At 49.2% G+C, this 135,628-nt stretch overlaps 2 protein-coding genes across 2 annotated transcripts in view; both read left to right on the forward strand.

Annotated features, from left to right (window-relative positions):
- CLDN1 (claudin 1) overlaps positions 1-5,993 on the forward strand; it is a gene marked incomplete at both ends in the record, with an annotated part of 9,755 nt that extends 3,762 nt beyond the window's left edge. The window contains 3 exons of the mRNA XM_082003556.1: positions 4,632-4,796; positions 5,247-5,331; positions 5,831-5,993. Coding sequence (XP_081859682.1) covers positions 4,632-4,796; positions 5,247-5,331; positions 5,831-5,993 — 413 coding nt within the window. The remainder of the gene's footprint in view (positions 1-4,631; positions 4,797-5,246; positions 5,332-5,830) is intronic.
- A 43,627-nt stretch (positions 5,994-49,620) lies between these two features.
- P3H2 (prolyl 3-hydroxylase 2) lies at positions 49,621-121,491 on the forward strand (the record flags this gene model as incomplete). Its single annotated transcript, XM_082003691.1, has 15 exons — positions 49,621-50,109; positions 106,778-106,924; positions 107,843-108,032; positions 110,819-110,950; positions 112,132-112,274; positions 113,731-113,820; positions 114,307-114,347; positions 114,845-114,939; positions 116,954-117,081; positions 117,662-117,757; positions 117,849-117,999; positions 118,537-118,654; positions 119,140-119,215; positions 120,248-120,388; positions 121,399-121,491. Exons 1-15 carry the CDS (start codon positions 49,651-49,653, stop codon positions 121,489-121,491), a joined length of 2,100 nt encoding a protein of 699 aa, XP_081859817.1. The 5' UTR covers positions 49,621-49,650.
- Positions 121,492-135,628: the final 14,137 nt, after the last annotated feature.

The raw sequence follows: 135,628 nt of genomic DNA on the forward strand, positions 1-135,628 counted from the left end.
CACCAAGGCTGTTCCTGTATGGTGCCATGTTGTGTCTGCAAGAGGCGATGGGAGTCTGTTGCAATACACTGGCTTTATTGCTCTACAAGCAGCTTCTAAGCAGCTTTAGTAGCAAGTGTTACTATGTGTTACTAAATCTCTTGGTAAGGGAATTTCCAGGCTTCGTGGGAAAACAGGCTGCCCAGGCCTCTTCTGACCAGGAATCTGGAAATGGTGGTAGTGTGTTGCCTGTCTTACCAGCAAGCTTTCTCTGCTGTTTGAGTGACTGCAGGAGGGCATTGAACCTTATTTGCTTTGGGGTAGGCAGAGTACAAGGCCACTGTCACCTACTGAACTTGCCTCTTTTGCACTGGACATTGCAGTGAGGACTTCCTAGCCTTCCTATTTAGACAAGAAACATGACCCAGTCTGAGTCTGTGTCTTGCCCGGATTCCTCTGCACAGTCTTCTAGACTTGTGGGGAGGTGCTTTGAAGGAGTCCAGAGTGGAATATCTGCTGGTGGTGGGTTTGCAGGGGCTGGTAAGGGGGTTGAAAGCCTCCAAGCCATCAGCAGGCTTTTGGGTCCAGCCAGAATGACTGCAATGTATGAGATGTTTGGCTACCTCTGACACTGTTATTGCTTGCTCAGATCCTCGTTCCCTTGCCTGCTGCACAACTTTCATGTGCTGGCAGGGCAGAACAGCAGGATCTCCAATCCCACTCCTTCCAGGAGACTCAGCTTTCATGAAACCCCAGGAAGGCTTTGAAGGCTGCTGACTTCTCTTGGAGGTGGATGGCGTGACATGCCTCCTGCACTACAGGGTTGCTTGCAACTCCTGGGGAACTTCCCTTGTGGAGATTAGAAGGAGCTATACAGCATCTGTTTCACCTGTATTCTGTCATCACTTGGTTGCATGGAGGCCCATGGGAAGGGAAGAAAAAGTTCATAATTTAAATACAAATGAGGCAGTCCGTGAGCATCCCTATCAGAAAATAATCTGTGCACAGAGCCATTACAGCAATTTTACATTACAAACAGGCATTACAAAAATCCCACGACACTTTCCCAACAGCTTTTCTATGATGTAGATGATATAAACAGAATAAGGAAACGTGATGACAGAAAAAGAACCTCAAACATATGCTGAAGTCCTTTTTTTTTAATAACTAAGCAGTTTCCAGCAATTACTTCTGTGTCAGGTAATGATAGTTGTGGGAAGGAAAAAGTCTTACATAGGCTTCAGATAAACTGCATCATGTAGTTTGTGTCCAAACCCACTAACAATAAGTTAGAGGTGTTTGTTCGCATGTCTTAAAAAAAGTGGGTTTCATTATGTGGAACAGGTGTAAGCTGCTATATAACTTTTGTGGACTTACACAGTATTTTATGGCTTGCAGAATTCTCGTTTGTTATTAACCACTCTCAGTAGTTTTAAGCCTCTTTTCTTCAGTACTTGCTGCTTTCTTGCTGCTAGGCTTTTCAGGCCAGGTCTCTAATTACTAACCAGCAATAAAAAGGCTTGGCTTCCAAGTAAATAGTGGTTTATATTGACAAAATACTGTTGCCATCCGACAGCTGTTGTTGGGTGCCAGGCCAGTTTGTCTTGCCTTGTGCAGGACTGTTTTTTCCCCAAGGGCTGCTGAGACCGCCTGGGCTTTCCAGCAGCCGTGGCGCATGGCGTGGGAGGCTACAAGCATTGCGCTACCTGTGCCTCTTGGTGAGACAGTTGCAGCAACGAGGGGTGTGGGGGAAATACGGTTTCTCTCTAATATGATAGAATTTGTAAAGTTAAATTGCTGTAGAATACTTCTTCTTGTTGTTGGTAGCCAGTCCTGTTTAGCAGGTTGAAACAGTATCGTATCATTTGGGATTTTTAAAGCAGCTGGAAAGGCCCATGTGAAGACCAGAACTAGTATTAAACTAGCTTTCTCAGCCTCTGGGTGTGCAGCTTCCACTGACAACGCGGTCATTAATGTGTACATCATAACTAATAGCTTGTACGATGATTAACTGCAGCCAATGTACCGCACGCGTCGCAGAAGCGGTAGGAAGACAAAAGCGCCGTCTCCCAGCGCATGCTGTGAGCGCACGCGGCCGGGCGGCGGGAGGGTGGCTGGCTAATACAGTCGTGTCCCATTACAACTTCTTGGGCTAAAGGAACAATCTGTTCTGCGAATGCTCCAACCTGTTTTTCTGTCCTACTGCAAGTTTCTGAAATGCCTCTGTCCTGTTCTGCCACGGAGCCGCGAATGAGGGGTGAGGACGCCAGGAGATGCCCCTTCAGGGTCTGCCGCTGAGAGCGGGCGGCCCTGGGAAATGCTCACAGTGCCGCTTTTTGTTCAGCGGCTTCTGCAAAGCTGTCGTGGCGTGCATCCATTTAATACTTGTACATCTTAAGATTTTTAGCAGGCTTCATGGCTAGGTCTTCTGAGGTCATAGAAACTTTTTCAAGCATCTTGCTGTGTTTGTCCCTTAGTGTCCTGTGTTTGAAGGTGCGAGGTCTCTTCCCACCCTCATAACTAGTTTTCTAGTTGTTTGAGATAACATTTCAGCTGTTCAGCTTCATGAAAGAACTCTTTCAAAACTGTCTCTTAAAGAGTAATTTCTTCTGCGGCAAGACTAAGCCCAGCTTACTGTAGACTTGATGAAACGGATTGGGTACCTCTGCAGAAAATGTCCTTTCCCACACGAAGTATGAACTAGTGTGTTCAGCCGTTGGCCTCTCCAGAGCTGCTGCTGTAATGCACAATTTAACTTCAAATGTATGGCGGCTGAATCGGTTGCCTGGGTGGTAGGTAACCTGTCAGCTGAAGTCTTTCGAGTGTAGCCTCTGGAGATCAATCTATTAAAAATGTGTTTGGATACTGCTGTTATGCTAAAGTGATAAATGGCTTTGTAAATGGGTTTCTGTAATCAATGCAGCAGATGGGTTTTGTTTAACACCTGGGTGGTGCAGAGGTGTGTCACTCTTCCCCTTTGAAGGACGTGAGACATGACATTTAACCAAGCTGATTGTGGGATTTTTTTTTTTCCAAGAAAGCCAAGATTCTTCTTACAAAAGTGTCACTGCCTATTATCGCTCTGAATATTGCCTTTTTCCTGTATTGTTTTTAACTGGTTTCATAATCTAGTTACAGAACAATAAGGTGGTGTGTGTAGAGGCAGATCCAGATCTGTTTTAAAGCAGAACTAGAGCCTGATACAGCCTGTTGTTGCTGGGGGTCACAAGAATTTTCCTGCGCAAGCAATGCCACGGGGCAAAGCGTAGCGAAGAGGCTGCAGAGGGTAGGTGTGCAGCTGGGCTACCCTCCTGGCAGGTATCGGATCTGAACTCCTGTCCGTGTTTCAGGTTGAGCCCAGGAGCCTGTTGGAGCCCAGACTCTGCTGGGCTCACCAAACCGATGAGTTTGCAGGTGCTCTGTTGTAGGCTGAGGTCTTGCAGCTGTAGTTGTCTGAGCTTGAAGTACTTTGCAGAGCTTGAGCAGAAGGCAGTCAGCGTGCTTTCTGAGGGGTGAGCACCAGACTTGGGAACAGATTCCGGTGATACTTTGCTAAAACTGTACGTGTGTCACTGCTAGATAGCCTTCTGTGTCAGGGGATGCTCTGCCTTGGTTCAGCATGCTCCTGGGAGCTTGTTCCTTTCATTAACAGCCCTGTTTGTTCCCAGATCGTAACAGGACTATGTATTAAAAATCCATGCTGTTCAAACAAACCTGATTTGCCTAGAAATAAAGCTCAGGCTCTTATTTCACTGCTCTTCATGTGTTTTGTCACCTGAGTTTTTTTAGTAATGACTTAATTTATATCATTATTTTCTCCTTTGGTATCAAGAAAATCTGAATTTGGTAGCTTGCATACATAGACTTAGTGTGTCTATGCCTCCAGATGACTCCATATAAAACCAAATCTTGGATAAAATACATTGAGTCTGTCTGAAAACCCAGGCAAATACAACCCTTACATGGAGGCATCACCCCATGCTCCAAATCTTCAAAAGCACGAGAGGCTCTTAAAACATTTGAACATCTTTGAGTCTAATAAGCTAAATATTTTAGGTAGGGGAAAAAACAACTATTTTTCACTTGGCTGGGAAAATCCTGTTTCTGTTGCAGTTGTATTTTTGTACCCTCTGGGACTCAAACTGAGGGCTTTGCACAGAAAATGTCTAAATCAGCATGGAGGTATTTGTATAAAAGACAGGTTTTGGAAGTGTTGAGCAGTAAAGGAGCCTTGCTGTCTGCTGTGGGACTATTCGTATGTATGGCACTATTCGTATTAAAACATGTGCCTAAGTGCTTTGTCAAGGTAGAGCCTAAATCTGAATACTTCTTTTGATAAACAGATATGCCCTTCCAATGGGGATTCAAATGATCAAGGAACAAAAGATGTCTGAGGGCAATTCCCAGGTCGTTTCCTGCAAAAAGCTGCATGCCCTTGTTTGCCATGCATATTAGAAGAGGCTGAGAGTCCTCTGATCCTCATGCATGACAGTGTCTGGGAGCTTAAAGCTAAAAAGGAATGTCTTGCTCGGTTGTATCCTGTGTAATAGGGAGCAGAGTATTTTGACACATGGTTATTGAGCCCAGTAATCTGAATTTCTATTTGTATCTTGACTTTTCTTTGTGGTAACTCAAATTCTAATGTCTTCTAGGCAGTCTGCAGGCCACTCGGGCTTTGATGGTGGCTGCAATACTCCTGGGCCTTGTCGCTGTATTTGTAGCTGTGACTGGCATGAAATGCATGAAGTGCATGGAGGATGACCAGGTGAAGAAGATGCGGATGGCTGTCTTCGGTGGGGTGATCTTCATCATTGCAGGTTGGTAACAGACAGATGTGTTTAGTGTTGAAACTGCATTTATCCCACATAGGATGTGAGAGGATCAGGGAGGGCTTGCTGTCATTGCTCCAAGAGCATTTTGGGCTGAGATTTCCCTAGCGGACTTAGCCAGCAGCTGCTGTACCAGTTGGACGCATCAAATGGCTCTCTTGGCACTAGCATTATACTTTCTATATGGGCTGCATGCCTTCCATCTCTATTAGCAGAGCTGGGTTTGACCTGTGCACCCTACTTCAGTGAAGGGCTGTCAGCAGTCCTGCTTTTGGACTGTGCGTGACCTCAAATCCCTTCTTAATTTCTCTCCCAACCAGCACTAAGTAACAGCTCAGCATCACTCCAGATGCTGGTTCTGCTACATACTTATTTTTGCAGTGATTTTGTTGATTGTTTTTTCTTATTAAGTCTTGACATTCTTCCCTTCATGCGCAGGTTTGGCAGCACTGGTGGCCACATCATGGTACGGCAACAGAGTGGCTCGGGCCTTTTATGACCCTTTCACCCCTGTCAACACCAGGTACTCGCCCATTTGATACAACACGATAGTATAGCATGACACACGCTCACAGGGCTTAGTTTTGAGTAGCAGTGGCTCAAAACGAGGGAATTTCTTGAGCTAGCTGGGTTGGCTTCAAACTGCAGAAAGCATTAGGGACTAGATCTCATCATCCATGTGGCTTGGAAGTCTTGACTTTGTTTTAAGGCAGCATCACTGCCAGAGCCCGAACTGCTATGACTTCTGTGTTCTTCCTCTACTAAATGCTTAAGGCCTGGCTTGCACAGAGCTTGGCCCTGCTGCAGCTTGTGTAGGAGGAGATTGACAGACTGGACTAACCCAGTGTATGAAGGTCTGGGCTTTGAGGGTCAGCTGAGTCACAGGCTGCTCCAAACCGCTGCCTTGCGGGAAGGTCCTTCCATCCCAATCTCAGCTCCCTTCTGCTTTGTATGAGCATGCTAACATTGTAATCCAGAGGCATGACTTGTAGTATTCACTTTCTTCCTCCTTTCTCCTCCAGATTTGAGTTTGGATCAGCTCTCTTCATAGGCTGGGCAGCTGCTTCTCTGGCCATGCTGGGGGGAGCCTTCCTCTGCTGCTCCTGTCCACGGAGAGAAACTTCGTATCCACCCACCCGAGGCTATCCAAAAAATGCCCCCTCCACAGGGAAGGATTACGTATAATGAAACAAAGAAGAGGAGCCGCCAGCACTGGTAGTGAAAGCATTTTGGAGAGGACACTACAATGCCACTGTCCTGAGCAGAGTTCAGACTCTAGGTTCAGCCTTCCTCTTCTCCCAAAAATGTGTCTATTTTTGTAATCCTCTTTGCTACTGGACATAACTTCTCCTTTCTCTCCCAGCCCATGGAGGAAGGCTAGCCTAGGTTCATAGGTATTGCCACGGGAAAGATGAAACCTCCAAGTTTGGGTTAAGTTTAGTATTTGGGAGTAAAAGGGAAAAATGATACTGTTTTTTAGATGGATGTTGGTGCTTTTTTTAGCTGTTTTTTAAAAAAATAGATGGTAAAAATTCAGTCCCATATCCCATTAAGTTAGAGCCCAGTGTGGTGAGTGTAGAAATTAAAGGAACATATATTATATACAAAGTGATGAAACCAATAGCTTAAGGGGAAAACATAATTTTAGGGAAAAGACATGTAGGAATGTTTGAAGAGATCTAAAATGCTCTTGTACTGTCTTATTGGTATCATCTTCAGCACCCCCTTTTCTGTGCAGATTGGCGTGACAAAGGATCAGACACAATTAAATTGCTGTGACTTGACAAATCAAAACCTGTAACTGTTCATGCACATGCTGTTGGCCAACAGAAGATGCAGTGTAAGGTGGCTTGGCTTAACTGTATGTCATCACTCTCTTGACAAGATCTTGTAAGTTGATTGTGCCTGAGCAGAAGGCTGCAGAGGTTAGCAGACTCCCAAAGCAGCTGCAGGTTTCCTTGGCGTTGGCGAAGAGCTAAAGAAAAACGATTGCTTTCTGTTTTCACTGGGTGTCTCTGGTGGGGCTGCTGCTGCTGTTCCTTAGGCACCAAGTGCAGCCAGTGGCTCTCTCTGTGTTCCCACCCTAGTACCGAACTGAGCTTGAAGCTTGATCCCCTTGTGTGTTACAGTCCACCTTTTAACAAACACTCTCCTCTTTCTTTGAGTCTTTCTCATTTGGGCTTAGCTACCAATCTCAGTTTGCCTTATGCAGCTAAATGTGTTAAACCAAACCAAATGCACTGCCGCTCCCTGATGTTTCCCCAAAGACGCCTCATGCTGCCGTTGGATCCCGTCTTTTCTTGTAAAACACTCACTGATGATATGAAGGCAAATTCCAAGGAAACTGACCCAAAGGTTATGGCATTTTCTTTTAATCCAAGCTCACCAAAGAAGAAGAAACCAGCGTTCTAAAGATAAAGCCATCTTTGCATATTAAGTTGTATCTAAAAAAAAAAAAATGCAGCTCATCAAAGGTTCCCACCCCTTCTTCTGAAACACCCAGTCAGTCATTTGGTGTTTGACTAACACTGGCTGAGGTTGGCTGGAGTCAAGTCTTGTAATACCTAGAAGAATGGGACCAGTTCTCCAAAGCTCAGCCTGGCTTTTCCTACAGAAGGAAACCGGTTGTTTCTGACCAGGTTTTATAATTGTGTATGTGTTCAGAGGCATCAGATTTCTTCATTTCCTTCTGTAGACAGGGAGAGCCTCTGGGGCTGAGCTATGTACGACCATGGCATTGGTGGTTTGTATAAGCATTGTTCCTCTGACCTGACTCTCTGCAACATAAATCAAAGTTACTAAAAGAAACCAACCAGAGCATTTGCTTCAGGCTTGAGTTGATGTTGGCCTGTACTTGGAGCTGGGTCATGTGGCTTCTACTTCTCCATGGGGAATTGCCCATGCACAGCAGCTGCCTCATGAGACCTTGTCTCAGGAGGTGGCAGCTCAGGTCACATTAAAGAGCTGCTGAAGTCTGTGCTTTTGTATTTGCATTAACCCTGAGCCAGGGAGCAGACGCTTGTATTGGGAACTTGTATAAAGTGTTTAAACAATTTCAATAAATGGACTTTTTTTTTAAAGAAAATCAGATTGCATTACTTCTTTTCTTGTTTTTGAGCAGAACTTGGACAGCGTGAATGGAAGAGAAGAGAGGGGGCTTGGGTTTTTGGGAGCCTGCCTGCCAGTACGGAGCTTGTTTAGCTGTGTGTATCTATAGTAGACATAGGGTGGGGACAGATCTTCTGCAGTGAGTCAGGCAGTTGTGGCCTCTGGCAGAAACTCGCCCAGTAATCTGCTACGATTGCAGCCCAGGAACCAGAAGGTCTGCTGCTCGCAAGGCAGGCTGCACCCTGGGTGGAGCAGGAAGGGGCAGGGGGAAGGCACACGGCTCCCTCGCAGGGGAGTGGGAGCTGCAGGAATGGGGAAGGGATGGGGTGTGGAGCCAAGGCACTCCCAGGAGAGGTGCTCTGCGTTTCAGCAGTGCTTTGCTCTCCGTAGCTTTAGCTGGGGCAGGGTATGTGCAGGCTGCAGCTATCTGCTTTGCCTCTAAACACATATAGGTCTCTTCCTGCTCTAAACTCTTATGTGCAATTCCTTGGCATTTCTGGCTTAACAGGATCATGGAGAGGGGCCCCGAGAGCATCAATCTTCCTCTAAAGCCCCTTTAGGAGGGTATGGTGCTTCTTCCAGCTGTTACAATGAGCACAACCAGTCAGGTGTACATCTTTGCAGGCCACGTAGAGAATAGTTCCAGCTGGACATGGTCTCTTCTAACCTATACTAATGCTTCCCCAGGTTAGCAAGGGTCTATCCCCCTTGCTTCTGCTTGTCCTGGAAACCTTTTTCTATTCACCAGGGCTCTTGTGTTCATCCTTTTCATATTTTCAAGTACATGTGATGAGGGGCAAACTTTATTTAAAATATTTTCTTAAGCTCAGTCAAGGAGCTGCTGCCTCTATTCCATCTCTCTCCAAGGGCTGTTTGCTTTTATAATTACAAACAAAAGGAATAGAGCTAATTAGGCCTTGTAAAGCTGGCAGAGCAAAACAGCCAGGCATGTGGCTGGCTGAGTGAGCTTGCAGTGCCTGGAGCAGACTGGTTGCCTGGCATAGTCTGGGGTCTATGGTCATTCTTATTCCAACCTGCCAATTAGTCAAGGATTTCCATTGAGATTAGTTTTTTCTCATGTTTTCATGCTCACTCGCTCTCCAAGGACTTTTGCAAGTTCTACTCTGAAGCTTCCTGGGCAGAAGAACAGGGAAGGAAAGCAATCCCACCTGTAAGATGGTCAGTAGGACTTACAGCTGCTGGCAAAAATAGGCCCCTGCGGGAGAGACAGATCTGTGTCTGGAAACAGCTATACTTTTAATTTGACAAAATTCATGGCCAAATTTACATTTGGATATGGTTTGTGGATTGCCAGCAGGCTGGCTGGAAAGCCAGGAGTGAAGTTTGGGGGGTAAGCATGATCTTGTATGGTTCATGATCCTAATTCCTGTCCAGTGGTGACAAGGGGCAGCATCTGTTGGGGGGGCTGATGACCTTGACCCTGCTTCGGAGGGAGCTTTCCAACCCTTTTCCCCCTGCCTATCACAGAATCACTAAGGTTGGAAAGGACCTTCAAGATCATCAAGTCCAACCATTAATCCAGTGCCACCATGTCCCTTAAACCATGTCGTGAAGCGCCACATCCACATGTTTTTTGATCACTTCCAGAGATGGAGACTCCACCACCTCCCTGGGCAGCCTGTTCCAATGCTTGACCACCCTCTTGGTGAAGAAATTTTTCCTAATATCCAAGCTAAACCTCCGCTGGCGCAACTTGAGGCCATTTCCTCTCATCCTATCACTAGTTACTTGAGAGAAGAGGCCAACACCCACCTCACAACCCCCTTTCAGGTAGTTGTAGAGAGCGATAAGGTCTCCCCTCAGCCTCCTCTTCTCCAGACTGAACAACCCCAGTTCCCTCAGCCACTCGTCACAAGACTTGTGCTCCAGATTCCTCACCAGCTTCGTTGCCCTTCTCTGGACACGCTCCAGCACCTCAGCATCCTTCTTGTAGTGAGGGGCCCAAAACTGAACACAGGATTCAAGGTGTGGCCTCACCAGTGCCAAATACAGGGGCACAATCACTTCCCTACTCCTGCTGGCCACACTATTTCTGATACAGGCCAGGACGCTGTTGGCCTTCTTGGCCACCTGGGCACACTGCCGGCTCATGTTCAGCTGGCTGTCAACCAGCACCCCAGGTCCCTTTCCGCCGGGCAGCTCTCCAGCCACTCCTCCCCAAGCCTGCAGCGTTGCATGGGGTTGTTGTGGCTGAAGTGCAGGACCCGGCACTTGGCCTTATTAAACCTCATACAGTTGGCCTCTGCCCATCGACCCAGCCTGTCCAGATCCCTCTGCAGAGCCCCTTTCATACACAATCATGCAATTCCACTTGGCCATGTTTTCTACAGCCTCTTGGCCATCTCTGCTGTAGGTTTCATAGAACAGGAGTAACATGGGTTGAAAGTTGGGGGATAGTTTCCCGCTGGATTCCTGCTGTTAAAGCCATCTTGCAATGAAATGATGGCATTTGTCTGTACAGACAATAGGAACTTTGACCGCTTCTTGGCATCTTCTTCCATGCCATATTTATTATTCACATGGTGCCAGAGCTGTGTATACTGTGCAAGGAACTTCACTGTCAGTGGGAATTACATGCTCATTTATATTGCTTGGATATTTTAAAGAAATAAGAGAGCTCAAGATGCTTTTGGAATAGCATCAGTCTGTTGGATTTCTTGGCTTCTCCAACTTGGTGATTTTAAAACACCATCCATGCTAAAGCTTTTATCAGATTCAGCTTCTGATTTACACATGAGCTTCTTATAATAAATCTGCCTTTGTTTTCTGTACTGCTCTGAGCACATATATAGCGTACGTTAAAGTGCTGAAAACTATCTGACAATGGAGATCCCAGAAATAACCAACGGAGGTGGTGATAAGAAATGCTTGTGGAATACTTATACAAGCTCAGAATCTTCTTAATATAACACAGACGCAGAAATAATGGCATTACTCAGGGAAAGAAGTTAATGCAGCACTTCTGCTTAAAACCAAACAGCAGAAATACCAGTAGCTTCCTAAAGATGCTCAAATGTAGCAGATTTACAAATCTAGATGGGTAACTAGACTGAAAGAGCTAGAGCCTTTGTCCTGAGCATGGAGACATACGGAGTAACTCTGGAGCAGCCACTGAATCGAGGGTGATGTAAAATTTCTCAGTGTTTTCACAAAGGACATCTAAAAGATGCCAACAGTAGCAGCGTCTTCTTCCAAGGTCTTACACCAGTGTCTAGCTGAAAAGGCATCCCACAGTCAGCTGTGTTTGCACCGTGGCAGGGCTGCAGTCAGATCTTGCAATGTAAGACTTCTCATGTGGCCAAACGCAGTCCTGACAGCAAGTAGCACCCATGTGCATGTGTATGCCACCAGGATTTCTCCCCCATGACATTGTTTGCCCACCACCTTAGCACCCACCGAACGGCAGAGGAGGCAGCTGGTGTCATACAGAGCAGAGACATCACAGACCTGGGCCAGATGCACTCATTTTTTCCGAGGGTGCTGCAGTTTACCCCACCAACCACAGACTCACAACAACCGTGTGAGTGCATCCAACTGGACAACTGACCCGGCCTTTCCAAACCGACCCTTTAATTGCAACACAAACAGCATTGCAAAGATTTCCTCATTATCCCCATTTATTAGACCCTTCGTTCTGCCAATCCCACTGGCTCCTTAATCTGCCTGGTTGCCATTTCCAGTCTTCTAGAAGCCCTGCCTGTGACAAGGAGCTTGCTCTTCTATGGCACATTGCTTTTGACCCTGTCTGCAGTTCCTGCAGAAGTCCTGCACGCTATGGCATCTGCATCACTGAGCAGAAAGGGAAAAACACTCCTTTGTTGAGCCTCATGTGCTCGATTGGAAAACATCCCAACTCCTACAGCTTTTCCAGAAAAGCCCTGCCTGGATTCCTAGCATACTGCGTCAGGGACTTGGTGTTTCTAGGGTCTGCATTTCCTGCAGAGACTTCTCAGAGACACCAACAGCCCCCAGCCATGAGAAGCTGCTGGTGCTTCTGCTTTGCTGCCTCAGGCGCTGCAAGCAGCTGCCAGATGCTGGGTCCTGCCCGGGCTGGGGGCCGAGGACCGGGCAACCCATCTGCCGGGTTTGCCCCGAGGCACAGAAACTGTCCTCCACTCCCGTCCCGTTCATCAGCCAGGCCCAGGAGCAGGTTTCCTGCCAGGAACCTGAATTTTGATGTTAAGTTTCCCATATTTAGGTATTTTTGTATGTTTGGTTTTTGCCTTAATCTGAAAGTGGGTTCTGCTTCTTCATCTGCCCTTCTTCTCCACAGTTGTCCAGGTCCTCCTCCTTGAAGAAGGACTTTTCCAAAGTCCTTGCATCACCATCTGACCGTACCAGGCCGTTCCTGACCGGCAGTTGGGCTGGGTTAGATGAGCTGGTGGTACATTCTGTCTGGGACATTGCACAAGTCCCGTTCTTACCATGTTATTTTTGTACTGCACCTACCACATCATAAAATACCGTACCTGTGAAAGGTACATCACTGGCTCTTGTCCAGGAAGGTGAAGGATGTGACTGACATAAGAAAAGGACTGCATTTTCATATCAGGGCTGAGAACAAACCATCTCATCACAGTTAAGGACTTCCATCTGCATTGCCAGCAAGGTTCCCCAGGACTGAGGGGTACAAAGACAGCCTTTGCCAATGCCCTATAGTTTGCAGGTGGCTTTTAATGAAAAAAAAACCAACAAACAAGGGTGAGAAGGACTCTATCCTGCAGGAGGCAGGGAGGGAAGCACTACATGGACTAGCTAGTGCCAAGCTTTCCTACTTTCCCCGCTCCTAGGAAAGACCCAGCTATGTAAGAGCTGCTCAGTGCTAGTACTAGTGCTCTCTCCTGCCACGGATTCACCTCCCACTGCAGCCAAGGGCTTTTATTTTTAATTTGGGAACCACACAGCAACGTTCAGCAGGTGGGAGGGGTGGGATGCTGGTGCTCCCAGCCCGGCACTCCTGGCTGCCTTCAGAGCCAGCTCCCTCAGCAGGAGAGCAGCAAGGGAGCCATGAAAACAAGCTCAGCCAAGGGAAAAAAAGCAAGAAATAGCATTCTTATTACAAGGTAAACAGCATTAACTCCATCTTGGGGAGTAGAAACACCACGGCGGTGATAGGCTTTTCTGCCCACAAGCTGTGGATGGGCGGTGGAACGTGTTCCACCCTCCCCTTGTGTAACGCTCCCCACGCAGCAGCTGTAAATAATCATTTACCTGCGTGTGCTCCTCTTTTGCTGCTTTTTTTAGGGCCTTTCTTCTTAAATACAGCTCCTGGAGGGGTGGCTGTGCTGGGGTGTGTGTGGCACAGCCTCGGTGATGGAGCTGGCAGAGCTCAGCCGCACACGACTGGAGCTGGTGGCCCTGGGTTACTCCTGCGAGCAAAGCCGCCAGCTTCGGTAAGGGGGATGGGAGAGCGTGGGCTGCATTTGTTGTTTTTCCAGTGAAAAAGCTCAACGGTTCCTTTTAATTATTGTTTTTCCCAGACCTGCAGTAGCATTTCTCCACACTTTGCAGTTCTCTAGAAAAGGTCTGGTAAAAACAGGCTGTCCGGAACACATCTGTCAGCGAGCCAGGTCTGCTTGTTTACCTGACTCCAGGATCTCAAGGCAGGTGCTCTGGGGAGTTGTGTGAGCCTTCCCTGACTTCAGGTGCTCAGAAACTGGGGACAGAAAGGAGAAGCCAGTCCCTGGCTCTGTGCTTTTTTTTTTTTTTTAATTGGGTAAAAATGCCCTATCACTGCCTCAGACCTACGGGTTGTCTCTTTTGTGGAGGTTTACTGGTCACTGGCATAGTGTAACATGACAAACGCATCCTTGGGAGCATGTGCCCGGGGTGGATGCTCTGGGGGCATGACCGTGCCCAAGCACACAGCCCTGTGCAAGGAGCTGGGGGGACCGAGGAGCAGCGAAACCCTCGGCCGCTGCTTTCCTTAAGGGAGGGATGTGGCCTTGGCCCAGCGAGCAGAGTCTGCACAAGAGGGAGTCTAATTTACAGTGCCCTGTAATTTGCTGATGCTGTAATATGTTTAGCTTGGGGAAAAGGCTCTGTTGATGTTAATGTGTTCACTCGCATTGGAGCTGTGGTATGTTCCATCGACACAAAGAACACCACCACGCTGGGCTGCAGCTGGACCATCCTTGAGAAAATAACGGGGCAGTAGGTCGGCTGGGGCTGAGCTGTTGGGACTTTGATGAAGTGGGTACAGCCCCCTGAACCCTCCAGATGTGCCAGCCTGGCATCTGCTGCAGTAATGCTGTCTCTTCGTTAAAACATATTGCCCAGGTTAATTAGACTCAAAGTGTTAGCACTGGGTCAAGTAATATTTCCCTAAAGCTTTGGAACTGGCCCCAAATCACTGATGACAGTGTCAAAAAGCAAGCTCCTTGCCCCATCTACAACCCTTCCCCTAAATGCTGCTTTTTGAGTCCAGACAGTGATGATAATATTGTTGTTGGTACCAATGATGATAGCAGAAATAACACGAATGACCACAAAGCACAGACCGGGGTGCCAGGGTGATACACCCTGCATGGACACTGGACAGACAGACTTGCACCGAGAGCAAATAATTACTGCTCTGTGATCTGGCCCCGCTTTGGGATACAACACTGTCATGGCCAAACACGCCTCTCCGTTTGCCTAGCAGATGTGTTATTAATAATTGCTTACACCTATGCAGCACCTGAGCTCATGGGACTGCTTCAGGCTGTCTGCTTCACGTTTCAGGGTAAGTCTGCAGGACTGAGCCCTGCAGACAGAGAAAATACTTGTCTGAAAATCAAGCCAACTCCGGAGTGGGTATTTATCTCCACCAGACTTAGATGGCTCTTTACAATTTTATCTGCACACCTGAAGTCTTCATCATCCGCAGAGCAGCCTGGTGTGTTAGGACAGTGTGTCCACTCTGCTTACGGCTGGGCAGCAGGCAAACTATAGCCCTGAACCTAAACCCCTGAAATCCAGGGAGGTGCCTGCAGATCTAGGAGGCTTTGAACTTGAGTCTCTGGTCATCTCTGCTGGTGCTCTAACCTTCCTTCTCCTCCTACACAAATACCCCACACACTTGGGGAGCTCCGTGTGTGTTGGTTTGGGACTGACCAGCTGTGAATGACTTATTTGGCTCTGGGTGCAGGCACAGGATAAGGTTGGACCATTTTGTCCTCAAGCTGCCTTGGAAAGGGGGAGGTCTCCCTTGCTCTGTCCTTGCTGTCCATGTGCTCTTGCCTCCTTCTTTTTGCCATCTCTGGAGCACGCTTCGCTGAGCAAATACTTTTCTGCCAGGTTTGTCATGTGGTGGTCAGACCAACAGGAGGCAAGGAGCCGGGATGAGACCCTTCAGCTCAGAGGTGGGGGAGAAAAGCAGAGCAGTGGGGCAGGACCATGGTTTTGGCACTGGTAAGCCCCAGGACACGGCAGGCCAGCAAAGCTCCCACACTTTCTGCAGGATTTCTCAGAAACTGGAACATAAAATAAGTAAGACTCTGTCTGGTGTTTTTTTTGCTGCAGAGAAGTGACCAAGCTTTCCCTGCACGCAACTAATTCTGCTGCAGGCATGAATTAGTCCTTATGCAGAGCAGCTCTTATCACCACAAGACCATGCTTTAATAGGAATTTCCTTACAGTTTTTCCCCAGAACCATGCTCAGGCCAGCTTTGAAAGGTGATGACATCATGACCCGAGTTAGGAGCAGATGAAAGTTGCTCTTACAGAATCGCACTTTGCATGAGCCTTTTTCCAAAACCGACAAATCAAGTGTTTCAGATCGAGCAAAAAACATTAATTACAGCCATAGCAGTAGTTCAAAACGTGACAGGCCTTTTATAACTTGTCTGTTACCGTAGATCACAATGTCAGTATTGCAGAAGCGTAGTTTGTTTCCATCATAATCATGTGGTCTAGCACTGAATAATGGAGTAGTGGAGGCTGCCTCTTTTTATCTTGGCATACACGGAGCTCAGCAGTGTGTGTCAACACTGAGAACACTTGAAGGATTGCATTGCTTTGTCTGCTTGGACCCAAAAACACAAGGGCTTTGGAGGGAATTCAAGCTGATTAGTAAAGTACCTGCTCTAAGCCAGCTTACCTCCTCCTAATATTGGCAAACTTGCTTATCTATGTCCTGGCTTTCAGAAGTTAGCCCTCCCTTTCCTCCTATTATTCACCTGGATAATGAAATCCATGCTGTGTGAAAGGGGCAGTGATACACCCTGCACGCGAACTGGCCGAGGCTACCATCGGCGCTCTGCTAGCCCCAGTTTATGTAGGTGATACCGTTCCCCAGCTCTTCTGAGCAGTGGCTTCAGTTTAGCTGTTGCCAAGTGCTGTACAAACAGCTCAGAGCTTGAAAAAATAAATAATGTATTAAGGGTGGGACAGAACCAAATATATGCCCTTAAATCGACTTGCTCATGCATTGCTGAAGTGCAGCAATCGCTCTGGGAAGCAGGCGGTCTTGCCTTCAGCGTCCCCGAGCCTACACCGGGAGTTGCAGCACCTGCACTCCCCTTCAGGATGCCACTCGGCTGTTCCTACTGAGTTTAAACAAGGGATACCTATGGAAATGATAGGCCAAATAAAGCACATAGGGTGCCAGGACTGACCACAGTGCCGTCCCTGTTTTGATCAGTTAAGCATTTCTTGCAGAATAGCTGCAGATGACGTATGAGTGCGGGGCATGCCCCGCTCCCTTCCTGCCAGTGGGGAGATGTGCAAGTAAAGCAGTGTGAGTATTTCCATGAAGAGGTTTGGAGAAAGGCTGGTTTGGGGCTCCCCTGTGACATGGGTGATTTTGATTCACATCTCCTGGAGAAAAGGGAGCTAAAAGCAGTGATTACAACATCCATGATTTCCCCAAGGAGATTCTTGCAGGACATTTGAGTTTCCACTTTTTTGCAGAACTGAAAGAAGTTCAGAAGAAATGCTGATAAAAGCTAAACAAACACTCTTCCTTCTCCCCCTGGAATTCATCTGCAAAACAACTCACAATACAGCCAATCGAGACCAGAAAAGTTCCTCTCAGTCTCGTGTCTTTTCCTTTTAAAAGCAAATGAGGTGATTTCCTACAAGAGGCTGTTTCTGCTCAGCGTTTGTAGCGGTGTTTTTCTTCTCAGGATAGGTGGCCACACATATTTGTGGAGACCCCCGGTGTAGCGGCTGCTGGACGTGCCGTAACGCCCAGCCTGGGATGGGAGAAGATGTCCCTCCCCACAAGCACGGCACACGGGTCTGCTCCTAACACCAGTAACTCAGCACCGGCTACTCTTCCTCCCCGTGCTCCTCGGAGCCCCCCGCAGTGCAATCTCTTGCGTGTCAAAGATTTCATTTTTCCTGGTGGATGTTTCTCATGTGGATTTAATTCTGTTTGTGGAGACTGCTGTGTGCACAGACCAGAGGAAGGGGGTGGGAGCAGTGTCAGCTTCCCCCTCCTTATCTCTGGTTGACCAGGGCAGGTGGGGAAGGGAGGCTCTGGGCTCCATCCAGCCCAAAACCTGTGGGATGGCTAAGGATGGTTACTATAATGATGGTATCTCATTCCAGAGGAGACCAGAAGAATGTGGTGGGTGCAATCTGGGACACATTCCCACACCCACCTCTGTATACTTACACTCATTCAGCTTGAACATCCAATTAAGCTTGATGGTAGCAATTAAAAAAAAGCAGCAGTATCTGTTCTTACTCATCTGTGAAAACCAGTTAGCGAGATTCTGTTACAGATGATCAGTCAAATTTGAAGCTGACTGGTGAAGTTAAACTCTCAGGGTAATTTTGTCTTTTGGAAATGCCGCGCATGTGTGTCAGTGTAACGTGGCACAGCCCAGCACAGGCAGCCTTCCAGCAGGGTGAAGTTTAACTACTCAGTAGAGTGGAGAATGGGTATTCATTCTGACTGGGACCTGCAGGAGCAAAAGTGTCTTTGTGCAAGTGTGCACACATGTAGGTGACATACGCACACGCGGAAGTGACATTTGCACATTGGAATAACTTTGCAAGGGCAAATGCCAGAGCGTTAGAGACGATCACAGCATCCGCTTGAAAAAGGCTTCTAAGTGGCATCATAAGAGTAATGAAAGCTTGTGAGTGCTGCCATTTGTGGGGCAATTTCTGTTATTTTTACATGAGGTTCCCACTGGGAAAAAGGCTAGGTTCATTTGTTTGTTGTAACAACACAGGAAGGGAAGAGGTTTTCCTTTTATCCTGCTATTAGAGATACCTTTGTCATCATATCCCTTTTCTCATCTGGTTGAGGTCTGTATTCAAACTAGCAAAGATCTTGTCCATAGCTACCATTCAGTAAACAGTAACAAGCTACAGCCAGCTTTTCTCTAGACTGAATTAAACAAGCAACAGATCAAAGATGTAACACATTGACCTTTCCTTACGCTAGAGCAGGAAGGGGCATATTGGACCCCCTTAGCAAAGGGATTCCCTTGGTTCTGATGATAGAAACCCCCAACCACAGCTCAACGAATAGAGAGCTCTTGAGTTCTGAGCTAAAATGTCCTAAATGTGGTTGATGAGCTTCTGCCAAAACTAGTGGTGAGCCCCTGCTTTATTTGGGTGCTCATGTCAGTTCAAATCCAGAAATGATCCCAATCTCTCCAGAGTGCTACTGTTTGAAAATGTCATCAGATTCTCAGATCTGGAAGTGCCCTGAGGCAAACCTTGGCTACCAACTCTGGACTTTCATCAGCCACCAAAACTTCGACTAAGCCCTTTCTCCTTTTGGATAAACAAACCACCCTTTGCCTCCCTGATCCCCATCCAACAGAACAGTCACTCCCAAAAACGAAAGCAAGCTAATTTACTGATCTAAACTGCTCATTTCCCAACATAATATTCAATGCTGTGAGTCATCCAAAAAGACTCTCCCCTTTCCGTTAAGGTCAGAAGCAGTTTCAGCGGGGAGCAGGCAGGGCACGCTGCCTGGTCACACAGCACCAGGCTGAGCTGGCAGCACTGGCAGCAGAATCCAGGTGGAGGAAGGCTTCCCACATCTGCCTTTACTTCAGCTCCTTGCTGGCACTGCTCAGGGAAGTATATTCTTTGCATCGATAAATCTGATTATCAGCTCAGTTACACTACGGCAAGGTAGGTATAACTCCACTGGAATCAAATGCCAGGGGAGCGTAAATAAAATCCAAGGTCAGACTGTAAACTTAAAGGAGGTCAGGTGAACAAGATCAGTAGCATTGCCTGAACCTTCTTTTTTAACGACTCTTTTTGGATGCAAATAACTCAGTTTAATAAAGGTAAGTGCTGCCCCAGGACTCAACGTAATTTGGGTGACAAATGAGGGATGGCTGGGAGGCAGGGAGCTTCGCCTGACTTTAGAAACAGTTTCATCTCTCAGAGCTGCAACAGCAAGGACTTTTCTTTGTGTTTCTGTCCTCAGACAAACTTCCTTTGTTCTGGTGCAGTTTCTCCTCCCCTGGAATTTGCTGTCCCAACTGCCTCGTTCAGTCATGCTCAGGCTTGCTCCAACGCCAGCATCTCAGAAGTCTGATGAAACCTTCATGATCCCTGCTCCCCTCGTACGCCTGTACCCAGCCACCTAAAGAGAAGCCACGGAGCCTTTTCCTGCGACAACGTTGGCCCAGCAGCACCAGGCAGGGAGCAGGAGCAGAGGGATCGCACCCGCTGGAGCTGGGCCTTTGGGTACTCATGTCCGGAGGGAGACTGACTCACCAGGAGCACGGGAATCTTGTCCAAGTCCCGTCTTTCCTGATGAATGTTTTCACACCCGGGCATACCTTGACCAGAGTGGAGGACAGGCAGCCACCCAGAACAGCCACCAGCCCAAGGTGAGGACACTCCCTTGAGAGGACATTTGCAGCCTCCAACCTGACCAGAGCGGGAACATGAATTAAATCTTCCACCTCTCACATGGGCACCCCAACTGCCAGCACCTGCACAGGCTGCCTTTCTTCAAGCTGCCTGTTTTTGGCTTTGCACGCACCTGGGGCGGAGGTTGGGGAAATGCCCGCGAGCTCTGCTTTAGGGCGTCCAGCTTGAGCTGCTCCTTTGCAGGGACTCAGCTCTTGGGCACCTTGGCACAGCTTGGTGAAAGCTTGGGATCCTGCTGGATATGCGGACAGCCTTCAGCGAGGAGCTATGGCCTAGGAGCCTGGCCCATTCCCACCAGCTGAGACCAGTTTATCAGCAGTCTTGTTGGCTGACTCAGCCCAATTCTCCCACTCAACTTTACTGAGGAGCACCTCTTAAATCATGGTGTGACTTCAGAGTCGGGTGAACCAGACACTCAGTGAAGGAGTCACTCTAGGATTTATGGATTTGCGTGCAAGCTTAACTGCTGCCTTATGCCGGGATCACTGTCTAAAGGCCAACACCAAATACAAAGTCTAAGGCAGCAGGATGCCGGTTGCAAGAACCCTCCTCCATTTCATTGCTGCTTGTGGAGCTGTGCAGCCACTTCTTCATGCAGAATCAGAGTGGTCTGAAATCTCCTGCATCATTCGTAATCCTTAACGTGTTCCTCTACACATAGAAAGTCCTTTTGCAACAGGTAGGATCAAGCCTAGAGTCAAAAAGCAGCGAGGGAATTCTCACTGCTAGCATCAGACCCTCGTTGCTCAAAGGACCAGTGTGAGGCCAAGTTTTCCACATTAGGTAGGAGCTGTCATCACTGGAGGGAGCAAAGCTTCACCCGGAGAGGTTGTTTCCATCAGTGCTGCCTGTACCTGCCTGTGCGACGACACCCACTTCGGAGTTCCAAGGAGAGGGAGCGGGAAGGGACCGGGCTCTGTGTCTGATCAAGTCATGTATCTACACCCATGCCTTAGCTTCTTGCTTTATGCTGGTTTGCATTTGCTCCTGTGCTTTGTGGGAGCAAAAGTCAAGTTTCAGGAAGCGTCTCATTAAATTTTCCATATTTTGAAATGGAGTGACTCACTCTCACCGAGCCAGCCGCTGTTTTGTCCTCGCTCTGTGTGCTGAACCGAGCTCACAACTCGCCCCGGCCCCTCGCCTGGCCCCAGGAGTCCAGGGAGCGGGGGGTCCAGTCAGCCACCAACGCTCATCACCTTCCCCCTCAAAAAATGTCCCTTTGTGGCTTTTAGACACAAACATGAATGTACATGAAAGGGCAGTGGGTGGGGGCTTGTGCTGAATAATAAGCAGCAGCCAAACAAGTCGAGCAGGTCTGTGGAAGCAATTCAAGGCAGGCAAGCCAAAAAGATCGGTCAGGTGAGATGTAATTATAATCCCTCCGAGCAGGGACACAAGGAGCCAAAGGATCCACGACACAAACAGCAACTGTGCGGCCATGTTACACCAAGGCCCCGAGTAACAACATGTTTACAATTTCATGTTTGTCCTGGCCGAGCCAGCTCCGTGATGATGTAACTGTGAGCGCGTCATACCTTGGCCGGGCCAAAATCTTTACGGGTGTACGAAGAGATAGGGAAGAGGGACACAGGGACACAATGCAATTTTTTTTTCGTTCTTGTGTCCTATCCTAAAAATATTTAACTGGAAAGCAATTTATTCAGGATTTTTCCCCTGTTTTCCATTGTGTGTCATGTGCTTTACTGGTTTATAGATGATGAAGGGACTGCAGAGCAACAGCTCACATCCAGCAAAAGCAAAATGAAGGTTCAGAGCCCAAGCGAATGGTCCCCAAACCTCTATTACCCTGTTAGATAACAGAGAGGCCAAAAGGCACCGTGGTTTTCACCAGAAAATAGCCTATGGAAGGATCCTGCTCATTAAGCTATCCCTCACTTGTTTTCTTTCTTTAGCGGCATGAAGTTTGCAGTCTTGGCTGCCCAGTGGCACAACAGGAAAGGGTGGCCATCCTGAGCCAAGTGCCCAGCCAAAAGCTAAAAGAAAACCCTACGCTATAGCCAAAGACATAGCTTAGCCTAAATGAGCATCATCATCAGAGTAAAGAGCTAAAGCGGGGGAGTTTCAAATTGTCCAGTCATTTCAGATAAGATCTGACTTTCTAAAAGTAAAAAAGGAAATCATATCAAAGAAGGGGGGAAGAAAAAAGCTGGGAAAACGCTGAAAGCTTTTAGGGTTTGTTCTTTTATCACAAGAAACTGAAAAAGAGGGGCACGATAGCCCCTTTGTAAGTTGCATTTAAGAGCTAGACCCTTCTTCATTTCAAGCTAAGGGAATTTTTGCTTTTGAGTTTGAAAAAAGCAGGATCAGGGTCATGATTTTTAAAAAAGCTTAAATCCCAGGCATGTTTTAGAAACAGATTCAAAAGCACATGCTCACTGCAATTATCTATGCCTGCGGTGTTTTCGGACATGTGGACTTCAGGAAAACAATAGCCAGCCCTGTTATCAGCACAAAGGAGGATCAGTTTGGAATTACCGTACCTGTAATGCCGGCAGCCCTCAGCTGCGAGGGTTTCCATTCCCATTGTTGTTCAGCTGTGAATTTACTTACAACATTCCTGAAACAAAAAAAAGAAGGGCATTCCTGACTGAAGTGTGGAGCAACTGGGAGAGCTGGCACCCTCTAAACGATAATCTTAGCACAGGTCTTGCCTAAAACCAGGGGGATACTCTGCCAGTGTTCAGAAACTGATGGCTTTTGAAGCAGGAAAAAAATCAGGTGGGGGGAGTTATCTGGGCACTGGGATGCTCCGGCTCAAACGCAGGCACTGCACAAAGGTAAAGAAGTGATGGATGTGATCCTGGCTGTAATATTGTCCTGTGCAGGAGCCGAGACTGTTTTCATCTATTTAAAACACAAGACCATGATGAACTGTTGCAGCCCTAGAGGACGTTGGTTTAACAGAAAAGTTTGGAGATGATGGAATATACTGATCCTTGGGTAGCTGGGTTGGGCTGGTGAGGAATTATCTCTTGGAAGCCCTCAGCTTGTTATTTAGGTTAACTACATGTGATTCTCTTATGTATTTAACACTCCCAAGGATAATATTGTTGAATCTCAGACAGTTGGGTGGGATGCAGCTAGGCCTGGGCCTTAAGGACTGAGCTGGAAAAAAAAAAGCTGATAGTGGAAGTTGGGTGAGTTTTGGTGGGTTCTGTCTCCCCCAGACCAGGAGCTCCAGGGGGAAGTGGTCCTTCTGCACTGTTTGCACTGCAAACTACGCCATGCAGGCAGCGACCAAAGTGCCGGAAACCTCTTAAAAACATCTTCGAGATCTTGGGTCTCTGGCTGCAAATTCTCCATGGCCCAGGCCTCTATGGTATGTCACTGTAGGGTGATGGGTCACCCTGTGGGTGGCTGCTGCAGTGGAACAGAGCCCACGGCAGCCCGGAGGGGGGACCGGTATCTGTGGCAGCCATCTCGGCTCCTTTCATAATCGATGGGGAGAAACCGGGAGGAAGGCATGATTCACCCAACCTGCCTGACACTCCGCCCGAGCATCCCATGGGTCGCAGCCCTTCTGCCTGGAAACTGCCCTGCCAGACTCTGCCGCCACTCCCCTGCCTGCACGGCCGTCGCCCACACCCCGCACCGCCACGTGCGTCCTCTGCTGATGGCCCCTGAAACCCAGATGCAGGGCAGGACGCTGCAGCCTCCCTGCCTGTGCCGTGATTGCCGGGACGGGACAGAAGCCATGACAGGGGCAGCACCCCCAACCAGCACCCTGCCTCCTGCATGGGTGATCCCTTGGCACCCTGAAGTGGGAACAAGTTTGTGTCACTCTCATCCGCATGATCTCAGCTGTGCTTTTGGTTTCTCCATCTGGCAGAGGAGGAGCTGAGAACTGCACCAGGTGTGATTCATGTGCCATTACTGTGGGTAAGCCCCGTGGTGACAATTTGCAGTCACTTAGATAAAACACCAGGTTTCCAGGGTATCGGGCATTCATGAACTGACACAAATTGCAGGCAGAGTGCTTGGGAGCTCCTGGACCCCTCTGCTCTCTGGAAAAGGCACCCGTGGGCTCCCCCCTGCCCTGGGCTAACTAAAACTATGATGCGGCGTGGCAGTGAGCCGAGGCAACAGCCTGCCCGAGGGTTTTCCCCTGCGTGGGGAGTGGATGCTCATGCCTCCTTGGCAGGCTTGAGAGAGACCCAAGCCAGCAAGAAAGGACTTGGGATGGGGAGGATGTAGAAGAGGGTGATCCTGGAAGGGAAGAGGCAGGACAGGCTGCACTGAAGGGGGGACGTGGAGAGGGGGGAGTGCCTGGAGGCTTGGCTGGTGAGGAGAGGCTGGGGAATGTGCCGGGTGAGAAGGTGACAGCAGAATGTGGGGACACTGGGGAGCAGCCTTGCTGGGGGTGATGAGGTGGAGCTGGGGGAAGAGCCAGTGGAGGAAGGGAAATGTGGCAGATCATTTCCCAGCTTTCTGCCACAAATGAACAGAGGTGGGAGAGGCTCTGAGGCCAGATATGGAGACTTGGCTTATCTCTATCAAGTTAACCTTTCTCTAAAGACTTGCTGAGCAGGTAGCCCATCTCTGCGGCATGCAGAAGCCAGCCCTGATGCCTCATGCTTCTGCACCCCGTGGAAATGCACCACTCGCCGCTAATTCAGCACGTGCTGAGACCAAGTGAGTCCAGGCTGATGGCAGTGGGATGTGAGTGTGGGGTGCCAGGCTCAGCTCCCCCGAGCTCCTGGCCCAGACCACACTGAGCCTTGATGAAGCTGGATAACGGGGTCTGGGTGAACGGGTCCTCCAGGGAGCCTGGCAGAGCCAAACAGCCAGCTTGTGCCCAGCTCTGCTATGCACTGGTTAAAGTCAGCTCTGGTGTCAGCCTGAAAAACCCTCTGATTAAATAAGTCAGCCAGCTGCGTATTTACCTTCCAATGCCAGCCAGCACTGACATGCTTTGCAGAGCCAGGCCCAGCTCCAGGGAGAGGGGGAGCACCTGGGAATGCTACGGTGGGGAAGCAGGAGGTTCTATAGCTGTTTGCAGTGGGGGTCGGGTGGGTCACCTGAGCTGAAGGGGCCTCCCAGGTCCTTTTTCTCCCTTGCCAAGAAAGGCTTTCCTTGTCTGGCCTCCCAATTCGATCCTGCAGCCCCTCCTGGGGAGCGGGGTCACTTCACTGAGCCTGGGAAATGGACTCCTGGTAGGGCTCACATCTCATGGGGAGCAGGGTCCTGCCACTGCCGGCAAGGAGATGGGCTCGGGGGGCTGCAGGGAGCTCGGCAGAGAAGTGAGCCAGGCTGTGGCTATGTTCTGTATTGCTGACCATTTCTCTCTCGCGAGCTGACCACCTCTTTGTACTCCCCCACCCTTCCTGGCTGCTCTCACGCTGAACAACAGCAATAAAAAGACATTTTTCAAGTGAAATGGGGCCAATGTCTGACCCGGGAGTGGTGTGTAGGGATGGGCTGTTTTCTGGGTGCAACGGCTTAGAGAGAGACTTAAGTGTTTTACCAGACAGCAGAGCACCCTGCAGGGACTGGAGCACCCTGATATTAATACTGCCTCCCCCCCCACCCCCCGCCACGACTGACAGCTAAAGCTGAACGTCCCCCACCTCTGCGCACACCAGCATGGTCTCTGCTCACTTGCTGATTTTTTTTTTCTTTTGAAAGAATGCAGTAACCTGCTGCTCCTGGACGGCTCTGACTTGAATTTCCGCTTCAAGCGCTCTCGCTTCCAAAGCGGAGCTGAGAGTGCAGCCAGCCGAGCCGCTGGAGAATGGCACGCTGCCGGGGAAGTGCTTGGCAGAGGCTGCTGGGGCACCCCAAAATGCCTGGAGCAGCCAGCTGGAAGGGGGGATGCATGGGGAACACCGCATCTTCCCGAGGGGGTGGGACAGCTGTGGGGGGCTTCGCCCCAGCTCGGCTCTGGGGGAGGCTGTGCGGGAGGGGCTCACGGTAACAATTTTCCACAAAACTGGAAAACTTTGCAGAGCATTTCATGGCAATAGGTGTCATTTAGGCTTTTCCCTTGGGAAGATTTCTACGGTTTGGGAAGGAGTTTTTGCAGGAAAGGACGGAAGTCTGAGGAGGGTCTGGGGGACAGGGTCAGTCTTTCTGGGTCTGTGAATATTAAATATTTATGCTGACTGGAAAGTCTGGCAAGGTGAAGTCTGCCCCTACAGCTCCGTGTGGTGGTTGTCCCACTCCCTGTCTTAAACTGCACAGAACAGAAATTTCAGCCTGTTTTCTAAGCAAATAACCTAACATCTGGGTGAGTGGCTGTTGGTTGGGTAGTTGTGCTGTTGGCAGGGCTTTTTTTCCCCATCCCTGTAATTTCTCTCCCTAGTTAGGAAACCAGTTGCAGAGCATCACTGGATTCTTCCAAACACAACAACCGTTCCCCAGCCTGGGGAGGCCCGACCTTCCCGTGTCAAAGTCTGTGGCCAGGTGAGGGTCAATGTGCTCCCCTCCACCCCTGCCCTGCTGCCTGCCCCCCTGCCCCTCCCCGGCTTTGCAGGCAGGGCGGGTGCTGCCTGCAGCCCGCTGGCTGCCGCTCTGCGGGAGCCGCTCTCGCAGCTCCATCTGCCGGTGCTCAGCCCCGGCTGTGCCTGCACGGAGCTCAGCTCCCCGGAGCGTGGATTTCCACCCAGGCTGCACTGGTCACGCTGGGCCTGCTCAGCCCGTTGCTGTCTGGCCCTTTCCGTCGGGTTCCTGCCCTGCGTTGCGATACTGGGGTGCCGCTCCAGCCGGCTGTCCCACTGTCTGCCCCACCACGCGGCGTGTTCTCATGCTTCGCCCACCAAACTCTTTGAACCAGTCTGTAAGATCCTTCTTATCCTTCTTTAGATCTTCCCTTGAGACAGGATTTCACTGGGACACTGAAAAGAAATTCATCGTCTAGCTATGAGGAGAGGAAGGGTGTGTGGCGGTATCTTTAGCTCCGGTCCCTGCTGGGACACCAGCTTCTGGTGTGTGATGTGAACCATTTGCTGACATCCACATTTTTAAACTTTCCCGAAGTTGCTCTGCTTGCGGCTGGGTTTCTCTGAAGAAACAGGACCACAAAGCCATGGGCAGAAATTCCTGGGAAGGTGGTCTAAGGAGCCTGCAAAGGTTCCTGTCCCAATCTGCCCATGTTACCCCCTGTCACGGGTGACTGTCCCTGGAGCAGGTAGGAAGGTGTATTTGGCCTCAGTGCAAAGTCCATCAACAGTTCAGCCAGAGCCTATAACAACATTTCATCATCCTGATGTCCCTTTTTGCTCAGTGCTTCTCGGGACAGGCAGGGGACTGTGGCAGCCTGCTCCCAGCTCTGTGCAGGGCTGTGGCCAGCCCCTTTGCCTGCCAGTGGTCAAAGGGAAAGCCCGCATCATCCAAAGACCAGAGCAGCTCTAACTGCTCCTTTGGTGGTTGCAGTGGTTGTGATGGTGGCTCTGCACACCTTTGAAACCACAGCTGCAGGGTTACTGCATTGACCCAGGCAGTGTGTGATCAGATCAGCGCTCTACCAGGAGGGGATATGAGGATTGGAAAGACCTTAAACATCCTCATCTGCAACTAAAACCAGTATCATGGGAGCAGCCATGACTTCTGAAGAGGGGGCTTCTGGTCTTGCGTTATTAACAGCAGCAATGCAAAGCTTTTTAACAGCAATCCTCCAAAACCTAGTGTGTGGCTTGCATATGCAATTTTTGTCCAGTTTGCTGTGTGTTGTGAAAGTCATCTGCTCTCAAATGTCTGTGGGCAGAGCTTGGCAGACTCTCCACAGGTGGGAACGTCAAGATACTGGAGCAGACTGTGGAAAAAAACGCCCAGGAAGAAAGAGGCTCCTCAGCCCAGGGCTGACTCACTGTCAGGTTAGATTTCATGGTGGCTGCTGTTGCTGTACAATATTAAAGAGAACAAGGAGCACTGGCCTACAAGGCTTTTAACTCAACATTTTTCCTTGGTACATGAAAACAAAGCTGACAAAATGAGCCAGAGATGGTCAGTTATTCAGGTTTCCAGCTCTGCTTGAAACAAAGCATTCAGGCTGGGCTGCTCATGGGTTGTGTGTTGATCCCCTTAACCTAAGAAAACATGAGCATGGTCCCTCCTGTCAGCCAGATGAGAGCTTTGCACCCCATCTCTTGTGCCTACGTGCACAGCCCTTGCTCATCCATCCATCTGGAGGAGACAGCAGCAGGGACGGTTAGGCTGACCACCAGCCCAGAAGAGTCTGGGAACTGCTGGCTCTGAAATTTGGGCTTGGAGAAATCCCACCACCTGTGATATGTAAAATGGGGGATAATGATGCCTCAGCAAAAGTTTCTTAGAGCTGTTATGGGGATTAACTAGTTAATCCCTGCAAAGTGCTGTAGACATCTGAAAGGCAATGTTAATATTACTGCTTCCTACACAGGCAAACAACATTCCCTTCATTTGAGAACTTAAAGCAGACTACTCTCATTAAGACTCCTAGAAGAGTTTTTTGCAACCTTTTGTGCATATGACCTTGCCACAGCTGATGTGACCAGTCTGCGTGAAAGAAACTGCCATGATCCTGTTCAGTTTTTTAGCAGTCAAGCATAGTTGTTTCATCAGCTCATTTGTCTGAGGCAGAGACCGATACGTGAGATTTCAGGCCCCTGGACCAAGCCCGGTATCTGTCTTGGCACAGCTGGCCTGATGTTGGCCTGGCTTCACCTGCAGGTTTGCAAGCTGTCCATACTGAGTTAGCTGGCAAGAATCACATAAATAGCATCAATCCACTTACTTTTCCACACATCCAGGCAGTGCAGTCTGGAGCAGAGCGTGCCTTGGCTGCTTCAAAACTAGAAGAGGGCAGTTAGGGAGGTACCATGCGATGGGAAAACAGCTGTTGCACACAGCTGGCAAAACCAGCAGAGCCAAGAGAATCTCTGCCTCTGAGAAGCCCCGGGGATGCGGAGGTGCTCAGCGGCCCCGGGACAGCTTCGCGCGAGTGGCGGCGCAGCTTGCTCGGCACTGCCGCGGAGGCCGGCGGCGGCGGCGGGGCCGAGTCGTGCGGCGGCAGCGGCCGTGCGGCGCGGAGGGGCCGGTAGGTGGCGGTACGACCCCGGCGCCGCGGCGCGAGGGCGCTGGCGCCGCCGGGGGGCGGGGCTGGGGGCGGGGCAGAAGCCGCCGCCCGCCTTCCCGGGACCTGCGCCCAAAATCCTGCGGGGGGAACGCACGCGAATCCCACCGTCCCGCAAGTCCAGGACAGCCCAGACAAACCTGGGTGTGCTGCTTACAGCCGGTCGTTGTTCTGCCGGGGCCCCGGCGCTTGTTGCCTCTGGCCGAGTGAACGTGCGGAGGGAGGAATTCGTGTGCGAGCCGGCTGGCTCTGACCTCCCTACCCTTGCCCCTTTCTTCCCCCTTGAATGCAGGGGCGGCTGCTTACCCGCCTTGCAGGGAATGAAAGGCCGGCGAGTGAATCAGAAGGGAGGCATTGCACCCTGCTAATCCCCTCGAGCCGACACTTGTCAATAAAAGGCGCGATTTTGGTCTCAAGGCGCGTTTTCCGCCTCCTTGGTACAGCCAGGCTTTGTCCCCAAAATTCTGACTGACCTTTTCGGGAGGCTGCCAGCTGTAACTTCACATGTCAAAACAGGACCGCTCAACCCTCTCTGCCTCGCCTGGGAGATTGCCCCTCAGTTCCCTGGGTTTTGTTTGCCTCATGCAGCATCTAGCTGTGTTACGCAGGAATTGTGCAAACTTAATCCTTATCCTTCCACCAAATTAATTCTCCCGTTTACGTTTCCCTATCAAAGTGAGACCCTTTCCATGTGGCAAGGAGTCATCTTCGTCCTCCAAGAGAGAATGAATTTCATGCCAAGGCACCGTAGCGTTTCTGCGGGAGGGGATGAGGTACCGGAGAGCAAGGGGATGCGAGGGGCCGCGGCATTTCTCCCGGGTGTGTTACCGCGCTGGCAGGACAGGGCAGTGCTGGGTGGAGCCATGGATGGGTATTTTTTGATCTTGTATTTTAGAGCCTTAAATTCTCGTAGGATGGGAGCCTGGGCAAGCACACCCACACCTAGGCGTGGGGAGGTGTCCCTCATGGTTATCTCCTGCCTGTGACACCCTGGGTCTTCTGTGTCCCCTCAGGTTTGCCTGCACCCATCATGACTCTTACACCTTCCTCTTGGCCATCCTTGTGCCTCTTCTGCTCTGGCATCAGCTTTCAGCAATCCTGCTCTGCACTCCTGCAGAGGCAGAGCTGGGAGGAGGCCAGTAGGGTGGGCAGATAAGGAGCTGGGGCAGGAGTTAGGGAAGAGAAAGACCAGGGAGACCATAACTTCTCTCCAGAGGTTCATTCTCCTCCTGTGCCCCCCACAATCACTGCATCTCACAGCATCCCAAATTTCTTCTGCAATACAGACCCCTTGCTTGCTTCTTACTCTCCACGTCCTACAGCAACTCCCCAAATACTCCCTGTATACTTCTATACTCTCTATATAATACTCCTATTCTCTCTCTCTTGCCCTACTCCCCATTCCAAGGAGGGAAGGGAAACCACCCTCACTTCTCAAGTTTACAGGGTGCTGTATCCTCCTTCTTCCTCCCTGCACCCATCATAGCCAAGTGGCTGAGGACAAGGTGGGTGGGAAGCATTCAAATTCCCTGGGCAGCTATAGAAATCGTAATGTTTAATAATACCCTCCCAGGCACCCCAAGCCAAGGGCTGCTCCTTGCGCATGCAGCAGACTAAAGAACCTGGTCTTAGTTTTCAGCACACTTGAGGCCAAATCCTGATTTATTTATGGCAGATTTCCAATCAACTGGAGTAGACCAGGGCTTAGACTGAGACACACAATCTCACTAATGTTTCACATAACTGTACTTGTTCTTGCAACATGATGGTCTTGTTAGTAATTGGAAGGCTTCAGAAATGTGCAGAACAGATGCAGGTAGTTTGGAGTTTCCAGGCTTTGGAATATTTGTGCCCATTGAAGTCAGTGGGAAAGCTACCACCACCTCCAGTGGGTGCTGGAATGCCTCTGAGCTATTTGGCAGAATAAATTTGACTGTCTTAATGAGTAAAGGAGGGCTTAGGTTTTCCACTGGGTAAAATAATCAGCAGCAGTGAGCTTTGGAAATGGTTGTGTTATCACTCAGGTGTCTTTCATGCAAAAAAAAAAAAAAAAAAAAGTCCCGAATGCAGCAAAAAGGGAAAAAAAGGAACATTTTTTTCTTTAAAGCTCTGGGCATTCAGAGCACCGTGAGTCACCTTAGAGCACCGACCAATTTGGAAATCAGAGTGTTTCTTAACCCTGGGTTGTTGTGGGAACATGCAGCCTGGGTCAGACAAGTTGGTATTTCTGTTGGTATTTCTGTTCTGAGCAAAGAGCTTATCTGGCCAACGAGCCAAACTACCCAAAAGGCCCATGCTTATCACACTCCTATGGCGCAAGGTCAAAGTCTCACTCTGTGGACTCACACAGCTGTGTATGCAGCAGAGCTCATTTCAGGGGGACCTCTGAGGTGCAGATTTCCAGGGGATCCACACTGCCCGTGAGGTGCTTCTTTCCCACATCGTGGATGTTTCCGTGCCTCCGGCTCACATGGTGGACTCACAGAGGCTGTGTCTCCTCCTCAGCTAGCCAGGGAAGGCTGCAACCTCAGAGTCATAGGCTGAGATTCAAACCTTTGCTGCACCTTTTCTTATTCTGGTCTCTTGTGCCATGCTTTCCTTTCCTCCAATAAGGAGGTTACTTTTTTCCCTCAGAAAATGGGTTGAGAAGAAGGAAGAAGAGCCCATCATGCAAAAGCCCAACCTCTTGCATGGCGTGAGGCCAATTCGCCACCTCCTGTAACACTGATAGGTAATAAGGGTGTCACCTGCGTGATGCGGGGATATTCCCAGGAGAACTTAGGAATCTTGGACTAGATACAGAAATACCTTGGTATGGAAATTTTGTTAATTCATGAGACATCAGGGGCTCTTTAAAGAAGTCATGAAAGAAACAGCCCTTTGAGCTTGTTGCTGAGGGAACTGCACGTTTTCCTAAATGTGGAAAGAGGTGACAGGAAAGCCCCCTTCCCTTATCAAATCCTTATAACTGCCCTCAGCCAGGGGGGTGTTTTCCCTGGAGCATATTTTCCCTTTATATTGTGTTATTTCATCACTTTAATATCTCTTGCTTGTATTTCTTCGGTTCATTGCTACAGAAAGTGATTTCAGCTGTAGCTATCCTGCAGCCAAACTGATGTGCTCCACGTAGGAGGCAGTATCCTGTGGGTGACCTTACGATGACTTCACTTGGTGCCTTACAGTAACCTATAGACACTGACGCTATAAAAATGGGTTTGTGAGAGGTATAAATACAAACACCATGAGATCACATATTCCGAACTATAACTGAATGCAGACTTTTGGAAGAAAATTGACTCAAAGCCCTCCTGGAAAAAGCTGTCAAGCACAGCACACTTCATAAATTTTTTCCACAACCCCAAATGTACCATGCATCAAATAGGCTTCTTTTAGAAAGTGGTGCTGTGAACCCTACGATACCTGAGCATTAGTTAGATTACTTGTAATCCATCCAGGATGGGAAAGGGGAAGGGCTATCTCAAGTCCTGTGTGCTCATGGTGTTCTGAGATGCCTGTCTTTGGGGACCTTCATGGGAACCATTGCGCAAGAACATCAGGAGGGAGTCAAGTGCTTGCTATGCAAACTGAGCCTGATGGCTTCAATGCTGTGCCATGCAGCAGCTCCCCTTGCCCAGGGAGTAACCAGCCTGGCTACTTGAGGGCAGTCCCAGCAGTAAAACCAGTGACTGAGTGGATCCTGAGATGGGCCCACTCAACCCAGCATTGACCTTGGGTAATAAAGATGCATACTGTGCGGGAAACTGTTCTGAACCTCTGTCTTTCTGGACTCAAGTGCCATTGATGGATCTGAGGTTCATACACATACTTAGCCACCAATTTAATTTTTGCTGTCTTTTCTCTATACTTCCAGGCAAGCCAGAGCAAGGACAGTCCAAACAGGACTTCTAACAGCTTATTACCCTTGCTCTGGAGCCATCATCCTTCAGATTTCATTGGATAAGATTAACCATCCTGGCAGATGCACCTGCTTGCAGTCAAAATAGCCAACATCTGCTGTGCAAATGATTTAGTGACAGTTAACCTGGCTGTAAAAGGTATAACATATAACCCTAACAATGACAATTACAGCATGGCCACAGGGATCTCAGAGTTCTTTACATCCCATCTCACACTTGTCTATTAGTGTCTGGTGCTGGAGTGGGCAATCAAAAAGAATTATGAGTTTAATTAAAAACCACCACGACCATTTAACCAGGCATAATGATGCTATCTATCTGGTCTGGAATTTGCCCAGTACTCACATACTTGCTATTTCAAATGAGAAAAAATGGCCAGAAGTTGTTTTACATTTTGGGGGGAAATGGCATCTCCAGTCCTACAGCCCATCTAAATCCATGCCAAGGCCTTGGTCCAGCACAAGCCTTTGTGCATCTCCCATCATACAGTAGCTGGGCACCGGGCCACCCTAGCACAGCTCCTGTCGGGAGTGGTGGCCCTGGCTCAGCGTGCTGCACACCCGCCTCTGCTACGCTGTGGGTTTTTTTCTCCCTCTTTCCGGCAGTTGCTCTTTCATTATTCACTGGAGCAGGGACTGGATGCTGTGACAACAAAGTTTGTGCTGTATTCCTGCAGAGTCCCTCCTGGACCAGTAAATAGTTGTTGATATTGAAAAGAATCCATCCAGGCTTCTGTTCAGCATCAGAGGAGGAGAAGAGGCTGGACAGGACCTCCACCGCCACCTCCTACTCATGCTGCTTTTAATGAGGTTTAGCCATACTCGTCAAGGCTCGCTCTCAGCCAGGGGCAGCAGTGCGGGAACATCTGGCTTGGGAGGGCTGCCAGAGCTTAGCCATGACGCAGGACCCCATCCCTCAGTGGGGTGGGCCCCATTGACCACTGTGGTGCTGCCCCATAGGCACCACAGGCATAGAGCATGGGCTGGGTGCCTGCCTGCACTTCTGGACAGCACGTCCCAGCAGGACACCTTCCTCTGCAACTGTCAAACACTCTGAGCTAAAGGTTTCCCTGTGGTCTGCCCGCTTCAGGCGTTTCCGTGTTTTTGGAAAGTTTCAGCTATAATTGTCCTATTCTCCGTGGCTAAGATTTGGGATACATATGTAGTTTTAAGCATTCTTGTGTCTGGTTTGTTGAGAAAACTAAGTGCTGCCCAGGCCTGGAGGTTTAGCAGGAGGTGCCCACTCTGAGTGGAAGGTCTTTTCCCAAATTGGTCAAGTTACAGGTGTCTGAAAACCTTCTGGTAGCACCTGCTGAGGATGATGGTCCTTGTGGATGCTTGCTGATGTTAATGGAAATTGTGTCCTAGACATATTAAATATGCCATAGCCTGAAAAATCAGCATATTGATGCCTCAGAAGGCACATCAACATTTTTTGCTATATTTAATCTTCATTTTGTGTGGATTAATTTTCTACCGCTAACATGGAGCTAATAGTATTTCCTTCTTGCGCAAAAAAAATCAATGAATGGCAGAGCAGCATTTAGGGACAGCGTAAAACGGTCAGAGAAAAGCTTCAAGTGAAGTTGTGTCCTCAGAGCAATATTTAAATGCTTGCACTGAATAACACCTGAAGCTGTATGCTGAAAAATGAGGAGAATACAAAACACGAAATTATTTCATACAACATGAACATCTACTCTATGGTCTGAGCAAACCACAATGCTGAGGGGGAAGGAGGCAGAAAGAGTAAATAATGAACAATATGCCCTGGAGGCCTCCTGTAGTGCATTCTTCTCATGGGTAGAGCAGGAGGCAACAGCCTTAGGTCTGATGCCCCCTAATTTCAGAGTGTTTGGCAGTAAAACTGTCATATTCTTGTAGTATTTTCCTTTTTTTATTCAGTGAATATACGCAGTCAAAACTTTTTGCTTATGCTTCCCAAAAATATTGGTTTGCTTGCCTGGAGATGTAAAAACCTACATTGTTCTTTCATTACTATATTCACCCTAAAAATCCACTCTAGTTTTGTGTCTGCAACATGGGGTCTCCATTCTGTTTCTCCTTTCCTCATGAGAGCCCTGACTAGGTCTCTCTGACAAAGATGCCACCCTTGTACAAGATTATTTTTGTGATAAATGACTCCCAGGCTTTTGGATTACTGTAGGATGGAGAAAAATTATCATTCATTTTGCTTAGCCAGTTTAGGAACAGAGAACTTCCTTGTATGAGATGATAAGGCCATTTATTTGTGGTTTGTCTTCAGTATCCCCAGCTCTTCGACCTCCCTTGGGCTTGCATTAATCCTGTGGATTTCTGAGGTCCTATGCCTCTTTCAGAAACCTGGCCAGGCTCAACGTTGATGTCTCTTCAGCTTTCTGGTGTACTAGATGAATGTCAAAAAACACCTAATCTATAACGCCCTGTGGGGTTCATTGCTCTCCCCTCGACCTCGAGATGCCAGGGGAGGGAAGGCAGCCAGAGGCTGGGACCATTCTCTGTAACTCAGGACTGGTGGTGGGAAGGGGGAGGTTGGTTTGTCATCGTGAACCCATGACTCCGGATTGCAAACCTTTCACCCACCTTCTCCAAAGGCAGGCCAATGTCTACGTTCACATTAAGCTCCCAAAGAGCCTGGGCTTTACAGGTTAGTGTGGAAGCCATGCAAACCCCTGTGGTTTTTGGCACAAATGCAGGCAATATCACACCTATTGGCTTCCAATTAGAAACAGCATTTAACACATATGTAGCACCTGCAGCCTTCAAAGTCCTGCTCAAATATTACCAGAGACCTAGGAATGTGGGTCCAGAGAGGCAGGAGGCTTGTGCAAGAGATCTGGTCCTGAGTCTGTGCTTTCTGTCTGCTGGCTCAGATGCACGTAGCAGACTTTTCCATATAACCATGATCTTCCTCTTCCCAGCTCGTGCCCAACTGCCTGATCACAGCTGGTGTGGTACGAGAGCAGCAGCTTTCAGGGAGCAGCCCCCAATCTAGGCAGCCCTATTGCAGCAGCTTTGTTTGTTCTTAGAGAGTCTGGAAGGTCTTTGTTGCCTTTTGTGGTAAAACCCTACAGAAAATTGCTTAAGACTTCACATCCAATGGCTATGCTAGTAAGTTAGATCTCATCCTAAAAGTATTCCTAAAAAGATTTTGCTTTCCACCTTTCAGTGTCCCTAGTCTGTGCATTTAAATAACACCCAGGGGCCAGTCCCTACACAATGCTCTCGGCCAGAATACTTGCTCTCTCCAACTAGCAGTTTTCCTGTGAAACTAGACCTGAGTGCAGACACAAGGAAATGAGTGCCAATCAACTTGGTGAGTAAATCAGATGAATGCTGCTGTTTTGTTTTGGTTTTTTTTTTAAACATCATAAGTTTCTTTTTTATCTCCTCCTCTCTGCGTCTAGCTGCTTTATGTTTTTATGTTGTGAGCTCCTGAGAGAAGGGACTATTTTTTACATTTTTAATCTACATTTGTACAGCACTTTGCACAAGTCCTGAGTGCTGCTATAAGACACATCTATTCTAAAAAATCCTGTGTATATAATAGGCGATGTTGCTTCCTAGTCTCATGATGAGGTGCATGGTTAACCTATATAACGCTTGGACCAGCTCCACAGCTTGTGTAAACCAAAGTAGCTGCCTGGTTCTTGTCCTGTCGTAGCCAAATTACATTTAACTTGAGAGTCACCAAAATATTGCCTGTGGCTAGAGATTTCTGTCTCAATTTTCTCACATGCACCTGTCACTGTGAGAGATCATTTGGTACCAGGCAGTGCTGGTTATCTTTTATCGACTCTTCAGGGACAAGTGGCCACGCCAGGGAGCCAGTCTCAGCTCTGCACTTTAGTCACCTTACGGTGAGCTGGAAATCAACAGAGACCTCTTTGAAATAAATAGATAGCACTGATATATGATAAAAATCTGGCTCAAAATATGTGTAGGAGAGGGAACCCATGATCTTTTCTCTCCTAGCTGTCTGGATAAAGGAGGAGAAAAAAATAGCTAGGACACATATAAAACAAATAGGTTGGTTGGAGTCATGGGTGTAGAAGAGGGCAGTCAGTATTCATGGGTGCCTGCCCAGGCACTTACCCTTTGATATGAGGCGAGGCAGCATCTTAGTTCACAAATGCAAGGATTTATTGTGTCTCAGTGTCAGATTCCTGAATGTCACTGAAATGTCTCAGTCTCTAGTTTTGCTAAGTGCAGCAGCAACTTCCATGGCCAAACTGCTGCAGAGAGATGAAGCACTCCTGGCACCGGTACCTGATTCCCCTTGTATTTGGGGCTAACACTGCCCACTTCTGCATTGACCCTGCTCTGCGTTCAGGGCAGAAGGGACTCAGCCTTGACATAGCTTTTAGGCTGCACACACGCAAACCTCAAGTAATACTTTCTTGAGCACAGAAGCTCACTCTATTCACACAGAAATATTTGTGGTGTGCAAAGCTGGGGGTGCAGTGTAGGGAAGAATGAGTTGCTGTGATGTTTTGTGATGAAAAAGCAGATACACAGTTAAAGAAAAAAGGTCCCATTTTCTCCTGGCCAAGCCTCATTGGGGAAACTCCAACAAAATCAGTGATGTTTGGCCCAGAAAGTGAGCATGTTGGCATAAGCATAAAACGAAGCATCCAAATGCTCACAGATGATTTATGAGAATTCCTAATGCCTTTACTGCTATTTCCTCCAGCTGCCCGAACTCCTTCCACACCATCCTCCCATCTGAGAGCAGGAATTAGCTTCCTTTTTCATAAATGCTAAATTTGGGGAAGATCTGACTGAGCAGGCGCTCTCTGCAGATGCCCATGGGGATGGGTTCAAATATCGAAGGGTTTCTCTTAAAATAAACATGCTAGCTCAAGCCCCCCTGGAAAACCAAACACCTCCCTTGGGCTCCTTTAGCAGGCACTGTTTCCCCTCGTGGAAGCACGAAGTCTGTGTGTAATGGATACAGAATCAGTTAGAGAAAATCTAGCACCAGCAGATGGGCTGCGTGACTTGATATCTCCCCCCCCAAAACACAGGCAGTGTTGTAGTGCCTCAGGTTCTCTACTTGCTTGTTCATCTCTTCCTGTCAATCTGATCCTCAGTTTGTCCCAGAGCTGATGTATGCTTTTACGTAGGTCCTTCTTCCGTCTCCATCTACCTCGTCCGTTCCTAGGGCAGGGAGCCTCTGCAAAGCCATGGTTAATGCCCCGCAGAGACCTGCCACAATTTATGAGGGAGGCAGAGGGTCGCAGACCTTTGGGGTTCCTGTCAACCTGACCATCATGAGCTTGAAAAATCAAGTGTAGCCTTTTATTTCAGCTGGGGCACTGGGCTCCTGGTAGATACTACTGACTCCTCATTTCTGGGGAGCGATGCTCAAAACAGGTTTCTTCATTCCCATGTAACCTCTGGCTGGAGGTGTGCCACGCTGAGGACAGGAGCCGAAGGTGGTGGCAGTTTTTAAGCAGCTGGGGAGTTGATGGTGGCTCACTGAGACCACAGACCTGGGGAGATACCCTTGCTCACTGCTAGCTGGCACTGACCCTAACTGTCAATGGCAGCCCTCACCATTGTCATTGCAGCTGGATTGTGCCGTCTTCTCTCCTCAGGCTCTGTCTCGGGTTGCCGTGCTGTCCATGAACCATCCCACCTGGTCTAGGGACTGACACTTACCAGCGTGCTTCTTTTTGGGGAGAGAAGGGTTGAAGAAAAAGCTGTGGGCACAGCCTCTCCACATGCCACTGATATACAGCACCCTGAACAGCAAGCTGCTCTCATGGCAAATCAGAGAAAATCCTCTGAAGCCCTACCCAGCAGCCAAGCCCTGGCCAATGCAGTATGAGCTGTTCTGCTCAGATGGTTAGTGCAGAGGGAGAAAAGTTTCGCAGGGATGACTCACAAATTCCTGGTGATGAATGTGCTGAGGTTTGTCTGAGATGAGGTCAGCTTTCACGAAGCATGAATGCTGCAGAAGGGGGTTAGCTGTTGACTTGGTCTCCATCCCATGTGTGTACAAAGAGGCACCAGCAACAGCTCCAGTGTAGGGTCCAGCACTGGCATGCATTCCTCTCCAAGGGCTGAGCAAACACAAGAAGTTCTGCCAGCCTCTCCTTCACCATCTCTCCCTGCTGGATTAATATCTGCAAACTTTTCTGGAAGCAGAAGTATCAGCAGTTCCTTGGGATTTGTTCAGCACTAATAACCAGCAATGTAGCATGCTTATAGGCAGAGGCAAAAGCAGAAAGAAAAACGAGGAGAAGACAACACTAACATCAGACTTGCTTTTATTTTAGCTTTCAAGGTGGTTTTCCAGATTCAGTTGTGTTCAATAGTTAAAAAGCGCATTCATTTCTTCGTTACCCACAGCGTGTTGGATGTCCCTGTTCTTAAGTTGTTTTGATTTTTAGGTGTTTGAAAGTTTAATAAGTTTTTGTGTTTGTTTAAGGAATTATTGCCCACCCAATTGAAAGATAATGGGACACTGTAGCCTTGCCAAGTGTTTTTATGCCTCAATAAAACAACAAGCAATTTACACAAGGCAATAAAATGGTACCCTGCATCCCCCATAAAGAAACACAAAGCAATGTTTGAACTGATGTCTAGCTCAGAAAAGAAATCCACCCTTACTCAATGCACTCCATAAAATTAACTAGGTACAAAATCCCCCATATGGTCTCCTTTTCCCAGAAGTTTGGAAAATTAGCACAAGATGTGCTTGAAAATCCTGTAATATATCAGCATAATTTGTCCCTAGGTACATTGGTGTCTGCAAACCACCAGACTGACTACTCATTAGGACTTCCAAAGGGGCTTAGGTTTGATCACATACTCCATCGTCCCCGATTTCTTTTTTCTTCAGTCTCTGTCACTTTTAGAGCCCTGCCCAGTTGCGTGAAATGCTGAAGGACTCCATCCGATGTAACGATTTGCCTCAAAATGGGGTACAAACCCCCTCTTGTCCTCACACCCTGCTTACTCTTGGCAGAAACGGGTTTCTGCTGGCTATTCCAGTGGGAAACGCCACAATAAAGCCTGAGCTTTATATTTTGCCTGTACGCAGTGATGTGCACTATAAGCGTTGCTGTTGGAGCACAGCAGGGGCACCACCAATGAGTACAGGCTCAATTTCGTCTTTGCAGATGCCAGCTGAACCGAGGCCCTGGGGCATGGATGGCAAAAAGCACGGTAGAAAACCACAGCAACGCTGCCCTTGATTGCAGCTGTGAGCCAGTGGGGAAACACACTCTCCAGGGCTGTTCATGCAGCCCCGTTCCAAAACCATCAAACACAGCATTTCGAAGCGTGCATTGTTTCAAAAGCTTGTAGTCGTTCATAACAGCTCTAGCTCTGTTGGCACGAGGGACCCCCATATCAGCATCCAGCTGCGGCCAAGGACTTCTGAGGTGCTTTTTAGGACTGCATCTTCACCCAACCAGCTGCTAATCCCTTGGAAATGCCCTAAAGCCTGCTTGGAAATGCTCTGCTGACCTTTGCTTCGCGGCGCCCGCCAGCCTCTTCAGCAGCTGCTGCTCTGAGTGACCCTCCTGGCTTATAACAACGGAGGCTGTTTAAAGAAATAAATATACAGTCCGGCCAGTTGCAAAGATAGGTTCACAGCAAGCTTTCCTGACAAATAAGGTCAGAATCTTCTTAAACAGAAACACGCCCTGTCAAAGAGATTAAAACTGTTGTGTATCTCTTTTGCCATTAAAATCCCACTTCTCATGAGAAACCTCCCTCCTCCTTCCATAAAGGATTCAGCCCGTTCGAGCCATCCGCTTGTCAGGGTATGATGGATTAATGCAGCAGAAGGTTGCTGAAGCTTTTAGCTCTCCTTCTCTGGGCATACACTTCAAAAAGCACCCTTGGCCTGGCATGCTGAGCAAATTTCACTGCTAGTCCCGACGGCTTGGCCAGGGGGATGCTTGTGAGACCAGATCACTGTTCTCTGCAGAAATTACAGGGGTCAAAGAAGTAACCGCGCTCTAATTTCTAACAGCTGAGATCGTCGATGCAAGGAGCAGATACAAAAGCAGCACTGTCTGTGGCTTACTTATTTTTCACTAGAAGCTATATTGCAGAAACTAGAAAATTAAGGAAAACAGAGTCCTTGCTAACATATTCAGAGATCTTCTCTTCTTGTCTACCCTCCTAAATCTTTTTTTTTTGGACAAGTCCCAAAGGTAGTGCAATCTAGGAAGAGAGGGAGCGAATGCACACTGGGGTCTATTTTTAGTGATTACAGTAAGGCTGAGATCTGCTCCCCTCTCCCGATCCATCCTCAGCCAAAAAAGGCCCTGGAGAAACTGCTGAAGCTGTAGTGAACAGCCTGTGCCAGTGACAGCCACGCTGCTGGGGCACGCGCCTGCGGTGCCTGACCTAGCAAAGGCTGTCCCCACGCAGGCAGGAGAGTCAGGAGAGCTGGTTCTCTTGGCCTGAGCCATTTCAGGCTGCTTGCTTCCCTGCCTGGGTGCGCAGCACCGTGTGCGCTGGGGATCTGCTCCCGCTGAAGCTTTCTCCTGCTCCCCTTGGAGAAACAGCCACAAATCACAGCGACACCAGCTTTCAGAGAGCACTGCACCACAGGGAACATAGAGGCAATTTCCCTTCCCATTCTTCATCGGCGTTTCTCTTCTGCGATTTCTCTAATTACAGGGAACACTTCAATGAGACAGGATATTTGCTCCTCTCCACTTCATTATCACCATCTGGATTTGCTGCTCGTGCCGTACGTTCCCCGGCCGCGCTCCACAGTGCCGCCGCCGGCTGGCGTGCAGCTGGCGTCCCTTCAAGGGAAGGAACGGGTGGCACAGGGGAGCTCAAGGCCGATTCCGATCTCGCAGGTTTCGGTGTTGATCTTGAGCAAAGCGGAGTGACTCTGCATCCTTACACCACTGCTCCGCCATATCTCACAGTTTCAATACACAACGTTTCTGTCATTTGTACCTCTGTGAAACCAGAGTAAATATACTGCTGCAGAAGAATTCATCCAGCTTTAACAACACCTAAAAATTGGCCATGAGGGAAGAGAAGGAAAGAGAAGAGGGAATGAGGGAACATGTCATTGCTTGGGTTGGCAGAATTGTTCCCAAACGGAATGGTTTCCATTGGCCTGCAGCAGCTCTGCAAATAACAGTGTTATTCAGCCACCCATTCCAGTCTCCTTCCTCCACTAACCCCTTCCAGCCCTCACAGACCTTCCTCCAGCAGGAAGGGCCCTGTGCAGCATCCAGCTTTCCCCAGTTACTGATACAGGTACAAAGGATGGGGCGAGAGGAGGAGGGATGGTGCAATCTCCCGCATGCCCCATCTGGCCACAGACCCTCAGTGTCCTGATTCCCTTTGGTCGGGCTTCTCGGCTGGGGCTGATCAGGTGTTAGGGAGTTTCTCGTGGGTTGGGGGCCAGGAGGCACCCCTGCTGCTGTGTGTTACCAAGCTGGAACCAAGCAAGCAGAGTAGCTGCTATGGACCCACCCCCAGGTGAATCCGGGCTTGGTCTTTGCGCACTCATAGCCCAACTCTGAAATCTTGGCTTTTTTCCTCTCATGTGACCCAGGGCTGCACAGTTGGCTTCAGCACTCCACCTCCAGAATTACATCCATGCAAGGAGAGACTGCGACCCCGAGGTCTGCGTATTACACAAAACGTTAAGAATTCAAGTTCTGCTTCCTTTCCCAGGGGTAATTTCCCTTAAGAGACAGGATTTTGCTGAGGTGTCCTGGGCTGGTTATTCCCCTCCCACAGCTGAGTGGGAAGCAGTGTGCCAGCGACCTGTCTGCCTAGCAGCTGTAGTGAAGTGAGTTTTATGTGTGTAAGCATTAGCAGAGCATTTTAGGATTCTCTAGGATGAAAACTACTGCCATATAAACCTAGCACCTTGCAGTAAAAATGATTCAGCCAAATACACTTTGGAGTCTATTTATTTTTAACCACCCCTGGGCCTCTGTCTCTGCATGCACAGTATGTCCATGATCTGCCCCAACATCACTTCACTCTCATGAAGATTTTTGACCTTTAACCAGGGCAGGTCTTTGAGGAGATCAAGCAGCAGGTACAGAGCTACACCAACCTATACTTAGCTGCACACCATTTCTTCCAGTTTTCCTTGTGTTGCAGATGGTGTTGCCTGTGGGTGTTATTTATGCCTCTTGGTTGGATTAATCAGAACTGCATTAATGTACAAGAAAGATGGACTGTGAAAGGGGAGCCACAGGGAACCCGATGCTTGGGAAAGAAGTGAGATCAATGGCTTTTATAGTTTCTCAGCCCCTCGCCTTTTCTCTGAATCATAAAAATTAAAATTGGGAAAGACTGGCAACATGAGAGCCTCCTCTGCCTCTGCCATGCCGCTGGCGGCGAGAGCCGCTGGCGTTTGCCGTGGTCCTGCCGGGGGATGGCTCCCGGTTAGCACCGCTGGCACTCCTCTTCCAGGGAGCTCCTCTCCGCGGCACGTGTCCTACCATTGCCAGCTTTGTTTTTCATTTCCTCAGTGGGCTTTCTCTGCCTCTTGGGCTTCCCTTGCAGCTCTCTCCCCTCCTCTGATTTCACAGGCAGGACGCTGGGTTTCCCCCTGCGATAACTCTCCTTTCTCTCCCGTCGGGTTGCCCTCCTTCACGGGCCTCTTCCCTCTGCCTGACGTTTCCTTCTTTCTTCCCATAACAAGTCAGGGTCTGGCTCACTGGAGAGCTCTGCAGGGAAAGGAAATATTTACTTTTGGAGACCCAGTCTCTCTCTGCTGGGCAACGCGGGAAGAAAGGTCTGTGGATGAAAACACCTTGCTGTTGCTGTTTGTAGGTTATGTTTTGGGGTGGGATGCAACATCTACCTGAGCTGGTTCAGCAGCCCCATGGCTTTCACATCATCTTATTTATAAATGTTTTCTAAGTTCTGAATGATATTTTGAGACCAGACAAGAAATGGTAAAGGGAATGACAAAAATAGTAAATGCATCAAGGTGCCCAGGTTATGAGTTAATGCACAGGAAAAATAAGCACGGGGTGATGCACAGGAAAATACAGATTTCGTGGTTGTTATATTGATTTTAATGAGGGTTCATTTGACACGTCCACTAAAAGATACAAACTGCTTCAGGCAGCTCTTGAGGGGTCCTTGAATATTTTCCCTATTGTCCCACTTCAGTGGCCACATCTCACTTTCACAAACTGTGATTCTACCATGTTGCTGAACAGTTGTCACACTTTCAGCATCAACAGCCCCGTTGCAGGCAGCAGAGCTGCCAGCACAAGGAAACCTGGGAGTCAAATCTACCAGATGTTTACCCCAAAGGTTTTCATGGTCATGGTTTTCATGGGGAGCTCTTCCCCGGAGAGGTGGTGAGTCCACCAGCATCCACACCAGCTGCATGGGAGCCTGAGCCACTCCATCCGGCCAGCCACACACTCTCATCTTTACCAACAACCTCATTTTGGGCAGAAGAGGAGGTTTGCTATTGTGTGGCATGTCTCCTCCACCCGCTGTCTGTCTTCTTCCTTCACACACCACCACAGGGTACTGTAGTCATGTCAGAGAGGAGCATCACCTGTGGCTCCACCCCTCCTAGATGAATTTCATGTCCTTCAAACCTTACTCAGACAGGGCACTTCATCTAGCCTCCCCCCCCCCCCCCATCTATTCACCATGTGTGGGACATCCTAAGGGCCACAGCCAGACTCTGGCTGTGCATGCACATGCTGTACACTTGATCCATCATTTTGGCAATGTCACCAACTTTGGTCCAATTACAGCAGTTGTGAATTGGACCTTGTTCACCCTCTGAAACTGAAACTGCCACAGCTTACAGCTGAAGTTCAGACTGTTGCACAACAAAACCATTCACACGTCTCATTAACTCTGGACTATGCATTGAAAATAACTGTTTCATATGAGTCTATGATTAAATTCTCTCAGTTTATGTCATATATAGGTACCTTCCTGTTCATAACATCAACTCTCTTTAAATACGTAAAACCTTTTGTGCTGTGAGTGTAGGAAAAGTGCTATGTAGAGCACAATATAATAATGCCTTAGTGTTATTAATTGTTGTCATCTTGAATAATATAGGCCATGGAGGTATTTTAAACCCAAGCTCAAAGATATAGGCATGTGGCCAACCCTTCCAAGACACCAGTGCGCCTGTGGTTATGTATTTTGTACTTTTTGAACTTTATTTTTATTGGTTTTTAATTTATAACGGCAGTAAAGTGCAGTCCAAGTTTCCAAGTAAGCAAAGTGTACAGGCAGTTGAAATTTAATAAGGTTGTACTGTTGCCTACACATGGGAAGACACAAGAATCTTCTGCTTATGTGATTTATATGATTGTATTTCTCTGCTGAGTGCCAACAGCGAGCCTTGTGTTCTACTTGTCTGCGCTCTTGTGTCAAGGTTTTTATAACAGATCCAGCACGGGGGTTTCTGTGTATCACAAAGTGCCTGCAAACTAAAGCACGTGTTCAAAGCCATGAGAGGCACAATGGAGGGATCATTGCAGAGATGGCTTTGGGGAGTTAGCTTTGGTTTGTACTGCAGAAGAGAAGCAATGGCAAATTCTAGAGCACAAAACCATGTCCAAAACAGGCAGAGATACGATAAGTCCCATGAAACAAAGCAGAAAGACAGGCCAGACCAGGACAAAGAAAAGAATGAGCTGTCGGGGCTGGTATTAATAATGGAGTGTAGCAGAGAGAGATGCGGACAAGCACGTGTCTTCTGCCTGGGCCAAGGCAACTTTACTGGGTGCTGCAAAGTAGGATATGAGATGACCTTAAGAGTGTGTGTGAGGAAGGATACGCAAGAGGGTGATGCACGTAGAGCGACATTGTAAGCAAAGCCTTGCTGGCAATCATTTTGCAGTCCATCTGCAGAGACATTAACTCTGCAAGAAGTCAAGAGGAAGTCATAAAAAAAGAGCTATCATCAGCAAGATATGAGATGGACATGCCTTGGAGAAATGTCAGAATAGAGGCCTGCTAGGACAGAGGGCATCCCAGGTTCTTGTGATTTCAGGTTATGGGAAAAGAACGTACAGCATTTGATCACAGGTCAGACGTCTGTTTGGGAGAAAATGAGAGTCGGATGCTGCGAGGTCTGAGCCTACAGACATATTGCTAGAAGGAAGCATAAGTGAAAAGGCTTAGGAAAAAAAATTAAAGACCTCCTGTTCACCTGTGCTGACCTCCAGTTGTCAGTGACCCATCCAGAGCAACGTGTCAGAGACAGGCTCAAATGTACAGTGGAACAACTGTGGGGCAGCAGATTTGTAAGCCAGCAGTGAAGAAACAACAGGTACAACCTGGGGTGGATGGGGTGGCATCCCCAACATGCACCTGATATTCTCTCCATCCATATCCTGTTCTGTTGCAATGTGTTACATCTTGCTATAAAGAAGAATAGTGATTTAAAGCAAAAATTCCTCCTTGGTCACTCATCCTTTCACCTCTCCAAAACCTACACTAGTTTTATGTGACTCTGATGATGGATTTTTCCTAGAAGAAGAGTCCCAAAATGTCATGCATGATTATTATTTGGTATTAATTTCCTGACATCTACTGACATTCACATTCACTCCCACGCCTTCTTGAATAGAAAAGGTGCTGGGTGGATGGAGGCATTCTACAGAATTCAGATCTGGATTTAGGTCTAAATCATGAAGTACTTCAGTAATGGTTTGGATATATTCAATAAACTTGTACTTCTGTACATGAGGCAAGGACCAAACCCCTTCAGTGAGGGTGTGTTGTACTTTTCCATCTGATTCAAAGCTCTCTCTCTCACTAAGGTACGTGGATGAAGAGGTCACCTGTGTTTGATTTGGGAATTACAAAGTTTGTCCATGAATTAAATACGAAGGCAAGTCTACAAATGAAACAGAGAGGGCTTGAAACTTAGGTCTGCTTGTAACGTGCATGTTGAAAAGCCATTTTGAAAGGTATTCTAAAATTTGCTCTTATCTGGTTGCCAAATCATCAGTGGTTTGACCCACATATCAGAGTTCTCTTCAAAAAAAAAAGGTTTCAGATGAATCTATTTACGTAGGAAAAGGTCTTTCAAAACAACTGCACAGGGGCCAGGATCAACATCTGAACACGGGCTGGGTTGTTACATTTTTAGAATTATTCCTTTCATTAGAGGCATGAGGGATATCTCAGGCATCTTGGGGCCTGATTCAGAGTTGTAACATCCTAAACTAGTAATTCCTCTGCCGCGTAAAATCCTGCCTTTATATGTGCAAGGCTTCTAAACCCAGCTCCTTTCCAACTGCAATAAGGCAAGCCCCAAGCCCACCTGGCCTACCATGCTGTTGGCTGTAGCAGCTGCATTGATGAATTGTTACGGTTCAGATCTTCTGCAAGAACAAGACCCCAAATCCGGGGACCAGCAAACGTCTTCCCACCTGGTTGCTGCCTTTTCCTTTACTCAGTGAGCAGGGGTATAAAAATGAGGGTGGTTGCTCAAGCAACTGCACCGAATGCCCTGGGTTGAGTGCCTTGTATGTGCCCACTATTTTTGAGCTCTTTGCTGCAATTAGGTAGCAATGAAGCATCAAGATGAGGGAAAGCACAAACTTTTGCGAACAAAGCAAGCATGACCCTAGGCAGAAGGACTGCAAAGCAGGGGTAGTGGCAGTCTGGTCCTAGAGTGAGTGGGTGCCTACAGACAAAACCCTGGAGGAAGTGCAGCAGAATTGGGCTGCAGGGTGTCAGAACTCAGAACCTTTCCTTTGCTGCTTAAAAAAGGATTTTTAATGAAAGAAACATCTGGATCGGAAAATGCAGCAGGATGAAGTAAAACATTTTCTTTGACTTCATTCTCTCTCCAGTCATTCATGTACTTTCTGCATTCCATCCTGTGCAGGGCCTCAATGTCATCACCGCGCACACAGAGATGTCGCTGACTTGGAAACAGTACCGAATTACAGCACTTCTGCAAATAGATCATCTGAGGTGCATCCTTCAGAATGTGCACCCAAAAAGCTGGGTGCTTTATCTCTGTGATTTGGGGCAGACCTGACTCCCCCTCTAAGCTTGTGCAGTCAGCAGTGGCACCCCTGTCTTATATCTAGGCAGTAAATCCTCAAGTAAACCTTGGGAAAGTTGAAGTAGCCGTCTCATAACGTCGCCTGCGCTCCCCAGGAGTGCTGATAACCCTTCCCTTGCAAAAGGCGTTATCTGAACCTGAGAACTCGAATCGCATGGGCAAGTGGTTACAGCATATACCTCTCCCGCTGGAGATCTCCTTTTAGTGTGTTTGGTCCCTCCACTGTGAGTACCCTCCCCACCATGCCAATCTGGCAGGGCAGAAGGATGGAGGGACACCCAAAACTTTAAAACATTTTGTGACAATTTGCAAGAAAGCAAAAAGGAAGATTGTTGTGAAATCTTTGCCAGATAGGAAAGCTCTTCACCAAGAACTCTAGTAACTAACCACGTGGGAAAAAAACTTCCCTTATGTGAAACTGTTGTAAACCAGACTCCGTAATCTGATCGCTTGCCCAAAGAGATGATGTTGAGCCCTGTTTCTGATCCTGGACACAGCAGCATAAAGGAGGCACTATTTGATCAGAGCCACTAGAGCAGCCAAGGTAAAAGCCCAGCATGACCGTGAGGAACATCTGGCTTGATGCAATAACAAAATCTGGACCAAATGGGTTTCAAGCATCTCCCACTTGCAGCTATTTTAGGCTATGAAAAGATAGCCAACAGCTATAGAGATACTCCTAAAATGTCTGAAGTAATTAAGGCCACACTCCCTGTTGAGAGACCCTGCTGAGCACAGTGCTGTACGCACAGACTTTGGAGTACTGGAGCCCAGAACAGCTTACAGTAAAGCATCTAATGGGATCCAGGATTTGCCCATTCCCTCTTACTCAGGAACAGCTGATTTCAGCTAAACTAACTGTATTAATATGAAAAACTTCTTGCTGACAGGTGTTCAACACTGAGATTATTTAAAATGCCAACTAAGATTTTTTTTCTCCTGTCACTAGGCTGCATTGCCAAATGTCTCGTCACAATAATGCCTTAAAATTAATGAAAAAAAAAGGAGTAACATTTTTGGCAGGGGAGGGCTTTGCAGCATTGGAAGAGAGGAAACCTTGGAGGCAGCGAGACAAACACACAGCTGGGAGCCGAGAAGGCTTCACCAGCTGCTCACTGTGCCCATCCCAGACGATTTATTTGCAGGATTCCCAGCGGCGGGAGGCTGTCGGGGCAAGAAGGGCTGGGGGTGGAGAACGAAAAACCAGCCTCGCAGAGGGGCAAAGAAAGCGTCCTGCGGGTAACGACGCCAGCCACGGGGATGTGGGGAAGCAGGAGGAGGTGTGGGGCGCGGAACGGAGAAGAGGGAGGAAAGGCAGCCGGTGCCATTTAAATCCCCCCGGGGCGATTTAAATTTCACGACGTCATTTAAAAACCGCTGCAGCCGCAGGGCAGCCGCGGGGCGGGGATGCTCCGAGCGGCGCCCGCCTGGTGGTTCCCGCCCCCATCCCCCCGCTCTTCCGCGCTGCCACCGCGCTGCCACCGCGCTGCGGGGGGGCCGGGGCCGGGCGGGGCGGGCCGGCGGCGCGGGGCCCTTTAAGAGGTGCCGGCGGCGCGGGAGGGCGGCACAGGGCCGGGCGTGCGTGGAGCCGCGCCGCGGCCCCGCCACCGCATAGGGCAGAGCCGCGGCGGAGCCCCTCGCCCGGACCCCGCTGCACCGAGATCCGCTGCACGGACCCCCGGGCTCTAGCGCGCCGGCAGCCGTTGCACGGTGCCCGGCTCCCGTTGCGCGGACCCCACCGCGGCGGACCCCACCGCACCGCCCCGTATTGCAGCCCGCTTCCGCACCCTACCGCACCGAGTCCCGCTCCACGGGGCCCGGACCCCCGCTCCCCATCGCGCGGACCGCCGGTGCGGCGGGCATGGCGTCGGGGAGCCGGTCCTGGGGAGCCCTGCTGCCGCTGCTGCCGCTGCTGCTGCTGCCGGCGGCGTGCCGGGCGGGCGGCGGGTGCGCGGGGGAGGGCGGCCCGCTGGAGCCCTTCGACGCGCTGTACGCCCGCGGCGTGGAGGCGTACTACGGCGGCGACTTCGCGGGCGCGGCGCGGTGTCTGGAGCGGGCGCTGCGCAGCCGGCGGGAGCTGCGGGCCGCGCGGTTGCGGTGCCGGCGGCGCTGCCGCGGGCAGGTGCGGTTGGCGGAGCCGGGTCTGGGCGCCGGCGGGGACCTGCCCTTCTTCGGCTCGGTGCTGCGGCGGGCCGGCTGCGTGCGGCGCTGCGAGGAGCCGCGCCTGGGAGCCGCCTCCCGCCACCGCGCCGCGGAGGAGGTGCGCGCCGACTTCCAGCGCAGGGTGCCCTACAGCTACCTGCAGCGCGCCTACATCCAGGTAGGCACTGCCCGCCCCCCGGGCAGGGCTGACCTCCGCCCAGTCCCTAACCTCCCCCCCCACCGCCCCCCCCCCCCCCCCCCCAGGTTATCCTCTCTTCCATCTTCCCAAAACTTCCCGGGTCCTGTGTGCCCCCCCCCCCCATCTCTCTCAAGCCGCCCGGGTGTGGTCCCCCCTCCGTTCTCACAGATGTGGGCGGTGAGTGGTCACGGCCCGTTCCCGACACGGAGCATCCTGGATGGCAGCTCGGACTCTGTCCATTCTTGGCTTACCTGTGCTTTTCCTGGTTTGTTTTTTGTTTGGGGGGAGGGATGTTTTTGTTTGTCTTTTAGGGTAACATAGTATAGTTCTGAAAATTATCTGCCTTCGGTGGAGACTTTGCAGAGAAGAGCCCCCTGAAATGCCCCGGTACCCTCTGCCAGAGGTGTTTCCCTTTCCCTTGCAGACAAAGTGCACTGATGTTGTGTTCCAGGAGCTGGGAGTGTACGTGAAGCTAGGAGGTATATAACCTCTGCTGCTGGGATCTGATAGTCTTTATGCTGTTGTGTGATATGAAATACTTTGCGTAACACTGTAGTATTAGTATTTAGCAGCCACTGACATCTTGAGTATCATCCTGTCATCCTTGTAACTTCTGCCTTGTACCTGTTACTTTCCCTGAGGAAAATGGTGTTATTCTTCAAACTTTCTTGCCAAAAAGAAAAAAAAAAATCCACCACCACCACCAAAAAACAACCAACCCACACCAGGATAGTTAATGGTATTTTTTTTTTAGTTCAAGACTTGTGCTCTGTCAAGCCAGGTACCTGTAGTAAGTTTTCCTGTTTGACCAAGAAGGACAGAAACTGAGAATTTTATTTCATGCCAAGCTGAATGTTTAAAACATTTATGAACACTTCCCTCTGGATTTCTGCTTTATTTGAGCACATTCATAACCTTTTAGTTGCTATAGGCAACTTAATAGGTGAAGACCTGCACAGTGGAGCACGGGGAGGGTGATTCTGCTGAAATCCATTTCCAAAGAAGCAAACATCTGTCCTAGGCAGTGCCAGTGCCTGTGGTGCATGCAGTGCCTACACAGCAGCAGATCAAGGAGGCACATGATCAGCTACGGCATTTTAAAACTTTTTGGAAAATCATCATGATGTTCCTTTTTCTGTTCTTTTTACAAGTCGGGGACTAGACTGCATGGGCATAAACACTAGTGTCCATGTGCTGCATCCCGCTCCTGAAAGAAATCCTGGGAGTGAACTGGGACTATAATTTGGTTCGTATGTGATCCCATTAAAGCTGGCAGAATTTTCCTGCAGTCCTTACCCTGCAAGATACTCTGTGTAATGTCAGCATCTGTGGGATGCTATGCTAAAAAAATTGATTTCTTCTTCTGAATTCAAAGCCTTTCCCAGAGTCACAAAGGTTTGCTCACATCAAGCTCATTAACAAACTTTCCTTGGAATTAGGGAATGTGGGCTCTTTTTTGGCTCCCATTTCAGTAAAATCAATATACGAAAATCCATATGATTTGAGAATATGGTCTGTTCTCCTGTTTCTGCTTCTGCTGGGACTGAGGTTTTTATTTTCCTCATTTAGAAATGCATCGTAAACTTATCAAAGCAATGTGGTGAAAACAGTCATTTTTGTTACATGTGACTCATCTTAATTTGCTTTTGCAGTGTCTGGAGATCTTGTATTCATGCTAACACTTTGATTTTCCTGTTCTCTGAGGGAGTAGCAGACTTTCTTGCTATCTGCATGGATGCCTGGGTTTCAGACACTGTAGCCAAGTGAAGGTACTCTTTGAATAGAGCTGTTTATGTTTTTAATACTTTTTTCTTTAACCTCTTCTGATGCTCTTGGGTTTTGTAAGCAGCACTCTGATCACATTGGTCCTGCAGAGCAACCTGTAGTGTTTGTCCACATCGTTGTCCTGCTGCTGCCTGTGTGCGAGCTCTGTTCCCAGGATTGCTCTTTTGATCTGTGCGCGGAAGAAAATGCCCCACGTTGGATTTGCCCGCACTTGCACAAAACACAAGGTCTAATGTCTAGCACTTACATACTCTCGGATGTGAACCACCCCCTCGTGCCAAGGCTGACTGCCAAGGTTTTGGTCTGTTCCCCGAGGGCTGGGATGCATGGGCATGCTCACGCTCCAGGGAGACCTTGGCTGCAGCATCCGCATGGTTTTTTGTCTGAGAAGGAGAGCCGCAAAGCAGGGCTCGCGTAGAGCCCCCCTGCCTTGCCGTGGGTGCGTGGGCAGCCTGCACAGCTCCAGGGGCGGCTGTTTGACCCCCTGTTTTGCTCCTTGAAACCGAAAAGGAAATGAGATTAGGTTAAACATCCTGCTGCGTATCCTGCCCGGCCCCTCCCCGGGCTGCGTGGGGAGGCCTGTATGCTGGGCACTTGTGTGAGGTGCTGGCTGGGCTGGCCGGACACAGGGGTTGGTGGCATTTGTGGTTTGGGAGAAGAGCAGCCTGGAATGTGCTTCCCACCTCCCACTCCTGCTGACCTCGTGCTTGTTTTGTTTCTCAGGAGGGGAGAAACACATCCTTTTGGGAGGGAGTGACAGAGCAAGGAACAGATTAAAAAAAATGGAAGGGTTTGGCTCATGTGCTGCGCTTTGAAAAACGGTGCTGAATAAACATGAGCTAATCCTTGCAACACTCCTGTGGGGTCTGAAAAGCATACCCACATGGCCCTGCTGGACACATGGCCTGCACCACGTACGCCCCTGCCGCGTTTGGGGCAGCAGAGCTGCCCCGTGCACCCCGGGAGCAGGCTGGGGTCTCCCGCTGCCTCCGGTCTCTCGCTGCAGAGTAAGCGCCAGCACAGCCTGGCCCAGTCGTGACATGGATGAGTCTGTGCAATGAACTGGTGGAAAACTGGTGTTAGAATTGGAGGTTTGAGACTTTCCTTGCTGGACCCTGGCAGCGGCTGCCCTGGGCTGTGTTGCTCCTGCTTCTGAGCAGGTGCTTGAGATGCTGCTGCATGGAGCACTGCAGAGGGGCAGGGAGGTGATGATGTGGTTAGGTGAAATACCGATGCTGTCTCTCCATAAGAACATGTCCCATCAGCCTCTAAATCCGTGTCATCCTATCAGTTGCCTAAATGGTTTCATAACTTTATTTTTTTCTCTGTACTTTTCTGAAATGGAAACTGTTGTCTTTTGAAAACCACTGTTCTGTTTCAGAGATGTGATCTGAGTGTTTCTGGTGACTCTAGCGTGATGTGAGGCGAGACTGTGGTGCACTGCAGGACTGGGACAGCGCGTGGATACAGCTGAAGGCTTCTATGGACTTCGGGCTCTAGATCTAGGTTTCTGAGGTTGACTGCAGTCTCTACAGAGACTGTAGACAAATTGCTTTGAACAAGCAGCCCAAGTCCAAATGTGCTCGCAAGTCTTCTTTGCAGCTTCCAAATACGTATTGTAAGTAGGAAGACTCCTCCTTTTCCTAGGATAGCTGATGTTTTCAGGTAATTTAGAAATATACTGGGTACATCTAGGTGAGACAGCTAGAGCGGAAGAGGTTTTGAGAAGATGTGGAAACATCTTCCTCGCATCCTCCCTCCTCGCTTTGCTGCCTTTGACATCTTTTTTCTGTTAAAACCTAGCCTGCAGGCACGATGTTTCTAACCCCCCCCTTTCTGGGCGATTTTCTAGCTCTGAGAGTGAGTGGAGAAGGAGGAAACCATGTACACTATGCAAGCATTTGCTGGCCACGAGCTGCTGACTCAGTAGCTGTGTGGACCTTGCTGCAGATGGTCTACCATGAACCCTGTGACCGAGCATCACTTCCAGTCCTGGTGCTGACTCCTGCAAGTCAGCCTGGTCCAAAAATAACAAGTAACCTGGAAAAGTTGGTTGCTGTATCAATTGCAAAACCAGGTCTCTGGTAGAGCCTCTCTTCTACCCTGCTAACCCATCCCTCAAGGTCTCTTTCCCTCGTCTCATCGTGGTCCCAGCTACAGCATCCCCTGGCTTGTTTGCTAGGTGATTGCTATAGCCAGTTTTCATTTTCTCTATATATTGGTGTGCTGCTCCTGCGCACTTGCGCCCGTTTTGTAAATGCTGAATCACAACAGTCTCACCTTCCAACTTGCCTGCGTGCCCCGTTGCACATCGGTGAGGCACGACAGGAGTCGTACATACTTAGTCTGTAACCACCAGCCTTGGATCTAGATGAGGAAAGGCCTTTTGTGCTTGCATTTAAAACAACAAATAAAACAAGTCTCCAGTGCATAGGACATCGCTCCTCTCCTAGTAATGTGAGATAGTAAGTAGAACAAAAGGCGAAGAGTCCAACTCAGTCTTGCTTGTTCTGTCTTTGTCTTGAGTTCGCCCTCGCCGTGTCTGAGTTGTGCTTCAGTTGCATTGTCATCAGGATTTCATGTGTTGCAAGAGTAAACCAGCAATGTTTACATTTTTCGTGTTGTAGGAGAGGCTGTTTATTTGTTCTTTAAAGTTGTTTCTTTAAAAAAAAAAAAGTATCTTCCTGGTCACTTTATACAAGCAGTTTAATCTTTCTAGTGGTTTTGTTTGGGGAGAACTCTGACTTTGCACTGATACCTTCTTTGCTGGGTCTTCCATGCCGCAGCTGATGGGGCAGTGCTGGAGGCACGGGTGGGAGCCTGTCCTTGGGTCACACTGTGCTCTCCTGCCCACCTGCGCCAGCAGCAAGCCCCTGATTTCTGAAAAGCAATGCAGACACAATAATGACTTGATGAAACACCGTAGGAGGAAAAAAAAAAAAAACAAACAGAATGGGAGCCCAAACTTGAGAAACCTTTGCATACAGATTATTGCCCTACTCCAGTTCTGCCTTTGAAAGCTCCTTATTTAAGGGAATCCAGACTTGAGGGAGATTTTTGTGTGTAAAACCAGGCCTCTAACCACTCCTTTCTGTCTTTGCCGGTGCTTATGTGAGCTTTACCACCAGCCACGCTTGGGCATCTGTCTCTGAGCGCCTGTAGCAAGCCTCGGGATGGTTAAGACATCTCCACCAAATTCTTTCCACCTCGAGTAACTATTTGCTGCTGCCCATCTCTGCGCTGTTGCACTGGGCCAAAGTCTTTTGTCTCCTTGACAGACATCTGGATTACCTACCTAGGGATCGCAGAATAACTCTGGATTCACACCAATGTACTTGCTTTGGGAATTTGGTTTGTTTCACTCAAGGGCTGGTATTTTCCATGAACGTTTTGTTCCATTTTCCTTCATGCTGCAACGCTGCATAGACGTAAGCAGATAATAGTGTCCTGTCCTGGGGTGAACTGCAGCCTTTGGGGAAAAGGTGGTGATGTCACTTATGGTGTTTCATGGGTAGTGACACAGAATAACATGCGAAACCCTGCTACTGAAAAGTCTTTGTGGGAGCAGCCTACTGAGGCTATTTCTCACCACAGCCACCACCTGCCCTGCGAGGTCTGCCTGGTCAGTTGGTCTCATTTTCATAGGGTTTATATGACACATCTCAGACAAAGACCTATAGCAGTACTGTCAGGTAATCATTATTATTTGGATTATTACTATTAGCAGTGTTTATTTATCTTTAATCTTGAGAATCGGTATTACTCAGATACTGGATAAATAAATAGATCCCAGAACTAATCTCTTGGAACGTCTCTTTATTTAGATTTTCTGAGAGAGCATTCCGAGCCCTCACCAGAGGGTAAATGTTAGTGCTCAGAAAGTTAAAATCATGTAGACAAAAATAAACTCAGTTTATGGGACAGAAAACTCTGAGTCTTGATGGTTGGGTCAGTGTCCCGGGTTTAGGGCAGGATATTTAGTCACTGACCCAACTGCCACTGCCCCTGTTCTTGCTGACCACTTCAAATTAAGTGTTTCTGAAATGTTTCATTTTGGGGTTGAAAGTAGTATTAGAGAGGGGGAGAGGTGAGCCAGTGGTTCAATACTGATGCTAGCAAATGCAGACTGTAAGATGGGGACATGTTTTTGTGGTAAAGGTGAGCTAGCGACTGGACCAACACACCAAGAATTACACTGGGCTCCCTCACTGTCTTCACAGGAGACTTGGTTTTGACTTTCCAGACTTGATTCTGGGCTGGTGCTGTACTAAAACTTAGACTAGATGTGTCTAGTGACTAGACTAAACTAGTGACTTTCTGCTGTGTTTTTTTGGTTTGGTTTTTGTGGTTTTTTGTTGGTTTTTGGGTTTTTTTTTTTTGTTAACCAAATCCAAAAGCAAAACTATGGTGTTTGCAGATCTCCACATCATTTCGACTGGCAGTAAATTAGCACAACCCTGCTCAGCACTGCTGTGAATTGGAACACAACCAGTTAGCACAAACTGGTCTTAAACCCACTAAGCTCATTTCATACAGACTAGTAATCAGCCATTTGATGGCCAGGGCTACTTTTTTGTCTTGACAAGTTCCTCTTTCTCACCTCATAGCTATGCAGTCATGCCAGGGCTCCAAAATATACTGGTGGCAGGTCACAGCCTGCAAAATTTCTCTGTCTTTTGGAGAAAAAAAGGTAAACCTGGATTCCTCCTTATTTCTTGGCAATCCCTGGTGCCGTTGCTTGGATGACGAAGACGACAGTACCGTGACTCACACGGTTTCACTGGATCTTTTGAGGTCATGATCTAAAGGCATCCCAATGTATGATCTAGGTTAACATCCCAGCTCGGGAAAAGCTGGGCACCGCTAGCACGGGAGAGCCCCTTGGCGTTGGAGAACAGACTCGCTGTGCTGTAACCTGGGAACCTGCCCCTTCCCTGTTCTTTTATCTCCTTAGTTTTCTGTGGTTTTTGCACCTTGCTCATCACTCGTTTCATGACTGCTTCCTCCTCTGGCTGCTCCTTGGCAGAGCCTTGCAGCTGAACTGCCCCGTCCATGTGCCGCGTTGTGCTGGGGTTTGTTAAATGGCTTTTTGAGTTGCCTGTTAATTTTCATCCGTACGTCCTAGCTCTGGCTTCTGACGAGTCCTTTTGTTGTCCTTGGCCACAGGAATAACTAATGGCAGCTGATAATGAACTGCATGTGAATGAGCAATGTAGTTTAGCCCTGCTAAGCAAGCTTATGCCCAGTACTCACTGGCTGTGCCTGAGGTTTCAACAAGGATTATTCCCATTTCCTCTTACAACTGGGGATTTCATCATGGATGGCGTGGGCAGTAATGAGAAACCATCGTGCCAGTAACTGAACCGTTTGCTGCCAACCTCCTGAGTGTTGCAGGAGCCTTGCTAGTGGGACTCTGGGCTCGAGGCAGTGCTTGACATCTGGAGCAAGGGATTCGGGGGTTATTTATCTTCTTTTTTTCCTTTGGAGCTTGTATGAATTAGTCACCGTGATTGGGTTTGTTCCCGAGGAGTAGGGACCCCTGCACTCTGCACATGCCATATTTCCATGAGTGTTGCCTGGACCAAGGCCGGGTTGAGTTTGGATACATCGATGTGAACCTGGGGTGACCCAGCTGAGGGCCGTGGGGTTTCTCTTTCTGCTTTTACACTGGGGAAACTGAGATCAGGATTTGGCCTGTGGTTTTTAACAGTAACCAATGGCAGGAAGGAGGGTGCAGAGTTCCCTGGATGCTTTTGTTTCCAGCCAATGCATTGGCAATAAGGTATTGACATCTTTATTTCTTGGCCATGAGCTAGTGATGACTAATGAAGGCAGGGGGTCTGCCTGTGTGTGGGTTCAGGCAGCAAAAACCTGATCCTCGTCAGCCTGTACCTCCCAACCAGTCCTCCCCCTTTCCATGACAACTGGTCAGTTAAACAGACCCTCCAGAGCTGACGTCAAGGGTCAGGGATTTGGCCACTGAATAATTATAGCAACAAAAATAGCATCCCCTCCCCACCCCTTCCTTCCCACATGCTCCTGCTGAATCCCGGCTCATAAATGTTCTTTTTTTCCTTTCTTGGATGGGAAGCAAAGCCCACATGTATTAGCTGGAACATATGGCAGAGTTTGGCTGCAGCCCATCGGTTCTGAGGGCCAAATACTCGCTTGTAGCTTCGTGTTCACTTAAAAAAAAAAAGGGGGGGGGGCGGGGAGAAAAACATATTCTTTCCGGATCGGATGAAAGGCTGAGTCTGTGCACACGCTGAGATGGGAAGCAGACAGGGTGCAGGACGGCACGTTGACCATGCTGTCACGCTGAGGAACGTGTCCCCTTGCAGCGTGGAGGTGACAGGCTGGCCACTGAGAGCTGCCACCACCCTCGGCTCCCTGCCCTGATGCTGGTTCTCAGGTCAGGCAGAGCTTGCAGACGGGCTGCTTGGGAGGATGTCATTAGCGCCAGGAGCACAGGGCAGCCGGGAGGTTTCAGATGTGGGGTAGACACGGGCAGGAGAAATTTCTGTCTTTGTAGCAATAAAAGTTTTATTAAGGGTGAGGGGAACATCTGGGAAGTGGCAGAAAGCAGCGTGAAGGAGCAGAACATGAAGTGACGTTGTCGGAAATGGACTGTCTGCATCACCAAAACATACCTCTGTCCCAAGAGTTTCATTCCAAGGCACTAACATCAGATTTGTGCAGTGAACAGCTTCCCTGAATGTGCTGAATGACAGGGGCTCCTACGGGAGGTGTGTTCAGTGCTCGAAAACTGGGATTAAGGTCCAAAGCCAAACTCCCATTTGCGTCTTTAAAAAAATCTTGTTTCCACTATAGCAAATTGCGTACTTAGGTTATGGAGTTAAAATTTGGTAGCAGATCAGAAGCATGTTTTGGGGATGCTGTTGGCTCCAGGGAGCAGTGCAAGGTGCTCTGCTGCCTGTCTCCCGTCGTGGGGTTTGTTCAGGGCCATGCCATGCAGTGAGCAGTTGCTCTCTGGCACGTGCGTGTCTGAGCCATTTGTAGTGTTGTGAGTGCGGGTACCACAGCACAGAGCTGGTGTAAGTGGCGTTGGACACGACGCGGCCACTGGGAATAGCTGTGGCTACAATAAATGGCAATTGATGCTAACGTGGCTGCTTGCTGACCCGCATGAGGCTGGTGCATTTCTACCCTGGCAGAGCCAAACTTTTGCTTGCTGCTTTGCCAAGTGGCATCGCTCCTTCCTTTGCGTGGAGACACTTTGCCAGGTCCTCTGGTGCAAAGCTACCCTGGGTTTTGCACATGCCCCTCTCCTTCCCAGCACACAGGGATTTTGCAATGGAATTTAAAACAAAGTCAGAAAAATCACAAAAATGGTTGTTAGATGCCAACATGCTGCTTCCACCATGGTTTTTCCTCATCAGCTGCAGTGTGGTCTTGATCTCACATCGTGTCCCTGCAGAAAGAGGAGCCTGAGACTGTGCTGTGTCCTGCTCCTTCAGGTGCAGGAGCACTTGAGTCCAGAGGACTTTCTGCCTGCAGCTTTGCTGCAAAAATGACGGGTGGGCAGATCCACGTGAGAGTACTGCAGGCAGGGCACTGCCTAAACCCACAGCTCTTTGGGGTCGGGGCTGGACTCCTTGGAGGTGTGATGGGGAGATGTACTCAAGTTCATAGCCCAGGGCTGTGGGTGCAACTTCTTTTGAAGATGGGGCCAGCCATATCCCCTCCCAGAAAAGATCAGTGTGGTACAGAGAGAAAGAGCTTGGAAAATATCCTCCAAAATATTTGCTGAAGGTGTTGCTGTGACTGCCCGGGGACTGAAGCAGAGTCTGTTGGTTCCCTTGCTTAGAAAGCTCTGTTTTTAAAGTGGTTTTTGCCAAGGCACTGCCTGTTCTAAGGCTTATGTATATTCTGGGGCATCCGTGTCCTGAGTTACTCTGTCTCTTTGGAAAGAGATGAGAAACTGCAAAGTTTCACTGAAATAGTCCGAAAGGAAGAGCACTGACTTGTGGTATGTTGCACTGTGCTGCTGCTCAAAAACCCTCCTTCATCCAGGGCTGCCAGCCTCATCCAAAGGATCTGTGATTGAACAAAATACCTTAGTGATGGGGAGGAAAGAGCGTTGTGTCTTATCCCCATTTTTCTTACTTATAGAGCTGTGTACTAAGTGGATTTTTTTTATGCACTGGTATTTCTGAGATACTTTATTGAACAAAACATTTCATTTTGTTCTTGAGAGTCTTTCTAGGGATAAAAATGGCAAAAGGACTCTTGGAGGTGTCTAGGTAGGTGAATAAGGGTTTGCTTTTTTTTAAGGACCCTATTAAACTTGTTTCTATTTTAAGGAAGCTAGAATTACTTAAAATAAAAGAGAGTTCATGTCACCCATATCTCTTTCAGGTGTGTTGCAAAGCATCCTACCTGCCAGGACTTCTGGTCTCTGTGTTGCAGGGGCTGAGAACAGACAGAAGTTGTCTCACATGTGGGCAGCACTGATCCCAGGGCACCTTACAGAAAGTACAGCCTTCTCAAGTGGACAGCATGGCAAGAGTTGAATTGCTGTAGTGCTTGGTCTCTTCTGTTCCCTTTGCTTTAATACTAATGTCTTTTGGCAGCTGGTAGTTCCCCTCATCCCTTGGCTGGCAGTCTCACTCCATTTCCTTTTAATATAAGTGGTGCATCCTGGTGTCCCGATGCTGGTGGCTCTGCTGCTTCTCCAGAGTCGAAGCTCCGGGGTCAGTCGCGGACTTGCTGGCTGTGACTGCCCGTTGTCTCCTCCTCCAGCCAGCCACCTCGTCTCACTAGGGTACTACTAATAAAACTTGATTTCAGACTGAATCCTTTTATAAGGCAGGCGAATAGCAAATAAAACAGCCGTGCGCCGCTTTCGGAAGCAGAGTTTGTCCACTCAGCAGCTGTCAACCCTGCGTCCCCCCTGTACAGCCCAGGCTGTGCTGCGAGCTTCTGGCAGCTCTCTGTGACGTGTTCTGCACGCTGTACACACGCACAGGACACCCGCGGGCTTCCCGCCCTTTACGGCCCATGCCTCTCCGGTTTGCCCGCGGCTGAGCTGCCCGAGCGCCGCGCAGTGCCCTCAGCCGGCTGCCGCGGCAGACCAGCAGCGCCTGCTCTCGCCGCCTGTGCATCCCCCGCGCAGATACTCCAACCCCGTTTGCCGCACAGCCCCTTCCCCGGGTCAGGCAGCCTTCAGCTGGGTTACAGCACGCAGCACTGTCACCTGCATGGGGGACCTGAAGGTGTTGCACCCCCGGCTCCCATCAGCACATTTCTCATGCTCTCCTGCTGCTTCTGTTTCCGTGTCCTCCAGCCATCCTTCCTGCTGCCTGCTTCGCCCTGCGCCACCCAAACTGCCTGAATCTTTCTTGCTGTGACCTGGGCATCCCTAGACCTGACTCACCACTGCGTAAAGGGGCAGATCCTATATGTAGGGTATAGGATTAACATCTCATTCCAGCAGCCTCAATGACTCGGGTGCGACTAAGGCACAACATGCGACACCAGTGCCTGGTTGTTCCCCGGTGCCGGAGTGGGTGTTTCGGGCCCGGATCAGCCGGGGAGGCTGCAGTGAGCAGCGTGGGAGGAGGCAGCCCTGCCAGGCAGTGGTTTGTAGAGGACAAGGCTTGTAGCTACCTGGTTGCTCGGGATGTGCAGGAAGAGTTTCAGTTTCGGCAGCTGGCCTCTCCAGCGTGACAGCTGAAGCTCTGGGATTTCAACTGTTCTGTGATTCTCTGATTCTTTGAATGTTCCCAAGATCAGGTCTGAGCTTAAGAGAAGAGATTTCCCTCTCTTGGGGGACTCATTCCAGACTGATTGCTGTTTGGGTTTTAGATGTTCAACAAAACAGTCCCTGGAAAATGACTTTTGCTCTGTAGCACAAGGCTTCCCGCAGCGGTGTTTTTAACTCCAAGTCACTGTTATTTTAATCAGTGTACTTCTGTTTTCCAAATCTATTTTTGGATCTTTGCTGTGAAATCTAGCTAGATTATAGACTGCTAAATAAACCATTTTTAGCCTTTACTGTTTTTTGAATCAAACTAAACCAGGTAGAGAGACCTGAATAATCATTTGCCTGGACTCCTTCTTTGAAAGTTATAGCACTTAAAATTGTCAGTACCTGCCAGCAATCAGTGCGCTCAGTTACCTTGAAACCATACTGTCCTTCATGGTGTTTTTTGAGAAGTGTTAGATGGGAAAGGCTTGCATACTTCAGGTTTATTGTTTACATTCCTGTTCTTTACTGTTATTTTACGCAGTGGATGTCACAGTGCAGCGCCCAGGTGGAACTGTCAGCGGAGTCGGGTGGTGGAGCCCTGCTCAGAAAGGGCTGCTGCGCCGTCCTGAGGGGTGGTCTGTGCTGCTCTTCGGGTGTGCATCGCAGGCTCTTCTCACGTGAGCAGACAAGCACGGAGCTGGGGTGATGAGCGGGAAGACCCTCCTGGTGTTTGCCTGTGCAGCACACCTGAGACTGCTCAGGTGTAAGAGCCAGCAATGCTTGGCCCCATGTGTAAGGGATTATTTCACTGGGGTAAGAATGTACCCAAGCCTAGAAGGTAGCATCTTTGGGAAGTGATCAGAGTGACCCTAACCCCATAAGCGTCTTTGAACGCAGTGATCAGGATTCAGCTATTTAATGCCAAGTTTGGAGGTTATTCTCTACTATTGGGGGAGGAGAGCTAAGCCCAGACAGCTGAGCTCTCAACCATGTTTAATTTTGCTCTGTTTGCTCTTGGGGCCTGGGGTAGGAAAGGTGGAGTTCGGAGAAGGACAAGGAAGGGATAAGCTGCTTCTCTTTTCATGTTTCCTATGTGCCAGGAGTACCATCCGGCCTTTTGGAGGTTATCCTTGTAGATTCTCCTGTTGCAAAACTGCAGTAGATTTAGGCTGTGCTATACTCTCCATTTTATGTGCCAGCAAGCTTTGCCCTCTGCTCTTATATACACTTAGTGCTTTTGCAGTCCTGAGCACGGAGAACTAGATCTGCTTTTACTTAGCATTAGGAGTCATAAAGCAGTGCTTGGCTATCTCTTGTTTTAGAGCCAGGATGCTGCTCAGTGCAGGCAGAGACTTTGTCCCACCAGTGACTGGTGACAACAGAAGGATGTCAGCACTAGGGAATTTCAGGCAGAGGTATGTACCAAATGCTGCTGGAAATGCCAGGGTTTGGAGCCTCCTGAGTTGCACGCTTTGTTCTTGGTCCATCCTGAGGACAACTTCTTGGACTGCCAGACTGCACTGTAACTTGAAATGGATTTAGCAGAGTGTCCTCACAGGTGTCTGCGTTTGAAATCTGGTGATATTAGCAATAAACTTGCAGGTTTTGGCATAGATGTGTCTGTCCTTTAATCTGAAAACACTTGAGCTGGAGGTTGTTAGCATAAATGGAAGGGAGCGTGACTTAGCTTATGCAGAAAGAGACTTAGCTGAGTTGGTACCTATACTTGCTGTGGACTTACATCAGTTCTGATAGCTCGGGTTGATGCCTGATGACTTGCTGAAGCACAACTGCATTGTGCATTGAACCGTGTATTTTGAATCCAGCCTGATGCGTTTGCGTTCTGCACAGCTCTCGGGTGCGATCTTGCAGACCTCATGCTTATACGTAGCAACCGCCCGATGGTCCCAACTGTGTTTTATTTGGGAGTGTGACAACTGCTGCTGTGGCCACCGGCAACCGTTCGTGAGGCAGGACAGAAATGGCTGGGATTGGTCCATTCCAGCCCATATTTTGTCAGTTTAGGGGCAGAAGGGGAACCAGCACTCCATGCCCTGATTTGCCCATCTGTGGAATGAGTTTGATGTGCAGTAATTATACGCCAGGCACTCGGCATAGTGAGACATAACTGTCATCACGTGTTTGGAGAGTGTCAGATGCACTGCTTGATGTCTGTGCACTGCGAGCGAGCTCTGACGGGAATAGCGCACATAAACAGTAACAGATTAATTAAAGATGTCCTGTACTGCAAGAGAAAAGCCCAATTACGGAAGCAGTGCTCAGAGTCAATAGTGCTGCCTGGCTTATTAGCAGAGCATGAGCTAACTGTCCCCTCGGGGGAAACCAGTCATGCAGCAGTATGAACAGTCACAACTGTCCTATGTCTGAAAGAGGAGACATACGTGACAGCCATGCGGGTGCAGGACAGGCCAGCTTCAGACATGACCCTTCGTCAAAGCTCCTTCGCAGGGCGCAGTACAGTGTCTGTGTGTCAGCGGCACGGGACTCCGTACAGCGCACGTTTGTGGTTAGGTATTCCTTATTACCTTTGCAGAGAGCTTTTTGTCTTCGGGACCTTCAGTGTATTTTAGTCCAGATGTTTTTCTCTGAGCTGCTGCTGCTGCTGTTTAAAAGGTCCTCAAAACCTGATGGCATGCCTGGGATCTGGGGGAAATTGAGCATCTCAGATGAGTGGGAGCCCTAAATTATTAAAAGGCTGCAGAATAATGGTTCTCCTTGTTTTGTGCTTTTAAAGCCTGATAGGATCACTGTAGGAAATGTGACCCAAGGGTTTTCTTTGGAGTGGTTCCTGAGTTACAAACATTTTCTGGTAGGGACCTGGAGCGAATCTGGAAAGGCAGCTGGCTTGTCCAGGGGCAACAGCTTTCATTTCACAGAGCAGGACACATCTGGCTGAGGATGAAAGGTGAAGTGGGGGTCCTCAGTGTCCTGAAACCAATCCCATCCCTGTCACTTCACCACACCATGCCACAAATCCCATCCCATCATCACACCACAGATTCCCCTGGGAATTTGCTCTGCACACCTCTTTTTCTTTCTGCTGAACCTCATCAGCAAAAACCCTACCATCAGCATGAGCTAACGCAAGCAGGGTCAGACCCATCTTCATAGCACAACCAGCCATGGGGCTGAGCAGAGCTGACACCTCGTCCTGTCTGCAGCTGTGCTGCTTGAGGAAAGTTGCTGAGAGTGACTCTCCCTTTGCAGCAAGTCTTTATCTATTTTTCATACTGCTTTTCTTTAAAAGAAAAAAAAAAATCACTGCTGGAAAAATAATCATTTCAACCATCCATTGAGAGTTTTTTGGAAAGCAGATATTCTACTTAACTTCAAATCCATGGAGTGAACTGTAATTTCAGCTCTGGAGCATGTTTCAGTTTGTCTTCCTCCTATGGGAGAGTCAAAAAAGAAATGTAAGTGAGAAAAGTGAGGCAGGGAACAGAAACGGCAGAGGAATCTGAGGGTAAACAAGTCACAGCGTCAAATGTGCTTTGTCACAGACTCCTGTGCCAAACCGGAGAAAGAGGTCATGGGGATGCCGTCGTGTTGTGGGGCACTCACCTGCAGCAAGTTTTGAGGAGGATGAGGTGTGATGGGTTCAGTTTGTCTTGAAAGGAGGAAGTTGCTAAGAGGTTGGATTTGAGCTGCTTTGTGCAGAAAACCAGAGCAAGAGCTTGTGCTGGGACCACAGGCTCCCCTGTGGCTGGGAAGGAGGGAGCTGCTGGTGGTATCTTGCAGGGTCCCTGCACAAAGCAAATGACTGTCGTTTGTGTCTTTTAACTTGTTAGGTGTCTTGTCTGCATCATGGTTTGAGGGCTGTGTAGCTTTGCTTCCACCCCTGTAAAGCCTCTGTTCCAGGTCTCTGGCAAAGCCAGTGCTGTCACACGGGGCATTTGGTCCTTCCCCCGGGGGGACAGGACCTCCAGGCCAGGTAGACACAGAGGTTGAACCAGGGTTGTTCTCAGGTAGCGCACATCAGGTTTTCCTATCACCGAAGCATGTCCAAAATTTGATTTTATTTTTCTTGTTTCTGTGGTCAGACCCTGCTAAAACATCTTGCTTTTATAGTATAACCTTTCTTTTGTAGGGCATTACTCTTCAGGAGCAAGCATAGACACATTTCTTTTCTGAACTAGTTATTGTTTTTTATCTATATATATATATAAAACTATGTATTGTTGCAGAAGAAAATTCGTAATGGAGCTGATAAATCTTTTGATGGCTCCCAGGTTAGCAATTGGGAGTATCTTAGCCTGTTCATAAACACCCTTTCTGCTACGAAGTGGGGATTTCCAAGAGCTTTTGGCCTCTGCTTTAGCAAAAGGCATACACTTACCTGGCGCGTGATGCAGTACCTCAAACTCTGCTTTACCTGAGACATACATCTTTGTATCCAATTACACAAGTGTTAGGATATTAAACTGTTCTGTGATGTCTTCTGCAGAGCTGTGCAGGGAGTCTTGTGGATTTGGGAGATCTCAGAGCTTGCTTGTGCATGTGCAACCATGTGCATGGGTGCAGAGCTTTAGGAAAGAAAATAGCAGTTATATTCCTTGAATCCCTCAGAGTTCTGCACTGGAAGAAAACTTGGCAAAAATATGGCATCCTGAATTTGTAAATGTTTGCTTCTTTGTTCGCATTTGCTCATATCCCCAGAGGAATGAAGTCATTTATTTGATTTGCCCTGCTGCTTCACACTCCTTATGAATGGTAGGGAACAAGACTGGGAGTATGAATAGCCTGGCCACATGTGGTTTTGAAAGACGTGTTCGCTTGCACATTAGTGTCCGAATAGAGTAGCTGGCTCTGAAATCCTATCAGTAAGGCTTTTGAGTAACTTAAAACCTTTCTAGTAGATGCTTAGAATTTCTTCCACTCTGACATTGTATAAGCCCCTGTTGAAGTTTCATTACCTCAGTGACCACAGAAAAGCAGCCAGCCTTTTCACTGAAACCTTCTCCACAAAGGTCTGGATTCTTTTTTTTTTTTTTTTTCCCCTTTTTCCTTGAATGCAGAGCACAGCTTATTGTAGTTTAAATACAGGGTAGAAAGCCAAGATCACATATGGATCTGGGTGGCAGTCGTGCTAAAGATGGAGTATGAATGTGTCTTGTCCCTGGCTACTTCTGCGCAACTCTGCACTAAATATGGAAGATGACCTGTATAATTTTCAACATAAGTAGGATATTCAGTGCTTTCTTTAGAGTAGCTTATAAAAGACCAGTCCCAAACAGCTGCCGTTTCATGGACCATTCTTGGTATTTTCCATGCTTTAAATAACTCCAGAGCTTCGTGTCGTGCTCTGATGGGAGCTTTCCCACTTTCTCTCTAGAAGTTGAGAGGCTCGTGTGTTGCTCCTGTGATTCGCCACTGGGTTCACAGGGCATCGTGGCATGGGTAGTCACCAGATTTCTCTGTCGCTCCTTCTCCTGGGTGCAGGTTTCCTGGCCAAGGGACTTCAGCCCCCCACCCTGAGAATGGCACATGTCCTCCTCAACACAAGCACCCCCTCCCCGTGTTCACCACCAGGCCCCATCAAGGTTGCTTCCAACCTGACTCCTCCTTCTACTGGTAATGTACGCCAGAAGAGTTACCCAGGAACAGAAAGTACATTTTTTTGCCCAGCTTTTCATCCCGGCTGGTTTCACACCAGGAAACAGTGACAGTGTATGCCACTGCTATGTAGAGAGCTTAAAATCTCCTCTTCAAAATGTTAGGCAAACCTCTGCCAGCAGCCAATACGTGGAGCTGCTGAGCACTTTTTCTTGCTGTGGGGTACTGCTAGGATTTGGGAAAGATTTTAATTTTTGCCTTTTTTTCCTTTTTTTTTTTTTTTTTTTTGAGTGGCCTGACCCCAAACAACTCAAATCAATGGCAAACTGAACATCAAGTGAGAAAGCTTTTGATTTGAACCCCCTGAACTCTCAGTTTAAACCCGGTGAAGTTCTACTTGCTGACACTTGGAGAGAGGCAAAGGAAAAGACCTTTTTAGACACCGTGCAATGCATTATATGTGTCTCGCCAGACACTCTCATTTTCTTTTTTTTTTATTCAGACACCTATAAAATTAAGGGATTATTTTCTTTGGCACAAGATCATGCCTATTTTCAGAAGCATCCAGAGCTGCTCCAAATGCTGCAGTTACTGCTGCGGGGCGAATCGGTGCCAGGCAGCTGCTCTTCATTTTTAGGGAATCTAAGAAAAGTTCATTGTGCTTAGCTGGTGTTTTATGTCTAGTAAAACCTCTGTTTTCTCCCTTAGAGGTTCATTAATCACATTATTTGTTGCTTAAGCAGCAAGGTAGCAATCAGATTAGAAATGATTGATGTTATTTGCTCATACCCAATGCAAAGTTCTTGGAGTATGAAAAAAGATGAGAAGACTTCCTTCAGTCCTGAGAAAGAAAAGCTGTTACTTCTGTCTGTGCTGTGGGGGGTCCAAGGCAAGAAGCTTACCTTAGCTAAGCAAATAAGCACACAAAGCTCATCTAACAGCTTTCCTCTTTCACAGTGGTGATGGCTTTTTTTTTCTCCAGCTAATGATTTTTTTTGTGTGTAATCTGCACAGAGCCAGTGTGCGATTCTGCCCCATACTAGCAGATGGGATGCTCAGAGCCGGTAACAGGTGTACGAACTTCTGGAGTTGATGGACTTTCATCTCAAAGAGCCTGCAGTGATGTGGGAGATAAGTCACTGGGAGTGTACAAGTTCAGCAAGGTGAAAGGAGGAGTGAGAGTTCCCTGCTCTTGGTTTGTGACTATGGTCAGAATCTGCTGGGCATCACCACTCCAGTAAGATGAGAAGATACGAGAGACTAGAAGTTTTTCATGGGCTTTGCCACAGATCACACCACAATTTGTTAGAATTATTCTGTTTAGAAGACTAAAAGGCCCCAGTAAATTGACTTCGCCAGAAAATGTAAAAAAAAAGCCAGTGAAAAAGCAATGTATGACAGAAGGGCAGCAATGGCAAATGGACTGGCACGGCTGCTCTGTGCCTGCTCCAGACGGCATGGGTCTCTCCAATGACCTGAAGTCCATCCCTCTTTCTTCACTTGTAAATTAATTTCAGTCACTCAGGTACAGCTTGTTCAAACTCATGTGCAGTAGGAGGTTTTGCTCTACATGTTTTCATTGCAGATAACTGCAGAAGGAAGAAGTCTTCACCACACCACAGGGATCGGGCTGAACTGTGTGTGTTGGCAGGTGGACAAGAATTATCTCTTCATTAGCAAGCTGTGAATGTTTAATCTAAACTTGTTGTGGGGCAGCAGCTATGAATTGCCACCTGCAATGCATGTTGCATTTCTTCTGTGTCTCCTTCCCATGCCAGATGCTATCTGGTTCATCAGCACAGCCACTTGTGCCACACTATGCTTCTGGTTAGACCTAACCAAATCCACAAGTGGAGTGTGAGAGGAAAACGACTCTTGCTCTTTCCATAATATTCCCAAGACAGACGTTTGCCATATCTTTCAGTGGATGCTGACGCTGCCACCGGGCCCCTTGCTGGCTGTCTCAAGCATGGTATGCAGTCAGCAGGGCAGTGAAACCATTTTACCATAAAAGCTGTGGCACTAGAGCTGCTTCCTCTAAGACAGCTGACATTTCACACTCCCTACTGAGAACATCTTGCTGTAATCTGCTAGATAAGGGAAGTATTTTTATTTCACCTCCCTTTCACCTCCAAATACACTGCTTGCTACAAGTCTGGCTGTGCTACAACTGCACATTTTTTGCAAGGGGAGGAGGCGGCGGCTCTCGGTTACCACAGATGCTGGTCTTACCCCTGTACAGCTTGCTGAGTCAAGCATATGCAGCCCAGAGATGATGTAGGTTGTTTATCAGACTTTCCAGGTTTTTCCACCCTTGCAGACCTCCCAGTTGGTCATTGTGGTTTCAGCCAAAAATAGAATTTAAGGGATTTGATTCATCCTCCAGGGAAAGAGCAGAGAAAGGACCTGGATTTTCATGTCTTTTCTGTGCAGGAAGCTTGGTTGATCCTATGGCTTCAGGAGCTCATCACCTGAAGCTCTGATGGGTGGCCCTGCAATGTATGGGATCTGGGAACTGCTCCCAACACTTAGACCTTCACTGGGTTATAAGGATTGCTCTACTGGCACTCTGTCAACAGAAGCAATGCTAAATAGGTCAAGAGTAGAAATACCAACATGGCTTTGTCTGGAAAATTGCAGAATGAACCAAACCCTCACTAAGAACCATTTGGTCACATTTTGAAACCAGGAGCCTGCAGTTTGGCATCTTGTCCTGTAGGAGAGCAGCTAAGTAAGTATTCAGAAGCCCTGAGCTGCCATGAACCTCACACTGAAGTTCTAGAGGCAAACGTTTGTGTTGGCCACTCGGAGAGCTGGTGACCTTCCTGCTTCAGCCTTGGAGAGTCAGGACACTTTCTGTGATGTTTTGAACTGTGATGCTGGCTGCTGCGGCACCTGGAGCTAGCAACCCTTGCTGGGCTGGGTAATTACTGTGGTGCTGATTCAGAAAGGCAGAGGGGGAAGGCGCTAGGAGATGCCTATATTTTGACATTTGTCCAAAATGGATTGTTTCCGGGAAGAGAGTTTCTATACTTCTTTCACAACTTCAGTTATAAGCAACCATCCTGGAACAGAGCCTGGAAAATGTAGAGAGTCATGGCCTTTTTCATTCTTGGTTGTACACAGCCTCTTCATCTTGGCCCTTGAGAAAGAGCAGAGCTCTATTTTCCAGCTCACAGCCAAGGCAGACTAGTCTCATGGAAACTGGATGCTTGCAGAAGAAAAATGTTGAGGGTGTTGGTTTGTTTTCTTTGCCATTTATCATGCTGGAGAAGAGGAGGTGAAGGATTGGAAATTAAACAGGTATATCATCCCCTGATTAATGTGAGTTGTCTAGTGTGTTTTGGGATGGATCCCAGTTTCCTTTGGTTATTTTTATCCTAAAAGGTGTGAAGTGCTAATCTGAATTTCATCAAGCGACTTGTTGATGCTACTTACACAATAGATGCTTCAGCTGAAATGTCCCAGCATGAGGAAACAACCAGAGGCTCTCCGGGTGCTCTGAGGGAGAGCAGTAAATTAGGCTGAAGTTTGAGGCAGGAGAAGGCTGATGAAGGCAGTAGTGCATGACTGCCTGCCTGCCTGTGCCTGATGCACTGATCTTGCTCTAGAGATTGATTTGCTGCTCCAGTGTTTTCAAAGATACCCGTGACATCAGTTAAGCAACTTTTTTTCATATTCCTCTTTCCTGCGTCTATACCGTTGGGTTCAACAGGGTGCCAAGGAGCAGCATGAAATCAGAGGTGACACGTTGCCAGGACAGCACAGGGCTCCTTTGACTTCTGGTTTCAGGAGCACGCGGAGTTGGAAAAGAAGCAGTTTCCCACCTGGAATTTCCTGTTTGGGTGCTGGGAAGGTTATTAGGGATTCCAATCTTAATGAGGAATTTTCTGTTTCAATTAAGATCCCTTCTAGATAAACGCAAGCCCCATACCAGATGTGTCATAAACTCTTCTCTGCAATTCTGCTCCTTTGAAGCTCCTCGCTCTAACAGTATTGATTGACATGCGGTGCAGAAACCACATTTGGATTTCCTAGTGAGAAAACCTGTTTGTCTCAGGCTTTTTGCTATTGTTGTTATGCTTAGTAACATTGTATGCACTAGAAAATGGATGATTAATGGTATGGTAAGAGGAGGAGGTTTGTTTTTGTGTTTTTGTTTTTTTGTTTTTAGGCAACTGAGACAAGAGCAGCTGTATCCAGTTAGGATAAAGGTCCCTAAGAGTGGCCAGCACTGGGCACTCAAGGAAGGACAGAACAACAAAAATGTTGTGCCACTTGCCTCAGATGCTCATCCAGCCTCCGGAACTGGTGGCTGTGGGTCAGCCTAGATCTGAGGCTGGTGTCTGTGAGAGTCTCCATTGGATTTTTCCTCTGAGTTTGGTTGCTTCTGAACTTTCATAAAGGTTTTGCATCCTCTGCTTCTTCACCAAGGACTTCAAAGCATAACGGTGCTCTGCATGAAGACTTGCCACCTTGCCTTTGGGCTGAAATTGTCCCCTCTGTCCACTTGCTGCACTTCATTGAAATGTATTCATTTATTGCTGACTCAGTCAACTCCTTCAGAAGTCTAAAATTTCCTGAAAAAACACAATTAAAAATACAAGGGGGGGGGCTTACTGTGTAGTACAGGGTATTTGAATCGTCCTTTCATTGCGGATGATTGACATATAGATTTCTGTGCTGTATTAGTAATGTGCATGTGTATTTGTGTGGGGGAAGGAGGCAGGATGGGGAGGTTGGTGGGGTGGAGGGGTCACAGTGTGGGAAAACCAAAATACTGAGAGAAGGCTCTGTGGTCCACCTGACAAACCTGTAACAAGGTCTGCTGAGAGCTGGAACTGGGCAAGTTCATGGCACAAATAGGATGCTTATTTCTAATATTAAGGGCAGTTAGCAATTGCAGTGATTCATTAAGAACTAGAGCAAATTGTATGTCATGGAAAATTTTCTGAACTGAGAGAGCACTCAAGATCTTTTAGAAATTGAAATTAATTTCTAATTACATTTAGTCATAGATTTGTGTGAATGCTGGGTTGGGAAGCACTTTAAAAACTTACCTAGGAGAGGTAGGAGAATCCCAAATTCCCAAAGGAAAATGTCCCTGAGATTGCCTATCCTTGAAGTTGGGATTTTTTTCCCTGATAGCTAGATGAACATTTTTGCATGCTACAAACTAAGCCAGTGGATAGACCCTAATAAATAGAGAGAACTGTTCATCCCCTTTCTTTTTATGTATCAGCCTTTTACACAGTTTTCAGCTCCCTTCTCAGTTTTTTTCAATTCTATCGTGAGAAAACCCTTGCTTTCAGCCCTTCCTCCTGGGTCAGAGCTTACAGAGGTGTTTTCTCTTTTTTTTTTTTCTTTTCCCTGACTCTGCTGGACTCTGTTTAGCTTGTATTCACTTTTCCCAAAGCATAGACTTTGCATTTCTTGCTGCTCATGTCCTGCCATGGGACTGTTAAGACTGATGCTATTGTGAGAGATGCTGTTTGCAAGAGCAGCCCACATTCTTCAAGTTATTCCAGCGCTTACATTTCTGTAGAAATCAGAGTATTTGCTATGCAGGTGTATCCTCTGTGTTTCTAAGTCCAAGGCTGAGTTAAAACTATGTTGGGCTAAAGAGGTATTTTTTCTTGGAGCTTGTAGAAAGGGCTTATCCTACTGAGGGACCCGTCACAGATACAGACCAAGGGGCGATGACGCCTACTCCTGACCGCTGACAGATGAGCAGATGTTTTGGAGGTGATAGGACAGACAAAGGCAGCATTTCCCTTTAGAGGTGGTTAATTTTCTGAGGAAGTTGTATTCGGGGACAAAAGAGCAAGAGTCGAAGAGTCCCGTGGGTGGTTTCTTGTGGTATTTTTCCAGAGGAGATGCTGATTTAATACTTCCTGTTGTTCAGCGTTGTGGTGGGATTCTCCAGTTCCCAGGGCAAGAGAGTTCATGGTGCTGAGCCCTTGCTTAATGGTGCGCAATGCAATGGCCGCGTGTGCTCTGCTGTTCCAGCAGACACAGGAGATGCTAGATGCTGCTGCCTGTCAATCAAATTGGAAAATACCTCTCAGTTCATAAGGAGGAGTCCAGAGAGCAGGGCAGAGCTGCAGGTGGCATCTGGGGAGCCTCTTGCCTTGTTGGGAGCTGGTTAACGGGATAAGGTGATAGCACGGGATCCGAGTCAGCTGCAACTAGTGTTGAAGACGATGGTGAGTTGCTTAGCGTTTTACTGAGTTGCCTGTGGTCACCCTTACAAGCAAATTCCCCTCCACTGGGTAATGAATTATCAGATCCAGACAGAGGAAGTCTCTCATCATTCTCCTTCTCTGAGGTAACTCAGATTCTTTGTAAATTAACTTTTTTTACAAACTGGAAGCACAGGATACAAGAACAGTCTCCTCCAAGTAGTACTTAATTGGATGAAAACATTATAGGTCAGGTTGTTATGCAAAATTCAAACTATCCAAATTGGGTAGCAGACTTTCTGCTTTCCTATACACCTCCTCAGATGTAAACGTCAATAAGCAGCTCAACCCATACATCTCTATTACAATCATGTCTATGGATAGAACAGCATACGTGGTCCTTTAGGCTAAAGCTCTTAGATGAGCTCTCTTTAGATGTGTTTTTCACCCCCTCACCCCCACTCTGTTATCCCTGACTCTAAAGAGGGATGATAACCTGTCCTCTCCTCATCCTGGCTTCATACTTAACCAGAACCTGGTGATAGACAACAGCAGACCAGTCCATAAGTGTGCTGTCACGCCGCAGCAGGGTCATCATCCTTCACCATCGCAAAAGAGCAAAAGTGATAGCTCTCTGATGCCATTAACTCTTAATACATCAACCACCTTGTAGTATTGATTTCACACAGCTTTACATATACCATTTTTATTCTGTTTGCATTATGTTCTAGTTAGAAAGTATAGAATTTTCACTGCCCTTTCCTTCCCTTTCCTTCCCATCCCATCCTGTAGTGGAGTTAAAGTTCATTTTTTTATGGCTGATCACATTTTGTCAGCGTTCCAAGCAGCAAGTAGTGCTTGGCAGGGTGATGCTGAGACTGCGTGGGCCAAAAATTATAAAGACTTTGAAATTAAGGTTGCGTGCTCCCAATTTCAGTTTTTATAGGGGAAAAAGTATTGCTTCATGTTACAGAAGGAAAGTGGAAGAAGCGGAGAAAATCCAGTATTACAAGCAAGTTTTGATCCAAGAAAGGAATCCAAACAAGTGCTGTCAGCTTGTGGCCTCTACAGACGGAGGCAATTCCGTAAGAGGACGTGAGCTCCGCAACGTGCTCCTGTGTCCAGGGACTTGGTTCTGCTGCTGATGGATTATGGGGAGAAGGGGCCAGTGATAACTTGAAGATGCTGTTTCCAGGATCAGGAAGCTTCCTTATGAACAGGGATTAGATGACAGGGGTCCTTCACACTGATTAGGTAAAGATTTGGGAAGGAGAGGGACAGGAACGGGTGTCCTCCATAGGTGTCCTCTGAGAGTGGTGACAAGTCATGGAGAGGAGGGTGCATGCAGGAAGTCCATTTTGGTAAATATTTTTCCTATAAATTCTGGATTGCAATGAAACTTAGCTGGGAGGAGGGCACTTGGGGGTGTGACATTTAGCCTGTGGAGTTTTGGGACACTCCAGGGTCATGCTGCAGTGTTGACTACCTGGATTTATCCCTTGGATGTAAACTACTGAAGTTCTCACCAAGCACATGCCTGTGCAGCACAGTGTCTCGGTGCCTCACTTGTAAAATGAAGCTTGTAGCCATAGATAAATTCATTCTATTTGGAAAGTCTCATAATGCATACATATTAAAAAAGGGAAGATAAAACCTACATAAAATTCCAGGTGAGAACTGTTGGAAAGAAATTTTAGTAAGAGATGAATAGTGATTCATAGATGATAGGGGAGAGGTGACAGTAGGGATTATGGAAGAGTTGAACTGGTACGTTCCTAAAAAAAGATCCTGTGGAAAAAACCCGCAGTAAATTTCTATCAGGAGCTGGCCACCAACGTTTAAATACCCCCTTTGGTTTTGCCCTATGGTGTTAGATAGCAACCCCGTTCAGCAGTATGTTCTAATTAATGTGTCAGTTCCCTCCTCTGGAACACAGAGATCAAAGGTTTTTAGAAAATGCTTCCTTCCCACATGGAGGGCTATTCCTAGTATTATTTTTGGAACCAGCGTTAACAGAAGTTTTCCAGGAAGAAAATTGCAAATCTCAGTGCTCCGCAGGCCATCTGCTTAATTTCTTTTTTTTTTTTTTAATACATGAGACATTTTGGAGCCTGTATGTAATCAGACAGTCGTGTTGACTGATTCTGGCATGTTGCAGAGCAAACACCTTGTAGCCTGGACCAGATGTGGGGAGGCTAATGAGGTGTCTGTAACCAGAGTGTGAAAACCTGAAGCTGCAGCAAATGTCTGGAATTTGATACCTCTTGAGGTAATGGAAATTAGTGCTTCAGGCAGAAGAGAGAGTGCAGATTTGGGGAAAAGTGCTACTAAAGGCAATGAAGCAGTATCTGAATTAGAAATGAGAGATGTTACTTTGAGAGTTGAAGGCTGGCTATAAAGTGAGGTCCCTGGAGAAGCTTTCATGGTGCTTCTTTATATTTGATTATTTTGACTGCAGAGAAGACACAGCTTGCAAACCTGTAATTTAAATCCATAGTCCGCTTTCACCTGGAGCATGCTTTCATACCTTGCACCAAGTGCCTGAGCAATGCCTGCAGGGATTGCGATCTGAGTCTCTGTGCAGGGTCTGGAGCAATGAAGTGGGTCCTGTTTATGGGCCATGAGAGGTGACACACAGCCACTTCTCCCTGCTTGTCACATGTAGATGGAAATGGGGATGGTTAGAAAAAGAGGCTCCTTTGGAAGCTACCAAGGGTTGCTGGGGTTTTTTCTGTCTTGGCAGGAGCAAGAAAACTCAACTTTCCAGCTGTGTGCAATCCCCTCCGACCACTATTACTCATTTTTATGTGCTTTGTCCTCCAGCCCCATAAGTCATGTGTAGAACTGTTGGTGACCGTATTTTTCTCATCACTTGATCTTTTGACATCTCCCTTGCAGAGTGACAGACAACCTGCTGGGCTGCACAAGTGGCAAGGCCAGAACTAGCTGGTCTCATAGCTGGAGATCTGGCTCTGCCTTCGCCTTGCTGGTACTGGCACCTTGAAGTGTGCATGGTGGGGCATGTCCCATCCATCCCTGGATAGTTGAGAGTCCACATGCCATTGCCTCGGAGCTAAGGCAGGTCCTCCATGCTCCCAGTGCCCATTGCCTCCTTCAGAACTGAACCCAAGGGGCGGTACCAGATGGGGCAACCTGTGGAGCACAGGACATGCAGCGCGTGGTGTTGCCCATGTTGGTGGCTATCTAGCAAAGTGACATTTAATCTGGAACTTGCTATTTGGTGTTTTTAGTAATTTCAGCCTGTAAAGCCCTCCCCATTCCCCAGGGTGGGATTCCTGCCCTGGCAGCTATGGTCTCCGCATAACACGGGTGTTGTGGGCTGGACTGGGCAGAAGTCTCTTGGGGCTGTTCTCGGGCAGCCCAACTCCCTTCAGATGTGCAAAACTGCATTTAATTTTGAATGCAAAATTAAATTCAAATTTGGCATTCTCCCAGAATAGCAAGGAATGTTTTACCACCCCTTTGCAATACAAGGAAAACCCACATAGCTTGGGGTGTCTTGCTAGCACCCAGGCGTTACATGTGTTGCCACTATCTAGACAGACAGGAGTAACTCTTCGAAGTTATCCTTCTTAGTTTAGGGCTTTTGCTTTCCTTTGGGACAGGGCTTTTCATTCATCTTCCTTTGGGAAGCTCCATATGTTTGTTTTCCTCTGGCTTGTTTGACATGTTGAAGCAAAATGATGTGGTTGACCCTTAAGGTTATGGATGAAGCCTAGTTTCAAATCCTTGTTAATTTAGGATAGCTGTAGGAAAATCTCAGAAGCACTATAGATATTACAGATTAAAGCAGAAGCTGAATGGCTTGAAGAGGTTCAGCACTTTGGAAATTTGTAAATATTCAGCTGAGAGAGAAGTGGAGCATGTGTGTGTGATAGATTTACTGAGTGTCCTTGGTAACCTTTGCCCTTATTGAAGCAGAGGAGGAGCAGCCATTACTTTAAAAAACAAAACAAAACAAAACAGGAAATCTCTTTGAATTTTGCTTGCAGAGTCCCTGGACACATAGTTTAGATGGCCTTGCTCTTACATCCCAGTGAAAGTCAAGGCACGGAGAGGAGGCAAAGGAGGCACAGCGTGGTGGTGCTGCCCAGGGACTCGCGCGGGTTCCCGGAGCATCCCAGCCGGAGCCATGGCGCCTTGGACGCCGTCCTCCAGGCATGGCTTACTTTGCAGCTGCTGAATGCTGTCTGTGGGAGAGTCGCTCAGCATTTTTCTCAGGGATTTTGGAACATGTTTCAGCACCACGTGGATCTCATGAAGTCCCTGGTTCCCGCTGGAGCGAGGAGGAAAGCCGGGCGCAATTCCCTGCCAGTGTGACAGAGTCCTCCCCTTCCCCCCAATACACTAAATCCCTCCTGAGGAGTTTCTGAGGGGGGGGCAGCAATCTCTGAATTCAGCTCCAAAGGACTAGGGAGAAACAGCCTCTCTCCTATGCAATGTGCCATAATAAACATCAGCCCAGAGCCTGTGGGTCAGATGGGTAAACCCTGCAAGCCCATGCTGAGACGGACCACTCCATGTAACTGGCTTTTTGTGGCTGGGTTTGTACAACGCTAAGCAGCCAGTGAGGCTGTGCCTGTTATGTCTTCCAGCTCTGGTTTAACCATCAGACAAACTCCTGCTTCTCGCAGCATCCCTGCCTGCTCGCCCTGCCCCTGAGGAAGTAGAGGCTTTAATGGAGTGAAGCCACAGCAATTCAGTCAGCAATTCACTCGAAGGCATGGGGTAATTAGTGACAAGGCTGTTTACATATCAAGCTCCCTCTTTCTGACCCAGTGATTTGGCACTTTGAACACAGCTGCTGGTTTAGTGCTGAAGCCAGCCTTTTCCCAAGGAACAGCAAGCTCGGCTGTGAGAGAACCGCTTAAAAATGTGTTGCCTAATTGCTGTTGCTTAATTAAACGAAAGAGCATGCTAGCTCTGCATTCTGGCTGTGCTAGGGAAGGGAAGCAAGCAAAGCTGGGAGGGGGAAAGCTCAGAGGAAGCCTGGAGCAAAATGGGTTTGTGCAGGTCTTAATGGTCTGCCAAATGCTGCTGAACTTTTTCAGTGGGCTGCAAAAGGTGTTAGAAATTTTTCTTTTTCTTCTCCCTTCTTTTCTTCCCCACACAGAGACAACTCTGAGCGCCAGTGGCTTGGTGTGGTATAGATTGGAAGGGAAGGTGTTGGGCTTAACAAGTCCTGGAGGTTTGTTTCTAGCTGTCCCCCTGGTTGCTTTGAGCGTGTGGAAAGTTGGGGTCCTGTGGTAGCCAGCATGAGGCCAGCAAGTCAGTGTGGAGCAGTGAGGCACCATGCAGAGGTACCTGCACGGGTCTGGAAACCGTACGGTTGTGTTTGCACGCTGCTGTGCCCTCAGCTGAGAAACGTTCCGGGCAGAACTTAACTTGTTTCAGCACAGCATCCTCGAAATGCACTTGTTTTGTCCCAGCTGCATTGCCCTGATATCTGGACTGAGCAGTCCCACAGCTTTCAGGTCTGTGGTTAAGTGTGTGTTACGTACGGTCAAGTGTCCTTGTACCCATGGGGTGGATGTGCCTGGTGCTTCACTGTTCTAACTCTTTGGCTCTAATTTTGTAGGATTTTTTTCTTGTTTTATTTTGTAGCATTTTACTACCTTGCACTACTGGACTTCAAGGTCTAGAGGTAGGAAAGGCTTGTGTAGTCTTGGTCTCTTCACAACCCGCGGAGGGGTCCTCTTGGGGAAGCTGGAGGCTGAGCAGCGCTGGCCTGGCTACACTCACTGGTGGGAAGTGCAAAGCAAGGTGTTGATGTTCAAACTTGGTAGCCACCTCGCAGCCAGCTCATTTATAGCATTAACTGTCTGCTGCGATGGAAAGGCCGTGTTCAAGCAGAATATCCATATGTGGGTCTTGGATGACGGTGAGGTGGGGAGGGTATGGATGAGTGGGTGTACTCTTTCGCTGGCTGGAGGTGAATATGTGCAGCTACTACCCTTGGAAGTTCAGAGAGCAGTTTAGATCCATCTGCAGAAATGGACTGAGCCTCTCCAGTGGTTAAATTGCTGTTTAGACTTGGAAGGACGGACTAGAACATAAAATCAAAGGTAGATGGATGAGGCTGTGGGTCTCCGCCATCTGCTAAATGCATTGCAGGTAGCGGGGCTGGCTGTGCTGCAACTTTAAATTCCCAATGCCTCTTGCAGGGGAGAATTCCCATTGCTTGCATTACATCGCAGCCCAAGTACGCAGGCTGCGCTGCCCTGCAATAGGGTTTAATTATTTTTCCAGACCAGCTTTTAATCCACTTATTTTTCAGTAGGCCTATTTGAACATAAATGAATGTAATTAAATGCATGTTTCCCAGATGGACAAAGGCAAGGGAGAGGAAGGCAGCTGGCCTGGAAGGAGGCACAAAGGCTTTGAAACAAGCTGCTGTGAAGTTCTCTGATGCTCTTTTTGGAGTTAGTGAGTATCCAGCAAGGAAGATGCCAGGGAAAATCTGGCTTATACCCATGTGAATTGCCTTGATCAGAATCCTCCTGTTTGTTGCAGAAGTGTGTGGGACTCGGCAGGGGAAGCGGTGAGAAAGTGAATGTGTTTGGGATCTCAGTTCTTGCTGTTGCGTGTATGTGGGGGTGTGTTCATGCCGTGCTATTGCTGTAGGCCTGTTGCAGTTGTATCATCAGATGAGGTGATAAGCAAAGAGCACTTAAGGTAAAGGGGTATTGGTGTCATTCAGCATTTTGCAGGATTTGATCCACATGAGTAAGCTAATGAGCTACATCAGTGAGTGTGTTACTACTCCCAAGATGTTGATTGCTTATGAAGCATGGTCACCAAACTCCTAAAGGATGCTGCCAGGTCACAGAGACACAATGAGGTGCAAAAGACCAAGTCAAAAGTCTAAGTTTCTTCTTAATGATTTCCTTGTTTGCAATTCCACGTAAGCAACATCTGAACCTTCAAATTAGAGGGTTATAGCAGAGTCGTGTTCCTTGGTGCAGGCAAAAATGGGTCTGCACCTGTGTCTGAGCTCAAGGAAGAGGCATAGTCCCACCCTGTCCTTTTCAAGAACCCAGTCGTTAGCAAATTTGCAGGGAAGAGGGAAATCTGCTGTGACCAAAAAGAATTCCTCCTCTGTGACCAACCAGGATTGGGTGTCTGCCTGGCCATCACATCATCACTCACGCAGATGTTTGGCTTGAAGCCTGGAAGGTGGATATGCTGTCAGATCTTTTAAGGATAGTTTTTGAAACACGAGGCTGCTTTCTGCAGCCCACCAGTGGGTCCAGCCTAAGCTGAACATCCCTTTACCTGCTGTCTCCTTCAGGATCTGCTGGGGAATATCTTTTGGTCATGCAGAAGTTGCACACCATGCAAGGACCTTCTCTGTGGTTCCCCAGGTGTTTTCATGGGTGTGAGAGGGAAGGACCTGTGTTTGTGCCTTCCCAGGCAATGTGGTTTGGGTCTGTTCTTAGCTGCTAGTTATTAGAGTAGTCAAATCTTGCTTTCACCAAGAAAAGGAAACCTCTTGGAAGTGCTGCCTCCCAACTGCTGCTTGCCTTCATGTGGGGGGGGCACTGAAAAAACTGTGAGTGGTTTGTGAGTTTGTTATTGATGTGGGGGTGCAGGAGGACCCGATCAAGGTGTGAAAGGGGGCATCTAGGTATGAACACAGGTCAATTTTAATTCTCACGCTGCTATGAAAGAAATTCTTCATTTCTTGTTGAAGCATGGGGTAGATTGGACTGGATCAGTGGCGATTCTCTTGAGTCCTTTGACTGATGTGACAGTGGAGCCCAGTGCTTACCTGTGATCAGATACAAACCTGAAGCCTGCTACGTGAACCTAGGAAAAGGAGTCCCACAACATCTGTCCATGCAGCTGGAGCTGCTTGAAAGTTCCTCCTGGAACTGAAACTTTGGTTTACTTGCCCATCATTTCAGGAGGTGAAGTGGGATGTAGTTTCAGTGCCTGAGTTTAGTACTTTCAGAATAAGACTGTGAAGATACTTTGATTAAAATCCTCTGGAAGCTTTAAAGGAAAAAAGCCAAAATTTACCATCAAGTCATCTCCCCAGAACTAGGTTCCTTCCTGTGGTGTTCTCCAGCACGCTCCCACTCAGGTTGGCATCAGATCAGTCTGATGCTGGGGGAGGCTCAGGGTGCTGCCGGGAGCAGGTCTGTGGCCAGCCTGGCATGGGGAGCGTGGCATTGGCATGGGGAGCGTGGCATGCGCTCGGGTTCAGCTCCTAGAAGGGAAGGTAGCCTGAAGGTTAAGGGATAAATAAGGTGTTGATACCCCTAGAGCTGTTGACTGCTGTGGGCTGGTGCAAGATGATGTGTGTTAAGCTCTGGATTTCTTTCTCTTTTTATGCAGCCAAGGCTGGAACATGGCGCTGAAGTGGCAGTGTAAGGGTCACTTCTCAGGCTGCAGAGGACTAGTTTTGTTTCAGCTGGTGGCCAGCAGCTCCTAGGGTCTCCAGCATCTTCTGTCAGTGGAGCTGGGAGAAGGGGCAGGAGCGATGTTTTTGAGTGTTCGGTGATGTGGGGTGTAGCTGGCTTGCTCCTTCCCCCCTGCGGCAGCTCAGTGGGGACGGAAGCCGTGCTCGAAGCCGTTTGCTCACCCCATGGTGACAGCAGCAACGTCAGTGCTGTGTGCGGAGACGGAGCACGGCTGCTCTGCGCCGGTGAAAGGTCAGAAAGCTCCTGCCGTGGCCGCACCAGGCCTGGCGGCATGAACCCCAGAGCCGCCGCCTCAGAGCAGCAGGGGGGGACGAGGGCAGGGGACGGGGGCACGGGGAAGCCCTGGGCCCATGAGCCAGGGCGGGGTGAGCTCAGGGCCGTCCTGTTGCCTCGATGGGAGCAGCAGGGCAGAGAGGGGAGTCAGTATTTCCAGTCTTGGCTTTTACGCTTTATTGCTGCTGGTTTCAGCAGACTTGTTTGGCGGGAGGAGCTGTAGGGGAGCTGCAAACAATGGCTGCTCACATTTTCCAGCTGTCAGATACTTAATGACATTAACTCCCTAGCCCCCCCCCCTTTTTTTTTCTAATTTTTTTTTTTCTTGCTGGCACAGCCAGCTGAAGCGCTGCCAGCAGCCAGCTCGACCCAAATCCTGGCCTCGACTGGTGCCCTCCACCTCCCAAGGGACCCCGCTCTGCCCTCCGGCAGCAAAGGGGCTGCTTGCTGGTAGGAAGCGAAGTGCTGAGCAGCTGAGGTGCAATGAGGGTCCCTGCTCTTTCCCTCCCCTTGAGGAGCTGTAAATGTACATTAACTAGATGGATGTATGGGAGGGAAGTGTTTCCTCCTTGAGAGCAAGGAAATAATTTCTGTGTATGGAAAAAGCATCTGTTCTCTGCACGGACTACTGTAAGCAGCAAAAGCCATCTGGTCTTAGCATCCCAGAGAAGGGGAAGGCTCGGGGGTTTGCCAGCTCCGTCATCCTGCTTACCCACAGCCACCAGTGTCCCTACCTTTAACCCCTTGTAGCCCCCCCATGCCCCGAGCCTTCTCCCAGCGTCGCAGGCCCTGCGGCAGCCGTGGGGCTGCAGGTTCCGCAGAGCTCTGGGCAGGCTGCGGTGTGAGCCTCGCAGCCGGTGTGTTTCCAGTCGCTTTCTGCAGCTCTGCTGGTGCTAGTTTTGGGTTGAAGGGCAACTGAGCTCGGGAGTGTGCTAAGCCCCGCTGCAGCCCAGTTTGTTCAGTTATTCTTGTGAATTAGCAGACAATTTAAATTCAGCCTTTCCTGGGGGTAAGGGTGATGGGGAAGAGACACTCAGCACAGAGAGGAAAAGGAAAAATACCTTTGGACTCTGTTCAGCTCTTTCAATTCTGGAGCTGAGGTGCATTGCACCAACTCTAACCTGATCCTTTCGCCCAGCTTTGACTCCAGGCATACAGTTTGCCCTTGTTATGATATATGCATTTATATGTAAGTGCATGTAGGTCTGTACAAACATTGTACACGGTTTGCATGCTGTTGCAACATGCCTGCTGCTATGTAAGAGCAAACTTGTGTGTTTAGATGGTAAAAGCTCTGATGCTTTCATGAATCTGTGGCCTGGGAACATCCTCAAGATTTACAGTGCCTTTATCCCCTGCTGCAGGGTACCTGCGAGGTACGTGCTCTCATATGCACCCTGTGTCCCTCCCATTGTGTGCTCTGGGGTTTGCACAGGATCTGCAGGGTCAAAAAACCAAAAAAATGCTAATTTAGGAACATTCTAGAGAGTTCCAATAAGTTGCTTCAATTAATTCTTTGGTATTCCTGCTTTTATTTATTTTTGCTGCTGTAGCAGCAGGGAGTCGCAAAAGGTCAGTGCTTTAGTTTGTGAATCAGTGCACAGGCGTGTTACCAAATCCTGCCCCAGAGAGCCCAGGCTCTGGGCTGTGGGGCAGGTGGGGTGTGATGCACAAGTGCAGGAGAGCCAAGGTATTGACGTCTGGCAAAGTCTAAGGTGTCATTCTGTGTAGCAGCAAGATGTCCTCTGCAGGTTTTGATTTAAGAGCTGAGAGCCTATGGGTCAGACTCTTGACCCGCAGTTCCTTACTGGGGTTAAATGCCAGCCAAAAGCATTTTTGTTCCCCTTTGCACTGAGGAAAGTGCACTTTAATGGCTCTCGGAGGTGGAAAGTGAGGATGTCCTTCCTCCGGCGCATCAGAGTGGGCGAGAGGACCATCCGGCTCGTATTTCCCAGGGACTTGCTGTAGCTCGGAGGAGACACTTGCCAATCTACCAGCAATGCAAAGGCAGGAGCGTGGGAGGGTTCCCATGCGGTGGTGAGTAGGAGTTGATAGCTTGTACCTCACAGACCTCCCAATGTGCAACAGAAAAACTTGAGTATTAAGGGCACTTGAAGGCTGTCATTCCTGCAGACACCACATTATTCCAGTCCACTTCACCTGTGGCTTCTCCTTTTTTAACCGTTTCATTTTCTGCTTGACTGCCAATGAAAGCAATATGCTATTTTGATATTATTTGTGATAGAAAGGCCTAATCAGACCTTTTATTTCCTTGACAATATCTGCCCTGCCTGCCTGGGAGCTGATCCAGCCTGCCTGGTCGGTCATGGAGTGGGGTTTCCCAAGGGCCATGGCACAGCATCCTCCTCCCATTCCTGATGCTTGTCCCACTTACCAGACACAGAGGGCTGTGGGAAAAAGTGAGCCTGACTTTGTCATCCTCCCTGCTCTGAACTGAGACCGCCCTTGGTTAACTTGGCTATCAAATCTCAGCCGTGAGCTGAAGCTTGGCAAAGAAGGTATTTGGGCAAAGTGTGTGTGTGACAGGACATAATGGATTTTCCTGGAGGAAGCATCCTAGATTAGGGACATAAGCACAGGAACAGAGGTTAAGTTTGTCTTGGTTGTAATTGCTCTGGGATGTGTATCCTGTAATGGCTGTGGACCCCAAAAGTAAGGGTCTGCTTATTCCATCAACTCAGAGCTGGTCCAGGCTCATTCCTGCAGCCAAGCCCACTTTCTTGTCAGCTTGCAGACTCAACCCAAATGACCCGTCTCAGTTTCCCAGCAGTCCCAATGACAACTTTTTACCTTAAAAGTTGGCTGGGGGAATTAATAGGAGAGGTTCTGCGCTCTGGGTAGTGATGCTTAAAGGTTCTACTAGCTCATTGTGATTTATTTTGCACGTTAAACTAGAAGCTATACTGGCAAATGCTGGAGTTAGGAATTTATGTTGGGACCTGGCACAGGTGAGGAGACACGGCACTTTCCCAACCAGGGCTGAGCTTACTCTGTGCACTGTCCTCGCTGGTGTTGAGCTGATGTGGACAAGTCCTACTGGAAGAGCTCCTAGGGCTTCCCAGCACGTGTCCTGGTGTTGTGTGTACCACAGCTATGCTGCTGTGGCGTGGCATCGTACTGGGTGCTGACTGAGCCTCAGGCACTGCTCTCAGCTCTGCCCACATGGAGCCTGTGGACGTGGCTGAGTGGGCCCTAGCACAGTGGTCTCTTGGGTCAATGTAATGGTTGTAAGTCCAAGTCACTGGCACTCTTTTCTCTTTTTCTGTCCTTTATTAATAGCACTTTATATGTTTAATCCACCTAAGAGGACATTTGACCTGATGGACCAGAAAAATGGGGTCTGTCTTAAACCAACACAAAGCAGGAAATTATCTTACAAGTCCAATGCCAGTCTGAACCATCACCGCCATGCCTCCAGCTTTTTCTTCACAGCAATGTGATTTACGGGCAGGACACTCATCCTAGTTTCAGATTTCTTCCATCGGTATTTGTGGGCTGTGCTTCGTACTGATCTGCTCTACCTCCGACCCCCTCTTGCCAGCTAAATGCATGGTTGAGTCTTGTTAGGGTCATTCGTTACGGTGCTCAAAGTACAGTAAGATAAATGTGAATTTCTCCCTGGGAAACTTAAAAAGTTCCCCTCTCTCCATCTGCAGATTTGATCTAAGTATCTAAGCAAGCTGTGGAGTTAACCTTTGGCTGCAGAGGGCAGAAGGTGTGTAGGGACCCCCGCAGCCCAGCCTGTCTGTGGTGATGCTCAGAAGTGACCATGTCTCTCTTGGGAGGCTCCCCGTGGCGACTAAGGGCGAAGTGTGAGCTGGAGTGGAGCAGAGCCGCCGGCTGAGCACCACCCTGTCTGCTGCTGCGCGCCCGTGTCGGTGCTGCTGCGCGCCCGTGTCGGTGCTGCTGCGCGCTCGCCAGCCTGGCTAGCTACAGCAGCTAGCTGGGCAGTCAGTGTGTAAGACACAGCTGGATTTAATCTGCCAAATTTAGAGACAGCTTGGGGAGTGGCTTTGAAGGGACAGGCAAACCTGGAGCATCTGTTTTCTGGGCCATTTTACTTGTGGTTGTATTTTGAGCCTTCTTAGTGTTACAAGATTTCACAGAATCGCTTTGGCAAATCAATTTGCCATTGACTGCAGTGGTTCTAAGTCTTGACGCTTTTCTGCACCTGTATGTGGACTCAGAAACATTCAGCCTTATATGTAGTGGTGGGGGAAACGTTCGGAGCATATTTTACTTCTTCCAGTGCTCTACAGTAGAGGGTCGTGAGGGAAACCCACCCGGCACCAGTCTGGTTGGCAGCACCCTATGGAGCGTGTTCACATGACCGTACAGTGCGTTGGCTCACATGCTGTGTGCCAAACAGCAGCATGGACACGGTCATCGCTCCGCTAGAGCCGGTGGTGAAGCGCTGAAAAGGGTGTTTCACTCCAGAGCCTGTCTCTGCGTCGGTGCCGCGCCACGCTGTGCTCTCTCACGCTTTGCACACCCTTTCCCCTTTTGCCCCGCTGGACCCAAACAGGGAGACCTGAGGAGGATTTTCTTGTGTTTTGTTTCACCGGCTTTCTAATTTAAATCTCCCTGTCGCTTCCTCACTCCAAACTACTTCTTTGGCAGGGCTGGGAGAGTGAGTCATGGCCGTGGCCCGGGATCCTGCCTCCCGCTTTGGCCGGCAGCGCCGCGGCTGGTTCAGAGCAGACCTGCCACCGAGGCTCGTCTGCGCCCGCCTGCTGCAGGGGATGGAGGCACTCACCTGGCGCGGGGGGCTTTGCTGCCGTGAGGGAACGAACAGGTCAGCGAGCAAAACCGCCTACTCTGATGGATGTGTGAGCCCAGGTTGTTTCCTAACGTGTTGCTTTCCAGGGAAGGGGTTGTGTGTGCTCACGTGGTAACTCCAGCAAACTTCTCCCAAAGGGAAGATTGCTCCGAGAAGCAAAACCGCGCGGGAGATGCATCTATGCAGAAACCGCCTCTAACATCACGGGCTGGCAGGCAAAACCAGACTGTAAACGAAGCTGTTCCTTAGAGATTGAATGGGTTTTGCAGAATCTGTGCTGACTAGGGGTAGCCTTTCCATGAGGCTCATAGGGAACATGGGTTTTGTTCTTTTTCTTGATATCTGACTATGTGCCTTGTGCCAAACCCACTGCTGGAAGCAGAAACGCAGTTCCAGTTGGCAGTGCTATGAAATCCAAGGTTTCCTGGAGATAACCCCCCTGGTTTCCAGCATGGCAGCCCTGTGGGCCAGTCCTCAAGGATTTTCCTCCTGCATCCCTGCATGCTGAAAAAAAGCAGAGAAAGTAAATTTGCAGACCCTTAGAAAAACAGCCAGGCAATTGCATCGGTGAAAATTCAAGTGGCTGCTTCCAATATGAAAGAGAGTGAGAACAGTAGGAGGGAGGAATGTTTTGTTTCTGATGCATGATGTTAAAAGCAAACAAAAAGCCCCTCTTAAGCATCAAGGAGACTCTCAGAAGTGCTGTAGCTTGCTTGAGATATGCAGAACTTTGTCCACAACCTTGAGGACTTCCAGGCTAGCTTCAAGCATCGCGTATGCTGGCCAGACAACAATGAACCCTTTGAACACATTCTGGGTCAGAGTGCTGTTTTCTTGGAGGAGGAAAGGGAGGGAGGCTGGTGCTCTGGTCTTGTATCGGCAGCCGTCTGTGGTGAGCCCCAGATGCCTTCTGTGGATGGCAGGGCTGGCTGCGGCTCCTCTGCACAGGCTGGTTCCTGAGGGACTGAGGTCTCCCACAGCAGCGAGTCTTCTGTGGAGGCATTGCTGTGCAAGGCTTGAAGCTCCTCAGCCATAGCTCTGCAGTTTTGAAGAGAGCTTTTAAAATAACATGAGAGTCCATGAAATTATCCTGCTGCGATATGTCAGCTGTTGACACAGCAACATGACAGTGTGTCATCACTTATTTCCTACTTGAGGGATCGTAAAGCCTTCTTGCATGATTTGGGCCCATCTCCTTTCCAAAAGCTAAGTCCTCACGGTCCTTCTCTTCCAGACTTGGTCTCTGGTGCCTTCCCTTAACCTCGTTCCTGAGCTCTTCAGGATGAGGGCATCTTAAAGCCCTCAGTTGACTTGGGCGTGGGAGAAGGAGTTACCCACCTTCTTTTACGTGTTTGGGGCTGTGCTCCCAGCTGGTACAGAGGGCCCTGCTCTGAGCTGGCTCTTCAGACCACTGTCATCAGATACATAAATAACAACTTTTCCGTAGTAGGGCTGATGGAGAGGACTATTTTTCTGTGCAGTTAAGGGGCGTGTAAGTCTGACCTCTTTCTCTGCATAGCCTGGGACCAGAAGTGCTTACAAGCCATCTGACCTGTTGGGCACAAGAAAAAAACGTGTGATATGGCACACAAGTGAGATACGGCAATTGCCTTGCAGCTTTGGTTTGAGGCGTCCAGGCATGGTGGGCAGCCCTCAGCCCATGCCTGAAGGAGAGTTTGAATCTCGAGCTGCAGGGAGAAGCCTGGGCAAACCAAGGTGCACAGCCATTGAGAAGCTCAGCTGGGGCTCTGGCCCTTCCTGGTGCTTCACCCAGGGCAATTCTCTTTTTCCAGAGGAGTCGAAAGCTGCTTCTGCTGTTGGTCTGGTGTAAACAGTGCTTTTGCTGCCATCAGTGCACCATAAATCAGAGCGTTTTCACCTTGCCAGTGCAAGGACAGGTCTGTGTGCAGCCAGGAGTCAGACATATGGATGGGCTCATGGTAAACCATTTGGAGAGCTGCTGAAGAAGGAGCTTGGCTCAGGTCTTGTGTCAAGTAAGATGAGGGAGGGAGACATCTCCAGCTTGTTTGTGGTCTGGCAGCCAGAGAGCTTTCTGCTGCTGTCACTGGAAACCAAATTTTTCTTTATATTTGCATCATTCCTGGGATGTTTCTGGTGCACGTGCCTGTGCCACAGCCTGGCGGCGTGAGCTGAGCGCGCTCTCCCAGACCTCGAGGGCTTGCGGGAACGGCCCGGGGCCCCAAAACAGGCTCCGCGCTGAGCCCTGCCGTGTCGTGCTTTGCTGGGCTTTGCAATGCAACTGGGAAACCCGTGCCCTGTTCCCTGCTGCATGGGTTTGCGGCGTGGCTTCAGCCCTGTGAGCCGTGCTTCCCCGTGCGGGGAGAGGCTCGGGAGCATCCTGCGCTGGGGACACGCTCCTGAAGAGCCGGAGGGGAGGGATGCTGTCGTCATAGGAGGCATCTGTAAATAATAACCTGGAGAGCTGAACGCCATACTGGTGCTAGCTGTGCAAGTCTGCCCATGCCTCCGTTTGCCAACCGAGCCACCATTTAGGCTGTGCAGATTTTATTCTGTGGCCCAGATTTATTTTGGATGGAAAGCCAGATGTTTCCAGTGAAGTTACACCTGCGGTGATTTATGTTTTGAATTAGCCTCAGCAAAGATCAAAACACGTTTGTCAAAAGTTCTTCATATTTGTACTTTCTAAAGCATCTTTATTTTTTTATTTTTTTAAATTTTAGAAGTGTGCTGTGCTTTTTTAACAGTAGTCTGGGCAGGAAATTGATGAATGTTTTCCCAACAGCTTCTTGAAACAAACAGCTGTTGTGCACTAAATCACACAGAAGGACTTTGTGGAAAGTAAGCCCAAAGTGATTCTTTTTAAAAACAAAACCAAAATTAAGTGCGATATTATGGTTAGATGCACATGGCAGGAGACTAAGTGAGTAAATGAGACAATAGACGTGTGACTTGGTCTCCCCTCATATTTAATCCATCAATAGCTGTCTCTAAATTTATGTTTAGAACAGAAATGTTGCGCACTGTGCAGCATGGGATGCTCTGAGATGTTGTCGGTGGTGTGTGGGCCTGGGAAACCCGCTGTTCCATTGCCTGCTGCAGCCAGAATGTACGTTTAGGTTTTTTGGGAAGCCATATGTACTGGTTGGGCTCTAGGTTTTGTGGATTACTCAGGCTGAGCAAGTGTACTTTGGCTCTTACGGGAGATGAGATATGAAGTTATAGATGATTTCCTAAGTGATGTCTTTTTAAAGTTAATACTGGAATAACCCCTGAGCAGTTTCTAAGGGCTGCTGGACTGGAGATGCTGTCTTTGGACAGAGATGCAAAATGCAGGTCCTTCTCACTGGTGGTGATGGGATTTCTCAGGGCTCTTGGTTTCCACTCAGGTGCTTGGGGTGAGTGCCGTAGGATGTCATTACATCCTGGCTACCTTGCTGCCTTCTGTGGCTTCTATTTCAGTCTCTGCCTCTCTCATTCGTGACCCTGGATCATCTTTAACCAAGTTAAAGGACCTTTGTGAACCAGATGATGATTAGGATCTTTACCAATAAGGTTTATTAATATAGTTAGCCATGTTTTCTTTTAAAAATCCCTGCGTTGGCATATCTGTTTCTTTAACCATTCTCTTCTCCGTGCCAGGGAAAATCCAGACTTGGTACTAGACAGTGAGAGAGCGACCGGTTCAGTTCTGCTGCTCCAGGCCAGGGAAAAGTTAGCAGCCTGAAGTCTGCTACATGGCAGAATTCCTCTGCCTTCATCTACATCATGTGCTGTCACTGGAGCTGCTTGCAGGTTTTATTTTCTTAAAAAAAAAAAAAAAAAAAAAATCTTTTTTGAGGGTTCCTGAGTTTGCAAATCGGGTTTTCAACAAAATGAAAACATTTGCAGAAAGCAAGGGCAAATCAACATCTGGCAATTTCCTCAGCCACCGGATTTTTCTTTCTTCCTTGTGGATAAATGCAAAAAAGAATTTAAGTGAAGTCTTTGTGCACATAAAACCCTCACTGTGCGAGCGTGATTGATTAGGGACGCTTGCTATTTTCCTAATTCTCTTAATCTTGGCATCAGCCGCCTTTTCCGTCCCAGCTATTTCCACTGGAGATGAAACATTTCTTTGCGAAGGGGCAGGAGACACCCACCCACGTCGGAGGCTCCTCGGACAGACAGGCTGCTGTTCCCCACGGATCGCGGGGGGAGCGGGAAGCCACCCCTCCCTGGCCGCAGCTTAGGGCAGCAAAGCCGTAGTGAGCCTGACCCTATTTGACTTCTCCTGTCTAGATCTCAGTCTCTATAAACAGCCTTTTATGGTATTTGCCTTTCAAAGAGGAACCAGGGTGTGGATGGGAACAGTGACAAAGAGCCACTTATAAGGATTGAGTGAGCTCTTACAGGAGACCGGTGCATAATTTTAAGATCAACAGAAAAATCTTGCAATGTCTTAAGCCCTGAAACGTCACCCGAGGTATTTAAATGCTGTCACTCGGCCTCTCAGCAGCCAGGGCCAGAAGATTCGTGCTCCTGTTTAACAGGGAAACTGAGTCATGGACATGCGTAGCGACTGGTAGAAGAATTCCCAGGAAGTCAGAACCAGAGCCAGGAATTAAAAGCAGAAACCCAGACTCCCCTTGGAAATGCTCGGAGAACACTGGCTTCTGGCAGGAGCATGACTTCAGCAATGTCCTCAGCGGGGGCAGACAGCTTCTCATTTTTTGCATACTAGAAAACAGTTTTGCCCCAGACAGCGGGTAACGTCTCAGCCTGCCAGGGTGACATCAGCGGTGGGGCTGCAGCCGGCAGCCGCGATGCAGAACGTGTCGGGGCTGTGCGTAATAACGGCCTGTGCTCGGGGGGATCCCTGCCAGCATCTCTGCAAGAGGCACCACCGCCCCTGTACGCTGCTGCGCGACGTTCGTGTCTGGCTCCCCGCAGGCTCCGGGCTGCTGTTCATCCCGCAGCAGCTGGCGGGGCTCCCTCTCCGGAGGGCTGCCATCCTTCCCTGGAGCTGCACCAAGCAGCTGCTTTCCCATCCCAGGCAGGCAGAGCAAAGCAAGCGGTAATGGAATAAACACCTGCATTGTGCCTGCAAGTGACACATGCATCCTTTGGGATGTTGCTTCCTGGTGCTGGTGAGAGCTGAGAAACTGAGGCTAGGAGACCAGTGAAGATCATCCACTGATACGGATGCTTTGAAGCCCCTGAGATGAAGAAGGTTGTGGAGGAATGTGTCTCTACAGGGTTTCCAGCAAGTAGGGCCACGAGAATGCCAAAAAGTCAGAGCAGAACTTTGTATGTGCTTAAGTTTGTCCAGTTTGTGGCTGGCATCAAGCCTGGCTCTATCCATATCTGCCCCCAGTACAGGAATCTGTGCGGACCAAGTGTTTATCGGCTCAGAGGTAGATATCAGTATATTTTGTCTCTGTGTTTGTTCCAGTGGTGAACACAAGTCTCCACTCTAAAGTCCCGTTCTGCAAGTAGCTGTTGCAGATGTCCCTGTGCCTGAGCAGCAGCCCGTGTGGGACACCGTGTCGGGGCTCGGCAGCCTCCCTGCCAAGAACTGAGCTCTTCCCCCACCACGAAGCACCATGCTCCCAGAAGTGCCGTCTGCCCGCCTGAAATGGGAAGACCTGCATTGCTGAAGGGCTGCAGAAGTTCCTACAGATGTGGCAGAGCTGCAGGGTCAGGACTTAATACATGCCAGGGGTAAGAGGTGCTTTGCCAAAGCACCCTGAGCCTGCAGCACTTCCCCGGTGTGCTGGGATCTGCAGGGACAGTCCAGGCAGGCATGCCAAGGAAATACAGGAACAGACTTGCAATCTCCAAGCCATATGCGTTATGTACTGGGGATTATAAATAAACTGCTTCACTGGCAGCGTGGTTGTGAGAGAGGCCAGGAAGTCTGGTGGTACAAAAAACTCAGCTCTGTTTCCATTCAGGATGTTTGGTGCTTCCAGTTTGGTGCTTGGTCACCAGTGTTGGAGGTGATAAGTGGGAAGTGCTGGCTCTGGTGCTCTGGCCTCCCTTCTGGATGATATCAGTCCCCAGGAGCCCAGCCTGTGGACTGCTCTTGCCCAGAGTAACAGGTCTGTGTTTTATTTCCAGCTTTTGGCGGATGGAAGAAGAAAGGTAAAGGTACCTATCTGTAGGAGAGCAACCCAGAGTTAGAAATGTGGGATGTGCTGTTGATCAGCCCTTTGCAGAAGGCACATCTCCTGGTTGCTCTTGAGGAGAGACACGTTCCCACTTGCTCCTGGGTCACCCCTGTGGCCACACGTGCACTGGCCAAACTGGGAGTTGACATTCTACCCCTGCAATTCCACTAACTCTTGCGAAGGGAAAACTGGAGCACTGGGAGGGCCCACAGCTCTGCTCTGCCTTTTTGTATGCTCTTTCCCAAGCCAGGATAATAGGATTAGACTGCCTGGAAACCTTGGTCAGGGTCAGGGGAAACACAACGCCTTAGCACAAGTCTTCCTCGTCTTTCTTCCCCAGGCGGGTTTGCTGCAGGTGGCTCCCACTGGATGCGACACCCACCGCCGCTGCCCGCCAGGATGGGCAGCAGCTCCTGGGCATTCACAGGGTAAAACCGATGCTGCTGCAGCAGCAGATCGTGCGATTTGGTGCTACAGACATTATCACTCCATTACTGTGCATTTGTAGGTTTTTTTTAATACGCTCATTAACCAACAGTTTGATTTGATGGTGATATTCTGAGCTCTGTTACAAGCAGGCGATTGTAACTCAGCATCCCAGCTGGCCCCGCGGCACAAAGGAGGGCTCTGAAAGTGCTGCTCTCCGTGCAGCACATTTGGCAAAGGCCCCTTCATCCCACTGCTGGATCAAATGTCCTGATAAAGAAGCGGAGCCGAGGGAGCTCGTTTCACTCCTTCGAGGAATGGCGTTAGGAGCTGGCGGCCCTGGGATCTGGTTCTGATTTGCCTTGAGACATCGGACTCCTTACCTGCAAGCTGGGGAAAATGATACCTCTTTGCAGGGGCCTCGCAGGGCTCAGCTAAGATTAATAAGGGAGGGAGGGGAGATGGAATAGCTGTGACATTTTGTTGTTGCTATTAATGATGTAGAGTAAAGCCAGGCATCTCTGTGAATAATCACTGCAGTTTGCCTTTTGAGATTTGGCTGCATTTTTCCACCTCCTCTCCCCTCTACTAATCAGAGCAAAGTTTGACTTTGTAGGAGGAGGGCTCAGAAACCAGCATTTCTCAGTGTCTGAAGAAAAAGCGGAGTGTTTCCTGGTGTAATTAGGTCCAGGCTCTCAGGAAATGAAGGCCGTCTAGTTGATAAGTGTTTAGTAATGATTACCAAGCTATGGCTGGGGAAAGCAAGCAAAGTGTTTTCATTTCAGAAGCAGCAAATCCAGCTGAGACTTGTGGTGTGTGTCATGTGTGGAGGCAATTGTCCAAGTGGTATGCGGCCTCGCTCGCTGAAGCATGAAGCCAAATTCACCCTGGTGTAACTCCACAGGAGACGCTGGAGCTGCACCAAGAGTCTGAGCAGCAGCGGACGCGGTCTGTAACATGCCCTTGGGCTGAGTGTCGGAGGTGTCACGCTGGAGACTGGTGTTACTCTTCTCTCAAAGCCAGTAAGTCCTCTCTCAGATTAGTAACAGTGCTTGTCAGAGCTTGGGGAGCTGGAGTAGGGTAAGAGTCACATTTGCAAGGGTAGAATTACATCTTCTCCAAATGAAATACATGTTTCTTCAGTAGGGCTGGATAAACTGAAGGTGGAAGTGCATGAAGGTGGGTCCTTCAGCATGCTTTTGTTCCATGTGTCAACCTCAGCTGCAGCAGTCGGAAGCTCTGAAGAAAGGGGACCTCTCTTCCAGAATTTGCAGGGTCAGATTTTGCTGAGAACATGTCCAGCAGTTGCTACACTGTGCAATCAATGCAGTCCATCTCATGTCAGCATACTCATCCTGCCACCAAGAGAGCACTCTTGAGACCTTATGTGCTCTTAGTGTCCTGGATGAGAGGGTGAGTTGCGGGCCTCCTCCCCTGCCCTAGTTCATCTGCCTTCATTTCAGAAGATGCATTTGTGTGGGAAAAATCATTCCTGTTTTACTCAGATGGGTTTGAGTTTAAGTGTAATGAACGTTGGAGGAACCTGAGGAAGTTTGCAGTGCTGCTGCAATGGCTCTTGCCTTCCAGGTGTGTAAACGTGTGTGGAGGTGTCTTTTGCAGCAACCCCCATGGCTTCTGGAAACTCTAACATAACCTAGCAGTAGGTCTTTCTCAGCCACACATCTACTCTGGTGAAAATAATATACTGATGTCTTAAAATCTCCCAAATCCCTTATTTATTGGAGCTTGTATAAATGTGTTCCAGAAAGGATTACACAGCTCCCCAGAGGACAGGTCCATCAGCGGCTTTTAAGCACAGTGGTCCAGAGGCAAATCCTGATTCAGGAAGCCTGTAAGCTGCTGCTTTCGCTTGCGATACCCTGTGTGCGAGGGTCACTGTGTACCTGCCATGTCCTTATCCTTGCCCACAAGTGTCCACCCCTAGCCACTGCTGGGGGAAGGTTCCTGGGATATGTGAACTTTTGGCCTGATCTAGCTTGGCAGCTGGTACAGGTAGTGCCCCTTGCAGGACCTTACCTTTGCTTTCCAGACCAACTGAGATTATACTGCAGAACTATAGATATATTTTCACTTCCCTCCCTTCCTCTACAAGCATTTCTCCCTTGCAGAAAGTAAATGCAGTTCCTTGATGCTGGCCCAATATTGGTGAATGTATCAGATCAGCACAGAACTTTCTTTGCAAAGACAGCAGTTTTCTCCAACGTCCCCTAAGGCATAAGCTTAGTTTGCTTCCCCTTGGCATCAGTCAGTTCCCCTCATGGTGAGCAGAGCCCAACCCTGACTTGTAGATCTTCTTTTGTCTTTGCACAATGCTTGTTGAATTGGAATGGTGATCTGATGATTTGTTTAATCAGGTCTGCAGTGCCCTAATGTCCATCGCCATCACGATGGTTTCCAAGCATTCGGCAGTTGGGAGTCATGATCCATTGGTTTATGACTCCAACCCCGGAAAAGGCATTCCAGAAACATTGTGTCTGGAAAAAACATGGTAATTAAAACCATTTCCTTGAAGACCGTCAAGGGGTTTGGGTGAGGGGACGATGCATAGATAGGCTATGAGTCTGTTTTCTCCTTGGGATTTACAGTTTGTTTGCTTCTCCCTTTGCTGTCCCATTGTGGCTCAGGGCAGAGGGAGATAACAGCCTCTTTCTCAGATAGCCCAGTCCTCTTCACAGCCCACCTTCAGGGCTCTGCACTCAGCTTTTCAAACAAATGCTCTAGTGTTAATAAAATAAACTGACCATAATCACTGTCAGGTTCAGTCGGTACCTTCTTCAGGAGATGACCTGAGCAATAGCTCAGGGGAAAGGTAGGAAGAGGCAGCCTTCAGGTCTGGGACAGGGTTTAGATAAGCCATTTGACAACACTCTATTTACCAGAAAAGGACTGCAAAAAAGGAGTAGCATTTTATCTCCAGATCAGTGTGGCTTCCTGGCTCCAGGATGGTCATGAGTAATCTGTGCGTCCTCTCAGAAAGGCGTTTTCTAGGGGCACATGTAGCTGTTTGGATGGTGTTGAGTAACGTCAGACAAGCATATGCATTTTCACAGGAGACTTAGGCTCCCGAAGGACATTCAACAGCTCATCATGTTTGACTCTTTTAAAAGGTGCTGAGCCATTGCTAAACCTTGGAAAGGGAAGAAAGGTTCTGCTGTAAGAATTTTTCTGTTTGTCTCAGATTTTTTGATTGTGTTTTTCTTAAGTGTTTAATAATTATTTCTGTAGACATATCAATGGAGACAGCTACGTTAGGAGTCTGCCCCAGTGCCTGATGTGATCAACCAGTGCAGCTCGACTAGTTGCAATATCCAGGGAAGCAAGATGCTAGAGAAAATTCATATCTAAACTGCAAAACTGCTGCTTCATGGGACTCGAGGGGGGGAGATGATGCATAAAAGCAGGAAAATGCAGATTTTGGAAAACAGAAAATATGTGACAGTTCTGCTAATTTTAGTTCCAGTCTTCGACTTGCATTGCTGCATTCTTGCAAACATACCGGGGAAATGCCATCGATCCTTTCCAGGCAGAAGTACTGATGTCCAGCAGTGTGCTGGAATAAGCTACTTTGCCTTATTCTTCTGGGCATGTGGGTGGCACCAGCCTGTCATGCAGAGCCCCCAGGTTATTCACCATCCCTTGTGTAGTATTTGTTAATTAATTCAGTCTCAAGAGTGTAACTCTCATCCCCTTGTTGGGAGAGGAGGTTGTGTGTCACCGTTGTTTTAATGAAATCCTTTACTGATGGAAGTCTTTTCATAGAGATGGGCGGCAGTGTGCTTTGACCTTCATCCTCCTGAGGAGAGACACTGTTAAGTTTGTTTCTGTGCTGATGACCCTGTGTTGTGGATTACACTTGTGTTGGGGTCTTACACACCATAAGACTGACTGTCTGCAGAAGCACCGTGCAGTGATCCTCTCCCAGGTGTCCCTCATTCCATCTCCGTGTCATCACTTTGCTTCAGTTCTTTCATCACAGATGAGTTTGCTTTGTTTCTGGCCCAAATCAAATGCCTTTGGGTTCCCAAAGCTGGAAGACTTTGTGGAAATGTAGAATATTGTTATGTTCCCGTGGCATCTCTGCTGCTGGAGAGAGTGCCCTGTCTGCTTCCTCCTGTGACTCACGCTTACACGATGCACCCCCCAGCCCTTTTAACTGCCTGCCAAGTTTGTTTTGTTCTGTTTTTCCCCTAAAAGCATGCAATCAGTATTAGCCTTAGTCAGATTGCAGCATTCCAGCCTTGACCTTTCTCCCTTCATGGGTAAAGGGCTCCCTTAGTCCTTCCTAGCAGATTTAGCAAGATTCACCTCTTTCCTCCCAGTTATTTCCAGGAGTCTCTGCAGGGGACCACCTGCCTCTTTGTCTGTTATCAGTCAATCTATCAGATGAAAGCTCATTATTTGTTTAACAGTCTGTGGCCCATGGGACTCTTGCTGGTGGTCTGTGAGGAGGGGATTGTCCGGTACTGCTTGTTTCCAGCTGCTCGATTTCATTAGCTTAAAATTCACAGGCTAATCTTTGACTGATACTTTCCCAGGTGTGCAACGACTGGGGCTGCCACACGGATGCTGTAACAACAGGAGGAAAGACATGCACGAGAAAGCCTCCGCTGTGGAAAGCCTGGTTGGCTTTATACCCCCCCACCTTTTAGCATCTAGCACTGCTTGTTGCCGTTGGTCTGTAAGTGTGTTGCTTCTCCCAGGCTATTCACCTCCGAGGGCCACGGGCTCATCTCTAATTACCTGACCAAGGAAAACTGGGGTGTAGGATCCTCATGGGTACCATCTGCACTGATCCCTGAGGACTGAGTACATCCCAGCTGTTCCAAGGAAAATTATAAGGGAAGCTTTTACTGAGCCCTCAAATTATGCTAGCCCCCTTACAAATAGAGGAGGAGCCCATTTCTAGTCACAGGCGTTTCAGGGGAGCTGCTCGCAGCCCTCCCGTGGTGCAGAGTGCAGGCTGTTTTGCACCACTGGCTGTGGTGTGGCCATCACGTGTTGGCAGTGTGGTTGTGTGTGTGCGGCTGGAGGGAGGGAGACAACTGGCCAGCAATCAGATGATAGAAGGGACTTTTTTTGCACAGTGTGCTGAAATCTGCTTACTGCCAGCTCCTGTCTGTGATCTTGGCTGTCACGTACTGGCATAGAGGAGAGAATCCCACCTTACAAAGGGTTTCTTGCCCAAGCTTTAAAAACCAGTTCTAGGGGTTTTGTTTTGCACCAGGAGAGCCCACATTGCCTATTCTAGGAGTTTTTCCTCATTGAAAATGCTGGTTCACACGCAAGTTCGCTGTCATCAGAGTATGTTAGACAGAACTGTTTACACAGGACAAAATCTTGCTTGGAGTGTTTTTCACAGTCAGTCAGACCGAAGGTTGGTGAACACAAAGACATTTCCCACTGCTTGCTCCATGGATGAATTCTGTGATGCCTCAGTGTGTTTCAGATTTATGTGGGAAGGGACTTTCCTGCTGGGAAGAGGTTTTGCAAGTCGCTTGCTGTGAGTAATGCCCTGCTCCTTGTGCAGTATTTGCTACACCATGTGTACACTGAAGCGTATGATTCACAGCCAGAAATGTGTGAAAAATCTTCATCCTTACCTGCCTGGGAACAGTTTAAGAGGAGCATGTCGGAGAGGAAGGAAGTGTCTCTGTCTAATTTGCTGTCTCAGTGTAAAATGGCCTTTTCAGGCTGGGGGATGCAGTCAGTCCACTTGGCACATAAACATGAACACTTACGTAAAATACTGCCAGCATGGCCCAAGTGAGTGATTCGTTAGGAAAGCTGATTTCTCTCTTGCTTAATTGAAATAATTTGTTCCATGAAGAATATTGAAGTGGTTTGTTCAGTTTGGTTTTAAATTTCCAAGTATCTGCCACTTTCTGGAGACTAATTCAACATCTAGTCAGCTCTTTTGACCATGTACCTACCAATCCACATATGTTTGTGTACTGAAAATTTGCTTGTTGGAATAACAAAAACCCCAAACTCTTCCCAAGTTTCCTTTCTCATGAGAAATTTTCGCAGATTTGTTCTGTTTTGGATTTGGATCTACCAGAGTGACCGGTGAGCAGCAGCACACAGCGAGGCACGCTGGTGTGGTCTGAGAAGCACTGTGCAAAGCACATTGGAGATTGTCTGCATTTTGAAAATGGAGAAGACCTCTGAAAAGATGCATGTGGAGCCTCCAGGAAGGCATCAAATCTGCTCCCTGTCACAGTACTAGCAAGGAGAGGGGACCAACCCTATTTATCTTGAGTTGGAAGACAAGAAACTGGTGAACTCTTTGGAGAGCAGGGGATGGTGCATTAATGAACTCAAAGGCTGCTTCAAATCTATTCCCTACACTCGACAGAGGCCCTTTTCTGCCCTATGCTTTCCTTGCTCTCTGATTTTGGTGTTTCTGCAGGGAGACCAGGTGCTGTTGTGGGTTGCAGACAGCTCAAGCATCTTTCTGCGAATGTGCGATCCCATCAGCAGAGGGAAAATTTTGTGAGTAACTTCTCTGGAGGATTTCTTCCTTCTCCATTTGCAATAATAAAATAGTTGAGACGAGGTCAGATGCTATTTATAGCCATCTCACTGCTACTTGCTTCTACTTGCCCCGGCAGTAAGCTCTGCATAGACACAATGAGATTAATCCTTTGTGACACTGAATCTTTTATTTCCCTTGTTATCGGTGCTTACTGACTCCAGAGCCTCCCTCCTCTGCAGAGCCCAGTGCACTAAGCCTTTGATATAACAGAGCAGCAGTGGAGCTATGGAAAAATTTTAAAAAGCAATATCTGTACAGCAAGCCAGGAGTTGTCTGAAGGTTTGAGACTTTGGTTTCTAGGTCAGCCAAATCATTTGAAGCTCCTTGCCAGGCTCACGCACTCAGCAATTAACTGAGGTTATGTGCAGGTAGGTCCAGTCTTGGCATGGCAAGAAACGCTGGGGTTTTGGGGGATCTGACACATTTTCCAGTGTATAAGCCTTACTTCTCTTCCTCTCCCCCAAAAGAAGTTTTAATTCAAACTATGTCTTACGTGCTGAAGATACATAATATATAAGAAATGTGTTATATTATATAGAAATATAGAACAATAATCTAGAATATTATATAGACATATATTCTATATTATATATACATTATATATATAATATATAGAATATATCTTGATATAGAAACAGGTCGGATTATGACGGTCACACAGAATGCATGACAGTTGCCAATATCTGATAATATGTTCAATGAAATGGGAACTCATTGTCAAAAACCGCATGAGGTCTTGGTTATATCATGCCCTGTGTCCCCTTGTCTCAGACAGTCAGAATCAGTGTTGCTTTGGCTACATCTTTAAAATCCGCTGACTTTTACACCTTGTGTAAAGTGTATCCTTGTGTTTGCCGTGAAAGCTGCAGGGTGAGCTGGGAGCACCTGCGTACCTGTGGGTGTTGTGGCTACAGCCGCTTCCCCGCGTGAACGGCACTCTGTGGGTGTTTAACGCCGGCGCAGTGCCGGTGGTGCGGCGCGCCGTGCCGTGCCTCCGGCTGCAGCAGCAGGCTGCAACGCTGCGCGGTGCTCGTCTCACCGACCCGGCGCGATGCCCGTTCCACTTCCTTATCCCCATGCCAAGCACCCGAGAGCAAACTTCTAAGGCTTGCAAGTTTGGGGTCGTTGTAGCTAAAACCACAGCGCTGTTGCGTGGTGTATGCCCCAGGGAAGGGGCTAGGGGTTTATACAAGCTTGCTGAGCATCCGGCACGAGAGGGGCTCGGGTCAGAATTCATTTGTCTGCAAGTAGCGAGGGCGAGTGTGAATGCAGAGCAGGTATCTGCACGTGAAGCTGAGCCAGCCTGAGCTGTTTTCTGGTGGGCGTTAGCGATGAAGTGAATCCTCTGTATTTCTCTTTGAGGGAGAGATGATAAAATCAAACAGCAAGTTGGACATATTCCAGCAAGACAGTTTATTTCCTAAGCATGTCAGTTTGGTGACGTCATTACGGGTACAAATTAGATTTCTTGGCATGGAGTTCACTGGCTGATGCTTACCTTCACAGGTACCAGAATGATGATGAACTATTAAGGGTTTGTTAACATTGTATTAGATATTTCATCATGCAGCCCATGAAAACTACATAAAGGATTTTCTCAATGGTTATCAATGAGAATTGGCATCGATTGTACAGTGATGCTGAAGACGTTCACTCAAGATCCTTTCTCCAGCCTGTGTTTGGTCCTGTCTAATGCTCCGGTTAAAACAGCCTTGCTAATCCAAGCCGCTACTGCAGGTTGGAAGTCATAATCCCACTGATGTCCAGGCCAGCACTGTCCCAGGCAGGAATGAAACCGAGCACTTGCAATTTGCTGAAATTCTTTAATCTGAGGTTTTGCTACTTAAAATAATTTTCCTGTTTTTCTGTGAAATTAAACACTCCTAACATTTGAATGAGAAAAAAAAAATATTTTTCAGCATCAAAACCCAGAAGTACTGTTTTCCCCTTCTTGGCTCTAGCCACTGGCATGGTAAAATCAAAATGGACAGGGTGTTCCTGGGGCTCTCTCAGTGCTGGTGTTCTGATTTCGTGTGTCCTCTCCAGCTGAAATACGCAGGGTTTGGTGCAATGCTGCAGTGATAGTCCAGCGATCTCATTCCAGTGGGGTGAACAAGCAGACCTTAGAGCACATACTAAGGTTGTGACTCTACAGTTGTCATTTTTTCCTTGCTGATTTTCATTCAGTACAAAGATCAAAATCCCCTTGTGTTACATGCTTGCATATGCTTATGGTCCCTGAGCTGCTTGCCATCTAAACAAACAAAATGATTACCCTGCAGGAGAAATGTTATTACTTTTATTGTTATTCGTTTAAAACAATGGAAAATCGGTCACAAAGCAAACAAAACGTTTTTTTCCAATGACTGCACAGTGAGATTGTGACAGGGCCAGGAACTGAGTCCAGGTGTCCTGAGTCCCAGCCCAGACCTTTAAACACCAAAATATCCTGCTCCTTGTGAATTCAGAGTGTTTTGGCAAAAGTTTCCCCAGAGTGTTTCATAATTAATGTCAGCGCTAGTCTCTGAATATGTCTTACCAGTTAGGAATTTGCTTTTGTATACATGCATCCACTTAAAAACTCCCCAAAACTTAGCAGCTGTTGGCTTCCTTGTGTTACTTGAATGTTTCTAAGGCAAATATGGGACATGATAAATTGAAAAGTGTTGAGTGGGAATGTTCTGCTTTGAGTCCACTTAGCAAAATCCAAAGGTCATCTCTGCTGTGAAGAGCCAGCAGGATTAGACACAGTATGAGCCTTGTTTCGAGGGTAGGGAAGGGATTTTCTGTTGTGTCTAGAAATCAGACTCTTCCTATGTCACATAGGAAGGATTTTATCCGGGAAGAACTAAGCCCATGCGAGGATCTGTGACAGTTTTTGACAGCTTTCTGAAAATGATCTAGAACCAAAGGAAAAAAGAACATCCCACAACAGACTATTGCAGCTTGCATCTCGAGGGACCAGTTCCCTTGCTGATATGCATTTGGTCCCTTTTAAGTCTGCACAGACAGGATGCTCTCCGTGAATGTAAATGCGGTGAGGTGTGGAAGAATGCAGTTGTCCTCAGCAGCTCAAATAGTGGCTTAATAGCAGTCCCCCGGATCAGGTCAGCAGCTCACGTGTCTGTCTCCAGCAAACCTCTTGCCCCAGCCTGACGCCTGTAATTACCGGCTGCAGCGGCAGTCCCACCTACATGCCGCGTGACCTGAAAATTCCCATCGTGAGATGCTCTGGTCAGTCCTTTATCCTGTAACAGATGCTGCCCAGCTGCGATGAGCTTTTCCAGGATGGGATTATGTTGAGATGAACTTTTTCAGGATGGGACGTATGTTTCTGAATGGGAATGTCTCTTCTTTAAAAGAAATTGTTTCTACACTGAAGGGGTTTGGGGTTTTTTTTTGTGCTGTCCTGGATAAAAAATTCGTACGGTCTTTTTGCTCACCATTGGGAAGCCAAGGGGTTATGCTGGAGAGTGGTGTCCTTAGGAAAACTCCAAGCGAAGGACTGGAATAGAGCTTGTTTTTGCAGTAAAAGCTGGCTGCATATGTTGTCAGCACAGAGGTAATCCTGAAACATTTCTGAAGTTTACACAAGGCAAATTTTTTTTGTGTTTCTGTGGGCATTGCAGCACAGCGGTGCTTTGGTGTTCAAAGGGCAGATCTGGGGAGCGGACTGAGATGCCGTCTGACCGGAGCTTTCATCTTCCTTTCGGAGGTATTCACGCGTGCTGCTTTGGCCAGCTCTGCCCTGGCCTTTCCGGGAGCCAGACAAGCAATTTTGGCCGTGCTGGAGCAGCGGAGCAGCGGGCGCGGTTTAGGAGAGCGCCCGCCTGGCGTGGGTCTGGCCCCGCAGCGATGGCTGGGTTTTTCCTCAAAGAGGTCTTAAAGCATCTGGGCACCTGCTTTCAAAATGTCGTCATGCCCCAGCAAGCAATGTGAGAGTGTGTCTGGAAGGCTCGTCTGATATAAAAGTGCCAGTTTCACAAATCCCTTGGTAGATTTGGGTGTCTGCTCCCATTCAGTGTCTGTCTATCAGAATCACCCAGGCATCCCTGACAAGCTCAGCCAGTGCTTTCCAGCAGCCGTGGTGTCTCCAGTTGCCACCAGTTTGACTCACCGTAGCCCCCCTGTTTGCTCTGCAGACTGTGTTTGTGCTCATCCTCATCTGAACAGCCCCGATGAAAGTGCTGGGCGCTTCTCTGGGGGATTTGCTGCGTGCCAGGAGACTCGGTGCATGTCCTGCTGTGCTCCGCATCTTCTCCACTTCCATGGCCTTTAACCTGGGCTCCCAGTCACCATCATCTGTCTGTCTGTCTATCTATCTATCTATCTATCTATCTATCTATCTATCTATCTACTTTTTTGAAGGCAAAAATTGTTTTCAGCAGCTTGCTGCACTTTGTAATTCCACCTTGTTTTGAGGAAAAGCCAAAGGAAACCTGTTACAGTGGTTTTTTAATATTTGCCACTTGGAAGGCGTGTTTGAGAGTGGACACGCAAAGGGCACTGGCTGCTTCTTTGGCAGCCAAAACACGCTCCCTCCAGACCATTAGAGAAGGTTACGTTGCAAAAATAATGCATGTCTTCACCTTTTATTTTCCTGAGTCTTGCCAAGCTTTACGTGCAGTAGGAAAAGAGGCATCATTGTGCCAATTAAACTGGAGTATTTTATTAATGCTGGCAGACAGCTCCGCTTTCCAAGTAGGAACAGATTTGCCAAGTGATTTGGTGTGGGCTCAGTTCTTCCAGGGCGACTGACCTTGTCCTGCTGAATCGAAGCTGTTGCTCTTGCCCCACTCCAGCTATTCCTGCTCAGAGCAGCCTTTGACAGAAAAAAGAACTTTTTTCCATGCTGTTGCTGCAGTGGCCTGGGCAAATCCTTCACCTTTTTTCCCTTAGTGATGTCCCAAGTATGGGTTCTTCCACCCGGTGTGCAGAGAGCCGAAAAAACCCACAGAGCCGAGATATTTGCTTTTATTCCAAATCTGCACAGAGTTGGGTGCTAGCTCTAGGCCCACAAAGCTAGCACGCCTCAGTTAACACACAGAAAATATTTATACACTTCAAGCAACAGTTATCAGTTATTAGTATCACCACAAAGCTTTCACAAGCCATGCACGCAAAATTGCCATAGGATATACATATGCAGGGGCATCCCTCAAGGAGGAGGCCCTGTGATTTCACCCAGACGTCAATCCCACTTGGTTCAACAGGAGTTTGTGTGTTATCGGATGTGTATTTTAATTTTAAAGGTGGTTGCAAACACTTTTACTGGGGTAACAAGCAACTTCCTGACGAGGTGGCTGCTCAGACAATTGACAGTTCGGCCACATCTCTGAAGATAATCGTATGTCAGAGGTGAAACTAGCTATTATTTGCCTGGCTGGTGGTGAGTGCTTGTATGCCCTCCCTGAGCCCCTGAGAAATGCGGAGTACTAGGCAGTTCGTGAGGGCTCACTGAAAGAGGTTTTGGGTGTTTCTCATGGCTTGGCTGAAAGGCAAGCTATAACTGATGCTCATTAAGTGCATGCAAGTATTAACCCAGTGTTAAGGAGCCCAAGGAAGCCGCTGTTTTCTCCCGGGGATGAGCAGAGTTTTGAGGGCAGCCATGGCCTCACCTCACATGGCCTCTCTTCCCTGCTCCAGGCATAGGGTCACGGGGAGTGAAGCTCATGCTTCTCTGCAGGTATCTTTTCCAGTTCTCATTATTTTGCCAGTCAGGTTGGCTGGCGGGTAGGTGTGCAGGCTTCTTCAGGTGAGCTGCCATACCATGACAGCAGTGTAGTGCTTGAGCGTGCTGGCTCCAGTGGCTCAGGAGGAGCCTAGCAGCAGTGGCATGGGGCTCAGTGTGGGTTTTGCTATCAAGGAGAGCACTTGGACACAGCCTTGCCAGGGCTAGCATTAGCCTGGTCCTGGCTAACAAGCTTGGGTGAGCCTGCTCAGCCTGCAGACACATGCCAGGGGCCTGACTCTGCACCTTCCTAGTACTCAGTGGTGTTGGCTTTCTTTCAGGAGCAAGTGCATTAGCCATGGAAGTGACCTCTCTCCTGCTAGGTCATGCAGATGTTTCACCTGAACATCTGTCCTGCTCCCTGCGCCCCCGGCAGCTGCAGTGGGTGTGTTTAGCACTAATATTTCTGCTTGTTTGGGAGGCTTTCTCCAGCGTGAAACTAATGTCTGGTCTCGGTTCTGAATCTCTAAATCCAAAGTAACTTGATATACCAAGATAAACTCCTCTTTATATCTCTGCCACTATCAGCAGAGCCTGGCCTTTTCCAACTATACAGAGCTGAGCTTAATAAATGGTCCCAAGTCCCCATTTACAAGCAGAAGCCCTCAGCCTGGACATATCTCAGCTTCCAAGGCTTGTAGAGAGAGCAGTCTCAGCAGCTGCCTTCCCCTCCTCTCTCCATCTCTTATCTCTCCACCCAGGACTTTGCAGGGGTTGGAGTAGCTGAGGTCAGAGGACGTGCAGCTGGAAAAGAGGCTGGACCCCATCACTGATAGACCACGTTGCAGACATAAGTGACTTGTCTGGCTCTCGGGAACTCCATCTCTTCTGTTTTCCCTTGCACTGGGTTTTCCTCTGATTTCAGCTGTTTTCCTTAGCTTCTGTGTTCCGGTTTTCCTTGGTTATCCCATCACTGCCCAGCCCAGTGGTGTCAAAAGGGTGTCAGAGGTATAGGTGTCGGGGTGCCGCATAAACTGTGTTCACTGTCCCACATCACCAGCTCAGCTGGTCTTTCTTCTCTTGTTACAGCTGAACAAGCTGGAAGAGGCAGCAAATGCAGCTCACACCTTCTTCATGGCAAACCCTGAGCACATGGAGATACAGCAGGACATCGAGAACTACAAGACCACGGCAGGGAAGGTCAGCTTGATTGACTGGGAAGCCAAGCAGCACATGGTGAGTCTGAGCTGAAGAGGTACCCGGGTTAAATATCAGGCAGTCTGGAGAAAAGAGATGTAGGTGGTCAAGAGAGCATCACCTATGAATGGGGAGATTCTTGCCAAGGTCTGTATTACAACACAGCAAAACAAACTCTCACTTTCAGCGCTCTCCTTTAAGGCAAGCCAGCTCCTGCTTTTTCAAGGCACTCTCTGTTTGTTTGATGGCTACTTCCCCAACATAATCCCTGTCTTCAGAGGATGCTGGGGAAATCCGTGGCTGTGAACGCGCACCAGCAGGCACCTTTGATGGATGCCTCCATGGGCGCTGACGGACAGATCTTGGCTCACGTGTTTCTTTTGAGCACGGTTCTCCCACCAGGGCAGGGTACATGCACATGAGTGACTGTGCTGGTGAGGGTGCAGGGTAGCAGGCAGAAGAGAGAGAGCTCTTTCCACCTCCCCAAAATGAAAGGACAACACAAATGCCAGGGCCACCCCCAACTTTCTGATTTCACAAGACACAAGGAGGAGGCCATTTGGTGTTAATTAACGGAGGTTCTAAGACAGATCTGTCTGGGTCAAGTGCAGTCTTTTCCCTTGGCATTCGGTGTTAAGAGGGTTAAAACAGAGAAAAGGAGTGTTTTTTCACATAATGCGTAATCCAACAGTGGCACTGAGGATGCCCTAAGTACGGAGATGTTCAGAAGAGCATTTAGGCAAGTTTATGAGGTTTCACTGGTCCAAAACGCCATTGATGGACTTAAACATGGTTTGGTACAACTGCTTACGTCCCGTAGGTACCAGGAGAGATCATTCTGTCCCTGCCTGCTTGTACCTTCTTTTGAAAATCACCTGCAGTTGGCAAGGGCAGGATGCTGTGTTCCGAGCAGCGTAGCCCACTCACAGTCTTGTCTTCTGCCTACCTACTTTGAAGGAGGACTACAGTGCTGGGGTAAGGCACTACGAGAAGGAGGAGTATGAGCTGGCTATTGACTTCTTGGAGCGTGCACTGAAAGGGTACTACTCTGAGGATGAAGATTGCCAGATCATGTGCGAGGGACCGCAGAGATTTGAGGAACATGAGTACCTGGAATATAAGGCTGGCCTCTACGAAGCTATTGCAGGTGAGATTTTTTGCATCTTTAGGGTTCTTACCCTTGGCCCTGCAATAATTTTAGTTATTGACTCTGGGCCTTTGGCTGGATTTGGTGAAGTGTCTTCCCTTCCATCACTGCTGCTGGTGAGTGATGCTGCAGGAGGTACTTGTAAGGCCAGAAGATGCAAATACAGAGGACAGGGAACTAGAACATCTCATTTTGGTCCTGAATAGAAGCTGGGCTTGAAGAATTGCACTTGCAGACGTGTGGAGCATTTGCAGCTTTCTGTAAGAGCTGGAAGTATAGGTGCTTTAACATAAACTGCCTCGGTTTTCCCCCGTACAGAGTCTCACTGGTATCTGGACATTGCTGGCCCCTGTTTGTTTTCTCTGTTTTTTCAGTGCATATGAAGAGAGCAGCAGAGTCCTCTTGGACACACTCCAGACGGCCAGGAAAGTTGCCAAAAAGGCTCAGAACATAGGTTTCCTCCCCATCCAAAGGGATGGATTTGTCATTAGCAGAGGCCCACCTAATTATGATCTTCACTGAAATCTCTGGAGAGAATTGAATATTGCTATGTAATCTTCAGATTTGCATGTGTGGCTCTGAGCCAGAGAGGATTAAAATGGTTCATTCTCATTAGAAATGAGATTACATTTAATTAGTCATAAGGGAAAGAAGAGCAATAAATTAAGGTTTGTTTGGTGACAGAAATCTTATTTATCTGCTCATGGTCTTGGAGTTGCATCAAGCTCTGGTGTTTTGCTTCTTGTGTGGAAAATACTTCACTCAGATGCAGATTGTTTTTTGTTTTTGCATAATTCTGTTTGTGTCAAGACAGGAAATTGAATTGAAGTGACCAAGATGAGAAACCACCAACATACCGGATGGGAAGCTGCCTTTGCTGGGTTTATTTACCCACGCAAAAAGTATGAGTAGTGTTGTAAGCACTGACTGGGTACCAGTGTAACTGTCAGCTGATCATGCCTGCTTTTAAAGCCATGACCAGGACACCAACGGCCATATCAAGCCCTGCAAGAGAGCAGCCTTCAGTGGCAAAGGCAACCCACCTTCCTTCTTACTGAAAGCTGCTGCTCATAGAACAGGTTTTAGTCTCTGTTAAATTGTTGCTGTGCTGTGCAAGTTGAGTGCAGTCCCTGCAAGCACAGAAGCTGTTTCTGTGCTGGACCATGTGGAGCGCAGACGTGGTCATGGTATGGTGGTCCTCAGCCCAGCACGTCACCTCGGCGTGAGAACAAGCCAAATGGTCTCTGCAAGCGTGGTGACTTGGCTTGGCCAGATATGCCTGGGAATAACAACTGCCAAACCCAGGGCTGTTCAGGCACCCAAAGAAACAGGGAAGTGAGGGCACATGGAGGGAAATAATCTGCATAGTGCAACTGCTCTCCTATAGGGAACTGAGTCGTTTGTTCTGGGACAGCATATTCCAGTGTTTGCCCCGGGACCAGGGGCGCTCAGCCCCAGATGTTTCAGCAGGGAGTGGGAACGCTAATACACCAAGAAAAGAGAGTTTAAGTTTCTTCAAAACTTTTTTCTCTTTTCAGTCCCAGGCTGGTTTTCTGTGCGGCTACATGGGGTTGAAACACTCTCATCTCTCCACCCCAGGGACAGATGCATTTCGGTGAATTGATCCCAGTCTATATAGCCTGCTTCTAGGGCACCCTGACAGTACCAAGAAAAAGCAGTGCTTCTCCGTGATGGATTATTCCAGATCTAGGATGCTTAAATAGGTTTAAATTACAACAAAATTATTTATGTCCTTTTCCTTCTTCCTTTCCTTAATGTAATACCTGGATGTGTATGGTAAATCAGATAACTACTCAGACAACCTGCCCAGAGCAAATGGGGACTGTTTTGAGTTTCCACTTGATTTCATTGCAAATTCCTCAGGCTATTTTTTTGGCAGCTCTCAGAAATGCTTTGGTTGCTGAGCATATGTTTTTTTTCCAAGTCTGTGTTTGTTTCTTAAGGTTTTTAATGGTGTACAGAGACAGAGCAAGCAAAGTAGATTTGTAAGTACATTGCAGCAAAGGCTCCAAACTGGAATCAGATGTCAGCATTGGCTTCAGGATTATACAGCTGATACAACGCCTATATTGTGGACTCCCACCAATTAAGAAACCTTGCTAATGGCAGATGTTTACCACGTGCTGGCGTTTCCCTGGGAGATACCTCATCTTTGAGAAGCAGTGAACACAGGGATTTTGCTGCCAATATTTGCACCTTAGACCTTTGAGACTCATGGTGCTGGTGCCTTGCTTGGCCATGCTTGAGAAGCTGCACCGACCCCTCTTATCTAAACCCCCCCATGCCCTCAGGAGCTTTCATGCTGCAGAAAGGAGAGGGTTAAAGATGAGCTGAAGGAAGGGAGTGTGGAGATGGCTTTCATGTGGCAGCACATGTCTTCACATCTCCGCTTGCTTTGTGGGTGTCTGCCTTTGGTTTGGCTCTTGGGGTTGAAGAGCTACCTGTCACCTGCACGTCCCTGTGCCCCTCTGGCTTTCCTGGGCAGAAGCAGCAGCTCCCAGCACACAAAAGAGATGCTCAAGCTCCCTCTACAGTTGACGGAAGGAGAAAGGCACTTCTCAAGGCGGGGGCAAAAATGTGACTGCAACTCTCCACTGGCTTCGGGAAGGAGCCTGAGCTCTTCCTCTAGGTGCGCAGTTGCCTGCTGGACCAGAGCAGCAGGAATTGCGTGTCCTTCAGCTGGGGAGATTTACTCTCTGTCTGTCTTGGTCTCAGCACCGTCATCATCCTTCTCAGTTCAGACCGTCTTCCTCTTTTCTTGGCAGATCACTACATGCAAGTCCTGGCCTGCAAACATGACTGTGTCCGAGAACTAGCCACACGTTCGGGCCGTATCTCGCCCATCGAAAATTTCCTTCCCCTCCATTATGACTACTTGCAGTTTGCCTATTACAGAGGTAAAGGCTGTCTTTCTGTTCCTCATAGCACTTGCTGAGTTTTGTTGCATTTTGTACAAGTTTGAATTGCTTCATGTGGAAATTGGGGTATTTCCCCATGATGTCTGTGCTACAGTGATGCAGTGGCATGGTGTGAAAGACTCAGGATGCAAAAGACATTGGACATTGTCTCTTTGAAAATCCTTTTCCTTTCAGGTTGACTGAAATTCACAGTTAAGTATTTTTGTAAAAGTGTTTTCAATCATCAGTCAGGTTTTAAAAGCCCAACCTTTAGCTTAAACATCTTTATTCTTTAAATAAATCATGCTTTTTTAGGGTTCTTTCATTTGCCCTCGGTATTAGAGTTCTGGGGATTTATATGTTTCACATTTTCAGAACCAATTGATACATTTTCTAAGTTGATATATAACAGATGTACAAGTTAGCACAAGGTTAGCCCAAGATGCCAATTTTTGCTAATTACCAAATATTTTAAGATTCATAGTAAAGTTTCAGGAGTTGGCAACACTGCAAAATACCAGGAGTTGGCAGTGCTATAAAATACTGCCAGCTGTGTGGTCCTATATGGCATCTTACTACGTTCCATTACACAGAAGAAAATCAAGGCAGAATTCTGCTATCTCAGGCTGTGCTAAGAGCTCTTTCCTGAAAAAGGCAGAATGTGAGAGAGTCAAAATTGCTACTCAAACCTAAAGCTTCTTCATCCATCAATGCAATGGGAAGAAAGCTGGAGGAGTCAACAGCGTTTCGTGCGTGGTGTACAGCTTTTTTACTCCTCTGCCTTATTAGAGGCTTAACGTGGTGGGTAAACCCCCCCAGAGCCCTGAGAGATGCTGCACAGAAAAGAGGCAGTTTGCTGCCCAGCAGCATCCACAACCTGCCCATGCAGCTGGCTCCAATGTGGGTACTGTCCGACCTGTGCATGATGCGGAGAAGTCGTGTCTCTGTGCCTCAGTTTCCCTGCTGGCGAAATGGAGCGGTTAAGACGAAGTTGCACAAGAAGAGCCTTGTGAAGTGCTGTGCTCATGCTTCAGCTGATGGAGAGCTCAGGCTGTGCCCTCCCCTCTCTGCAGGCTCTCCTCCTCGGCTCTGCCCCGCTGTGCTCTGCGTGAGCCCCCGGCACCGCCGGCGGGGCTGTGCCCCCCTCTGCCCCCCCTGACAACTGTTGTGTTGCCTCCCAGTCGGTGACTACGTAAAAGCCCTGGAGTGTGCCAAGTCCTACCTCCTCTTCCACCCGGACGACGAAGACGTCTTGGAGAACGCGGGATATTACGAGGGCCTCTTAGAAGGTACAATGGATCCAGACGCCATCAAACCCAGAAAGGTGAGAGAGAGCGTCACCTAAAAGCCCTTGATGGGAGGCTTTAACAAAAGCATCAGCTGGAAATAAAAGCAGCTTGGCAGCTTTCCCATAGTGGGACCACTTTGAAAATAGATGTGGAGATGCTGGACTAGCTGGTGATGCTCATTGTCAGGGTGCAAATCCAGAGTCAGTGGTGTGTGGGAGAATCTGGAGGGCAGGATCTTCTTTAAATGGGGACTTTAGCTTAGCAAAGCCCAAGCCAGGGCAGGGAGGGCATTGACCGAGTGCCTCAGCGACGTAAACCCCCCTCTCGTTCAGTGCTCCAGAGGAGACGCAGAGGAGGAACACAATGAAGCCCTGAGCAGAGGGCAACCTCCGTTAAGAGCGGGCTGAGGAATATTTTCCCAAGGGGAGGCTGGGATGTCAGCATTACTCTCAAGTCACTGAACTTGGAGTTCAGCACTTAGGCTGTTCTGCGGGGAGCAGCTTTGCTGTCACAAGGTTAGTCTGGGGTCAAACAACCATGGGACCGGCTTCCTCTCTGGTCCGGGCAGCCTTTATCTGTGGCCCTGGGGCTGCCTTTCTCACGATGCAGACAAGGAGAAGTTCCTCCCGTCCCATCACAGCCCTGCTGAGGCTCATTCCCCTTGTGCCATAAGCAGAGGGTGGGCAGGAATTGGGTTTTCCATTGCCTTGGGAATTCCTTGATTTCCAGGAAAATCAAAGTGAATTTGGTAGAACGCTAAAAAGGAAAAGGGAAATGATAAAAAAGAAAACAAGAGCAATTGTCCCTTCTCCTCACAAAGTGAATCTAGGAAAAAACCTGAAGTTGACAAAAACATTTCATTGTTTCCAGTGTTTTGAAGTTTTCTGTAAAAAAAAAAAAAATTATTTTTTTCCTCTGCAAAGTAATTTTCTAGGAGAAAACCCAGTGTTTTATTTACAAATATTTCATTCAAAAAAAAGCCCTCTGATGGACGATTTCCAGCTGGCCGTGCTTTGTGGTCCCCGACTGACCACCCTGAGTGCGCCCAGGCTGCGATGCTGCAGCCCACCCACTGCCAGGCTGCGGGCTCCACGTTGCAGATGGGAAGCCAAGGCAGAGCCCAGCCAGGGTCCCTGCTCCGCCGGCCTGAGCCCGCCTGCCATTCTGCAGCTGGGGCTTCTCTGGCCAGCCTCTTTATTATTATTATATTTAGAGGCTTCCCAAGGTGCTCAGCACTCTCTGCCAGCTATGGACATGTATCCTGGGGATTCAGGCTTCCCGAATGAGTTGCTGAACACTTCCCCTTCTGTAATGTGGTGGGCAGCTCAGCCCTGTGTCCGGGCTTGCTCTGAGGCATGACCTAAGCATCCCTTGCCCCGTAGGAGTCTGCAGTGTTGCATGAAAAGAAAACCCCTCTTGGAGCAGAGGCGCATCGCCTGTGTGTTGTGAAAGCTACATGTGCACCCACTCCCCTTTTCCTCTTCTTTTCAGGAAGCAAAAACGCTGCTGCGGCGCCACAAGCTGGAGTCTCACCTCTTGCAGGTGGCTGCGGCCGGCCTCGGATACACCTACACGGAGCCGGTAATGCCTGGGTCTGCTATGGCAAGGACCATTAGGACTTCACAGCTATAGGACCAGCTTCCCCACTGTCCTCTCCTATAAAGCGAGTCCCCTGTAGGTGACTCAGGAGCTGGGTCTTGGCCTGGTTTTTTCCCTATGGGAAAATGGTGATGGCAAAGCAAGGAAGGCAGCCGTTCCCAGGGTGAAGGAGAAGCAGACACAGCCTAGTCCAGCTCTCCTGCCATGGTGTCTGTCTGCGTCTCAGCCACTGCCAAGGTGGTGGGGTGGACGGGACAGAGAAGGCTGGGCAAGCCGGGCTCCTTCTGTACTCGCCATACGATTTGGGTTGGGGTTACACTTTCAATTTGGAGATCCCAGGCAATTGTCCAAAGTTGTGTGGGATGGATCCCTACTAGAGAGGCTGGCTGCTGTGAGGCAGAGCAGGTAGCATCCTGGCTTTGGCTGAAGCATTAAATTAAGAAGCACAACCTCTCTCTTTTCCCCCAGAACTACTGGAACAGGTATGGCGCCCGCCAGGATGAGCACAGGTGAGCCATCACTCGCCCCAGCTGAACCCACGGCTTCACCAGTCCCTGCAGTGGGGTGAAAGGGATGTGCCCATGATGGGGTACCAGCCTGCCACTCGGGGGTGCTGCCCATCCACCCCAGCACACCATCAAGGTTGACTTAGGGCTCTTTGCCCTTTACTGTTACAAACATTCCCGCAAGCACCTTATTTTAGCTGAGTGCCTCAAAACCAGCGATGGTCTGGAGGGAACTTGTTTGATGAGGCAAGTGATGCTGTTCAGGCTTGGTGGTGTCTGTGCTTTGCTAGTCAAAGCTATTGTTCCCATTACCAGAAAAACATGGTGTGCCACAGGACAGGGTGAAGGCTTCTACTTGTATGGTTGTGACATTTGTAGAAAGTACCAATTTGCCCATTTTTCTCTTGTATTCGTTTCCAAAGAGTGCAAAACAGCACAATTCCCAGAACTGGAGGCCTGTGGCCAAAGTCACAATGTTCCTCTTCCGTCTTGTTCCTCAGTGTCCCATCAAGTATTAGCAGCGAACCAGAAGATGGGCCCCGTCTGTCCCTGGCAAAGAAACCCATGCCAAAACCAGATCGAGAGTTGAAGGAGGGTAAGTCTGATGAAGGTGTTTCAACAAAATCAGAAGTTTTTTTCTTCCTTGCTAGGGACTGCAGACTGCAAAGGCTGGCCACTGAGCAATGAGGGCCAATCCTATCTGAGGGGGTTGAAGTTTTGTTTAAGAGACAGAGAAGTCTTTGATGTTGCCACAGCATTTCTGGGTCTGCGGGTCCCACCAGCACTACTCTATTCTTGGACTTGCTTTTCCCACCTGCTGAGCTGCTCAGTGCAGAGCCCTGAGGTGTCGAGCTGGGAGGCTGAGTCCTTCTCACTGTGGGGAAGGTGGCACCCAGCAAACAGTAGTCTTTCCCCCAGGTGCTTTTAAGATTAAAATGTTCCCTGTTGTCCAGGCTACAGAAGGATGATGCTGGAGGCATGAGGTTTTGGCAGCTCTGGTGCTGATGCTCTGCTAAGTGTGCTGGATCATACTATATTAACAGCCATTTCTGTTCGCAGACTGGCTTGTGATTTCATGTCTTGGCTTACATCAAATCACTTGGTTTTAAAGGCCTGTTGGCAGACATCTCAACTGATTTCAGCACATTTTCAGCAACCACAGAAAATACCATAACATCTTCTACTAAAGACCAAATTGCCCCCCTAACAATTTTGAAAAACTATATTGTAGCCAAATACCAAAGCATGCTCCTCGCTGCAAAACAACGGGATCTGGAGCCAGGAGGTGTCTTGTGTCTCTAGTGGGCCAGCTCACAGCAGCAGGCAATTAAACCTCCCTGTAATGCAATGGGCAGTTGCACTTTCTGGGGAATTTCACAGCTTTCCACAGCCCAAGTTGTCTCCAGCTGCTCAGTGTTGTATTTGGGGTATCAGTACCCCTTCTCTAGCCATACATAAAATAGGTGAATACCATAAGAAGATGCTGAAGAGCTTGCTTAAGCCAAGAGCTGGTTGATTTATATTTGTTGGCCTGTTTGCCTTCTATAACCAAGTAATTTCAAAGTACATGTTTCTCTGTTTTTTCTTCTCTCTATGCTTTTATTCTGGTTTAGTTGCAGAATGTTTTCAAGTTTACAAAGAAAACTGAAGCCATTCAAAAAGAAAATGGGATTTTTGTCCATGCAGCTGCTTTCTTTCTCTGTTGTCTTTTTTTCTTTCTCTCTTTCACTTGGAAAAAGAAGAGAAAAAGCCAAAAAGGAAAAAGAAAAGTCCATTTTAATTTTGTACTCCTCTTCTGTACCTCTCTCCTTCCCCCCTTCCTCCTTTCTGCCAATTCCTTCACTTCAAAAAGTCCAAGAAATTCCTCAGTTTCTTTGGGGTGTTTTCCACAGAGCATACACACAGAAAACAAGTCTCTCTGCTGGTGCTTAGAAGTGGTGGGGGCGAGGAAGGCAGCCGGGAGCGTGCTGCCGCTGCGGGACAAGGGCTCAGTGTTCACGGCACAGGGCAGCCCCCGCTAGTTCCCTGGGAGGAGCAGAAGAAACTGTTCTCAGAGTCCTCCAGCTCACCCACTCCCGGCCCCGCTTCTTGGTGGGGAACAAGCGATGCTTGCTGCAAGCCCACCACCGCAGTAGGTTTTCGATGTGTGTAAAAGACAAAAAACCCACTGATGACAATTGCAGAGTGTGGCTTTGCCTGCCAAGCCAGCAAGATCCGCACAGCGCAAACGCAATGGAAACGTACGGCCTCCATTGGTATTGGCTGCTGGGCAGGAGAGCTGAGTTAGCCGGTGTCCGTGTCTCTCATCGTGTCCCATTGGGTTTTGGCGTTTTTAGGCTGCGGTCCCTGCATTTGCGAGGCAGCTTACGAGAAGGTGGAAAATGCTGATGCTCTTGCAGCAAATTGGTTTCATCTCCGGGTGTTTCCATTGCTTCTTTTCGTTGCATTTCTTTTGTTGCTGATGTGAGGCCGAACTCCGCGCTCTGCTGTGAAGCTCTTTCCCTGGCAGCGTACCCAGGTGACTTCAGCTGGCCCTCAGCCACGGTACAAGATGTCAAGAAGGCCAGGGCTTGTTCAGCAGAGTCGTTTTGTGTCTCTCTTTCCATCAGGGGGTCCGCTTCTCTACAGCGACGTGAAGTTTGTGTACAACTCGCAGCAGCTGAACGGCACCCAGCGAGTACTACTGGATAACGTCATCTCGGAGGAGCAGTGCCGAGAGCTTCACAGGGTGGCCAGTGTGAGTGGGCAGTGCCCCTCGGGGGGCTGAGTGCCTGATGCTCTCCCCAGCATCTGGCCTGTGAGAGCTGAATGTGTGATCAGCCCCTGGAAGGCTCCGGGTTCATGCCTCACTCCTGAGTGTTGCAGCTGGTGCCAGGATGCCCATGGAGAGCAGTCAGACCCTTATCCCCGTAACACACCCATAACTGCAGCACAGGAGCTGCTGCTCCATCTCGGGCCATTCTTCTAAACATGCTGCGAGACAGAGCCCATGCAGAAATAGCTCTTTGCTGCATGTTATACATAACCCCAAAGGATGCTCATCCACAAGCCTGGCTGAGCCTTCTCATTCATTGTCAGCTGAGCCTGGGAAGGGACTGAGGGTGCTGAACATCCCCAGCTGGGAGGTTGGTGGCTGTCTTCCAGCATCTCAGAATGGACGGTGCTCACGGAGAGCTGCAATGCCTTCCCACCCAATTCACCTGTCCCAGTGAATGTAACCCTGGGGGATTTGGGGAAGAGGGTGCCAGGTGCTTCTATTGCAGCTCCCCCTCTCCTGGGGAACGAGTTCAACCCTCCCCTGCCTTCATGTCTTTCAGGGTATCATGTTGGCTGGAGATGGTTACAGGGGCAAAACCTCCCCCCACACCCCGAACGAGAGATTTGAAGGAGCTACCGTCCTCAAAGCCCTGAAGGTACATATCCTTCCCTCTTTCTCCTCTGCCATGCCCTCCCTCCTAGCCGGGGTGCATCACTGACCCTCCCTTGCCCCTTCTTCTTGCCTAGTACGGCTATGAGGGCCGCGTCCCGCTGAAGAGTGCCCGGCTCTTCTACGATATCAGTGAGAAGGCTCGCAGGATTGTTGAGTCCTACTTCATGCTGAACTCCACGCTCTACTTCTCCTACACTCACCTGGTGTGCCGCACTGCCCTCACCGGTAAGGGCTTGGGGGGCCAGTGGCGGGGCAGGGCTGGGAGGACAGGAGGGGTTCAGCCCCCCCACAGGGGGTTTTTGCATGAGGGACCCAAGTCTGAGAGTAGCTCTGTTTTGCCTGATGCTTAAACCAGTGGCTGAGGGCTGGGCAAAGTCACTGTCTCCACTACAGCAAAGGGTGGGCACTGCTGTCCTGAAGATGCTTTCCTCATTTCTGGGATGTCTCTTGTTTTTCATGTCTTCAACTCTATCCTCTTATCTCCTCCCTCTTCTCTTGCCTCCTTTCACTGTTCCCTTCTCCTTTCTACCCCCCCGCCAGCTCTCCATCTCGCTTCCCCGCAGTAAGGAACAAGCAGACCTGTGCAGATCTCAGTCCTCAGATGTTGCCTTTTCTCCCCAGCCTTTCCTTTCCTCCTCTCACCTGTGAACACCTGGAGTGGGGTCAGGGCAGGCTTCCCACTGTGATGGACCCCACAGAGCATGGCATTTCCATCTCATCAACCCCTTCTCCTTCCCCCTTCCTCCACATGGTCCTGCCTAGGCCAGCAGGAGAGGAGGAATGACCTGAGCCACCCCATCCACGCTGACAACTGCCTCTTGGACCCTGAGGCCAACGAATGCTGGAAGGAGCCTCCTGCCTACACCTTCCGGGATTACAGGTAGGAGGGAAGGGGGGGCTGCTGCTGGGGACCCTCCCCAAGGCTGTAAGCCCTAAAGCTGTCACATCCCAGCCATGGTAGCAGTGAGATCCAGCAGGTAGTTTCTGGTGGTAGCAAGCATTGTGGCTAAGCTTCAAGTCAGAGTTTAACTGTAATGGCTCTGTGATATTCTAGAGTCAGGAGATTCCAGCTATGGCCCACAGGGCTGTGTCAGGTGCTTTTAGTGCAAAACGGGAGGGTGAGAGCTGGTGGGACCCAGGGGGCATTTTGAGAGATGTTCCCTAGCCAAGGAGAGATCTGTTGGTTCTCAGTGGTGGCTCCAAAATGGGGGCAGTTCGGGTGGCCCAAACTAGGCTCACAGCAGGACATCCCCTGCCCGGCAGCCCCCTCACCCGTGTGTCAATGGAGCAATGCAGGACCTGCCCCGGAGGTGGGAGTCAGCCCCGAGCCCTCCCCTCACAGGGGTCTCCTGCTTCTTCCCCCAGTGCCCTCCTGTACATGAACGCAGATTTTGAAGGAGGCGAGTTCATTTTCACCGAGATGGATGCCAAAACTGTGACGGTAAGTCGGTGCTGTGAACCAAACGCCCTTCCTCTGCAGCCTGTGCTGGGGCTCTGGGCTTCCCTAGGCAGCCTGTGGCTCCTGCCTTGCAAAAAGCCCAGACAAAATCCTGCTGGCAGAGGTGTGCAGACCTCCTGTACCCTGCCCAGAGGCTGTGCTGAGCGGGAAACTTGCAGATGTTGCAGGTGCCTTTCAACAGGCAACCTCCAAGCAAAACTAAATACAGAGAGAGAGCAAAACCCTTGTGCCTTTGCCTTGTTGAAGCAGGTGGGCTGCAAGGTTTCAGGAGAACCTTATTTTCAGACGTGCACTTTTACTGTCTCTCTGCTTTTTGGATGGCTGAGACTGGTCCCTGCCTGGAGGACTGCTGAGCTCCCACCCCATCTCATGGCCAAACATGAAGCAAAGCCTCTGTGCATATGCAGTGCCTGGCTCAGAGCAGGTCACGGTGGTGGACATCAGTCCCTGAGAGGGATGAGTCTCAGGCACAAGACCCCACCTCTGCAGCGGGGCCATTTGGGAGGCTGGGCACCCACTCCATGGTTGGACAGAGCATCTGGGCACAATACTGAAGCTCTGAAGTCCAGTACATGTTGGAGGGTAGATTGCATCTACCTAAGACCAGTGCCAGAGGGTTGATTTGGTTGGCACTTTTGCCCCTGAAGGTCCTGCAGGATACCTGTTGTGGACTCATCAGAGAGAAGACAGGCATTTCACAGACCGTGCCAAGGTTAGCCTGAACGTCCCTGGAGCTATGCTGTCACCCTGTTTTGCTGTAGGTGGTCACCTACAGGCTTTGCAAGGACTCCATGCCACCATCTTCTTCTGCATGATGGCTGCGCAGCAGGACCAAGCCTTGTATCTCCCTATTCGCCCGACACATTTTTACAGCCATGTCCAGAGCAGCAACACTGGGGTGTTGCAGAGAGTTGCCCAAGTGAGATCCAAGGCTCTGGACCATGATGAGCCCAAACGTGGCCAGTGGCAGCTGTGCTGCTCCTTGCCACCCTGGTGTCGCTTTTTTTCCCACAGGCCTCCATCAAGCCCAAGTGTGGGCGAATGATCAGCTTCTCATCGGGCGGCGAGAACCCCCATGGGGTGAAGGCGGTTACCAAAGGCCAGCGGTGTGCTGTGGCTCTCTGGTTCACCTTGGACCCGCTTTACAGAGAACTGGTGAGTCCCTCCATTACGATGTGAGGGGAGCTAGGGGGTACCCAGCATCCTGGAGGAACCTGGACTGTCTTCAGTCTCCAGTCCCAGCACATGTGTTTTCCCACCACCACACTCCCTGCAGCAGCGTTCCCACCTGCTGCACCACAGGGGCATGTGCCAGTGGCCATGGGACCAAACAGTTTTCCTTGCCAGCCATGCTCCTGGGCACCCATCACCCTGGGACCACGGGATGTGGGGCTGGGGCTGGGGTGCTGAGCGGGTTGCAGGAGGGCTCTGCACAGAGCTGGTCATTTCTGACACCTAGTGGCAGCAACCTGGTGAGCGGGGAAGTCCTCCACGGCCATCTGCAGCTCGGAGGCCAGAGATGTGCGGCTGCTGCCAGGTCCTCAAAAGCAGCTCGGCAGCCTGAAGTCCACGGGTCTGGGCACCCGGGGGCCTTGGGAGAGCTGGGCTGTGGTGCCTTTCAACAGGCAACCTCTAAGCAAAGCTAAGTACAGAGAGAGAGCAAAACCCTTGTGCCTTTGCCTTGTTGAAGCACGTGGGCTGCAAGGTTTCGGGGAACCTTATTTTCAGACATGCACTTTACTGTCTCTCTGCTTCTTGGCACTAGCTGAAATTCCTCCGTGCTTGGTGAATGTATGGTGGGAGATCAGCCCTGCCCAGGGAGCTGGAAATCCACGTCAAGTGGAGGGGACAGGAGGAGGGTACGCTGTGGCAGTGGCTGCTAGTGAAGTGTGATAAGGGAACAGCAATACGTCAGCTCTGCCCCAACCATTGCAGGCCCTGGAGGGAGGAGGGAACTAGGTATTGAGGTGCAAAGTGATTTAATTAATTTTGCCCAGTAAATCCCCAGCTGAAGTGCCCGGCTGTCCCCTGTCCTCTCAACTATGCTGCTGGTCCCTGGATGACCTCCTTGCTGTGGGTCCTCCCAGCAGGCTGAGCCACACTGAATAAGTGGGAGCAGGCACTGGAGCTCTGCTGTTACAGCTTCTTCCCTTCCCCTCTTGCAGGAGCGAATCCAGGCAGATGAAGTGATTGCGATGTTGGACCAGGAGCATCTAGGACCCAGCGAAATGAACATCAACCCAAAGGATGAGCTATGAACTAGGCCAAAGACTTTTTCTATTAAATATTTATTTAATATTGTTAATCTTATTAGAACCCTTCTATTTTTGTACAGAGCCATTGTATAAATTAACAGGTTAATATGATTGTGGAGTTTCAGGAGTGCCTCTTCTGTGTTTAGCGCAGTTCTTGCTGGGACCCCTCATCTCTGTGCCAGCATCTTCTGCTGTGACTGACTCTGCCTCTGGGATTCCCTGTCCTTCCCTAGCACTTCTCAGGACTTATTCAGGCCCACTGTACCCCCTTGGAGAACCCCTTTTTTTCTTCCTCAGCCAGAAATAGCTGCTTCTCTTTAGCCTCAGCTAGAGAAATGTCTCAAGTGTGATAACAGACCAGTCTTCCTGCCCCTGCTGGCTGAAGACCCAGGCAGTGCTGCCCTGGGGGAAACGGGAGCACAAGTTTTTTTTTCCCATCTTGGAACCCTTTACCATTTGAAATACGCTTTTTAGGGAAAAAAACAAAGCAAAACCCAGGTTCTAGCAAAATGCATATCTCTGTAGCCATGCAAAGCTGGTGTTTGGGCATTAATTCTGAGCAGAGCTTCCAGAAATCACCTGCTGAGCAGGGGCATGAGGGGCATCAAACCCCCCAAGGCAAGAAGGGGTTTGATTTGCAGCTGACTCCAGTGAAACAGGGTCTGGCACTCATGTTCAGTCTCTTGCTGCTCTTGATAATGGCCTGGGATGCATGAAAGAAATTTGCTTCACACTACATGCTTTGAGCTTCCAGCCCAGTGCTGCTGCTGGTAAAACCCAAGGTTAGAGGTCATCATTTACAGGTCCATGCTGGAAAGCAGCTGAAAGGCTTAGAGGTGTTACAGGGCCATGGTGTTGGGTGATCATGGTGCAGCTTTGGAGGACCTGGCTGCGTCCTCCCATCCTTGACAGTGCAGGAGCAGCAGATGTTCGTGGTGTAGTAGTATCTATTTCCTCAGAGTATTTCTGTCCCAGTGTGAGGGTGTTGCAGTGAAAGCACATGCTGCTTATCACAAGAGATTTACTATGCCATTAACTGCTGCTAAGCTAGAAAATAATCCCTCTCCCACCATTAAATTAAGTCCTGTGTGTGGGATCAGAGCAGCCCCTACCTCAGTCAGGACGAACACTGAAGTCACAGAACTGCCCATGTCCCAGACATAGGGACAGCTTTTATTTTGACCCAACAGCTGCTTCTGCTGCTAGAAAGCAGTTCCTAAAAGGTAGGTTGCAGCAATCTTTACTGTTGAATTTACTGCAAGGCTGCTGTCTCTCCAGAAAGCACTGCAGGGATTTTGGCTGGAGTTTACATCCCTGAGCAACTTTGCTCAGCTCCCTGCTTGCATTGGCGCTTTCTCAGTCCCTTTCTGCTCCCCTCTGCCAGCTTTGGCATTTCCAAATGCAATAGGGAATTGTCTGTTCTCTTTATCCGTGCACCTTGTGCCTATCCAAATCTCCCAGGATCAGCAGTACCCTCTACTCATCCAGTCCCTGGCTGCAAAGGCTGTAGACAAAGATGGTCCTTCTGTTAGAGACCTCCTCAAAAGCCGCTCCTGGGCAAGATAAAGGGGAAGTCAGCGCATCTGGAAAAACAAATGCCCCAACTGTGAAGGGGACACCATAACTGCCTAGAAGATGATGGAAGGGTCACTTGCTGCACCTCCTCCATCATGGAATCTGCAGGGGAGAAAGCTCTGAGTGTTTCTGAGCCACTACTGTAGCTTGTTTCTTGGAGCTTATCATCTCCCTTCCTCACAGACTGTTGAAAAGTTTCATTGCATCCGAGGCTTGGCTCCTACACGCTGCACCTTCAGCGTGTGTTTGCGCTGCCACCCCCCCCGACAACCACATCTGCCCGAGCGCTGCAGAGCTGCCCCCCCAGCAGCTCGGTGCAGCCCCTGCCCTCCGGGGGCTGCAGGGATCCCCCCAGCTGGTCCTGCTGTGGGGAGGCGGCGGGGGACACACGTCGCAGGTCGTGGTTTGTTTGCTGCTGTGGTGGTTAGCCAGAGCTGTGTCTAAATACAGGGGAAATAAATAAACTAAACACAACATCTGGGCCTGTCTTTGTCTTTCTTTCGACAAATATTTAGCAGGGGAGACTGAGGGTATGTGGTTTCTCTCACGACAGTGTGTCTCCCTTTGGGCTTTCCTGCCCCAGTCCCTAGAGCATATGCACACATCCCCCGTGCTGGAGGAGCAGGAGAGACACTGGTGTGGACTGAATTCAGCAAAGAAGTTGTGTGTGTGCATTTGCCTGCCTGCACATCTCCTTTGCTCTGCATCCAGCTGCCTAGTAATTTACGTACCATTGGCACACTTCAGGCCATCTGGAGAGCAGGAGGAGGGTGTCGCAGTCCCTGTGCAGTGCTGGGGTGTGCAGCAGGCTGGGGAGTGAAGCAGGGAGCTGGCTCCTGGTGAAACAACAGCTTTGGTGGAGAATGGTGGAGCAGCCTCAGAAGGATGCAACATTTCTGGACCTAGTTGCAAGCACGAACCCCAAATCTCCAAGAAGGGGAAAGACTCTGGGCTGCCTGGGCCATGCTGCTGATCACGGTACTCTGCTGCCGAGACCTGCCTGTGGTCCGTGCCAGGCTGAAGCCAGGAAGCAGGAATGCAGTGAGTCAAAGGCACTTTTCCTGTTTGTTTGTTTGTTTGTTTGTTTTTCCAGCTCTCTGCTCTGGCCAAGTATAGCTCAGAAGTGGATTTGTATTTCTGCCGCAACAGCAGAGGTGATTGATTGTCAAGTTCATTGGCACACTGGAGCAAGTTACAGAGCTCTTTGGGACATGCACCAATGTAGGCTTTTGGGTGTCTTTTGTATCCAAGTGGGATGGGTTGCCACCAAGGTGGCTTGGCCTCTGAGAAACAAAATTTTCAACTCTTACACTTGATGTAGGAGCCTGGCATCTGTCAGAGCTGCGAGGGTCACATCCAGACTGCCCACAGGGCACCCGCATCCCTGGAAAAAGAAAGCTAACAACAAAAACCAAATGTATACACTCCTCCTTGGTCAAATATGCCCCAGGGACAACCGGCTGCACTAACAGTTCTGCTTCCTGCTACATTGGCTCGTGTTGGTTATTCCCCCCTTGTCCTGCCAGTCAGGCAATTGCTGCTTCCCAAAGCCCCGCACGAAGCAGCTCTCCAGGGAGGCAGTGCACCACTGCAAATAAAGCTGATGTGCATTTTAGAACAAGCCTCACGGCTCCCGGGTCCGCTCTGAGCTCCTGTAGCCAAGGTTGGCCACCAAAGAGAATCACAACCTACTTACGCATTGGCCATTTGTTATATGTGCCCCAGTTCTATCACCGGCAATGGGAGCGGTTTGGAGATGGAGATACTTGAACCGTGTCTTAGTTCCTTGTTAACGCTGCCATGCCCCTCCTAATACTAATAATATATGCAGGGTGGGATGAGCAGGATTGATTTATGACATTCAACGAGAAAAAAAAGGAAACTCGTAACGGAAACGTAACAGAATTTAAAAGTATTTAAAACAACAACTGAAGCGGCTGTGTGTGTGTGTGTGTGGCGTGCTTGGGTGCGGTTGTTGCTCTGAAGTGAAGCTCTGCACGATGTTACTCAATGCCAGGGGAGCTTTTTACTAGCAAGGAGCTTTGTTTTTGTTTTGACATTCAAGTGGGCCCACGATAAGTTTGGTCACCCCTTGCACAAGGCTGCTGCTAGGGATTGGGGGGCTGGAGGAGCCCAGTCTGTGCCACAGGCATGCCTTCAGCAACAGGGAGTCAGTAATGTTTCAGGAAAAAGTAAGATGAAATGGATGCCTTCATTAAGGGGAAGATGAATCATTGCCCTTCGCAGTCAGGAATGCAGCAGAGCTGACGGCAGCAAGGGCACAGAGGTGTGGGGAGCAGTGGCTAGCAGGGGTCACAGTGGCCCAGCAAGGCACCCAGCGCCTTGTCCAGAGGGTAGGAGCATGGAAAACACCTTGTATGAGCAAAGAACCTCCAGTGGGGGCCAGCAGAAAGTCTGAGGCTGAGCCCCTTTGGGCTGTAAATGCCTTCTTACTGGAAGTGGCTGCTGGAAGTTTCCCTCAAACCAAAAGCTCACTCCTGAAACCTCACCTAAAAATAAGACTTGCGGGTATTTACAAATCCCTGAATCCACAGTCAAGGCTGAAACACCTAAAGCTCTTCATGTCCAGTGGCTACAGAGTCTAATAAAACCTGGGCATGCCCATAAGGCATTAGCCTGTGAGACTTCTTTGTGGTGTTAATTTTAAGCAACTCAACCTCACCAATATTGCTGTGGAGGCTTATGGCCATATGGACAAGTCAGTCTCCAGCAGCTCCACTGAATAATGACTAACCTCCATTGATTGAAGGCTGGGGCATGATAAACTTATACAATATGGTATATTTGGACCTTTTGTATGTCCTCTTTATTTTCCAGGAGCTAGACTGACAGCCCAAAATACAGCAGCTTTGATGACCTTTGGAGATCCAGCAACAAGCCCTGCAAGCAACCAGCCTGGATGAAGACCCTCTTCTGCTGCACCTCCGTCCCACCCTGCAGCTGTGTCCTTCTTGCCATCTCCCCACCCTGCCACTCGGTCTCTGCTCCGGTGAGGGACAATTCGGGTGGTGCCATCCCTGCCAGCTGCTGCACCTAAGGCTGGTCAGTCCCCATACAAGGGTCTCCCCATCGCGGGGGCAGCTGCTGGTCATGGGTGGGAGCAGAGCCTGGACTGGTTTGCCAGCTTTGCATCACAGCTGCTGGCTGCCTGCGAGCTGCAGAGATTTGGCCAGGGGAAAGATGTGAATGGAGGAAGAAGATGGGGTTTGCACTGAGCAATGCTCAGCCCTCCTGGTTAAGCCTGGGCAGAGCCAAGCTGAGCACTCACAGGCAGCTGAACATCTTCCCACGAAAACCTGTCATTAAAAAAGGTTGTTTCCTCCTCTCCACACCCTTGCCCAACCTGGGGGGAAAAAAGAACAAAACAGCTGGCTCTAATAGTGCTGGCAGTGAGATAAAAATGGGCTAGTCCTGCTTTGGGGAAGAACTATATTAAAAAAGGAAAGCAGTATGTATGTCTTTTTTTTCGCCGCAACTGCTCCTACGCCCACACCCCACCAGAAGAGCCACCTTTTCCTGCGGGAAGTGCTGCTGCTTGTCTGTGCATTGGGATATGACCCTGCCTGGGTCCCACGACGTTGTGCTCTTCCCCAGGTGTGGATGGGCACATATACATGTGTGCTTCTCCTCCCACCAACCCATTTACAGGGTGGGCACCCGAATCCAGCATATAACGTGCCTTGGTGCCAGCGACAGCACCGGCAGCCCAGAACTGACGGAGTGCAGCCGTGTGTGAGGCCAGATCCTGCACCATTGTTCACCCCAGGCACAGCCCTGCCTTCATTTTGGGCTTGGGGGGCCCACATGGACGGATGCAATAGATGCCACTGAGAATGGCAGGGCCCCCCATATCCTCCCAGAGCACAGCATAGCGTGCATGGGTCACTCGTCCCCAGAGCACACACCGCACCAGCAAACTGATGTCTCCACAGGTCTAGTGGATGCCACAGCCAGCCCAGCATTACTTTTATCTTGTTTTAAACACATGGTGAAAGCTGGCACGGAGTTTGTTTCCTTCTCATTTAGCAAAACTTCTGTTATGACAAAAAACCCCAACAAATCATAAATGTCAACACGTCCCAACCCCCTGGCCACCATCCAACCCTGCCAAAAATAAGTCCAGCAGAATACAGGAACTTGAGAAAACAAAACAGGCAACTCGCAGAGCTGCCTGGCCACCCTCACCTTGTTTCTGGGGCAAGGCAGAGAGCCGGTGAGCCGCAGGGGAGCGGGGTTCAGCCGTGGTCTGGCTGGGCTGCAGCGGGCAGCGTGCGAGGCCGCGCAGGAGAGCGCGGATGCCGGCAACCACAGTGCGTGCCGTGGCAGGAGCAGCCAGCGTGAGGGCCCCGTGGGCAAACGGAGCCGGGCTGGCGAGTGGACATGCTTGGCAAAGGAGCAAGTCAGCTAATGATCGTTTCCAGGGGTGGTTTGGATAACGAGAATGGCAGTTCTAGTAGGTATTTCCTGAGGTTGAGCAGGGCAGGGCAGGGGGAATTAACACGAGCTCAGTTTAGCTTCTACCCCTCCTTTATTTGTAATGAGATTAACAGCAGAGATGGTAGCGGCACCATCAGTCTGCTGCCATGATGGGGTGAGCCGATAAGCTGCTCCCGCGCTGCCTCGCATGTGAGCCCGACCTCTCCGGCACATGAGGAAAAACACGGGAAAAAACACCCCTTTTATCACACATGGCTTTTTTGCAATGGCCTTAGGGTGGCTTTGCTCCCAAGTTTGGGGGAAACACATTGCATTGGACTGGCCTGGCTGCTCCCTGCAGTGCCAGGAGCGTGGCTGATGTCCCAGCACAGCCCAGCATCGCCATCCCCTCCTTGCAGGGCTTCTGCAGCCGACGCTGGCTGAAAGCGCTGGGCTAAAGGCTGGTCCCTGCTTTGTCGGTGAGAAATGAGGCCACTGCTTGCCACCAATGTGTTTTGGGCAGCTCCAGTGGAAGATATGAAACTGGTTAATTTGACTGCAATGAGACAGAAGCTGGAAAGAAGTGTGGATGTCCAGCAAAGCACCTCCCAACTGCTTATGGTGCTTTAACAGGACTGTAGCAAAGGTGCAGAAGAAACTCTCTTATGATTGCCCTCACAGAGAGAAGAATGTGGACCCCCTGGCAAATTTTGCAAGTATCTCTGTCACGCCTGTGACAGGTCTGTTCATGGCAAACCTAGAGCCACCTCTGAGTATACATAGCTCTAGTAGGGGAGTTTTGGCTGGAAAACCACTGAAGAAAAAGCCATGTATTTTAAAAGTCTCACATTAGTCGCAGTAACTGGACACACATGGGCCAAGTGTGCCTATCCAGGGCAGGGGCCCCAGCTGCTGTGGGGCACCTGGGCACCAGGCTCACCCCTGCAGGGCTCTCCGCAGTGGCTGGGCACAGCCGAGGTGATGCCCGAGCCTCACGTCCCCTTCACCACGTTGTTAGTCACTGGCCGCATCGCCCCACGCCAGGATGCCCACGAAAACCATCTGTGGTGACGTGCATTTCTGCACGAAGCCCTTCTCGTGGAGCCCCATCAACATGTGCCTATGGCCCATGGGTGGCCAAGTGCCACGGCGGGCAGCTAAGTGTTGTGGAGGGCAGCTTCCTGGTGCCGTGGAGGTTGCAGGGGGCTGCTCCCACCACCACACAGGAAAAAAACAACCCACCAGCATCTTAAAACCAGTTTGCTGCCCCCAGGCACATGGGGGTTGTTTGTTCATCTCCTTTCGTTTCGACACCTCGTGTGAGAGGCTGGGAGCTGGCATTCACCGCTCCTGTGGTGCCAGCTCCGAGATTGTTTCATTTGATTTGTCGGCCAAATTGGATGGATGGGTGGAGACTGAATTTTCCCCTTTATTTTTGTTTTCAAAAAACCCTTCTGGCCCTGGGTGAGGCAGAAAGAGCTGAGTAATTTCACGTCTATCTTCTCTGTGACAGTTACCTGCCTACAGCAGCGGGGCCACAACCCAGCTCCTCCGAGCAGAGGAGCTGGGTGCAGGGGGACAAGCTCGCTCTGGCCAGGTGGGAAAGCCCTCAGCCACTTCACACAGCATTTTATTAATTTCCCCCTCTGGCTCAAACACACTGGAAACAGCTCTAGTGCAAGCCCATCCTTCCTTGCTCGGTGCAACAGGTCAAAGGAAAATGAAGCCTTTAATATGGGCAGCCCATGGCATTGGGAGAGGATGAGACAGGCTGTGAGCATCTTGGAGTCCAGGACTGATCACTGAAAATCCCGGCCTCGCTGCCCGGCCTCATTTCACACAACTGCAGGGAAGGGGTTTGTCACTGAAGGTCCCCAGCAAAAGCCCTGAGCTGTGTGCGGTTGACACCATAAAGTGCTCTGAGCAATTACTTGCAGAATAACCATTCCCACATCAAAACGTGGCCCCGACAGCGACTCTTGGGGAAGGGACAAAGTATATATGGACTTTCTCCGAGCCTGGCTGTGCCCCGTGCTTCCCCAGGCGACTCACCCAGTCCCCGCAGCACCTCTGCAAGCGAAGCAGCCCAAGAGGGTTTTCCCATCTCACTCATGGCTATGAAAAGAAGGATGTTCACAGGCATCTTCCAAAAGCTCAGCCATGAGCAACTGATGTGCCACGCTCTCCTGCGCCCAGCAAATTGCCAGGTCCACCCGGCCAGCCACAAGCTCACGGTGCTGCCACCAGGCTTTCCTGGCAGCTTGGGCTTTCCCACCTCTCTGGAGCCACCGGAGAGGCTGCGGGGAAAGTAAACGTACTCGCACCAAACCCGGGTGCTGCGGGGAGTGAGAAAGCCCGGCTGATGAGCACACACCCTGCCCTGCTCAGCTGGCACCATGCGCGTTCCTCCCTGTTTGCTTGAACATCTGCACCGGGAGCTGCGGCACTGAGCCAGCAGCCATGACCCGCACCCTGCCCGTGCCCCGAAAGCAGCCTGGCCACGGGGTCTGCACGGCCGAGAGCTGCCGGCATGCCTGCCCACCGCTCGGCTGCTGGGACCGACCGTGCTGGCTGGAGCTGCTAGCATCACCCGCCTGGCGGGAATCAGGCCAAATCTACAAATCGCTTTTGCTCCGGGAGCGTAACGAATCTTTAGCAGTTCTGCTTGAGGTGGAAGATGCTAAATCCTTTCTCCCCTTTCAGACTAATTACACAAAAACAAAAGGTGCGATACGCCATACCAGGAATGTTACCAAGCCTGCGAGTCCTCCACCCAGCGGGATTAGGAGGCAGGAGCTCCGGATGGCACGAATACAGATGCCGGCAGCCGGCCTCCTGCTCCTCTTGCCTAACCACTGGCGCCACCAGACAAAAGATAACAAACATGGCTCCTGCTTTCCTGATGGGCCTAGCAGCAAAAGAAAATTTCCAGGTCAGACGCTCCTGCTGGGTAGCCCATGCTCCAGGCTATGTGGAAGAGCTGCCATCCCTCAGCACCTCCTCACCCCCGCTGTCAGCACCACATGGTACTGGGACGTAGGGGAGAGCCAAGAGCTCCATGTCCCAGGCACTGTCTTGGGTTCTCTGCTGCTGCTTTCAAACTGCATCTCACTTCCAGCACTTCTACTCTTCCCAAGGGATGACATGGCTGCTGCTGATTCCTCCTAAATATCTTTGAATTTTCAGGAAAACTCAACAGGACTCTGCTTTCCCCTCCCTCGGCAGCTCTGCAAGTCATTAGTCACCGTGTTGCCAGTCCCTGGTGGTCTGAAGGCAGCTCTGCCTTGCAGACACACCTGGTATAAACAGGGATAAATGCACTGCAGGGATCTTCCTGTTCTAACCCAGGAGGGGGAAAGGGGCAGAGAGCTGCCTGGAAACAGAGGCCAGCTCTGGGAGCATCACCCAGACCTTCTCCCGCCCTGCCATGCCTGGCCGCCCCGGTCAGCATTGCTCTTCCCTTGCTTGCAATGGGGATGCTCACAACCAGCTAAAGCAGCATGAATGGGAAGAAAATCAGGCTTAGGAAATTTGCCTGTATAGCCGTCTGTCTTGAGCACCCTTTTCTGCAGCCTCACGGGGTTTGATTTGGTTGTCTCAACTAACTGAGAGCCTTCTCAAAGGTATTCTAGATGCCCTGGCCTAACCAGGCATGCAAGGGTTAACCAGTGTGCTCCTTGGGCCCAGCATCACTTCACTTCAAATGGAGCAGAAGGAAGGCTCTACTTGTTCCTCCTGAAGATGTGAAAAAGAGTCACGTGCTGCAGTTTATGCTCCATGTCTTCCCAGACAGACTCTCTTGCTGGGCTTCGCCTCCTGTGAAACATCGCAGTAACTCTGCGCTGCTTCCTGGCCATGGGAACACCACTACAAAAACAACAGAAAAAAATTAAAAATCACATTTCATTCAGCTCGCTCGGCTGCTGAGATGTCTCCAGACAGCAGCCGGTCACAGCCCGTGTGGGATGCAGAGTGCCTTCGCCTTCTCCTCCTCACGTGCCCATCTTCATCTGCCTGCTGGCATCCCTGGCAGAGCTTTCGGTCACGTCCAATTTCCTCATGTCCAAGGCAAGGCTGAAATAATCTGAGACAGCTGCTGCCCATGGCCTGACTGTAATGTACTTGCCTTAATGGGTACTTGCTAATATTTTACCCTTGGGTGAAATGATAAGGTTCAGGGCCAGGTGGAACATGTTCAGCCATCTCTTCTTTGGAGCAAGCTGAGTCACTGCTGTTAAGAGTTGTGCAAATATCGAGATCGTGTGTGGTTTTGGCGCATGTGTTTTTACCATTAGCCCTTAACCTTCAATGTACAGCACAATCCCGCCTGCTGATAGCTCCTAAACACTGGCTTCCTTCTGTTCAAGTCACTAATTAAGCAGCAATAAAGGCTAGAATATAAACTATAATAGAAGTAACTGTCTTGCTGCCCATAGCACTTCCAAGCTGGAAGAAAACTTTTCTATAAAGGGAGAGCAAACAGCGAGGCCCGTGTCCTCCAGCTACTGCCCTCAGCGGTGGGCAGGCACCACCACAGACTGCTCCTCTAGAAGATGGAGGCCCTGCTCAGGACTTTCAAAGGCTGTTGTGGGTTTGAGGCTCAGGCCTGAGCTTAAATGCTAGAAGAGGGGAGGCGGCTCACACGTGCCGGTGCTCAGGGCTGGGCATTTGCTCGGTGTGCAGGAGCTCTGCATCAGCCTTCAGAGGGACAAATACTGCCCTGGGGGAAGGGTGCTGGGTGCTGCTCTGGAGCCAGGCTTCGTACACATGGGCATTGCAGCACCTTCTAGGCACGCTGTGCTGGAGGTGACCTCCTGTTTCTGTGAAAAACATCCCCATGAAAATACTCACGTTTACCTTCAGGTTGGCGGCTCTCATCCAGGTTCAGCATGGGCTGCTTGGCCGTGTCCTTGGAATAAGAAATAGATGCATTTATCTCACGTTTTGCCATGGCACGTGGATAATTTGATGCAATTGTGTAGCCACCCACGCCTTTAATTAATCAAGGAGTTTTCCATGCAGCACTGTGCAATATTTTGTTTCCTAACATCCCTTCTACAGAGTGCTAGGATCTGTTGTAACATTTCTTACCCAATTCCAGCACTGAGGGCTATGCAGCCAAGAAGGTGGATCACGTGTGTAGAAATCTTCAGCACTGCCTCCAGAGGCGATTTCCAAGGAATCAGAAGCTGAATTAATCAGAGGTTCATAGAGGGATTTGGGAAAACAAAATAAAACTAAAAAAGAACCGGTCAACAAAAACAACTTTAGGAAGAAAACACAAAGAAGTCAGCACATTCCCTGGGGTGCTGTTTAGGAAGCTCAGGAAAAACTGGAGAAAATCACAGGCTCTCCTGGAAAACTAGGAAGCACCTTGCCAGAGTTCACTGTTTTCAGACAGAGCTGAAAATCCTTTCCAAGGGACCACCCCAACATCTTCCCCTTCTGACCCGCTCCTACCCAACTTCATGTTGCAGCTGCTGATGGGGGAAAGAAAAGTGCAGGTAAAGACTGGAGGCGGACAAGTAGGAGAGCGCTTGGAAATGCTTGGGCTGAATACTAAATAACGGAAGAGAAATGCCTGACAGATGCTTGTCCACACCTGAGGGCTGAGCACCCAGCTCACACTTTTGTCCGCAGGTGAGCGGTTTGGGCACTCTTCCCTCTGGGCTCCCTGCAGACCATGGCAACCCCCGCCCGGGAAGCTGGGCTGGGACCTGCAGGCCAGGGCAGGGGTGAGCAACGGGGGCACTTGCTGCCGAGCAGAGAGCCTGCGTGGGCAGAGCGTGGCCCTGGAGCCCGTCTCACACAAGCGCTGCCCATGGCTGCCAGCACGGCACAGCCCTCTCCACCTGCCAGCCAAGGTGGGTGCCATCCTCTCCAGCTCCCCAGCTTCTCCTGGGGAGCTGGGAACTCTCTCCCTGGCACAGCCCTGAACTGTGGTGGGTGCCTGCTCAGTGCTGGGGGCTGCTCTCACGTTTGGCCTCCCCTGGGGCAGAGCCGCATGTGGGCTGAACGAGCAGGGCGAGCTTACAAAGCGTGCACCAGCGAACTGAGCCGGAGCCAGCTCATGGCCTCCGAGCCAACAGCCCCTGGCGAGCCCCGGGGCAGAGCCCCCTCTGCGCGGCACCCTGCGGAGCCGCGCAGGTGCACAGCGGGGTGCCGGCTGCCACGGGTGGGTCGGCCCTGGCGGGGTGCCGGGCTCCCCACCCAGACTGGCTGAGCTGGCTGCGGCAGCGGCGTGGGAGCCCCGAGTCAGCCGCCGGTGCTCCAGCCAGGTGCTGCTGTGGGAGTTCCCGGCTGCGGCGTGTGCTCCCTGCAAAATACCTGGTGGTATTTTCTCAGCTGGAAGAAGAGATGTATATTGCTCTGGCAAGGAGGACTTTTGCGGCCAAGGCTCTGTGTGTGTGCAGGGAGGGAAGGTGAAGCACCACCTCGCATGCCCTCAGGCAGGGCACACATGGTGCTGGGAGCCCGGGGTGCTGCTGCACGCCGGCCGTGGCTGCAGGGTGTTGCAGCACGGGGTACCCATGCAGGCTGCTTGACTCCGTGCTTCCAACCAGTCTTCTGGGGTGGGTAGGCTCTTAGAGGTTCACCAACCGAGGGCACAGCCTCAGGCTGTTTGCACCCAAGAGCTGCCTGGAGCGAGAGCAGTTGTCTCCGGGTTTGGCAGCTGATGGTTTTCGGTCTTCATCTTCTGAATTTCTCATTTGTGCTGGTGTTGGTTGGCACTGGCACAACACGGGGGATTCCCTGGGTGCACAGCAAAGGGCAGGAGAGCAGGAGGTTTCCCAAGAGGCAGCTGCAGTAGAAGTTGCTCTGAAACATCAATAGGTCACTCGCGCTTATTCCACCCATGCAAAATAAACAAACAAGAGTTGCTGCTGCAGCTCTTGCATGTGGGATGTGAAGGGAAAGGTGTTGAAAAAGGCGGTTTTCTAAAACTCCCGCCCATGCTGTGGGCGCAGGAGCCGTCTGGGGAGCCGAGGGGGGCACACAGGCTGTGACTCGGGTTGCACCTGCCTGTGGCGGCGGACACGGGACCACAAGGGCGGCAGGAGCAGGGCTGGCACCGTGAGCCGCCCGGCCAGCCACAGCCACAAGTCCCTGCACCCCTATTTCACGCTGCCGGCGCAGAGCAGCCCCCACGCTCGGGCAGGGCCGGCCCGGAGCGGGTCCCGCTAGAGGGCGGTGGCTCCCCGGGCTCGGCGGCGCGTCGCCGCTGCCCTCCGCTTTTTTTCTTTTTTATGAACACAGCTTCACAAATCCCTTTGACAGAGGAACCAACGCGGGTGGGAGATGATGTACTCGGAAGCACCGTGGCTTCAGTGAAGCCAGATGTCCCGTTTGTCTTAATTTTTTTTTTTTAAAGTCAGATTGGATTTTTACTCTTTTTTTCTTTCTTTTTTCTTTTCTTTTCTTTTTTTTTTTTTTTTTTTTAAAGTTTACTGTTAGACACTCATTTCGAGAGTCCTGGCAGTTAAAACAGAAGAGGAAAAGCACCATCTCTTCCCCAGGTCTGCCGATTCATTTTGTTTCAGTTTTTCCCTTTTTCTCTTCAGACCCTGCACCAGTTTCTTTGCCACATGCAGAGCCTTGCAGCCAATTACTCGCCGCTGGATTGCACACGACTGTGCCATGAGAGTGTCTCTCGCACTGCAGCCACAAGCCTTAGGAACTCGGCGAAGCTGATTGCACGGACAGAGCCATCCTGCTTAATATTAACAAACAAGCTTAGTCTTCCCTTGGCCTTGATGCAGGCAATAATGAGACCACATCTTCCAGGGCATGATTCAGAGTGGGAAGCTAATATGCTCTGAATGGCTCCCCAGGGACTTTCTTGCCACTGATGATGCAGGGAGCCTCATCTCCTACCCTAGGCAGTTAAGAGAGACAATGTAAGTAAGCATCTCCCTTGCATGCTGTAATGGTTGGTATCAGCCCAACTGCCTGTGAGTAATTGCTCAGCATGCCAGAAGGCACCCACCTCCTGTTGGAGCATGAATCCCCATCAGCCAGAGAAGAGGCACAGCCAAAAAAGCCACTGGCTGCTGTGCTTACGTTATCCACCGCATGCAAAGGGCAGTGCACTGCAACAGCAGTGAGAAAATCAGCAGCTGGAGTGAGG

The sequence above is a fragment of the Phaethon aethereus genome (genome assembly GCF_964289735.1).
Source record: "Phaethon aethereus genome assembly, chromosome: 9".
In the NCBI taxonomy this organism is placed as follows: domain Eukaryota; kingdom Metazoa; phylum Chordata; class Aves; order Phaethontiformes; family Phaethontidae; genus Phaethon; species Phaethon aethereus.